The 143614-nt window shown below is 36.0% G+C and overlaps 1 protein-coding gene and 1 pseudogene across 10 annotated transcripts; one reads left to right on the forward strand and one right to left on the reverse strand.

Annotated features, from left to right (window-relative positions):
- Positions 1-7064: 7064 nt before the first annotated feature.
- Slc38a9 (solute carrier family 38 member 9) lies at positions 7065-116829 on the reverse strand. 10 transcript variants are annotated; one of them, XM_047555434.1, is made up of 15 exons: positions 116737-116829; positions 98317-98459; positions 68590-68722; positions 64475-64596; positions 64274-64337; positions 63984-64074; positions 60662-60832; positions 54279-54338; positions 50737-50931; positions 48378-48485; positions 24922-25028; positions 15443-15556; positions 13537-13685; positions 9039-9128; positions 7065-7736 (listed from the first exon to the last, which is right to left on the reverse strand). In XM_047555434.1, exons 2-15 carry the CDS (start codon positions 98427-98429, stop codon positions 7571-7573), a joined length of 1683 nt encoding a protein of 560 aa, XP_047411390.1. In that variant the 5' UTR covers positions 98430-98459; positions 116737-116829; the 3' UTR covers positions 7065-7570. The 10 variants fall into 10 exon arrangements, 7 of the variants coding, with proteins under 7 accessions (XP_047411390.1, XP_047411391.1, XP_047411389.1 ...); XM_047555435.1 differs by lacking the exon at positions 116737-116829 and adding an exon at positions 103073-103132 and having other exon boundaries at positions 13537-13616; XM_047555433.1 differs by lacking the exon at positions 116737-116829 and adding an exon at positions 103073-103132.
- LOC124987752 (uncharacterized) lies at positions 66690-66809 on the forward strand (annotated as a pseudogene).
- Positions 116830-143614: the final 26785 nt, after the last annotated feature.

Raw genomic sequence — 143614 nt, forward strand, 5'->3', positions numbered from 1 at the left:
AAAGACAGGAAAAAAGTACATGGCAGGCCCAGAGTATACTACATACAAAAGGAGGCAGAAAAACAAAAGGTCAGAGTACAATGGGATGGTGTGAAGGCTGTAAAAAAATGGGCTTGGGTACCAAGCTAAAGAATCTAGACTTTATTCTCTGGTTTGTCTTTCAAACCTATAGACCACAGAGTTGTTTCAGAGGGTTTTGTAAGGCAGACTGAATAAATAAGCTAAAAAATGTTTAAATGTCTATAAATACTATGATAATATATCAAACCAGTGTGGTATATCAATGGTATAGAAATTGTAATAGCTTTTTATCATTATTCTTATCAATCAGTACACACTAAAAGCACAACTACTATGGTGTATGAATAATTTTTATTCCATGATATTGATCAAATTAATTGTTATGTATATGTACAAATATGTCACAAATCCCAGTATTATGTATAATTATAATACACTAATAATTTTTCTTAATATCAAAAAGGGTCCTTATAGTTTTAAGTGATGAGAAGTCAAAGAAAGATATTTTTAAAGAAAAAGACTTTATTGCTTTTTCCCCATAGAATATGATACACTTTACTTTAAAACTTTAGAAAATACAGATAAACAAAAAGCAATAAAAAGATGCACCCAGAGGTAATTGTTCATATCTGTTAAAACTTCCAGCCCTGTTTCCATGCATGTGTATAAACAAATATAATTCTACACAATTGTAACTCTCACTTATAAACATCTTTTTGACATTTATTACATATATACATCTGCAACATTTTAAATAGCTACATAAGATTGAGAAGGATATTTCATAATTTATTCCTAACATTGAAAAATTGTTTCTAATTCTTCCATTACAGATAATAGGAGATGAACATCTCTGTGTGACCACATTTGTCAAATTATTTCATTGGGATATGAAAGTGAGTTCAATGATATGAGTGTTTTGAGGTTTGATATAAACTTCCCAAACTACTTTCATAAAGTCTGCACTACTTTACACCTACTATTTGGTACAAGTGTACACTTTCCACACCTTTGTCAGGGTATTATTGTTGCTTACCAAGTAGAAAGCATTATTTTTCCTTTTCTACTAAAGAGGTTGAATTTTTAAAAACAGCTTTGAGGGATCACTTACCATAAAATTCAAGCAATGTAAGTGTAAAACTATAAATGTATAGTGGAAACCAATACCACAATCCTCTTCTAGAACATTTCTATCACCCTAGAAAGTTCCCCCATACCCATTTATAATCTCTGCTCCTACTCCCAGTTCTAGAAAAGCACCGTTCTTTTTTCCTATAAATTTGTCCTTTGTAGAGTTTTCATACAAATAGAAACATACCATATGTAGTCTTTTGCAGTTGACTTGGTTAGCATGTTTCTGAGATTTATCTGTGTTGCTGAACTTTTTTCTCTTCATGTTTATTTGCAGTTTTCTGTTACAAAGACCCTTGTCTATTTTTCTACAGGGAAGGGTTACAGTTTTAATTAAATAAAGAGAATTCTGGCATTTATTCTGACTTTATCTTTGCATTTCCAAATCTAGGACAATCAGTAAAAGATTTGTGCACTGAATTAGACTTTATCTATAATACAGGATTATAAATAATATGGCACTGAGAAGTAATTAAGATTATTAATGTGAATCAAGTTTTAGTTTTCTCTTTTCAAGAAATGTCATAAATTTCTAATGCTTCCTAGAAATTCTTCAAGGTAGTCCTTTAAAGTTGATTTTCTTTAAGGGAATAGAAATATTTCCTTTCAGGAACAAAGTGGAATATAAATAAATAAATGTTGCCTTACTTTAACGTTGCTCTTTATCACAAGCCCTTAAAAGAGTCCTCATCCCTAAGATAGATGAAGACTACTATTTGAAAATTAAACAGTATTCTTTGGACTCTTTATTATCTCTGTAGCGATTAAAACAACCACAACAAAAATCAAAACATTAATAGCCTGCAAGACCTACTGTCAGATAAAAACTCTCCAATCTGAAAAAGAAAAATGTCCATTTTGAGCCCAAATGAACCATTATTGAATTTGTACCCCAGGCTATTTTGGTAAAAGTCAGTTTGATTCCTCTAAAAATAAAAGCTCAGGTTTGGTACCAGGATTGAACCCAGAGTCAATTAACCACTGAGTCACACTTCTAGTCCTTTTTAAAAAATTCCGAGACAGGGTCTCACTAAGTTGCTTAGGGCTTCACTAAGTTACATAGGCTGGCTTTGAACTGTGATCCTCCTGCCTTAGCCTCTGGAGTCTCTGGGATTACAGGCGTGCACCAATGTACCCAGCAAAGGTACAATTCTTAAACGTGGCAGAGAAATGTAAAGTTTGACAGATCGAATAGGGGGCCTAAAACTTTTCACATTACTCCTCCTTCAGTCTTTTAACTTTCCCTTCTCCCCAGAATGGTTTGTGTGTGATTTATTTTAAAACTAAAGCCAGAGTTCCTCACTTATATGGGCTCCCTCCTAATCTGGGGCTCCTAACTTTGTATATTTTTTCTTTAAAGAGGGAACTCTAAGTTACATAAGCTTCAGGCCCCATAAAACCTGAATCTGCCCCTCTAATCAAAACTCTCTGTAATACATTTGAGGGTTCTCTACCTCATGGTTGAGTGCTGACATAATTCTAGATTTCTTTGCCATGATTTACCCTAGGCATCTTTTTAGAAAAATCTGGTAGGCAAATAACAAAGCAACAACATAAATGATTCACCTAGGATCCACCACCTCACAGATTACCTATTCATCTGTGGCACCCTCCAGTTTTTTTTTTTTTTTTTTTTTTTGCAGTGCTGGGGATTGAACCCAGGGCCTTGTGCTTGGCACCCTCCAGTTTTTGTCCACATAATTTTAAAGTGATTATAATTAAGCTTGGATTTGAAAAAGTATTATGTTGATAAACATGGCTCACTTTACCAAGTTCCACTTACTGTATCACTATCCTATATTAATCTTTTAAAAATGTGCATGGTGTGGCTTCATCATGGCACTCCACAGACATGGAGGTGGGTGGGAAAGGGTGAAAGCCTGGCACTTCATTGGTACCTAAGGGAGATGACCCAGGTGCAAAGGATGATAAACTGAGGGCTGCATCTGGCTTATTCACCACTGTAAGCTCAGTACTTGGCACAAGACCTGGCACGCAGTCAGTATTCAAATATTAATTGAGTATGACTTACTCAATATTTTTGGAGGGGGAGAGGTATGGAATAAAATCCTAGATGACAGTAATTAACTTATTGTTTTCTACTAAAGTAGAATCCTGTATAGTTAATTAAAGAAGTATAAACTGAGTGCCTAGATCACTTGGGATTGACAGAGAGCCAAAGGAAGAAAAATTTGGAGACTGAGTGCCTTCTCATCCCTGCCCCAGGCCTGTACTATATGGTCTGAGGTAAATAAAGAGAATGGAGAAGTTTCAATCTTTTAAAAAGACATAGCCTTACTTCACCTTTTTCAGAAGAACTGGGAAATCAATAAAAATGATATTGGGGGAAAAAAGTAATTTTATTTAGGGAAGTCAGAAAATTAGAGCCTTTTTTGGCTTAAGGGGCTCTGGAAAATGATGATACCAATATTTCGTTAGAAACAGGACCAGGAATATCTCAAGTGTCACAGTCATTGAGAAGTTTGACCCTACAAAAGAAGGAGTCTAACTTTTTCCTGCCCTGGGGTTAGTGCTAGGAGACAATAGCATTTCCCAGCAAAAATCAATTAAACAAAATCCCAGAAATATTTTCCTTTCAAATAATACTGATTTAATTTCTCCTTTCCTATAAAAAGAAAATTACATTTCAGAGAATACTATTTAGATTAGGAGGTTCCCATCACTGATGTTTTGCAACATGTGTTTATATAATCTGAAGTGAAGTCAGCAGTCAATTATAAAACTGGGGCCCAGTCAGGTCAGTTTGTGTGCATTAAGGGGATTAATTTTATTTTGGATCACAAACTAATGTTACACTCTATTATTTAAGTGTCAACTAGATTTGGATTTGGTTTTGGACATTCCAACTGGGATGAATCTGAGTCAAAAAACAAAAACGATGTGTGGGGGTGTGGCTCAGTGGTAGACTGCAGGCTAGCATGGGCAAGGCCCTGGGTTCAATCCATTCCTAAAAGTACAAAACAAAAACAAAAACAAAACAACCACCAGATTCTAACAAGTAATAGCCCAGTGATTTGTAAAGAAAATATATAGCATCAATATTTTCTGTTGTTATCAATGAACTCAAACATTTTTTCACATTTAAAAAAAAATTTTTACAGACTGCATTTTGATTCATTGTACACAAATAGGGTACAACTTTTCGTTTCTATGGTTGTGCATGATGTAGATTCACACCATTCATGTAATCATACATGTACATAGGGTAATGATGTCTGTCTCATTCCACCATCTTTCATATGACCTCAAACATTTGACATTCAAAATACTGGTATTTAAACAAGTCAAATTTCTAGAGAAGTGTGTGTGCGGGTTGGGGATTGAACCCAGGACCTCACATGTGGTGCATAACTGCTCTACCACTGAGTTATATGCCCAGCCTGAGAGAAAACTATATAGAATGTTTTTGTTTGTACCATCCAATATGTTTCTAATTATTTACTCTATTAATCAATTGTGCTTTGCTGTGCTTGACTCACAGAAGTGAATAACAGACTGTGATAACAATGCAAAGGATAATAGCACAATAAAGCAGTTAAATACATCTTGTAAAACTTAACTTAGAGGAAATTTACTGAAACGAAAGCAAATACACTTAACACACAATTCCATTTGCTGGCAAACATATCAAATATTTAAATTTGGGACAGTTATTAGGAGTCTGAAAATAGGCCCTTGTTGCTTCATAATTCAGCTTGCTTTACCAGCCCTCCCTCAGGATGCCCACCAAAGGGGGTCTATTTCTCTAATGGTACTTGGCATGAACTATCTTGCATCATTCATTGCTGTGTACACAGTCCACTTTACTAGACTGCAAGTTCCTTTAGGACATGAATGATGTTTTCTACATCTCTGCCTCCTCCAAAGCACAGAATGTTATAGTTTATTCAATATTTATGGAAATGGAGAAATCAAAACACAAAATATTATACCAGTGAACTCCGAGGAGAAACAGAAGTTTACCACTAGACTTTACACAGTATTTACAAAATACACAATGTAAATAAAGCATTCCCTTTAATATAGACTCTTTTTGAGGATAAATTTATTTTGTACTCCCATGCATTTTTTGGATTTGCTCATGAAATTGATTTCAGATGATCATCCACAGGTATCAAACTTAGTTACATTTTCTTTGTCCTTTCTTATTTAGTATTGGTATGCCACATATTCTTCCAAAGGATTTCTAAGGAAGACCTCTCTAATGAAACCATTTTAAATTTTATAAAGTCCTCAGCTGCATGTTAAAAAAGCTACCTTCGAAGCAACTAAGGTTAACCTTGTCAGAGCAAAAAATGAAAGAAATTTAGATAGTTTAAAGAGATGACAGTAGAGAAGGTCTTAAAGTCATAAAGTAATTGTTATGTGATCCTTATGAATTCATAGCTTGTTATTCTAATGTGTGAGCCAGGACACACACATTCAAATACAAAGCCAATTAAAGGCCAAAGGAGACAGTCTCTTTTATGCCATTAAGCATATGCCTAGCATAGGATTTCAGAAGTTCTAACAGCTGACAAAATAACACATTCATTGTCATTTTCCCTTTGTCCATTAAGTGGGCAAAACACATCAAATCATTTTTGCCTGTGTTAAAGAATTCAAGTATTTTTGAAAAGAGGCAATGAAAATAGTGTCTAGAGTTCATGAAGATAAGGGAAGTAATTAGGAATAAACAAGGACTGAGCCTAGAAGGTCTCTTAAAGTATCTAGGGTTGTTGCACCTTATATCTCTTAACTGAATAAGATTCTGAAGTCATATAGACTCAGAGGCTCTCAAGCCCAGAGACACTTCCTCATTCATTGTACTTGGAGAAGCTGAGATATCTAATACAGAATTTTCCAAGGGACCTAATTTCTACTAGCAGTTTCTTTTGACACTATCTCCATAATAAATCTAACTAAGTTCAAAAGGCTATTAGCTGCATATATTAAGGTCTGTAGATATGAAATGACACAATGTCTGAGATTTATCATAAAAACATTTCAGTAGAAAAGAACAAAAGGACAGGTGAAGCAAAAGCAGCTAAGCCCTGCAATTAGTAAACTCAGGGCATGGATGTATAGGTGTGTCCCATATTATTCTATTTTGTGTGTGTTTGAGAATTTTCATGATGAGACTTTGATTTCACCCATCTTTCCCAGGGAAGGAAATAACATTGTCCTAGAATATGAAATCTGTATCACACATTTATGAACTTTAGCCTAAAATTAGAGAAATCTAAATATTGGCAGTCCTGGGATGAAGACAGAGGGTATATACCATGGAAGACATGGATTTGGATTCTAGTTTAGATTTTAGTTTGGGAGAAAAAAAAGGAAGAGTGTTAATTCCAAGAATCCAGATTTCCTAATCCTTTTTTTTGGATGTAAATTTTTCTTACAGGGATTTAACTCTGCCTTGCCAGCTGCAGAAGCAAGCAGATGGGGGTCTCTTTGGAGGTCACACTTTAAATAGAATGAATCCTTCCCTGTGGCAAAGAAACCACTTTCACTCCAGAGGAGTCAGAATCTGCTGGGCAGAGCCTTACCTTCCCAGGCCTCTTCATTCCCTTCTCCCCTGCAGGGCCTCATATGCCTCTCTCCGCCCATGCTTTCCCCTTGGGCCTGTCATGACAGCCTGTGCAATATCCAGGGATCCAAAAAGTAGAAGAGTCCCCTGGGTCTATGGGGACAATAATTCTTGTTCCCATACAAAATCTGAGTTGAGCAACTATAATTCCAACCTAAATCAATGGAACTGGGTTAGAGATAAGAAAAGTCAGGCAGTAACAAATTCTCCTAATGCATTTTGCATACCTTTTCTTATTGTGAGGCCCATACTGACATTGTTTTAAATTTGTCCTTCAAACAGAGATTAAAGATGCAGTCAAGAATTCATACTATTAACACTGATGCCATAGAAGTTCTTTTTTTTTTTTTTTTAAATGAGGTATTTGGTTTACAGTCCCAAACGGCAGGGGTTTAAGCCTGTAGAAATAGTCTAACAAATTTTGAAAGCAAGTACATGTAAACATAAAACAGAAATAGAATCTAGTAATATGCTAGCAAATGCTGTGACACCCTGAGGATCCTTACTGTAGCTAAAATAAATCCACCTACCTTATATTTTTAAGCAGGACAACCTATGATTTTTTTCCTACATTTCTACTCAGAAAAGACAAATGAGAATGAAAAGGTAAGTGAATATGATAACGGTAAAGAGACTAAGATCATTCTTATTGCCCCCTTTCCCATTTTAATAAAAAATACTTATTAATGAACTATTATTTCCCTTGCTTTCAAATTATCTTAGAAAAACATTTAAAATTACAGCAGCAACAGCATTTACAAGTGAGTTTATGAAGAACTATTGTCAAGGCTCAAAATACCATGAAAGATCTTAAGAAAACAGTTTTCACATAAAAAACTGCACAATCAGGTTAGCCAGACCCAAAATGATGATGAAAATATGAAAAATTAATTTAGGCCATGTCAGACGCTCTTCTTGGTGGAGGGAAATTATATAGATGAGAGATGGATATATGAATACAAAGGCCAGGCCGCAAGCTGCTCCTGAATATCTGCAAAATAAAAGCTTTGGGGGTTAATATTCACCTTACATTTTGCTTTTTCTGCTTTATAATTAAGGCAAACACAGTAAACCTTAAATCCTCCTCAGTCTCACATTGTGACAAAATTATTCTGATTCATTTATTGGGTTTAAACTTATTTTTCTTGTTAACATAAACAATTATTTCCTGCTCATCTTTATAGCATCTGCTTGACAAAGGGTTTTTATCCATCCCTCAAATCTCCATAGTTCCTCTGTGCCTCAATGATTGTAGTTACTTCGTCAGAAACATCTGGGGACAGGCTTCCCATCTTTGATCTTTATAAACTAATTACACATTCTAAGTTTGTGAGGGACTGTTAGCATTTGTTTACGAATGAAAACAGATGAGTGCCTCCGTGGCATTTAGCACGATTATTAAAGATAATAACAAAAATACCTAAAGATGAGACTGTGACAAAGAAATAGGCCACTTTCCTCTCCCTTTCCTAGTTTTCTTTAGGAATGGCTTAATAGGAACTTAAGTGTACAATATATTCAATATGTATCAGGCTAATCATCTCCTCTTGTTCCTTGTTACTCTCCCCACCCCCCCCCACACCAGTTTTATTTGAAACAAGACTAAGTATTTCTTTTTGTGTAATGGCAAATGGCTCAAATAATGCTGACCACGAATTACTGATTTTGTTACTTTTTCAGAAAGGGTTTTCAAAAAAGTGACTCAGTCCTGCTGTCTATATTAAGGAAGAGAAATCAGATCATTCTGAACTCGTTTCCCATGAAAATCTTAGGTCACAACTTTATTTCCACCCTACTCTACTTGTCACAACATTTTAGGGAAAGGATATCAAGGATAGAGTCCTCTGGGATCTAAACTCTTACTTTTTTGTTTAAAATGGACACTAAAATATGTTTTTGAATAGATGATTAAAGAAGCTGACATATAAAGGACCTCCTGGGTACTCAAGAAGTTATGTATTATATATTAAAAATAACTTTTTATTTTGGTTGAAGAAAAAGGAAATACATGGGATAAGACGAGAGAAAGAAAAAAACAGAAAGGTTACTGAGTCTTCAGGGATAATGGGGCTTCTTGAGTCTGGTCTCCACCCGGAATAAACAGAAATGGAATTTAATGAGCATCTCAACTGATACCAGGGAACTGCATTTGAATGCTACTGGTTTTAAAAAAAATGATAGAATTACATACAATTAAAACAACAATGACTATGATGATGATGATGACAATAACAACAACAACAGGAAAAGCCTAAAAATAAAGGCCAATGCGCTGAAAGGGTACAGGCAGTACCTTATGATCCCTCCTATGTTTGGGTAGAAACAGGCCATGATCACTCCAGCTCCCACAATAATTAGATTAAGAATCAGCACGTGGAAAATGCTACAGGGTGAGAAGAGAGTTAAAAGGAAAAATAACATGTTTATAAATACACAAACTGTAATCACTAATATAAGAACAAAATTCATTCTTAACATCTTTAAAATGAATTGCCAATAATATCAGAGCAAAAATAAAAGGCAACAATAGTACTCATTGCTTGTCACAAGACAGTGAAACTGGCCCTTTAATGCAATTACATAAATAGGTCAAATTCTGTAGGTGCAAACTTGTAGCATGTATTGGGGTTCACATTCTTTGATCTATAATTCCATTTGGAATATCTTGAGAAAATAATCAAAACCATGAAAAAAGCTATTAACAATGTAAGGCAATAATTTACCTGACAGAATATAGTAAAAATTATACCTTTACTACCAACATGATAAAAAAATTACCTAAGCAATTTGAAAAAAAAAAATGCTGGATTTTCACTTCAGAAAAAAATCCAAAAATATTTGAAAAAATATCAGAAGTAATATGGAAATGCAGTAGTGACAGTATTAGGATTTAGAATTTCAGATAATGTTTCCTCTTTTCTATACTTCAATTGTTTGTAAAATGTTTACCTTACATTTATAATAGGAAAATTTTATATATTAAGGGAAACGCAGTATGGACAGGTGTTTATTTTTCAGATTTACCTAAAGCTATTCAATATTCACCACGAATAGAATATTTACTAAATACTTTAGCTAGATATTAACAATTCAAGGTCTGGGAGTTAATTTTAGAAACAAATAACAATAAATGTACCTGAACACTGATGCCAAGGAAATAATTATTTCCCCCAAAAATGATTCTCAGAAGCCTAATGTACATATCAAAGCAATATTTTGGTCCAAATCGTCAGAGGTTAATTAATCTCAGATAAAGATTACAAAGAATTAAAAATAAGAAAAATTACTTATGCAAATAAGGGGTCAGTCATACATCTTGATAAATTACAAAGATATTAGGCCTCAAGATCTTACTATTTATTCAAGAACTCCAACTTTAAAATTGCTTTAGGGCTTTGAGACATTGGCTGGGCCTTTGTTAGTTCTGTATTGTAAAAGAAAATGACTTTGTATATTTTCCAAGTGGTAGTTAATAAAGTGTGATCATGAAGCCCAAGACTTTCCAATATTCTTTCATGAAGTCCTTGAGTAAAAATTATTTTCATGCTACAAGACGTAATTTGCTTTGCAAAGGTAATAATGGTGGTTAAAAATGTTGGCCCATTAACATGGATACAGGCAACTGTACCTATCTGTACTTTCTATTCTTTATGCCGAACACTTTGGGGAGGGAGGAAAAAGAAAGAAAGAAAAAGAAAAAAAAAATTATTAAAAAATGCCATTGAGGGCTGGGGTGCAGTTCAGAGGTAGTGCATGTGTTTAGCATGTGCAAGGACCTGGGTTTAATCTCCAGTCTGAAAATAACACAAAAACTCAAGCTTTGAATATACTTTTTATTATTCTATGTGATCAAATGGGAATTACATAATAAAGCATATCTTCTGTATGTGAAGTACAATGGTTGTTCTTGAGGAAAAGTGCTTGTGCAGTAGAACTAGAAGCAAACCTATCTTTTTTTCCCTAATGCGGTTGTTTTTACTTTATATGTGGACAGATGATGGTCATCCAAACTTTGGTATTTGGGGCAGGGGGAGGTTGTTGCCTATAATCTCAGTTACTTGGGAGGCTGAGGGAGGAGGATTGTAAATCTGAAGCCAGATTAGGCAATTTAGCAAAACTGTCTCAAGATGAAAAACAAAAGGGACTGAGGATGTAGTACAGTGGTAAAGCACCCTGGGTTCAATCCCCAGTACTGTAAAAACAAGAACAAACTTGGGTGTTTGACAAACATTTTCTTTAAAATAAACAATGAATTTGTCACTTCAGGAAACAACCTGCAGTATTTATTGCCAATGACGACATGTGAACTTTCAAATAAAAACTAGAATTTTGAAGAACTTGCATTTGCCACCTGAACTTGACAGTTTTTTAATTCTTAAAGATTTTCATGATGAAATTGGTGATAATAATGAATGTGGGTTTTGGTAACGTATAAAGAAGAGTGTTAACATTTGGGAGATCTGCAGAACTCAGTGAACCAATATTGACCAAACATGCACAGGTAAAAGAACCAAAGTACAAGAGAGACCAACAGATTTTAATGCAATTCAATTTCTGATTATACATTGCAACTATAACAAACTACCACTTGTCACATTTTGGGATAGTATCCAAGAATATCCACCATTATCTAAAAAGGCTATTAAAAATACCCCTTCTTGCTTCATCTCAGCTGCTTGGGAAGCTGAGGCAGTAGGATCACAAGTTTGAGGCCAGCCTCAGCAACTTAGCAAGACCCTCAGCAACTTAATGAGATGCTGTCTCAAAATTTATAAAAAAATTAAATTAAAGATGTAGCTATGGTAGAATGCCCCTGGGTTTAATCCCCAGGAATGCAAAAAACAAAACAACAACAACAAAAAGTCCACCCCCCACAAAAGAACACACCCCCAAAATAACAACCCCCCAAAAAACATAGTTTTCAACCCTGTATCTATGTGGGGTTAGATTTTTTTTCACGTATTTAAATGAAATAAATATAACAGACAATGCAGAAACAAAAGAGAATCTAAATGTCTACTAGAGAAGCAGACATTGAAGAATTTAAAAATGTAAAACAAAAAATTTGGTAGCTACATTTTGAATAAGTGTTATTAATGCTAACAAATAATGGTATTATTACTATTATTTGAGGCAGGGTATCTCTGTGTTGTTTATGTTGACCAGGCTGGCCTTGAACTCAAGATTCTCCTGCTTCAGACACCCAAGCAGCTGGGACTACAGGTGATCACCACTGTACCTGGCCTTACTGATTTTTAAAGAAATTAACGAATACTTTAAAATTCTTAAGTCTTAATTTTTCATATGTTAAATATCGATAGATATACCTGCAAAAACTAAAGCTCCTGAGGGTCCTCAATAAATTTTAACAGCATAAAGGGGTCCTGAGACCAAAAAGTATGCTCCAAAGTATGCAGAGTCTGCAGCGTACTTGTAACTGTAGGATAAATGATAGTGTGTTCTTGGTGACAGGGGAAGAAATATAATGTGAACACGAAAGGGAAATCCCAGACATTTTGCAAGAAGAAAAAACAGTCTAACAGCCACCATTCTGCAAAATAATGGCAGAAAACAGGAGTAATGCATTTGTCCAGAATTTGTTCATCTATAACTTCACAGAATTTATTTTATTTTGGTGACTATAAATACAGTACAGAGAATAAACACAACAGGAGTCTTACATTTACTGAACTCCTGTCTTCTAGATTAGAATGTTAGAAATGTAGCTTGCTATTGTTATCAATTTTAGAGACCTGGTACCTTTTTTTTTTTTCTTTCAGTGCTATGGCTAGAACCCAGGACTCATGCATGCTAGGCAAGTACTCTACCACTGAGCTACATTCCCTAGCCCTGAGACCAGATAACTTTTGACTTTTGCTTTGCTTTTAAACCAACATATTTATAGATAACATTATTTACTGAGGGGACAGACTATATTGGTTCACTTCTAATAAGAAGTGATTAAGATCACTTGTTCCTTTGGTCATGGTAAATGCAATTTTCCCAAAATTTTAAAGTTTTCTTCTTTTAAGATAATTTATTTCCAATAAAATAGGACTAGGTACTTTTCACTATGATGAACCTACAACAAAACAACGTAAGACTGGTGTGTTAATTACAGGTGCACACACCTGTAATCCCAGTGACTCAGGAGGATGAGGCAGGAGGATCACAAGTTCAAGGCCAGCCTTGACAAATGAGCAAGACTGTTTCAAAATAACAGATAAAAAGGACTGAGGATGTAGTTCAATGATAAAAAGTCCCTGGTCTTGATCCCTAGTACTGTGAAAAGAAAACAACAACAATAAAAAAAAAAAAAAAAAAAAAAAAAGTAAGAGTAGGAAGGAGTTAATCAGGGATTCACAGGAAGACTTCAGGGAAACCCTGAAATTACACATGGAAACTTCTCCTGGATAAGAATAACTAAACTGATTTTCAAAGGGACTCATAATTCCCCCATGTCTGACAGATTAAAATTTATCATTGCAATTTAAACTTGTCATATTTCAAGTAAGAATTAAACTCATTATGTCTCATCTTCAATTCTAAATGTGACATTTATGTAAAAAAGGCACAAATGTTAATAAACACACAAGTAAAGCTCTTCTGGAAAGGGAGTGGTTTCTATATTTAAAGCTCTTCTGGGAAAGGGATACCAGTGATCTATCCTTAGTAATCATTTTCATTAGGCAAATTTTTATAGCAAAAGGATCAGTCACACTTTAAACTGACCTGTTTGCATAGTCATTTGTTGCTTGGCACATCTTGCTGGTCAAGAGAAGAGTCCTTACCTAGGATAAATGTCACCGAAGATATGGCCCAATAGCTGGACACGAGCCAAGTAGCCTAAGAGCGGGTACACAGTCATCATCTGGAACAGCAGGAATATCCTTGCAATGAAGGACAGGGTGTCACTGCTAGGGAAGTTGTCTAAAAAATTCTAACCCAAGAAAGATAATGAGGTAATGTTAAGACTCAAATTCAGTGCATACAAATTCATAAAATGGATTGTCTTCTGCTTATTTTGAACATTGTGGATTATGATCTGGTACCTACCCACAACCTGCTTGTTAGCTATTTTTCAATGAGGAAAGTAGAAATATTCAAAGTAAGTGCTTAGAAACTTTTACAGAAGTCAGACACTGCCATATTTTTACTGCTTTAATATAAGAATATCAGTCTGTAATTGATTTGACATTAAAACAACAACAAAGAAAAATCTTGTTCTTCACCACAGATACATCAAGAAGCACTGCTCTCTATAAAGTCCAAGCACAATACCTAAATCTGTTCTTAGTATATTTAAATGGCAAATTAAATTCAATGCTATTTTAGCTCTCTTGCTTTTCCTCCTCTGAAGCATTGTAGTGCTTTCACAGTAAAGATTATAGAATAAGGTGAGAGTATATCTATCACCTAGTAACACCAGTTTATAATGAAAAAAGGATTTATTTCTACAATCTTTCATAACCCTTTTCTTCATTTATTTTGGTATCTAAAAAAAAATTAGTCATTCAATTTAAAAAAAATTTTCCTTTCAAATACAAATACCACAAATATTCCTTTTCCCAAGGGAGTGGGCTTTGTATGGGATTATTCATATTGGGGAAATTTTCAGCAAATATTTGGCTGCCAAAGAACTTCTGGAATCAAAGAAATCAAGAGAATAAGAACATTTCAAACTATCAAAACAGCAGTAATCTCTTCCTCTTAGAGATACGAATACTATTTAACACAATTCTGCTGAAATAACTTTATAATTCAGTTGTAATAAATCATTGTATACTCCACTATACTCTACTGGAGGAATTTCTTTTGATTAGAAAGTAACTGTGAAATGCTGTGTTTGTTTATTTATTTTTAAAATGAGAAATTCTGCAGTTACATTAAAGAGTATACTATTCCTAGTTGGGCATGGTGGTGCACACCTATAATCCCAGCAGCTCCAGAGGCTGAGACAGGAGCATAGCAAGTTCAAAGCCAGCCTCAGCAAAAGCAAGGTGCTAAGCAACTCAGTGAGACTCTGTCTCTAAGTAAAATACAAAACAGGGTTGCAGATGTGGTTCAGTGGTCGAGTGTCCCTGAGTTCAATCCCTGGTACCCTCCTCCAAAAAAAAAAAAAAAAAAAAAAAAAGGAAACTGTTCTTAAATTTTTGATGAATTAAATCAAAGAAAATATTGCCTATGTAACCTCTTAGTGATAGATTTTTTTCTGTCTTTTTTTAACAGCCAGATAGTCTTTGTTTTGATGCCTGCTACTCAGTATCTGAATGAGAGTCAGATCTATCATTAGAGATTATGAACTCAGAATAGTTTATCTAGAGCATTTTTAGATCTGGGCTTTGAAAAACAAAGTAGTTCAGGGGATTCTTTGTAGGGATTTTATAAATTCATGACAATAACTTGTAACTGTTCTTCATATAAAGGTAAATAAATATATATACATGATAGAAGTCGAAGTACCTGGTATGTAGTATGTTATTTCAGACAGAATATGTACACTATCTAATGGAAAAGGAAATTAAAGCTCAAAAAGGATGGGGAAAGGTGCCCAAATTCCTACACTTTGAGTATATGGTAGGGATGGTATTCAAACCCTGGCCTGTCTGGTATTATATCTTGTTACTATAAGATCCTGTCTACAATTCATATACAAAGGTATAAGGAATCACACAGAGAGGGCACACAGTGCCTTACCTGCTCAATACAATCTTTGGATAATGGTGGTGAAGGAAATGAAGCAAAAACCAGGACTCCAATATAGAGATAAGTTAATGTCACCAGCATATAAGCAATGCACAGGTCCCTTACCTGTAAATATAAAAAATTCCCACAAAATGAAGAAATTTACAGCAAGTCTACTTAAATACACTAAATAAGAAGACTGGCAAATAGATACAAATATCTTTTTTACCTTGTGTATGTCTGTGTATTCTTTCTAGGTACCCAATCTGTTCACAGAAAATAGTTAAAACAAAATCCACATGCTTTAAAATTAGTCTCGCAATTTTTTTTTTCTTTTTCTTTTTTTACTAGTCTGGAGTTTGTAGACTAAGCTAGCTATTGGCAGACTTAGGAAAATTAACAAACTGTGGCTTAACATGATTTAAATTCTGACTTAATTTCAATGACAATTTATAAAATTACAATATTTAACTACAATAATACAGCTAAGGGACAAGAATTAAGTGTAAGCCATCTTCAGTATGAGCTGCAGAAATTTGAGTTCTTTCTTTAGTAAATTAACTTATATACATCAAAGCATGCTTAGATCACAAGAGCAGAGCATATTAAAACACATTCAATAAAGAAGGAATGCTAAAGAGCAGACAATAAGTATTAAAGTTTAAAAAACCTAAACAGTAAACAAAGGAAATCAAAAGGCTGTTCAAACAGCTGCACAATGTTATTACTAGAATCAGCAGAGAACATTAAATAAAGTAGACTGCTTTCTTCCACTGCTGTTCCCACCCTCCCAACCTCCCCTCCTCATGGAAAGCAAAAAGCTCCAAGATATTTAATACAGCCAGCTGTCAGATCCAAACAGAACAGATTCCACAGCTTGAGAATTATCTCCATCACCACTAAAGTTACAGCCAAATAATTTAGCACAACTAAATTGTGGCAATAAGCCTTTTCATTTTTCATTTTAAACACAAATGACTTTGAAAGCTAAGAAAATAAATTAGAAAAATTATATAAATTTTTTTTTTTTTTTTTTTTTTTTTAGTTTGTAATAGAATGTTTGAACATTTGGAATTAAGGAACATTTCCAATTTTCGGGATAACTTTTCTCAAATGGGTGAAATTATAATAGTGGGGGTTTTATGAATTTGAATTAAGATAAATTCAGTTAAAAAATTAGTAACAAGCTGTCAGGACTAAATTGACAACGAGCTTGAAAACCAACCAAGAATTTTATACCCTCATAGATGGTGGATAGGACTATGGAGCTGAAGGCTTATGCAGATTAGTCCCAGACCTCTGGAAGAGCGTATTGTTCAGGTTGAGTAAGGGGAAGATGACTACACCTCAAGGAAGGGGTGTCAATGTCTTCCCCCTAGTTTATGAAGCTTTAGGGCTTATGGTGTAGTTACCCCTAGGATTGCCTCAAGCTCTTGTGTGGGATGAACAGGAATGAACCAGGCAACACCTATTTTCAAGAAAGTCATCCCATGCTCAACCTACTTGATACCATTCAAGGACAAAAGTAGCCTTGTTAAAAAAAAAAAAAAAAAAAATTCTTGGAAGGCAAGACAGCTGTGCCAGAGAAAAAAGAGGGACAGCCACCAATTTACATATGCCTGATTATCAGCTTGGTCTGATCTGACTTCCCGCAAAAAAGTGTATCTTAGAGAATACTAATATATTAAGGCTAAGATGCAATGGCTTCCTAATGAATAGTTTTCCCTTCTGCTTTTTTAATTAAAAAAATTAAAAACTGACACATAACAAATGTATACATTTATGGGATACCATGTGATGTTTTGATAAATGTATACATTGTTATATTTAAATCAAGTTGACGCTATCTTCTGAAATATTTACCATTTCTTTGTGATTAAAACACATTATTTATAGTTACCCTGTTGCTCATTAGAACATGACAGATTTCTTTATGAAAGACCCTTTACCATGCAACTTGGTTTTTCTCTACACAATCTATATTCAATACTGAAAAAGAATAAATGCCCAATGCTTAGTGTCATGACTTTGTGTCCTGAGTGTGATATAACATACCTAAAACAGTTATTCTAACTAAATATGCACTCCTCTCAAATGTCTTTGGGAAGTAGTCAATAAAACAACAGTAAAATGGGGCATGAGAATTAATTGCCTGGCTCATGTTCCATCCTGATGTAGGGAATAAGTACTTTTAAAAAACAACTGTTAAATGTGCATACAGCATTTTTAAGGGGAAAAAAGATGAAATTTAGTTTATTGTCTCCTATCATGCCATTTGTACATTTATACGTTAATGTCAAACTAAGTTTCTTTGGAAAGAAATAAAAGCATTATTTTCAATAATGCAAATTCCTTCTGTGCACGCTACCATGTTTGGTGAGAATGGCAACTAAGACTATGTATCACAACACAGGCCTTGCTTGGTATTCAGAGTCTTCCATTTACATCAATTAACCTCACCCATCTTGGCTTCTGGATGGAGGCATTGTTTCTTACATTAATTTCCTGCTTTGTTTATTTAGCCAGATGCATGATCCAATCTGTTCTTGCTAACTTGGATCCCCAGTTTATCATTTCCTTAGCTCTAATTGCTCCTAACACATACCTTTTCTCTTTACTGGTTTCTTTCTGGGAATTTTCTTTCACATGTGTCACTTCTGTGGACAGCCTTCTACCTGGTCTATTGCCCTTTCACCACTTTAGATGAGTTAACTGTATCTGAAGGAAGGCAACAGAAGATGCTTCTCTGTTCTTATGTTATTTTACATATCAAAGATCACTTCTGTGGGCAGCCTTCTACCTGGTCTATTGCCTTTTCACACTTCTGAAGGAAGGCAACAGAAGAAGCTTCTCTGTTCTTATGTTATTTTACATATCAAAGATCAACAATGATTACACTGCATTTTAAGTGTAATTAATTTTTTTCATAAAAGTTAACCCATGTTCATGATAAAAAGATTCTTCTTAAGTGGAGAGAAAAATGTCAAAATAAAAACAAAAATGAAGAACATAAAAAATTGCAAGAGAAAGCAAAATCAGGTAAGCTCTATTTCACAGTACTCAACATACATTCAGTAGAATTAGATGAGGAGATGCTTTTATTATAAAAGCATATGAGGTTTAGCATGATACTGGGATTATGATTAGCATGTATATGTGTTAGAATTGCTATTTTTAGGCTCAAACCTAAGCCATTAGTGTCCTAGACCTAAAGATATGGCCTCTTGAAAGTCCACTTAATGGAAAAGGGCAGAAAATGTTATCCTTTATAAAAAACAAGGCTCTGGGTAAAAAAATACACTTAAAAAGAGACACAAGTGACAATATGAACTAGTTATATGTCAGGAAGTCTATTTTCAATAAGGTAATCCAATTTGCTTCATGAATAAGAAGTGGCTGACAGGATTGATGGTAGGAACTACAGACTGGTAGAGGGCTAGGTATACAACAGGCCAGAGTAAGTCTGGAAGCACATTCTGTTTGTCAAACCTAGTTTACTATTTGTTCCATATACTACTGTACATAGTGAAAATACTATCTAGTAGAGCATTTACTAAGGAGAATGACAGAAACTGATCATACAGACCTAACCCAAACATTTACATAAAACCTTTTTCTGGTATATAGCCAAGTAAATTACAGACTCACATAAAAAAGTTAAAACAAGATACAAAACATTTCAAATTGTTCCAAAGAAACTAAGCAGGAAGGGCTGGGGATATAGTTCAGTTTGTAGAGCCTGACTAGCATACATGAGGCCCTGGGTTCAATCCCCAGCACAGCAAAACACAAAGAAAAACAAAAAGTGAAAAACCCACAAAAAAACATAGCAGGGTTTTATAACTAAAGACAGACAAATCCAAATAACAACAAAAGCACTATATAACTGGGCACAGTGGCACACATCCACAATCCCTGCTACATAGTAGCCTGAGGTAGGAGGATTGTCAGTTCGAGGCTATCTGGACAACTTAGTGAGACCCTGTCTCAAGATTTAAAAAAAAAAAAAAGGCGGGGGGGCTGGGATCTGGGATTTGTGCTTAGTGAGAGAGCACCCCTGGGTTCAACCCTCAACACCATTCCTGCACCCCACAGACACAGAGCACTGAACAGGTTATGTAGGTTCTGACTCAAACACAAAGAAGAAATATCAAGAGGTTCATCTACACACCCAGGAAGGCTATAGGGATTATATATTCTGATGATAAGGAACTGGATGATCTTCTTCAAGTCCCCCACCCTCTTTTTCTAGGTAACATATGCCTTAGTAAGGAATAGCAATAATATCCTGTTTAGTTACACATATATAAAAAGTTAGGTTTAGCGGGAAAAAAAAAAAAAAATCCAACAAGAAAATTAAGTTGAATTGGAAAACTGGAAAATTCAGATTATTACAACTGTTTAGGGGCTTTATTATTTCTTTCCTCACAAATGTCCTTAGATTCAAACTGAACTATAGTTATAAAGAAGAGAAAGGAGGAGACTTTTCTATTCTTTTTTCTTCTATTCTAATTTCAAACCTTTATTTACTAAGCATGGAATGACTAACTTATTATCAACTCTATGAATTCAAAGTCCCTGACAAGTTTCACATTTTCTGACATTAATTCCAAGAAAATATCATATCCCAATATTAACTGGATTTTTATAAGTCAAATTAATGAAACTGTTGAAAGGTATAATCATTAATTCAAGGACAAAAGTTTTTCTCAGAATACAGTATCTACTTAGTTTGATTTATGCCAACACTTATGTTAATCAAAAGGAGATTGTAATTATTTGCATATACTTAGTGTTTAGAATGTTGCTGGCACAGAGTGGTTCCTAAATGTTAGTTTTATCATTCATACTAATAATTATTAGTAATTATTAATATTTTAAGACATTAACACAAAGTACAACTTTTTTTTGAAAATCAGACCATTACCTCATTTTAATTAAGATACTAAGAAAACATCCATTTAAATATTTGCTTTTAAGGCTCTGTTTTGAAAATATTTCCCATAAGTGACAAAAACTGATCAAATTTTATTAACTAAACCTAGCATACTAATCCCACAAAGCCCATCCACAAACTCAGTGTAAATAATTCATCTTAGGGTACTGAAGTTTCTACATTTTTTTGGGTGTGTGCGTGCTGGGGGATCAAATCCAGGGCCTCACACATGCTAAACTAGACTCTACCACTGAGTTACAACCACAGCTTCTTGAATGTTCTCACAAGAAAGGCAAAAATCCCTCCCTTCCTCAGCCCATAAAGGACCATGAACTGAAACACCCTTCCCTCTATCTAGTCCTGAGCTTTTCATACTGGGTTATGTGTACTCCAGATAAACTTTTATGACTTTCTAGAAACTAATTCTACTTGAGAATTTTAGAGAGCAAATATTAAGCACAGATTGGCCTCACTTTGTATGGTAGTGCAAAACTTGTAAAAATTACTGCATAACCTGAAGTTTTGCAAAGCAATCACAATAATCAAAGGGGAAAAAAAACTATGATTATTCTGTGATCTTTAACAATTTTTGTTAAAACATTAAAATCTCTCTTACTGTTGATTACAAATGTATAGGGAAATGAAAAAATAAAACTAATATTTATTTAGTATCATAATTTAAAATATCAGAAACAGCTGGGCACCTGTAGTCCCAGCTACTTGAGAGGCTGAGGTAGGACAAGTCCTTGAGACCAGGAGTTCAGGGACAGCCAGGGCAACATAGTAAGACCTCATCTCAAAATAAAGAAATAAAACATCAGAAATGTTGATCATTAGAATGTTTAATTTCTTTGCAAAAATCTAGCAACAGTAGTTTAAACTATGCTTGCTTCTTTTCATTGCATAATTTACAATATGAAGCATCTTTTCCGTGCCTTGAACTGTCATAGTTCTTTATTCTAACTTTGCGTCACTCCTAACATTTCATTCTTTGTGCTTTCAATGTTGTGAAACATATCTGAGAATTCTTTTAATGCAAAGTTTTCTGACTGTATCACTTCCTGTAGGACACTTTCCTTCTTGTCATCACAATCACCTTCCAAGTTCATGCTGATAGGCCCACTTTCCCAAAGTTCCTCTGGCTGCATGTCTTGTCTGTCAAATGGCAGAAGCATCAACATGTCCCCATTCAGCTATTTCTTTGGTAGTTCATTTATGTTCAATTTAAATTTCATTTTGAGCATTATCACTTTTTGTTTCACTGTTGCATTTTTACCTCTGTTTGCCAATTCCTTCTTTCAATTATCAACTTTTAAAAATATCATGTGGAGGCTTGAAGATATAACTCAGTTGGTAGAGTACTTGCCTTGCAAGCATAAAGCCCTGGGTTCAATCTCCAGCACCACAAAAAAAAAAAAAAAAAAAAAAAAAAAAAAAAAAAAATGTGGGTTTATCACTTAGAGACACGAAGAAGGAAACATGACTACCTAATTTGCACACTGTGCATCAAGTGAAGTATATACAGGATTGATTGCTGACAGATTTTGAAAGAAGTGTTGTGACTAGTCACTAATTTAGGATGTGCCTTGCAAGCATAAGGCCCTGGGTTCAATCTCCAGCACCACAAAAAAATAAAAAAATAAAAAAAATGTGGGTTTATCACTTAGAGACAGGAAGAAGGAAACATGACTACCTAATTTGCACACTGTGCACCAAGTGAAGTATATACAGGATTGATTGCCGACAGATTTTGAAAGAAGTGTTGTGACTAGTCACTAATTTAGGATGTGCACCTAAATCACACTGAGGGCTAGCAGTTATTACTTTATGCATGCACTCATAGTTGAGATCCCATGGTAAACTGAAATTAGAATCATGTTGTTGTGGGGGAATGATGAATTTAAACCACAGTTAACTGAACCATGTGATTGCAGGAATCATGCAATATGAGAACTGCCTATAATATAACCCATTATTTTGATACTGTTTTCTAGTTAGACAAATTGAGTGTGACAAAAATATGAATGATTTAATATTAAAACATGAGGCTTCAATGAAATCATGTTCTTCTTTCCCAGACTACCAGATATGTGAGGTTGTTTTCTGTTATCAGGGAGACTTTGGTGATAAAATTTGAGAAGCCCAGCCCTGTGGATAGAATGATCAAATACATGGGAATCCTGCTTCACAGAATGTGCTTCTGGGGTACTTGGGTAGGCATAAGAAAATAGGCTGTAAATACCAGGAGAGAAAAGGTAGAAGGGATAAAGAAACCATACCCTACTGTATGTAGACATGCTTCAATTTTTTAACAACTTACTCTCATTACAACCCTGATGTGGTATATATCGTTAATGATATTTTTATGTATAAGGAAAATGGAATTTGAGGTAAGGTCACCACATTAAGAAGTATGAAAAAATCTAGATTAATTCAACTCCATTTACAAATAATATCCAGATGTATGGACAGTAAGAATGAAGATGGCAGAGTTGGATTTGTATGCTTGTCCTAATTTGAGGGAAATTAGGAAGTTTTTGTCTTCCTAATGATTCTGTCAAACATTAACACTTACTCGAAGCTTTCTCAGAATCCCCAGTCTTAGGAAATTCTTCCTCTGTATTTTACTAACAACTCTATTAGAGTTGTATCATCATTTTTGCTTATATGGTTAGAAGCTGTCAAACCGAGCTCAATAATTGTAGACAAGGCAACAGGTAACTGATTACTGATTAACTTTTACTTGCGTTGGGTTTTGTTTGCTCTTCTTTCTCCAATATCTTTGTTCTGCTACTAAAGAATGAACCCAGCTCCTCTACCATTGAGCTATACTTCCAGCTCCATTTCCAATATCTTGAAGTAGGTTTTTGATTTGACATCTTCATTTTTATGTAGGTGTTCACAACTATACATTTCCAAATAAGCATAGCTTTAGCTATAAGCCTATTAAGTTTTGGTACGTTTTTTCATTTTAAGTCTTCTCAAAGTATTTTACATTATTATTTCTTCCATAACCCATTGGTTATTTAGTAGTATTTCTAGATATTTGTGAATTTCCCAAATGTCTTTCTGTTATTAATTTGTAATCTTACTCTATTATAGCTAGAAAACACACCTTGCATAATTTTAGTCTTTTTAAATTATTGATACTTGCTTTCTGACCTACCATATAGTCTATCTTGGTCAATGTTCCTGTGTATTTGAAAAGAATGTGTATTCTGTTATTGAGAGAAGATTCTATATGTCAGTTAGACAAGTAAGTTGATGGTATTTTTTGTGCTTTTTATATCCTTACTTATTTTTGTCTTTTTGTTCTACCAATTATAGAGGGAGATGTGATAAAATTTCCAATTATAATTGTGGATTTGTCTATTTCTTATTTCAGTTTGTCAACTGATAAACTTCATTTGTTTTGAAGCTCTAAAGTGTATACACATTTAAAATTATCATGTCTTCTTGATATATTGATCCCTAAGGATCATTAGGTGATGCTTCTCTTTATCTCTGGCAATACTTTATGTTCTGAAGTATACTTTGTCTGATATTAATACGTTGCTCCCCTTTTCTTGTGTTTAGTATTTGAATGGCATGTCCTTATATTTAAACTCAAGTTTCTTTTAAAAGAACATATATGGTTAAATTTTGTTTTATAACAAATCTGACAATTTCTATCTTTTAATTGCAGTGTTTAAACCATTTATCTTTAATGTAATTATCAGTGCATGTGGGTTTAAATATATTAAGTTGCTACTTGTTTTCTTTGTCTTATCTATTCTTTGTTCCCTTATCCCTATCTTTTTTGGAATCATTTGGGTACTTTTTTTTTTTGGCGCTGGGGATTGAACTCATGGGTGCTTTACCACTGAGTCACATCCCTAGCCCTTTAAAATTTTTTTTTATTTAGAGAAAGGGTCTCATTAAGCTGCTCAGGACCTTGCTAAGTTGCTTAGGACCTCACTAAGTTGCTGAGGCTGGCTTTGAACTTGCGATCCTCCAACTTCAACCTCCTGAGTCACTGGAATTATAGGCGTGTACCACCACACCTGGTCATTTGAGTATATTTTATAATTTTATCACCATTATTGGCTTATTAACTATACTTCCTTTTTTTTTTTTTAGTGGTTGCTCCATGACAAGGGCTGTCACACTATGGCACACAGGCCAGCTGAGGATCAAACCAAGTGTCGCACATGTGCCAGGCAGGTACTCTACCACTGAGCCACATCCCCAGCCCCTCACTGTGTGTTTTTGTAAAATAAAGTTTTATTGAAACATGTAGCCATCATCCATTTGTTTATCTATTATCTATAGCTGCTTTCAAGTCACAACGGCAGAGTTGGATAGTTATAACAAAATTATATAACCTGTAAAAGTTAAAATATTTACCATCTGAACTTTTACAGAAAAAGTTTGCTGGCCACTGCTCTAAAACTTAAAAATTAAGATCTTGAAACATATTGCATAATTGTACTCCAAATATAAAGTGCCTCAAATACTGACTTAAAAAGTCTATCCTCAGGAGATATCAAAGTCAATTCCTCAGATAATTACTCACATTGTTTTCCTGGTTCTTGTTATTTTTCAAGAGTGTGATAATACAATTATGAATAAAGAAAGCAAGAGTAAGCACTCCAGTCAGCTGTGGGAACTGATATCTTATCTCTAGGAGAAAAAGAAAGAAAAAAGTTAAAGCTGACAAGTAGAAAATGAGTATCAGTAGCCAATAAAAATCAGTTGTCTCTGTTTTGTCTAGGGAATAAGAATATTAAAACATTCTCAAGGTCAGCATTATACTTAGGCAAAGCAGTTATAATGTGGAAGAAAAGGAATCAAGAAATGTCTATTTTGTATAGGTACTTTATTATTTTATTTTAAATTTTTTATAGTTGTAGAAGGACAGCATGCCTTTATTTTATTTATTTATTTTTAATGTGGTGCTAAGGATCTGTGCCAGGCAAGCACTCTGCCACTGAGTTATAGCCCCCGACCCCTGTATAGGTACTTTATATCAATTATTCCTGTTTGAAGTCACATGACTACTACATGGTAAAGCAGGGTCTGACTCTAAAATCCTTTATTTTTCTAATACCTGAATTTGTCAGAAAATTACTTCTAGAAAAGGACAGAGAGTAGAAATGGTCATTTAATAGCTTTTGATGATAGCACTAAAAAGCACTGTTTAAGCTGGACAAAGTGCATTCCTATAATCCCCAGGGATATGCAATCTGAGATAAGAAGATTGTAAGTTTGAGGTGAGCCTCAACAATGAAACCCTGTCTCAAAATAAAAACTAAAACAACAACAACAAAAGGGACTGGGGGTGTGGCTCCGTGATGGAGCACTCGGGGTTCAAAGTTGCCAGTCCTGCATTGGGTGGGGGGATTGCTTAAAAGTTTTAGACATAAATGTCTGCTTAGAGGGACTGATTAAACTGATACAGTTGCGCAGTGGTATCTGGTATTTTTTTAAAATATTTTTTTTAGATGTCAATAGACTTTTATTTTGTACATTTATTTTTATGTGGAGCTGAGAATCAAGTACAGTACCTCACACATGCTAGGCAAGTGCTCTACCACTGAGCCACAACCCCAGTCCCAGTATACAGTATTTAAAACTGTGTTTTATTTGGGTTTGTGTCTGTGTCCTCTATTCTGTACCACTGATCTACCTTTCTATTTTGGTACCAATACCATGCCATTTTTGTTACTATTGCTTTGTAGTAGAGTTGAAGATCTGGTATTGCGATACCCCCTGCTTCATTCTTTCTGCCAAGGATTGCTTTAGCTATTCTGGGTTTCTTATTCTTCCAGATGAATTTCATAATTGCTGGCTCTATTTCTGTAAGGTACATCATTGGGATCTTAATTGGAACTGCACTGAATCTGTATAGCACTTTTGGTAGTATGGCCATTTTGACAATATTAATTCTTCCTATCCAAGAACATGGGAGATCTTTCCATCTTCTAAGGTTTTCTTGAATTTCTTTCTTTAGTGTTCTGTAGTTCTCATTGTAGAGATCTTTCACCTCTTTTGTGAGATTGATTCCCAAGTATTGTGAATGGGGTAGTTTTCCTAATTTCTCTTTCTGAAGATTCATCACTTATGTATAAAAATGCCTTAGATTTATGTGCATTGATCTTATATCCCACTACTTTACTGAATTCACTTATGAGATCTAAAAGTTTTCTGGTGGAATTTCCTGGTTCCTCTAAGTATATAATCATATCATCAGCAAATAGGGATAGTTTGAGTTCTTCTTTTCCTATTCGTATTCCTTTAATTTCTTTGGTCTGTCTAATTGCTCTGGCTAGAGTTTCAAGGATGATATTGAAAAGAAGCGGTGAAAGAGGGCATCCCTGCCTTGTTCCAGTTTTTAGGGGGAATATTTTCAGTTTTTCACCATTTAGAATGATATTGGCCATGGGCTTAGCATAGATGGCCTTTACAATGTTAAGGAATGTTCCCACTATCCCTATTTTTTCTAGTGTTTTGAGCATGAAGGGGTGCTGTACTTTATCAAATGCTTTTTCTGCATCTATTGAAATAATCATGTGATTCTTGACTTTAAGTCTATTGATATGGTGAATGACATTTATTGATTTCCTGATGTTGAACCAACCTTGCATCCCTGGGATGAAACCCACTTGATCATAGTGCACTATCTTTTTAATATGTTTTTGTATGCGATTTGCTAAAATTTTGTTGAGAATTTTTGCGTCGATGTTCATTAAGGATATTGGTCTGAAATTTTCTTTCCTCGATGTGTCTCTGTCTGGTTTAGGTATCAGGGTAATATTGGCTTCATAGAATGAGTAAAGGGGCTGAAAATATGCAATGGAGAAAAGATAGCCTCTTCAACAAATGGTGCTGGGAGAATTGGAAATCCATATGCAACAGAATGAAACCAAACTCATATCTCTCACTGTGCACAAAACTAAACTCAAAATGGATTAAGGATCTCAGAATCAGACCAGAGACCTTGCATCTTATAGAAGAAAAAGTAGGTCCAGAGCTTCAACATGTCGGCTTAGGACCAGACTTCCTCAACAGGACTCCCATAGCACAAGAAATAAAAGCAAGAATCAATCACTGGGATAGATTCAAACTAAAAAGCTTTCTCTCGGCAAAGGAAACTATCAGCAATGCGAAGAAAGAGCCTACAGAGTGGGAGAAAATCTTTGTCAAACATACTTCAGATAGAGCACTAATCTCCAGAATTTATAAAGAACTCAAAAAATTCTACACCAAGAATGCAAATAATCCAATCGACAAATGGGTTAAGGAAATGAATAGACACTTCACAGAAGAAGATCTACAAGCAATCAACAAACATATGGAAAAATGTTCAACATCTCTAGTAATAAGAGAAATGCAAATCCAAACCACCCTAAAATTCCATCTCACCCCAATTAGAATGGTGATTATCAAGAATACAAGCAATTACAGGTGTTGGCGAGGATGTGGGGAGAAAGGTACGCTCATACATTGCTGGTGGGGCTGCAAATTAGTGCAGCCACTCTGGAAAGCAGTGTGGAGATTCCTTAGAAAACTTGGAATGGAACCACCATTTGACCCAGCTATCCCACTCCTTGGCCTATACCCAAAGGACTTAAAATCAGCATATTACAGAGATACAGCCACATCAATGTTCATAGCTGCTCAGTTCACAATAGCCAGATTGTGGAACCAACCTAGATGTCCTTCAATTGATGAATGGATAAAGAAACTGTGGTATATATATACAATGGAATATTACTCAGCCATAAAGAATGATAAAATTATGGCATTTGCAGGCAAATGGATGAAACTGGAGAATATCACGCTAAGTGAGATAAGCCAATCTCAAAAAACCAAAGGAAGAATGATCTCGCTAATAAGTGGATGATGACACATAATGGGGGGTGGGAAGGGTTAGTGTTGGGGTTGGAGTTGGGTTTAAGGAGGGGGGCAGGAATGGAGGAAGGAAGGACTGTATAGATGGAGGGGAGGGGTGGGAGGGGTGGGGGGGAAGAGAAAAAATGGCAGAATGAATCAAACAACATTACCCTATGTAAATTTATGATTACACAAATGGTATGCCTTTACGCCATGTACAGACAGAGAAACAACATGTATCCCATTTGTTTACAATAAAAAAAACAAAAAAACAAAAACCAAAGGACAAATGATATCGCTAATAAGTGGATGATGACACATAATGGGGGGTGGGAGGGGTTAGTGTTAGGGTTAAGAGTTAGGGTTAGGGAGGGGGGCAAGAATGGAGGAAGGAAGGGCTGTATAGAGGGAAAAGAGGTGTGGGAGGGGTGGGGGGAAGGGGAAAAATAACAGAATGAATCAAACAACATTACCCTATGTAAATTTATGATTACACAAATGGTATACCTTTACGCCATGTACAAACAGAGAAACAACATGTATCCCATTTGTTTACAATTAAAAAAAAAAGAAAAAAGAAAAAAAAATAAAACTGTGTTTTGTTGAGGAAGATTTTTTGTGGGTTTACTTTTATTTATTTTTTTAAAAAAAAGATGTATGGGGCTGAGATTGTGGCTCAGTGGTAGAGCACTTGCCTAGCATGTGTGAGGCACTGGGTTTGATCTCAGCACTGAATATAAATAAGTAAAGAAAATAAAGGTCCATCAACAACTAACAAAAATATTTTAAAAAATAAAATAACATAAAAAATACAATGTGTATACATAGATTTATGGGAAAAATGTATGGATGTATGAAGGGAAAAATCTGGAGGAATATTCATAAAAATATAAGTAATGGTTATCCGTGGCTGACAGGATTTATTTTAAATTAATTATTTATCTCTATTTTACAATAAATACAAATAATAACTTTTTTTTTTGGTGGTGCAGGGGATTGAACCCAGGTCGTGCACATGGTTAGGCAATTGAGCTACATCCCCAGTCCATAATAACATTTTAAAACTACTGCCAATTTCTGTTTTGAGGTCTGCTAATAAACAAGTAAAAAATTGATTTTATGTAGTATAAAACTATGATTTACTTGAAAATATTGCTGGGTCTAGGTAAAGCAGGTGGCAAAATGGAAAACAACCTACCTCAGGGGATATCTTTGGTAAGAAGTATAAGTATAGAAAAGTCCACTAGCTCTTTGCTATAATATTTTAGGAAAGGAGGTGAGTAAAAAAGAATCAAGCACTAGCCCTAAGAGAAATGAGAAGGTAAGCCCCAACAAAATCATATATTCTGTTTTCTATCAAGTTTTTTGTTTGCCTGTTAGCTTTCATCTGAATTTTTATTTGTAGAAGCAATTCAAAGTGTATTTCTCTTAGGTAAGTCTTCCCCTTTTCTGTCTATAATCTTTTTAAGTTTTTTATATCTCAGCAATAAAATAAAAATAGGAGGCAATTCCCACTTGTTTTTTTATTTGAAGAAAAATCTCTTCATAAATTGGATCATTTCAGGGCTGGGGTTATAGCTCAGTGGTAGAGCACTTGCCTAGCATGTATGAAGCACTGGGTTCGATCCTCAGCACCACATAAAAATAAATAAATAAAATAAAAAAGTAAGGTGTCCATCTACAACTAAAACTATTTTTTTAAAAAACTGGATCATTTCACACCAATAAGCAGCATTATACTTACATAATTATAGAAGCACCACTTTTAAAAAGATAACAATTATTATTATTTACAGATGAACTTAGTACTTATTGATATGTTTAACAAAGAAACAACTGAAAAGCTCTTTAGTAAGAATTCAAAGTAAGTAGCTAAATAGAAAAAAACTGAAAAAAAATCAACATTTTTCTTATACACCTGTAATAACTGGTTAGAAGCTGTAAGGAGATAAATTCAAGGATCCCATTTGCAAAATATATGAAATATTCACAAAATTATGAAGTAGACTTAAATTTGGCCTACAAATAAATTTAGTATTAACATGCCAAATTTACATTAAAATATTTTAAAACTTTACTGTGACAGCTGTGGATATACTACTCAGATCTCCTTTCAAGTGAGAACTTGAAGCAAGGAGTAGTTAGCTGATAGCCTAAAGCTGCAGCCCCTTGTGGATCTGCTGCCCTGATCAAGCAGCAGTCATATTTTACTGGGCCTCTCTGAGCCAACAACTGAGCATAGCAGAGTACCAGGGCCTGACTACTTTTGCCTAGTCCTGGATTTCTATACAGGTATCTTTAACAGAAGTTCACACTGGATTAGCTAAGACTTTCTGAATTTATTTCTGCTCAGTCCAGCTCCTTTCCTTCTCTTTCATAGAGCTCTGAGCCACACTGTGGTCTTATATAGTCACCTGTGACTCCTGCCCCGCTCCCCAATCCCTTTATCTTTCATTAAGGGCTGCCCCAATAAATTTCTTAATCTTCTCACCCCATTTTGGTGTGTGCTCATAGGAGAACCTGAACTGACAGAGTTGGTATTGGAAGTGGTCTGATAAAGAAGGCAGTAAGAAGGGATTTGGGTCTTGGATCACTTATCATTCAACTTTCAATTATCATCCATGCTGAACTTATGCTACCTTCTAAGGTTCTGATAGTGTTTTCACTATCATTATTTTGAGGGATATCCTGTTGATTCAGAAAGAGTGGATAAATGAGGCTATAGTACTTTTAACCTTTTCCTTCTTTTTGGTAGTATTAGACTGTAGCAGTTCCATTATGAATTCTGTTTGTGGGCAGGGAATTACAGGACTATTTTTTTACTGGTCTCATGAATACATAGAAGCCCATCTTCCAAGTAAGGAGGAGGGAGAGTCTCATCACTGACCTCCAGAGTTATTTTTAGTTTTAAAAGAGAAGGCTTTTCATGTTCAAGTTTTTGCCTTTTAACCCTTTTTCCTATCACCTCCTCAACAAATATTCTTTCACTAGCCATTCAAATCCTCATAATTTCCTACGCAAATCATGTTATTTCAGGCCTTAACTGTTGTTTAAACATGTTGTTCCCTTGACCTGGCATATTCCTGCCGGATACTCCTTCTTAGAGAACTCCTGTTGGCCCTTAAAAAATTCTCTTTTGAACCCTTTTCTTCTAACCCTTAACTTATTTATATAGGCAATTCCTCTATCCTGCTATATCTATTGTATATATCTTTGTATTATGATTGTTAATTCACAAACTGATCTTAATGCTTAACTACAATCTCATGGAGGGCAGTGGATCATCTCTTACACTACAATGTGTGTCAAATATTAGGGGTACTCATTTATTTTTAAAAATTAAAGGACTCCCAGCCCATGGGAAATGTTCAAAATTCTGTTTTAAACTGCCTTTAGAATGATTTTGCTTTTTTGCCAAGATTTATTGGTTTTCAATAAACTCTTCAATTTCGCTGAACTTGTCCTTCATAGCAGTTATCCTCTATTACCTCTAAGTCATTTTGTGAAGTGATTATTAGTTGGTCCTTTACTACCTTTTCTAATTAAGTCAGATGATATCACTTTTAGGTTTCTAACTTGTTAAATTACAGTGGGTAAATATCCAGCTTTTTGCAATTAACTAGACACTTTCTGAACAAATTTCTTGAAAACCCGAGATACTTTTAAATATACATTTCACTCAAAGTGTATAATTAAAGTTTTTAGTGTGTTCACAGAGTTGTGCAATCATAACCATAGTGCTTCCTTCCTACTGTATGGATATATAGTATTCCATTGTATGGATATACCACACTTTATTCATTCATCAGTGAAGGACCCTGGATTGTTTCCACTGTTGGCTATTATGAAAAATGCTGCTATGAACATTCATGTGAAAATTTTTATGTAGAAAACATGCCTCTTTAAAGAAAACATTTACTCTATAATAAAGAAAACTAGTAGAGTCTTTAACAAAGTGGTTTTAAAGAAGCCCCAAATTTCTGATATTTCCAAACTGCTTACTTTATTCCTTTGAAAAGGCACATCAAGAGAGAATGTAAGCAGGGGTCAGGGATGTAGGTCAGTGACAGTGGTTGCCTAGGATGTGTAAGGCCCTGGGTTTGATTTCAAACACTAGGGGGTCAGGGTGGGAAGGAGAATCAATATAGGTGCATGCAGAAAGGGAGAAGATAATTGCCATACATATATCTAAGAAAGGACTTATATCTATAATGTATAAGGAACTTACACAAATCAATAAGAAAAACCCAGACAACTAAATAAGGAAATGGGCAAAGACTTGAAAAGGCACCTCACAAAAGAGGAAATCCAAATGGCCAATGAATATATGAAAAGGTGCTAAAGTCATTAGTCATCAGGGAAATGCAAATGAAAACCACAAAGTAATACCAGCACTTGCCCACCAGAAAGGCTAGATGAAAAACACAGAAAATAAAGTATTAGTGAAGACATGGAACAACTAGAACTCCTGAACACTGTTGGTGAGTAAATTGGTACAAGCATTTTGGAAACCTGGTTGGCAATATCTACTAAAGCAGAACACAAGCATACCCTTTGACCTCGCAACTCTACTCCTTCACTTGTACTTAAGAGAAGCAGTCAAATATTTCACCAAAAGACTCAGATGAGAATGAAGAGTGCAACAATAAAACTTTTAGTCAAAAACTGGTGACAACTCAAATGTCCACAACTGGTAATAATAAACTGTGGTAGATAAGCGATGAAATACCAATTTACAAATATGTGCATTAATAGGGCTCACTCTCACAATATAATGTTGATTGAAAGAAGTCAGACCACAAAGAATACATACTGCATATTCCACATACATATAAAATGTTTTAAAAAGCAGGCAAAACTAACTTTTGGTGTTACAACAGTGGCTACAGGGATATAGTGACTGGTGGGAGGCCAACAATTTCTGGTTTTGATCTCAGTGCTATAGCAGAAGCTCAGTTTGTGAATATTAAATAAGCTGTACCTTTATGAGTTCCACATTTTTGTACAGAAATGTCCCACTTCAACAAAAACTTCAAGTTTTATTATATTTGGAGGCACTGTATTAATGAGTGGTAAAATGTATTCTGATCTGCTCTGAAATTTTCAAAACACATGGGAGTAGAAAATTTTATTTTTCTAGTGACAGAGGAATATAATACTGCTATCAAAATGGCAAACTACTCCATCATCCTTGAAATTCACTGTCTGAAGTCAGTTTCAAAGCATTGAATAGTTTTTCATTTTAGAAATGTCATTTTTTCTTTTTTATTTTATTTATTTATTTATTTATTTTTGGTGCTGGGGATCAAACCCAGGGCCTTCTGCTTGCAAGGCAAGCACTCTACCGACTGAGCTATCTCCCCAGCCCCAGAAATGTCATTTAAAAAAATATATATATTTTTATTATAATCAAATGGGGTACATCTTATTTCTCTGTACATGAAGTAGATGCATACCATTTGTGTAATCATACATTTACATAGGATAATGGTGTTTGATTCATTCTGTTACCCCCCCCTCCACTCTTAGAAATGTCATTTAAGTTACATTTTATACAAGCAACAATAAGTGGTGGTGACGATGTGGGGAAAACAGTACACTCATACATTGTTGGTGGGACTGCAGATTGGTGTAACCACTTTGGAAAGCAGTATGGAGATTACTAAGAAAACTTGGAACCACCATTTGACTCAGCTATCCCACTCCGTGGTTTATACCCAAAGGACTTAAAATCAGCATACTACAGAGATACAGCCACATCAATGTTCATAGCTGCTCAGTTCACGATAGCAAAACTATGGAACCAACCTAGATGCCTTTCAACAGATGAATGGATAATGAAAATGTGGTACATTTAAGCAATGGAATATTACTCAGCCTTAAAGAAGAATGAAATTGTGTTATTTGCAGGTAAATGGATGGAACCAGAGAAGATCAAGCTAACTGAAATAAGTCAATCCCAAATGACCAAAGGCTGAATGTTTTCTCTGATAAGTGGATGCTGATCCATAGTGGGGGGTGGTTAGGGAAGAATGAAGGCTCTTTGGATTGTACAGAGGGAAGTGAGGGGAGGGGTGAGGCAGGAAAAGATGGGAAGGATGGTAGATTGAGACAGACATTATTACCCTATATACATGTATGATAAAAATATAAGAAAAAGAAATGTAAGAAAATATGTAGAATATGCTATGTGAGATGTTCAGAAAGGTCTCCAAATCTGCTTTCTCAATAAAAAATAAATAAATTGCAACTTAAAATTCATATTAGCTGTTAAAAGTTAAATAGTATTATAAGGCTTATAACAAAAACTAGTATTCTCTTGCTTCATATCTTCCCTCCTAAATTCTGTTTCTCAGAGGCAAGTAATTTTAACTCTTCTACTAGGCATATTTTAAATTATTATCTAGCTTATTTTTACATATTTATTAAAGTTAAAATCTAGCTTCTTCTTCATATTACTATCCTACTAGGAACTGAACCCATGGGCACTCTACTATTGAGCTCCATCTTAGTTCTTCAAATATTTTATTTTGAGAAAGGGTCTTGCTAAGTTGCCCAGCCTGGCCTTTAGTTTGTGATCCTCTTGCCTCAGACTCCCAAGCTGTTGGGATTATAGACATAAATCACCGTGCCTGGCCTGATAGAGCTTCTATTTCTTTATCTAAATTTTGGGACCGGTGGCCTGCCTGGAGGAGGAGCGCGGCAGGTCGCTTGGTCTAGGAGTGACTGCATCAGAGCTACAGGCGGTTGCCAGAGGAGGAGCTGCGCGGCGAGCTGTTTGGACTCAGAACGACCGCTCCTGAATACCGGGGGTTGCCCGGAGGAAGAGGAGAAGTGCGGCGGGTCGTTTGGTCTAGGAGTGACTGCATCAGAGCCACAAGCGGTTGCCAGAGGAGGAGGCGAGTGGTGAGTTGATTGGACTAAAAGCGACCGCTCCTGAACACGGTGGCCTGCCTGGCGGAGGAGCGTGGTGGGTCACTTGGTCTCGGAGCCATTGCTCCTGAACACCCGGGGGGCTACCCCGAGGAGGAGAAGGAGGAACAGGTTGGGTCACTTGGACTTGGAGTGATTGCCTAGGGCTACGGGCGGTTGGCGGGAGGAGGAGACGCGAAGTGAATTGCTTAGACTCCTAGTGACTGCGTCGGAAACCCGGCCGCTGTCCGGAGGAGGAGGTGTGTGGCAGGTCTCTGGGTATCGGAGCTATTGTACGGGGCTCCAGGTGGCAGTTCAGAGGAGGGGCCGCATAGCCAGGCGATTAGGTGCAGAGCAGGGTCCCAGGAGCTAGGTGGCTTCTTGGTGGAAGAGCCGCACAGAGACACGCCTAGGGGCGGAGCGAAGTTTCCAGGACTGTGGGCAGATTCTCTGAGGAGAAGCAGCCTAAGGAGACTTGTCTGCGAAGGGAGAGGCTCCCAGGCCCAGGAGGTAGGTCTGGGCCCCTGGGAACGTTGCAGAGGAAGACAGCCCAGCCCAGGCGGTAGTTGTAGATTGAGGGGAACCTCTAGGAGGGGAACTGATAAGCGAGACGTCCCCACCGAGTGAGTCTTCCCTGCCGGGTGAGGTTTTCCCACAGGGACGGTAAAACCAGAGACACAGGCACGAACAGGACTTGCCTCAGCCTGCACCCTAGTTCCCCGTTGGAAGACCATTGGTCAACAAGTAGAGGCACCTCTGCCCACTAGCAGGGAATATACCCCACCTGAGGGTCACCACCCCTAGAGAGGCAGCTTCTTCATGGAGCTCCGAATTATCAACTTCCTCCGAGACTTCAGGCTACTGAAGGATAAGAGGGGATATACTAGCAATCTTCAGGGACATTATAAGTCAATAGAGGAAATCTGCAATATCTTAATGACCCACTGATTCCTGAACAATATGAGAAAACAAGGGAAGAAAATGCCCCAAACCAATCTAGATGTTACATCAATAAAATCCAACGACAGCATGGCAGAAGAAATGACAGAAAGGGAGTTCAGAATGTACATAATTAAAATGATTAGGGAAGCAAACGATGAGATGAAAGAGCAAATGCAGGCATTGAATGATCGCACCAATCGACAGTTAACAGAGCAAATTCAGGAAGCAAAAGATCATTTCAATAAAGAGTTAGAGATATTGAAAAAAAGCCAAACAGAAATCCTTGAAATGAAGGAAACAATAAACCAAATTAAGAACTTCATAGAAAGCATAACCAATAGGATAGAACACCTGGAAGACAGAACTTCAGATATTGAAGACAAAATATTTAACCTCGAAAGCAAAGTTGAACAAACAGAGAAGATGGTAAGAAATCATGAACAGAATCTGCAAGAACTATGGGATATCATGAAAAGGCCAAATTTGAGAATTATTGGGATTGAGGAAGGCTTAGAGAAACAAACCAAAGGAATGAATAATCTATTCAATGAAATAATATCAGAAAATTTCCCAAATCTGAAGAATGAAATGGAAAATCAAGTCCAAGAGGCTTATAGGACTCCAAATACACAAAATTACAACAGACCCACACCAAGGCACATTATAATGAAAATACCTAACATACAAAATAAAGACAGAATTTTAAAGGCTGTGAGAGAAAAGAACCAAATTACATTCAGGGGGAAACTAATACAGATATCAGCAGATTTTTCAATCCAGACCCTAAAAGCTAGAAAGGCCTGGAACAACATTTTCCAAGCTCTGAAAGAAAATGGATGCCAACCAAGAATCTTATACCCAGCAAAACTTACCTTCAAATTTGATGATGAAATAAAATCCTTCCATGATAAACAAAAGCTAAAAGAATTTACAAAAAGAAAGCCAGCATTACAGAACATTCTCAGCAAAATATTCCATGAGGAAGAGATAAAAAACAAAGAAGCATATCAGCAAAGGGAGAAATTACCCTAAAGGAACTGTCAAATAAAGGAGGAACCAAGATGTGTCAAAAAATAAATAAATAAATAAATAAAATTTTAAATATGAACCAAATGACTGGCAATACAAATCATATCTCAATAATAACCCTGAATGTTAATGGCCTGAACTCATCAATCAAAAGACATAGACTGGCAGACTGGATTAAAAAGAAAGATCCAACAATATGTTGCTTGCAAGAGACTCACCTCATAGAAAGAGATACCCATAGACTAAAGGTGAAAGGATGGGGAAAAACATACCATGCACATGGACTCAGCAAAAAAGCTGGAGTATCCATCCTCATTTCAGATAATGTGGACTTCAAGCCAATGTTAGTCAGAAGGGATAAAGAAAGACATTTCATACTGCTTAAGGGAAGCATAAATCAGCAAGATATAACAATCATAAACATCTATGCCCCAAACAGTGGCTCATCCATGTATGTTAAACAAATCCTTCTCAATTTTAGAAACCAAATAGACCATAACACAATAATACTAGGTGATTTTAACACGCCTCTCTCACCACTGGACAGATCTTCCAAACAAAAATTGAACAAAGAAACCATAGATCTCAATAACACAATCAATAATTTAGACTTAGCAGACATTTATAGAATATACCATCCAACCAAGAGCGAATACACTTTCTTCTCAGCAGCACATGGATCCTTCTCTAAAATAGACCATATATTATGCCACAAAGCTAATGTCAGTAAATACAAGAAGATAGAGACACTACCTTGTATTCTATCAGATCATAATGGATTGAAGTTAGAAATAAATGAAAGAGTAAAAAACAGAAACTACTCCAACACCTGGAGATTAAACAATATGCTATTATATGATGAATGGATAACAGAAGATATTAGGAAGGAAATTAAAAAATTCTTAGAGGTAAATGAGAACAAAGAAACATCATATCAAAATCTCTGGGACACTATGAAAGCAGTACTTAGAGGAAAATTTATTTCATGGAGCGCATTTAATAAAAGAAGTAAAACTCAACAAATAAACGACCTAACACTACAGCTCAAAGCCCTAGAAAAAGAAGAACAGACCAACACCAAAAGTAGTAGAAGACAGGAAATAGTTAAACTCAGAAAAAATCAACGAAATTGAAACAAAAGAAACAATACAAAAAATTGACAAAATAAATAGTTGGTTCTTCGAAAAAATAAACAAAATTGATAAACCTTTAGCCACACTAACCAAGAGAAGACGAGAGAAAACCCAAATCACTAAAATTCAGAATGAACAAGGAAATATCACAACAGACACGACTGAAATACAAAACATAATTAGAAGCTATTTTGAAAATCTATACTCCAACAAAATAGAAAATTTCAAAGACATCAACAGGTTTCTAGAGACATATGAATTGCCTAAACTGAACGAGGAGGACATACACAATTTAAATAGACCAATTTCAAGTAATGAAATAGAAGAAGTCATCAAAAGCCTACCAACAAAGAAAAGTCCAGGACCAGATGGGTTCTCAGCCGAGTTCTACAAAACCTTTAAAGAAGAGCTCATTCCAATACTTCTCAAAGTATTCCATGAAATAGAAGAGGAGGGAACCCTCCCAAACTCATTCTATGAAGCCAATAGCACCCTGATACCTAACCTAAACCAGACAGAGACACATCGAGGAAAGAAAATTTCAGACCAATATCCTTAATGAACATCGACGCAAAAATTCTCAACAAAATTTTAGCAAATCGCATACAAAAACATATTAAAAAGATAGTGCACCATGATCAAGTGGGTTTCATCCCAGGAATGCAAGGTTGGTTCAACATCAGGAAATCAATAAATGTCATTCACCCTATCAATAGACTTAAAGTCAAGAATCACATGATTATTTCAATAGATGCAGAAAAAGCACTTGATAAAATACAGCACCCCTTCATGCTCAAAACACTAGAAAAAAAAAGGGATAGTGGGAACATTCCTTAACATTGTAAAGGCCATCTATGCTAAGCCCATGGCTAATATCATTCTAAATGGTGAAAAACTGAAAGCATTCCCTCTAAAAACTGGAACAAGGCAGGGATGCCCTCTTTCACCACTTCTATTCAATATCGTCCTTGAAACTCTAGCCAGAGCAATTAGACAGACCAAAGAAATTAAAGGGATACGAATAGGAAAAGAAGAACTCAAACTATCCCTATTTGCTGATGATATGATGGTATACTTAGAGGAACCAGGAAATTCCACCAGAAAACTTTTAGATCTCATAAGTGAATTCAGTAAAGTAGCGGGATATAAGATCAATGCACATAAATCTAAGGCATTTTTATACATAAGCGATGAATCTTCAGAAAGAGAAATTAGGAAAACTACCCCATTCACAATAGCTTCGAAAAAAATAAAATACTTGGGAATCAATCTCACAAAAGAGGTGAAAGACCTCTACGGTGAGAACTACAGAACACTAAAGAAAGAAATTCAAGAAAACCTTAGAAGATGGAAAGATCTCCCATGTTCTTGGATAGGAAGAATTAATATTGTCAAAATGGCCATACTACCAAAAGTGCTATACAGATTCAATGCAATTCCAATTAAAATCCCAATGATGTACCTTACAGAAATAGAGCAAGCAATTATGAAATTCATCTGGAAGAATAAAAAACCCAGAATAGCTAAAGCAATCCTTGGCAGAAAGAGTGAAGCAGGGGGTATCGCAATACCAGATCTTCAACTCTACTACAAAGCAATAGTAACAAAAACGGCATGGTATTGGTACCAAAATAGAAAGGTGGATCAATGGTACAGAATAGAGGACACGGACACAAACCCAAAGAAATACAATTTTCTCATACTAGACAAAGGGGCCAAAAATATGCAATGGAGAAAAGATAGCCTCTTCAACAAATGGTGCTGGGAGAATTGGAAATCCATATGCAACAGAATGAAACTAAACCCATATCTCTCACCATGCATGAAACTAAACTCAAAATGGATAAAGGACCTCGGAATCAGACCAGAGACCTTGCATCTTATAGAAGTAAAAGTAGGTCCAGAGCTTCAACATGTCGGCTTAGGACCAGACTTCCTCAACAGGACTCCCATAGCACAAGAAATAAAAGCAAGAATTAATAACTGGGATAGATTCAAACTAAAAAGCTTTCTCTCAGCAAAGGAAACTATCAGCAATGTGAAGAAAGAGCCTACAGAGTGGGAGAAAATCTTTGCCAATCATACTTCAGATAGAGCACTGATCTCCAGAATCTATAAAGAACTCAAAAAATTCTACACCAAGAATGCAAATAATCCAATCGACAAATGGGCTAAGGAAATGAATAGACACTTCACAGAAGAAGATCTACAAGCAATCAACAAACATATGGAAAAATGTTCAACATCTCTAGTAATAAGAGAAATGCAAATCAAAACCACCCTAAGATTCCATCTCACCCCAATTATAATGGCGATTATCAAGAATACAAGCAGCAACAGAGGTTGGCGAGGATGTGGGGAGAAAGGTACACTCATACATTGCTGGTAGGGCTGCAAATTAGTGCAGCCACTCTGGAAAGCAGTGTGGAGACTCCTTAGAAAACTTGGAATGGAACCACCATTTGACCCAGCTATCCCACTCCTTGGCCTAAACCCAAAGGACTTAAAATCAGCATATTACAGAGATACAGCCACATCAATGTTCATGGCTGCTCAGTTCACAATAGCCAGATTGTGGAACCAACCTAGATGTCCTTCAATTGATGAATGGATAAAGAAACTGTGGTATATATATACAATGGAATATTACTCAGCCATAAAGAATGATAAAATTATGGCATTTGCAGGCAAATGGATGAAACTGGAGAATATCACGCTAAGTGAGATAAGCCAATCTCAAAAAAACCAATGGACAAATGATATCGCTAATAAGTGGATGATGACACATAATGGGGGGTGGGAGGGGTTAGTGTTAGGGTTAGAGTTAGGGTTAGGGAGGGAGGCAAGAATGGAGGAAGGAAGGACTATATAGAGGGAAAAGAGTGATGGGAGGGGTGGGGGGGAAGGGAAAAAATAACAGAATGAATCAAACAACATTACCCTATGTAAATTTATGATTACACAAATGGTATGCCTTTACGCCATGTACAAACAGAGAAACAACATGTATCCCATTTGTTTACAATAAAAAAAATAAAATAAAATAAATTTTGGACATAATTTAATTGATTTTCCACCAGAAGGCTTTAGTACTTATAATTCACATTGCACATAATTTTCTATTATCTACCCCAATAGAATCATATTTATAATTTTTATTTTGCAAAAACAAGTTTTTATTTTTGTGAGCATTATATATTCATCTACAGTTAAGGTATAGAATATATAATGGATACATTTCATTCTATATAAAAATACTTTTATTGACATTTTTTCTGGGGAAAAATAACATTTTTTTTGTTCCCTAATTTTCCATTTAATACTATTCCCCCCGCCCCCAAAAGTTCTGAAATAATTGTAATGTCCCCTCTATCTGTATAACACATCAATAATTCTTGTATTTTAATTTTTCTTGGAAAAATCTCCCTGGGACTGTCTGTCTACCTACAGGTCTGGCATCTCACTGGGCCTGTTACATGACTATTTCCTAGGATTTCATTTCACATCTCTCTGGAAATTTCTTGATTTACTACTTTTTTTGCATTTTTTTTCCCCTAAGAAAGGGTGCATCCTAAAACTGTCATTATTGTAAACTAATACTTAAATGAGAATATGGTGAGATTTAGAACTTTAACTTAAAATAACTTATTCTGAGACCTTAGATGACACTAGTTCTGTTGTCTTCTGGTATTCAGAGTTGCTGAAAAGTCTGATGCTAGTATGGTTCCAGATTCTTTTGCAGAGCTCTACTCTCTGTCCCTGGAAACTTTTAGGCTTTTCTTTTCAACCCCAGTATTCTGAAATCTTTTTCCACACATTTTTTATAGGTGCATTACAGTTGTACATAATGATGGGATTTGTTGTTACATGTTTATACATGCACACAATATAACAATATAATTTGGCCAGTATCATTTCCTAGCACTTCCCCACTCCCTCCCTACCTCCTGACCCTGGTCCCTTTCCTCTACTTATTTCCCTTTTATTTTCATGAGATCACTGCCCACCCACCTTTATTTTCTTTTTTCCTCTCTAGTGTCCACAAATGAGAGAAAACATGACCTTTGACCTTCTGAGTTTGGCTTATTTCAATTAACATAATAATCTCTAGTTACATCCATTTTCCTGCAAATGCCCTAATTTCATTTTTCCTTATGGATGAATAAAACTTAATTGTGTATACATACCACATTTTCTTTATCCACTCATCCACTGATAGACACCTAGTCTGGTTCCATAGTTTGGTTACTGTGAATTGTGCTGCTATAAACAAGTGTACGCATGTATCACTGTAGTATAAGGATTTTAATTTTTTAGGATAAATACCAAGGAGTGGTACAGATGGGTAATGCCTAGTCTTTTGAGGAAACTCCATACTGATTTCCACAGTGGCTGCACTAGTTTATAGTCCCATTCACATTGTAACAGCGTTCCTTTTTCTCCACATCCTCTCCAGCATTTGAAAAAAAATTTTTAATATATAAAAAATGTGTGTGTGTATGTGTATATTTATTTATTTTCTGCTGTGTTGGGGATTGAATCTGGGCAACTGCGTATGCTAGGCAACCTTTATCACTGTGAGCTATATCCTTAGTCCCAGATTATTTGTATTCATATGACTGTCGTCTGATGATGAAATCTCAGTGCAGTTTTGATTTGCATTTCCCTAATTGCTAATGATCCTGAGTATTTTTTCATGTATTTGTTGGCCATCTGTACTTCTTATTTTGAGAAGTGTCTATTTAATTCATTTGCCTACTTATTAATTTGGATATTTGTTTTTTTGGTGTTAAGTTTTTTAAGTTCTTTATATAGTCTAGGTATTAATCCTCTGTCCGAACAGTAGCTAGCAAAGACTTTCCTCCTATTCTGTAGGTTTCCTAATTGTTTCCTTTGCTGTGCAGAAGCATCAGTGTTCTGAAATTTCATGACATGCTTTGGCTTAGGCCTTATTCAAAGTTCTGGGGGCTGGGGAGCTAGCTCAGTGGGTAGAGTGCTTGCCTTGCAAGCACAAGGTCCTGGGTTCAATCCCCAGCACTGCAAAAAAAAAAAAAAAAAAAAAAAAGAGTTCTGGGCACTTTGAGTCTTTTAACTCTAAAAACTTGTATTATTCAGTTCTGGGACAATTTCTTAAATTATAAGATGATTAATAACTTTCTACCTTTCCTTTTCTTTCTTCTCTATGGAACTTCTTTTAGTTGAACCTTGGGTCACCTGGATTAATACTCTAATTTTCTTATCTTTTTCTATTTTTCCTTTATTCCTCCCTCCCTCCCTTCCTTCTTTCTATATATCCACCCATCCATGCTTTCTATCCTACTTTTGGGAAGAAATTAGCTTTATCTTCCAAACTTCCCTTGGATTTTAAATTTGTATTATATACTTCTAAAGCCAAACCTCCTCCTTATTTCCCTCCTTCCTTGATATCCAAATATTGCTTCATGGATATAATACTATCTTTTATCACTTTGAGGATATAAGTTTTTGGGAATTTCCTTGTGTTCACTCTTCTCTCCAAGTTCCCTTTTCCTGTATCATTTTCATGTAAGAGGTATTCCTCAATATCTAGTGATTTTTATCTTTTTGTTTATATTTACAACTGAAATATTTTTAAAAAGTGCACTTTAAGATGGATGTGGTGACATCAGCCTTTAATCCCAACTACTCAGGAGTCTGAGGCAGTAGGATCACAAATTCTTGACCAGCTCTGGCAGCCTAGCAAGAACCTGTCTCAATACATACATACACACATGCCCTGGTGGATGTAGGTCAGTAGTACAGCACCCCTGGGTTTAATCCTCAGTACTGAATTTTTTTTTTTCAAATTAAAAATGTATACTTAATAATCATCTAAATGGTCTAATAAAAGCAAGGTATCTATCTATTTCTTTGGTAGAACCCAAATATCTGAGATTCTAGGTCATTCCTTTTGGGTTTTTAATTTCTTTATAAGAGAACCTCAAGCTGGCTATAAGTATTCTTAGAACCGAGGGATAAAATAAAGAAATTTGGTGGAGATGGTGGAAGAAAGCAGTAAATCTCAACATTCAGCCTATACACTTAATCCTTGTGTTCATATTAGAGTCTGTTTTCACCCTTTGCTATGCCTGGTGTACCCAAGTTCAGAGCTATTTTAATATGATTTTTTCCATCTCTTACTAGGTTGAGGAGGGGAAAGGGATTGTATACCTCAAATCAGGCCTCTTTGTGTTGGAATCCCTATTACTTACATTTACATTTCAGTTTCTATGCTTTGTTCTTAGTTATCAACTATCAAGTTTTCCAGCTTCTAAAAATCTGTTGCTATCTTTTGTCTGTTATTATGTCTTCTACAGATTCTCTTTGGTTTTTATTTTCTCTACTATTGTTTCAGTGGGATTTAGAAGGGAGTAGAAATAAACACATTTATTTATTCAACAGCTATTTGTTGAGTACTCACTATGTGCCAAGAAGTATAAGATTTGAGGAGACAACAGTAATACAAAAGTATAAAAAACAAAAACAATATTCCTTTTCTTAGAGAGTTAACAGTCATTAAAGGAGACAAAGAAGTAAAGAAAAATAAATATATGTATTTGTTGCCATCTTGAACTTTCATTGTCAGAGTAAGAACCAAAGACGTTTGGAAACATTTTTGGATAAACCCCTTGTTTTCTTAACTTTTGCTATTTTCTGAAACTCAGGAACAAAGCAGATTAGAAAATTTGGTTTATCTCAACATTCCCATTCGTTATCAAAATCAGGAATTTATTATTAATAGAGTTAGATAACCACGGACACTTACATATAAAATTTGGTAGTGATAAAAGATCTAAAGAAAAACAAGGCACAAAAAAAAAAAAAATAAGATGGGGATGGGCAGGTATTCGGGGAAGACCTCTCTAATGATACTAACCATATAGATACCAGAAAACAAAAAAGCATTTCATACACAGGGAACAGTAAATGCAAATATTCTAAGACAGGAATGTGCTTGGCATTTTGATTGAACAGCAAGGAAATCACTATAGTTGGAGTGAAATGAGTAAGAGGAAAAGTTAAAAAGGGATTAAATAAGAAAGAATGCCAGGAGCCAGATCACATGGACTATGATACTCATTCTAAATAAGGTGGATAGCTATTTCTCTTGCTAGGCACAGTGCATGCCTATAATCCCAGAGATTTAGGAGGCTGAGGCAAGAGGGTCACAAGTTCAAGGCCATCCTTGGTCAATTTAGTAAGATCCTTCTCAAAAAATTAAAATAAAAAAAGAGGGCTTGGGACATAGTTCAGTGATTGAGTGCTTCTGGGTTCATCCCTAGTACCGCACACACACACACACACCCACACACACACACACACACATAACAACAAGAAAAATCATTCTAGTTACTATTTAGAACAGATTATGGTCAGGAAGACAGAGTAGAGATATCAAGATTAACTAGGATGTTACTATAATAATCCAGGTGAGATTAGTTTCTTGATATAGCTCTTTTTGGTGGAAATGATAAGTAGTAGTCAGATTCTCAAATTTTTTTTTCAAAGCAAAACGGACATAGTTTGCAGATGGATTAGATATAGGGTGGGGGTAGAGAAAGAACAAAGACTGAAAAATTTTTGGCTTGAGCAACTGGAAAACTGGAGCTATTATTTTTAAGAGAAACCTGGAAAAATAGTATGTTTAAGCAGGTTGGTGGATGGGGGTGGATGTTGAAGTTTTTGAAGTATTTGGTTTTTGTCAATTTAAGTTTGAGATATCTATAGACATGTACATGGAGATGCAGATGGGGGGAAGTAGATGTATGCTTATGGATTTCAGTGGAGAATATGGGCTAGAGCATACAATTGGGACTAGTCAAGTCACCATATAGATAGTATTATATGAAACCAGGTGACTATATGACATTACTTAGGAAATAAGGGTAAAGAAAAAAGAGATTTGAGTACTAAACATTGGATGACTAACAATTAGAGGTCAGAAATTTGAGAAGCAGCCAAGTTACAAAGAATCAAGAAAGAATGGGGTTTGAGAAGTGAAGTAAGGAAAGTGTTCTAAGATGGAAGGAATGAACAAACATGGACCATGCTGCTGGCAGGTTGAATGAGTAGCAAAAACTGGTCACTGTATTTGGCAAGATGGAGTCACTGGTTAATATGGAATGACTGGGGCAAAGCCTGACAGCAGAGAATTCAAGGCAAAATGGAAGTTGGAGACAGTGAGCATATGCAACTCTTCCAAAACGTTTCTTCAAAGGTAGGCAAGAGCTAGAGGGGAATATGGGACCACAAGAATCATTTCTTTTTAGATTGGGAGATAATTTTATATATTGATAGAAACACCTCAAAAGAAGAAAAATTGATACACAATTTCAGAGAAAAAAAGGATAATTTCTTGAGTAGGCAAGAAAGGGAGGATAGAAAGTTTACATAGGGTTTTTCTCATCACTACCTCCCCCAATTATTTGGAAGAAAGAGTGATGATGGGATCTATATGACTTAAAGAGGAAATTTTTAGAAATAAAAGTATATAGGCAAAGATTCACTCAGAACTGTAAGTTTATTTGAGGAAAGAGTTCATCCCCTCTGATTCTTTTTTGAAGGATTGAAATCAGAGCCCAGCACATGCTAGCTAGGCAAGTGCTCTACCACTGAGCTACATTTTTTTTTTTTTTTTTTTTTACTTTATTTACCCTTTTTACTTTATTTTGAGACAGGATCTTGCTAAGTTGTTCAGGTTGGCCTCCAACTTGTGATTCTTCTGTCTCAGCTTCTCAAATAGGTGGTATGCAACCAAGCCTCGATTAAATTTCTGGTTTTTAATTAGTCTCTACTGAAAAAGGTTTATGGCATATTTTCATTCTTGAGAAATTTCTTAATCATAATATAATAACTTTAGGAACATAAATACCAATTATTTAGTTTTATGATTCTTCCTTTATGTCATTTTTAAATGAAGTCATGTGACCTAATATCTATTTAAATGTTTTTTCATGTGTTTTCTATATATTTTTCTTTTCCCATTCTTCATTTCTATTTTTAATGTTCTATGATTAGCAGACACTTTCACCACTAAAAGTCTTAACAAATCACAATGGACCTAATTTTAGAAAATAATATCCTAGACTATTTTTATCAATTTATTTTTGATTTAACTATCAACTATTTTTAGATTTAAACTAACATTTTCATCAGTTTTGGAGAGAAGAGTGCCTTTTAAGTCCCAGTACTTCCTTTATCCTGAAACTACACTAACTCCTAAGTCTTTGAAGAATCAAAGCTAATATAATCAAATATTCTGAAAACAAGTGGCCATACCAACTGGACTCCACAATGCCCAATGAACACCATCTACATACACCTAAAAACCCAAGAATGTCCTAATAATGGAAAGAAATGGGGTGGTAGAAAACTACAATTACATATTTTAGAAGGTAACACTAGATACTGAATAGATACTAGAATTCTTGATCACCTGAATCAATGGTTGAAGAATGGAAAGTGGTTTTTCCACAACAAAACAAAATTGTGTATGATTTCCTTCTTACTAGTTTTCAAGGTATTTGTCTAATAGCCACTTCCATTTTCTAATCTGTCTTCTCATTTAGCATTGTTCATTTATTGCTTCATAGTACTTTTCTTATGTCCAAAATATTCTAAAGTTGGGTGAAACTTGAGGAAATTGTCAAGTTATAAACATGGGGAAGAAGAGGGACAAGGAGAGGCAAACATTAAATTATCACAATTTTAGCCTGAGAAACAATAATATTTCGAAAACAGAAAAACCCATAAGGAACACTGTTTTAATGAGCAGTATCATCTACATACATCACTGACCATGTTCTAAATCTTTGAAATTCTAGGGGTATATATCTTAGAAAAGCCTAGAGAATTACTGACTTTTCAATTGCATAGTAACATAAATGAACCAAGTAGAAATGACAAAGGGCCCTGGTTATCCCTAACTATAAGAAATCCAAAGAAATCCCAATTGTAGTCCTATTTTTAGCTTATTAGCATTAATAAAAGTGTCCAATGTAAAAATACCACTATTTGGTTTACAATGGCATATAATAATAATAATTTAACTTACAGATCACATTATTATAATTTACTAATTTCTTTTGCCAAAACAACTCACCTGGTACAAAAAATTCTGTTGGCATAAACCAATGAAATTCCAAATGAAATCCCAAGCGAATAGCTTTCAAGGTAACAAGAAAAATCAAATAGAGAACAGATACTGTGCCTGAAAGGGAAAAAAAAAATCCAGAAACTGTTTATCATTTTTACAGCTTTTTTTTTGGAGGGCAGAGCAGGAGGGTTGAATCCAAGGGTGCTTTACTACTGAACTACATCCCACGTCCTTTTTTTTTTTTTTTTTTGTGGTGCTCGGGATCGAACCCAGGGCCTTGTGCTTACAAGGCAAGCACTCTACCAACTGAGCTATATCTCCAGCCCCCAATCCCTTTTTATTTTTTAGTTTGAGACAGGGCCTCGCTAAATTGCTGAGGCTGGCCTAGAACTTGTGATCCTCCTGCCTCAGTCTCCCAAAGTTGCTGGATTACAGGTGTGTGCCACTGTGCTCAACTATTCTCTTTGGGTGCTTTATAGACTATTTAAAATTAAGCTTTGTTTGCATATCCTCACCAAAGTGTGAACAATTATTACCTTCATTGATTATCTCTACTAAAATCAAACTGGGACCTAAAGAACAGAAATAAGTTATGTGAGTTACCAGAAAACAAAATAAAAACCTAGGTAGTAAGCCTAAGAAGAACTGGATAAAGGTAGCTCACATATTACTAAATGCAAATTGCTTAATTTACTTATAAGCTGAGTTTGATGGAAGACACAAACAAAGGGTCCATTACAAAACTGTAAGGTTACATAGGAGAAAAAAAAACAACATGAAACTATAACTTTTATTCTTTGTATTGGTGCTAGAGACAGTCAATAGGCTGAAAAAGTCTGTCACAAAATTTAATGTGAAATGGTAAGAAAGGAAAGAAAGAAAGAAATGTAAATTACAAATATTTGAGAAAGTAAAAGTCAAATAATCCATAAACAATCTGATCTAGTATCTACATGAGTTCTGATTGGGTAGTACTGCTTGCTAGTTGGAAAGATTCCAGATTCCTTTCCCAGGTATTATATACAAGGTAAAGTGGGCAGTCACAATGTTTCAGTGGAGTAGAAGTTAGAGGATCATTTCTTTTGAGGAAGTAAGTCCAGTCATTATAGAACATAGTCAGGAAGCCTAGGAATATCCTTAGATGCTAAATCCTCTAAAAAAGGTTTAGTTGTAAAAGAAAGGTAAAGTCAAGGAAAAGAACAAAAGCAGAACATCCTTCAGGAGATGGAGAACAATCAACCTGGTTTGAAGTCTGGTGATTGTTTTGCCCAACTGAGCAAATCCTTCTTATAAGTTTATATGCTTTCAAAAGATTTGTTCCACTGGAAAGTCAGCAAGCAAATCAGGAAACCACAAATGAGCCATATAAGCTCTACTGTGGGTTTAGAGATTAGCTAATTCAGAAAAGATGAAAACAAGAGGCCAATGCTTATATAACTACAAATTTATTATTTTCTCTCTGTGTGTATGGTAGCTTACAATGAATTGTTTTGAGGCAGAAAAGTGGAGAGGTATAATTTTACCTCCTCTTTTCCTCTTCTAGAAACCTAGCTACATTTTGGGTTTCCATCATCTGGTTCCTGGATGTGATGGATAATCTGATGATTTTATGCTATAGACTGCCTAGCAGGTGATCAGATATATAGGGGGAGATAAAACCCCATAGTCTACATGGACCTATCAATTCTTTATGAACGATATCCTTGCATTTTCTCTAGTTCCAGATCTGAGCTTTCACTGGAGGTTGAAAATAGGTTCAAAACATTGCTTTAGTGAAAAAGAAATTCACTGAAAGAGGTCTGTTTCTTTAAGGGAACAATAGTATTCTAAGAAAGAAAAAGCACGGAGGAAGAGAGCAAAAGCAGAATAAACCTCAGAAGCTTGAGTCAGATAATGATCTTCTAAATTCAAAGTCAAGTGATAATTCTGTGTAATACTCTTAAATGGAAACCACAGGAAAAAATATTCCATAATGTCCTATAATAAGTTCTAATGTTTCCAACCCTTAAAGTTGAGGATTTTTATAATATCCATTTCTATCTCTCTTCCTGAAAGTTTAGTCTATTTCCTCTAGATGTATTCTCAGAAAAAATAAGGAAGTTGTCTAGTAAGGTTAGAATGGGAAACAAAATAACTTGTATCTCAAAACCAGAGAACAAAAAAGGACTTGAAATGATCATCTACATTTTTCTTTGTGCCAAACTCCATAGAAAACAAAAACAACAAAAAGCAGGGTACTATATGAAGAAATTCAACATAAATGAACAAGCCCAGTAGGTAACTCTCTCCCCAGAACTGTATTTTCTGTAGAATCCACCACGTATTCTACTACACAGAGTTTCCACAACACAGAACCATGTCTTACCTAGGATATTAAATTTTGAAAAAAATGAAGGAGATTTAAAATTGAGCAGTGGCAGGAGAAGCCCTATGAGGTAAAATGGTACTGTCCTGGACTTATTCCACCATTTTTCAAACTGTTGGACTCCTGTGTCATTGGCATAGAAAATCATAGAGCCGTTGTCAGGATGGTCACCACTCTCAGCATTTGGACAAATCACTGCAACAGTAAAACACCACATTAAAGAAGATCACGAAAGTAGAAAGTCTACCCCACAGACTGTTACTTCCTCAACTTTTACCATGAACACTAAACTCCTCTATGACAGAAATGCAGTATATTTAGGTACATTAGGAATTTTTCACCTGAATTAAAGGTGAGGGAATCTTAGAAAATTTTGAGGTACACTCTTAATCTCTGTTGAAAACTATAAAAATATCTCATCAAACATCCCTTAGTGCTAGAGAGAAAATATTGGACCAACTGGCAATATTTTTACAATAACATAAAAACCGTCATTCAGAATAATTGTTGCACTATTAACTCATACAAAAAACAAAGGGCAGGTTTTTTTTTTTTTAATTCATTTTTTGTTGTAGATGAACAGAATATTTTTATTTATTTTTATGTGGTGCTGAGGATCAAACCCAGTGCCTCACAAGTACTAGCTAAGTGCTCTGCCACTGAGCTACAGTCCCACCCCTGCTGGTTTCTTTTAATACAAACAGAATCTATAGGTTTGCAATAAAAAGCAGACATTACTAGAATAGCTATATGGTACCTCCTAAATCTAATCACTGGTGAAAACTTAAGAGCCTTGAATTTTAGCAATCCAAAATAATTCTGGAAGTTTATCACACTTGATAGAAGCTCAACAGCTCAGATGACATTCAGAGAACTGGAAAATTAGTAAAATGCATGTATGTGTGTATTATGTACATATATGTATAATTTTTTTTTCTTTTTGGTGGTATTGGGTGTTGAACCCAGAGATGCCCTACCACTGAGCTACACCTCCAGCTCTTTTTACTTTTTATTTTGAGATAGTCTTTGGAATTATAGGCATGTAGCACTATGCCTCAAAAATGTATTTTTTCTTAACATTGTTTTACAGATGGCAATTTCTTGTTATTAGACACAGTACAAATTATTCTGTTTCTAATTTCATAATAGAGCTTTTGCTAGTAATCAGCTCTTTGGAAAGCATTCTTAATACTAGTGAAATCACTTACACTCAACACTGTCATATTCATCACTTATCAAGGAGAAAGAACATTTATTGTCAAATTTATTATGAATTTTATTCTCTATCCATTATTTGGTATGCCACAAAGCCAAACATTTAACTTTCTCTCTCATTCTTTTTTTTTGGGGGACGGGTATCAGGGCTGAACTCAGGGGCACTTGACCACTGAGCCACATCCCCAGACCTATTTTATATTTTATTTAGAGATAGGGTCTCACTGAGTTGCTACCTCACTTTTTGCTGAGGCTGGCTTTGAACTCAAAATCCTTCTGCCTCAGCCTCCCGAGTCCCTGGGATTACAGGGGTGTGCCACCATATCCAGCTTCTCTCATTCTTTCTTAGCACCTTAATATGTACCTTTTTCTTCTATGCTCTGGACAAAAATTTTCTTTGCTAACTGTAGTAGTTAAGAGCACAGGCTACAGAAGTCAATTGACCAAATAATTAAGCCCACTTCTGCTACTTAACAGATGTTCTTGGGCAAATTAACTTCTCTATGCTTTGGATCCTTCATCTACAAAGTGAACCTAAAAGTGTTACCTTATAGTGTTGCTATGTAACATTTAGAACAATGTCTTTGCCAAGTAAATATTCAATAATGTGAGTTGTAATTATTTTGTACTAACAGAAGTGGGTTCTTACTTTATTTACCACACTGTTCAAAATGAATATTAGAAGATAAATCAAGACATGCTGATATCAACGTAAGTTATCACTATGCAAAGTAAACTGACTTTGCTGATGGTACTTTCCAAATTATCAACAAAATTATAATAATTATGACCTTATGGATGAACTTACTCCCTACTGGAGGAGAAATTCTATGAGATAATTAATAAACTAGTTCCATCGATGATATCAGAATAGCTATACAGCAAAATCATTTTCTCTCTTAAGATAAGGTCCTTTGAGGGCTGGGGAGATAGCTCAATTGGTAGAGTGCTTGCCTAATAAGCACAAGGCCCTGGGTTCAATCCCCAGCACCACAAAAAAAAAGATAAGGTCCTTTGAAAATTCTGGAGTAAGGGGCAGGGTGCAAGAGATTTTAGTATAGTAATTCAAAGGTATACATGTGTCCTCAGGAATAAAAGCTGGTTCTTCACTCACTCATTTTCAAAAGTTAACAAATGACAGTATAAACAGGTTTAATTAAGGGGCAAAGTAAGACATTGGAATGTATGCTTCATAAGAAGTGGAACTACTGTCTGTTCGTTGTTATATCCCCAGTGCCTATAACAGTTTATGACACACACTGGGCTTTATTTTTTTATTTTTTATTTTTTCACACTGGGCTTTATAAATATTAGTAATCAATGTGTACCTCCATAAAAATGACAGCAATTTAGCATTCCTGAAATCTAACTTATAAAGCTTCAGGTAATGTTTAAGGTTAACGGCAAAACTGTTAACAAGGTTACAGTAGTGTTTATATTCGTTTTCCCTATGATTTCCGTATTGGTTTAAATCTACTGGACACAAGTGGTTTATATTACTTTTTTAAAATTTTTATTCTTTTGTGGTGCTGAAGATTCAACCTAGTATCTTCCACATACTAGACATGTACTCTACTGCTGTGCTATCTTCCCAGCCCCAAGGGTTTATTTTTAGTAAATGAATTAAAGGGAACTTTTATTAACCTCTATTCAGTATCAGGAAATTATTTTATTGGTTACAAATCTGTGTATCCTATATATCAGTAACTAAAACATTACACATCTAAAATTAAATTAACACACTGAGAACTATGTTTCTAGACACCCAACACAAGAAGTGATATAGGTTCTTGAAAATTGATTATTCAGAAAAATATGGATACTCTGGGTATAACTATGAGTTGTACAAGTTGAGCATCCCGTATCTAAAATGCTTGGGAACAAAAGTATTTCAGATTTTGGACTGTTTACATAGATTTTACCAGCTGCACAACTCTCTTTTTTCTGGGTGATGCTGGGGATAGAACTCAGCACCACAAGCATGCCAATAAGCACTCTAGCGCTGAACTACATCTCCAGCCCTCCAGTCTGATTTTGGAATATTTTGCATTTCAGATTTTTTAATTAGGGATGTAAAACCTGTATGAACTAAGTATTGTCTAGTTCACATTAACACAACCTATTGACTAGATCACATCAACACAAACTTTTTTGGTTTTTTGTTTTTTTTAAACATATCAGTTACCAATAATTAAGAAGCAGCTCAGTTAACACAATAATAATATCACACTTTTCATTTATGTAAAATAAGTTCACAGGTTTTAGTTTAAATTGTTTTTGGAGCAAGGTGAGGAATAAAGAAAGAAACTAAATTCCAAACTACTTACCAGGGTCGCTATTATTGGTTCTCAGTATAGTGTCTGTATCATTAATGTGATGGATAAAATCTAAAAATTAAAGACAAAAATATAGTTTAACACTGAATGAAAGATGCTGAATCTATTACCCCTAAAGTCTTTTATTTATAAAAATATTTAAAATATCTACCATGTATAATAGTATCTAGAACGGTGAACCAAAAAGACTTTATTATCAACAGTTTCGCTTTCTTTATTTACAGGAATCATCACATCATTGGCTTCAGAGTCCCACTTTGAAAATTTTTATATAATTTAATATTTTTTAAGAATCTAGGTAGCTTCTGGGGCTGGAGTTGTGGTTCAGTGGTAGAGCGCTTGCCTGGCATATGTGAGGCCCTGGGTTTGATACTCAGCACCACATATAAATAAATAAAAAGATCCATTGACAACTAAAAAAAATATTTAAAAATAATCTACCTACAAGGCTAAATTAAAAATAGTAAAAGTGCTGGAATGTAGATAATATGTACAATTATTTCTATTCTCACATTAAGTACAGTTACATTTAAATAAAGTTCTTAAATATGTAAAAAGGAAAAACAACAATCATACATATGTAGCCAAACTTACTTGGAAAAATCATTAAAGTACAATACATGCTTTTATGGATCCAAGACTGTATAGTAATTATTATATTCACGAGAACCACTGAGTTAAAGGAAGTACCAAAGAAAAAAACACATACAGGCATGGTATATTAATATGAGGTCATACTGAATTAGGGTAAGCCCTAAAGTTAATGATTGGTGTCCCTACAGAAAGAGTAAAATTTAGGTGTGCACAAAAACACATATCTATACACTTACATGTATGTATATCTTTGTACATATTTATATAAGTGTATAGGTATATAAATATAAATGTATGTACATATATTGCTTCTATATATTTATAGATTAGCCCAGTTTAGATTTAGAAGCTCACTTAAAATGTTAGGATTAAGTTTGTAATTAATTGAGTTAAGTTTAAACTACAAATAAACCACTTAAAAATAATAACTAGATTGGAAGCAGCTTTCTTTATGGATGATGTGACTAAATAAATATCAAAAGTGCATGTACAAAATTATTAGAATTAACAAGAGTCTGGCAAATTTGCTAGACTCAAACATACAGAAATTGGTTTATAATACCAATGAATAATTGGAATATCTGATTAAGATATATCATTTCTGGAGGGATGAAAATATTCTGTTTCTTGAAGGAGGTGTGGGTTATATGGATGTATCCATTTGTCAAAACTGGCAAATATTCAAGTATTTCAATGAATAAATTATATATAAAAAAGAGAACTACACATATAATAACAGTTGAACTGGTGTGACAAATATGTACAATGTGGATCATGCTTTCTTTTTTTTAATATTTTTTTTAGTTGTAGATGGACACAATACATTTATTTGATTGTTTGTTTGTTTGTTTATATGTGGTGCTGAGGATCAAACCCAGTGCCTCACATGTGCTAGGCAAGCACTCTACCACTGAGCCACAACCCCAGCCCGGATCATGCTTTCTTAATAGTATTGCTCCCAAAGGGGAGAAAAAAAAAAACCTTACTATTTTTTGTATATAAAGCACATACATACATATATAGTTCATGAACAGATCTACATTATATCTGAGATATTAAAATTTAATGGGAGGGGCAATTAGGGAAAAAAAATACCTAAAAGGTTCCTTAAGGGGGCAATAATGAAAAAACGGTTGAGAAACACTACTATAGATGATTGCAGAATGACATGTTGACAACTGTTGAATCTACAGGGGAGGGGAATATGTAGGTTCCTTATACTGCTCTGTTTCCTTTGTATGTTTGAAATTTTCTATAACAAAGTGCACATGTTGTATATTAAATTAAAAATCACATTTGAAAAAAAATATTTAAAGTACTGAGGAAAAATTCTCAAAAAAAAATAAGATATGCAAGAGCTTTATCAAGAAAAATTTAAAAGCTTATAAGCAGAGATTTATGCCATGCTGCAATCATGGATAGGAAAACTCAGTATCCTAATTATGCAAATTATCTCCACACCTATAAATCCACTGTAATTCTAATCCAATTCTAAACTCAGTACCTTAAAGGCATCAATATGGCATGTTGACTTAAAAGTTGAATGCAATTTCAATCAAATCCTAATTGTATTTTTCTGGAACTTGACAAATTGATTTTAAAATGCATAGGTCCATAGACCTTAATGGAAAAAATTATGGATTTGAAATTAAAGTCAAGGCAAGCCAATAACTACAAGATATTTGTAATATGATGGATAAAAGGGCTCCTATAAATAGGAAAATGACCAACAATCCAATAGTTGGGAGAACATGAATAAGTTACTTTACACAATTAAGAAAAGATGTCTACTGTCACCCCTCATGAACAGAAACACAAATAAAAACCACATCCTGAGTGACAAAATTTGTCTACAACACCTGTTGAGAGAATGTGGAAGGAGGGAAACTTTGATAATTGCTGGTACCAGTGTAACTGTTAAAGAAGGATAAAGAATAATTTGGCAATTTCTAACAAGGTTGAAAAAGTGAATATTCCCACAACAGACACGACTAAATACAAAACATAATTAGAAGCTATTTTGAAAATCTATACTCCAACAAAATAGAAAATTTCAAAGACATCAACAGGTTTCTAGAGACATATGAATTGCCTAAACTGAACGAGGAGGACATACACAATTTAAATAGACCAATTTCAAGTAATGAAATAGATGAAGTCATCAAAAGCCTACCAACAAAGAAAAGTCCAGGACCAGATGGGTTCTCAGCCGAGTTCTACAAAACCTTTAAAGAAGAGCTCATTCCAATACTTCTCAAAGTATTCCACAAAATAGAAGAGGAGGGAACCCTCCCAAACTCATTCTATGAAGCCAATAGCACCCTGATACCTAAACCAGACAGAGACACATCGAGGAAAGAAAATTTCAGACCAATATCCTTAATGAACATCGACGCAAAAATTCTCAACAAAATTTTAGCAAATCGCATACAAAAACATATTAAAAAGATAGTGCATCATGATCAAGTGGGTTTCATCCCAGGGATGCAAGGTTGGTTCAACATCAGGAAATCAATAAATGTCATTCACCATATCAATAGACTTAAAGTCAAGAATCACATGATTATTTCAATAGATGCAGAAAAAGCACTTGATAAAATACAGCACCCCTTCATGCTCAAAACACTAGAAAAAAAAAGGGATAGTGGGAACATTCCTTGACATTGTAAAGGCCATCTATGCTAAGCCCATGGCTAATATCATTCTAAATGGTGAAAAACTGAAAGCATTCCCTCTAAAAACTGGAACAAGGCAGGGATGCCCTCTTTCACCACTTCTATTCAATATCGTCCTTGAAACTCTAGCCAGAGCAATTAGACAGACCAAAGAAATTAAAGGGATACGAATAGGAAAAGAAGAACTCAAACTATCCCTATTTGCTGATGATATGATGGTATACTTAGAGGAACCAGGAAATTCCACCAGAAAACTTTTAGATCTCATAAGTGAATTCAGTAAAGTAGCGGGATATAAGATCAATGCACATAAATCTAAGGCATTTTTATACATAAGTGATGAATCTTCAGAAAGAGAAATTAGGAAAACTACCCCATTCACAATAGCTTCGAAAAAAATAAAATACTTGGGAATCAATCTCACAAAAGAGGTGAAAGACCTCTACAGTGAGAACTACAGAACACTAAAGAAAGAAATTCAAGAAAACCTTAGAAGATGGAAAGATCTCCCATGTTCTTGGATAGGAAGAATTAATATTGTCAAAATGGCCATACTACCAAAAGTGCTATACAGATTCAGTGCAGTTCCAATTAAAATCCCAATGATGTACCTTACAGAAATAGAGCAAGCAATTATGAAATTCATCTGGAAGAATAAAAAACCCAGAATAGCTAAAGCAATCCTTGGCAGAAAGAGTGAAGCAGGGGGTATCGCAATACCAGATCTTCAACTCTACTACAAAGCAATAGTAACAAAAACGGCATGGTATTGGTACCAAAATAGAAAGGTGGATCAATGGTACAGAATAGAGGACACGGACACAAACCCAAAGAAATACAATTTTCTCATACTAGACAAAGGGGCCAAAAATATGCAATGGAGAAAAGATAGCCTCTTCAACAAATGGTGCTGGGAGAATTGGAAATCCATATGCAACAGAATGAAACTAAACCCATATCTCTCACCATGCATGAAACTAAACTCAAAATGGATAAAGGACCTCGGAATCAGACCAGAGACCTTGCATCTTATAGAAGAAAAAGCAGGTCCAGAGCTTCAACATGTCGGCTTAGGACCAGACTTCCTCAACAGGACTCCCATAGCACAAGAAATAAAAGCAAGAATTAATAACTGGGATAGATTCAAACTAAAAAGCTTTCTCTCAGCAAAGGAAACTATCAGCAATGTGAAGAAAGAGCCTACAGAGTGGGAGAAAATCTTTGCCAATCATACTTCAGATAGAGCACTGATCTCCAGAATCTATAAAGAACTCAAAAAACTCTACACCAAGAATGCAAATAATCCAATCGACAAATGGGCTAAGGAAATGAATAGACACTTCGCAGAAGAAGATCTACAAGCAATCAACAAACATATGGAAAAATGTTCAACATCTCTAGTAATAAGAGAAATGCAAATCAAAACCACCCTAAGATTCCATCTCACCCCAATTAGAATGGCGATTATCAAGAATACAAGCAACAACAGGTGTTGGCGAGGATGTGGGGAGAAAGGTACACTCATACATTGCTGGTGGGGCTGCAAATTAGTGCAGCCACTCTGGAAAGCAGTGTGGAGACTCCTTAGAAAACTTGGAATGGAACCACCATTTGACCCAGATATCCCACTCCTTGGCCTATACCCAAAGGACTTAAAATCAGCATATTACAGAGATACAGCCACATCAATGTTCATAGCTGCTCAGTTCACAATAGCCAGATTGTGGAACCAACCTAGATGTCCTTCAATTGATGAATGGATAAAGAAACTGTGGTATATATATACAATGGAATATTACTCAGCCATAAAGAATGATAAAATTATGGCATTTGCAGGCAAATGGATGAAACTGGAGAATATCATGCTAAGTGAGATAAGCCAATCTCAAAAACCAAAGGACGAATGATCTCGCTGATAAGTGGATGATGACACATAATGGGGGGTGGGAGGGGTTAGTGGTGGTTAGAGTTAGGGAGGGGGGCAAGAATGGAGGAAGGAAGGACTATATAGAGGAAAAAGAGAGGTGGGAGGGGTGGGGGAAGGGAAAAAATAACAGAATGAATCAAACAACATTACTCTATGTAAATTTATGATTACACAAATGGTATGCCTTTACTCCATGTACAAACAGAGAAACAACATGTATCCCATTTATTTACAATAAAAATTAAAAAAAAAAAAGAATAGAGAACTAATATAAATTTGGTAAATGTTAAAATACTAAAGCCTGTTAGTGGGTATAATGGTATTTATATTAACTCCTGCATTTTTTTGTAGTTTGAAATGTTTCACAATTTTTTGACAATAAAAACATTTGGTAATAAAACATTTATTTAAAATGCTAATTTTATTGTTTAAAATAAGAATAGAACTCCCGACCCCTTACTTAAATACTGGTACAGAGACTAGCTTTCATGTAAATCCATAATTTAAATATATAGTTTATTTAAAGGCAGTTAAACATATTAAGTTTTAGGTCTATCAGTTATTACGGAGAAATAATTTGGAATCTTATGTAATGTAAGATGAACTTCCTGTATTCAATTAAAAAACATTATAAAGAGCATGTGATCTGAATTTCTAAGACTCTCTTCAGAATTCGAGTAGCTTATTTGGGCAGATTACAATTTTGTAGTATATAAATAATATATTTATCACATGAATTCTATTATTCTACTATTTCCTAATTTTAGAGCCTAATGTTTTGAAAATAAGTACCTGAAACTTATTTCTCCTAGTCTACACATCAAATTCTTTAGCAACAAACACTAATGATTTTTACAAACTTTTCTGTTACAATACTAAAATTTTCTGGAAAAGATTAAAACAATGGTGAAAATATCTACTGAGTTATGGAAATATTTTATATTAATTAGAGACTGAAGGAATATTATTTACTCAAAAATTAATGTTTGCAAATGAACATACATATTATATTTGAGATCACAATCATGAAAAACAAACTGAACCATAAATTTTCCAAAATTACATACTTATATTACTTCTTATTTTGTATATCCTAAGTTCTAGAATTTAAGGTTGGATCTATAATAGTAATTGTATTAGAAAGTAATTGCATTAAACTGTATGATAACAATACTTACTAAAAATAAACTTTCCAGTATTAAAAAGAAAATTAGACATAAGCACCCAATAAACTATCATTGCTCCAATGAGAGACACCAGGGAGAAAAGGAGACTTGACCACTGCCCAAAGGAACCAAAATAATATCTGCAGACATCTGGATATTCCCAGGTAGTGGTATCCAATGAACCTAGAGAAAATCAAAGAGAAAGAACAAAAACAGGTGCAGGTCATATATTCCATACTGATAATGTGTGTTTCTCAAATTAACTCAAAACATTTAGGAAAAGATTACAGGTATTTTACCACCAGAAATAAATGCATTTGAAAAACACAGAAGCTGGGGGGTGGTACATGCTTGTTAGCCCAGCAACTCAGGAGGCTGAGGGAGAAGGATCACTAAATTTGAGGCAGTTTGGGCAACTTAGATTTTGTCTTAAAATAATAACATGGTATCTTTTTCTCACTTGTTCAGATCTTGTTCTTTGCTCTTAGATATGATTTTATATTTTTCTTCCAGCAGATATGTTGCTAAATTTACTTCTAAGCTTACTATTGTGAGCTTTGTAGTTCGTTATTGATTCTTGACGTTATATGCAATTTGCTTTCATATCTCTAATAGTGCTAGTAACTTAGCATTTTTAATAAAAATCTTTTCACATGATATAATTCTAAGTCTTTTCTACTTTTGTTTCATTTTGGGATTTTTTTTTGTGATACTAGAGATCTAACTACTACCAAGCTCATTCTTTTCTAGTTTTTATATTGATTATTTTATTTTTTGCTTCATTTGATAACTCCAAAAAACCCTGAACAATTATGAATATTACTATGTTTTAATGGAAACATTAAAATGGAGCATTACTACTTTAATAGGAAGAGTTTTAGCATTTTATTACTTTAGAATGATGCTTGTATGAGTTTGGGAATAGATAAGACATTAACATGGCTTTTTGTTTGTTTGTTAGGGGTGCTTTCAACACTGAGCTACATCACCAACCCTTTTGTAAAATTATTTTTTATTTTGAGACGGTCTTGCTAAGTTGCTTAGGGCCTCACTAAATTGCTGAGACTGGCCTCACTCTTGAGATTTGCCTCAGCCTCTTGAGTTGCTGGGATTATAGGCCTGTGCCACCAGACCCAGGACTAGGCTGTACCACGTTTAAACAGTGCCTTTCACTTAAGAATTTTAATCAGGAGTATTTGCTTAACTCTATTACTGTCTGTTTTGGAATCTATTGATATGATTGTGGATATTACTTTAATGTATTGAATTATGTTGGATTTGTTAATAATGAAATATCTTTGCTTTATGAGAATATACCTTACTTTCAACATAGGGTATTATTCTTTTGAAATACTGCTTTTTCCATCTGATAATGCTTTATTAAGAAGTTTACAGCAGTCACAAGCCTGCAATCCCAGTGGCATGGGTCGTGAGTTAAGAGCCAGCCTCCATAACTTAGTGAGGCCCTAAACAACTTAGCAAGATCCTGTCTCTAAATAAATATTAAAAAGGGCTGAGGTATGTGGTTCAGTGGTTAAGCACCCCTAGGTTCAACTTCCGGTACCAAAAAAATAGTTTACAATCATATATTTTTCTTTTTCCTTTTCCTTTTTTTTTTTTTTGTGCCAGGGATTGAGACCAGGGATACTTTACCACTGAGATACATTCCCAACTCCCCTTTTTTCCCTAAATTTAGATACAGGGTCTCACTGAGTTGCTTAGGGCCTCTCGAAGTTGCTGAAGCTGGATTTGAACTCCTGATCCTCCTGACTCAGCTCCTGAACCACTGGGATTATAGGCAGGTGCCACCACACCCAGCTATTTTTATTTCCTTATTTTTGTTACTATCAGATTTTGTATTAGGTTGTGTTGACTTAGTAAAATAGATTGATACAAAGTTTATCCTTTTAAATTGTATGGAATAGTTTAAGTACCATGGTGTTTCCTGTTTTTTTTTTTTTTTTTTAACAACTATAGAGAAACTCAGTAGAAGCTATGTTCTCATTTTTAAAAAAGACCCTGAATTAAGATATGCACTCACTACATACGTTTAAAGAGGTCTTTCAAGTTCAGTCAAAAGTGAAAAAGAGTAAAATTAAGGCTAAACTTTCTCATTTAGGAACTAGAATAAATCCTTTTTTTAGACTTTTAAACAATACTCTCCAACTGACTAAGATGACATTTGGTACCTAAATAAAGAAGCTGCTTAAAGCCAGGCAAGGTGGTGCATGCTTATAAATCCAGTAACTTTGGAGGCTGACACAGGAGGACCACAAGGTTGAGGCCAGCCTCAGCAATTTAGCAAGACACTGTCTCAAAATAAATAAATAGGACTAGGACTGGGGATGTAGCTCAGTGGTAAAGTGCCCTTAGGTTCAATCACCAGTACCAGAGAGAGAGAGAGAGAGAGAGAGGAGAATAAGAAGAAGGAGGAGGGGGAGGAGGAGGAGGAGGAAGAGGAGGAAGAGGAGGAGGAAGAGGAGGAGGAGGAGGAGGAGGAGGAGGAGGAGGAGGAGGCGGTGGCAGAGGGAAAAGAAAGAAAGTTGCTTAGTGGAGACAAGAAAAAACTAGAGGTAAAATTGGGTGAGTTGGTTTATACATTCTAAGAGCAAATGAAATAATGCACATGTATTTAGGTCCTAAATTACTTTAAAATGACCTAAAAAGATATTTCCCTTATCCAATAGGCAGGTGTGATAATGCACACCTGCAGTTCCAGCTACTGGGGAGACTGAGGCGGAGGATCACTTGAGTTTACAAGTTTGAGCCCAGGCTGGGTTGAGACAGCCTGGGTAACAATGTCATACCCTATTAAAAAAAAAAAAAAAAAAAAAAAAAAAAAAAAAAAAAAGATTTCTTAATCCAGAATTTATATAGATGAGCAGAGGCAATGTGTTCACAAAACTTTGTAAGAATTGCTCACATTTTCATATTTTTCTATTTATAATTTTTATTTTTAGAAGATTCTAACATTTAGGTCTTTTGGTGTGGCTAGGTCAAAACAAGTAACCAATACTAATAATAACCATAGAATTCTAAATTTAGTTCTGACAAAGACCTGATTTTAAAAATACAACTTTTAATTACTCTTATGAGGAAACTTGAAACAAAGTGAATGCATTCTGCAAAGAACTCCCAGTTTCTCTGTATTTCGAAGGCAGCCACTAATGCATTAACAGATCAGGTCAGCTGAAAGTTGTGAATTAGAGAAGTAAATCTTTTAAGTACAAAATTGACAGACATGTGGAATATACACATTAGGATCTGCCTCAATGGCAAATAACTTATTAATACCCTAATCAGTAATCTTATTTTCACTGTGTCAAATTCTTACATATAGTTCGTGATTTCACCACTCTGTAGCAGCAATAAAGTGTTAAAAGGCCCATCAGTATGATGACACACATTCCAGTGGTAAATCCAGCCTGGAATATAGAACAACATATATCATCATGTAAGAATAAATTCATATATAATTATAGTATGTGACCGTAAACAATCATAGAAACCTGATAATCAAAAACTATTTAACCATCAGTTTAATGAATTATATGTCATTTTATTATAAGACAACAGAGAGAGACAACATTTTCAGACACAAAGTATGCTAAAAAATTATATTACCTGTTTTATGCCCCAAGGAATACTTAGTATAGATGTTCCCATCATGGTATTCCAAATCATAAAACTGAAAACACAGAATAGCAGCCATAAAAAGACGGAGTTAAACTCTTCAAACATTTTCATTAAGGAAAAAATTAAAATAATCAGTAAATTGTATTCCTATACAGTTCAAGTCATGCTCCAAAAATTAATTTTACTCACATTGTTACTAAACTGGTATTTTTACCATATCCTTCAGTGCAACTTTCAAGTTTATAAGCAGAACCCAATGGACTGTATACATAGCATTCCTCAGGAGCTGGAACTACATGGTCTGGAGCAATCTGGTGAAAAAGAAACAGAAATGTCAGAAAAAGTAAATGTGCAAACCAAGATACATTCTATACATCAGAGTACCTAATGGTAGACATGTTTCTAAATACCATGAATAAACAGTATGCATCCCTGATTAGTGAATTAAAATATTCTTTTTCAAATGTAGAAGATCTAAAGGAACATAAATTTATGCAACTGTCAAAAATATTTTTCTCTTTATCCCCATGAGAAAGGAGGAAAAAGAACAAGCAAAGAATGAGATTAAGGAAATCTAAATGGAGTAGACTGGCCTAAAGTGAGGAGAATTTCAAGAACCAAATGGTCACTGAACTCTGAGGAGAGGATAGTTTCAGCAAAGAGACAGGCAGGGATCTCAGAATATAAATAATTGAGGAGTCAATGGAGGTAAAGAAGTAAATAATAAATACAGACTATTAAAAAAATGCTTTATGGGCTGGGGTTGCAGCTCAGTGGTAGAGTGCTTGCCTAGTGTGTGCAGTGGGTTCAATCCTCAGCACCACATATAAATAAAGATTCATGGACAACCAAGAAAAAAAACTTTAAAAAAAGCTTTATAACAGAAGAAAAAGGTGATCTAAAATGGCTTAAAGAAAAGGCAAAACGAGAATTTTTTTTCTTTTTTTTTTGTACTGAGGATTGAACCCAGGGGTGGTTAACCACGGAGCCATACCCCCAACCCCTTTTTATATTTTATTTAGAGACAGGGTCTTACTGAGTTGAAAAGTGCGTCGCTAAATTGCTGAGGCTGGTTTTTAACTCATGATCTTCCTGCCTCAGCCTCTCAAATCACTGGGATTACAGGTGTGAACCACCTATGCTGGTACCACTTGGACCAACACAAAACAAGGATTTTAAAGGAAGAGTTTTAAGTATGTAACAAAAGGAAAGGAGCCAATGGAGACTGAAGATATAACAGAAACATTTCTTATACATATAGCTCCCAAATTATTGTCTTCATTTCTTCCTAATTCTATTTTAGAGAGAAAAGAATACTGCGCTTCCTGATGGAATTCTGCCCATCTCCCTAAGAATAGTTCTTTAAGAATAGGCAGTCCTAGGTTGGACGCAGTGCGGCACATCTGTAATTCCAGCCACTCAGTAGCTGAAGCAAGACAATCACAAGTTCAAAGCCAGCCTCAGCAACTTAGTGAGACCTTGTCTCAAAGAACAAAAAAACAAACCAAAAAAAGGGCTGTGGAATGTGGCTCAGTGGTTCAATCCCTGGGACCAAAAAAAGAGGCAGTCCTAAAAAGCACAGAACCTGACTGTTTATAAACCAATAGTCTTTTATATTTAGCATCTACTATGAAATTTACAACCCTGTGCTAGGTTTAGCATTCAAGACAATATATATATCGCTTCAAACTTTAAATTCCAGTTGAAGGACACATCAGACAAAAATAGAAGATAACAAAAATCAACTCTATGGTATACTGTACCAAAGAAATAACAAATAACAACAGTAATGGAAACCAGAATAGTTGCAGAAGACTTCATGGAAGAGATGGAGTATCTGGACTCAGTAGGAATAGAGGAGATGGATTATGGATTGGTACAAAATGAAAAAGTGTCATCCTTTTCCTTTTTCCTTCCTTGGTTTTGAGCCCAGGTCCTTGCGCAGGCTAGGCAAGTGTTCTACCACTGAGCTACATACACAGCCCTTTTTAATTTTATTTTGAGACAGGGTCTTGCCTAATTGGCCTGAAATCGGTAATTCTCCTGCCTCAGCCTCTTGAGTAGCTGAGATTACAAGTGTGTGCCACCAAGCCCAGCATTTTCTTCTCTTTTTATGCATATGTGTGGTGGTGTCTTGAAGGCAAAGAATATCTTGAGTGATATGCATGGTGTGGCTATGGAAACAACCATTTCCCAGAGATACAAAGACATATGGAAAAAGGTCTTTTGCCTTCTCTTTACCCACAATCTTCTTGGGTCTGAATCCTGTTGTCCTCGGCCATGAGTAACAATTAAAAAGGAGAGGCCATGTCTGTATTAGGCAGGAGAAAAACCACTATGGCTAGCAAAGTCAATTCAGAATATATGAAAATAAAAAGTTAGGGACAGAATAAGTAAGAAGTGGAAAGTTCTGGCAGTGTTTATATTGACTGTCTAGAGAAAGGAGGCAGAGTCAAACCCATCTCATGTACACCTCATTCCAGGTCCTGTGCCTGGTCTGTACTGTGTGAATGGGGAGACATGGAGAATGGGGGCGGAGGTGAGCGGCAAATTCATAGGAGACACAGAAATGTTGAAGGGTAGACCCCACTCTGGTAGTGGTCTATGGTGGTGCTTTTCAGATTAAATATTACTATGAATCACACAGGGAACTTCTTAATATGTAGATTTGCTTCCGTAGGTCTGAAGTGAGGCCTAAAATTATCCATTTTTTTCCTAAGCCCTCAGTAATGCTGATAATGCCAATCTGTGCAGGCTACACTTTTATTAGGCCAGTATCCAGGAGATATTGGAAGATAATGATTTTCTTCCCTTCCCTATTTTAGAAAAAAATGTTAAAGTAAATGGGAAAATTTTCATAAACCCAAACTCTTAACTCTATAACTGACATTGGTGGTTTCATACTGTTATTCCCTTGTGGGGGGAATGTTTGGGATTCTTCTGAAGGTGAATGTGGATACATAAACACATTCATTAAAAATGGTTATATGACATTGTTTATTGTATATTTGTAGATTACTGTTTATATACTTTGATCTACTAGAGTCATCTCGGTGTCAGTTAACAAAAGGGATTCAACTTGGTGCACAATACAGACTTAATTTCCAAACAAACCATGTATGTACACTCAGGTCTAGACTCCCAGCTAGTATTTCTGAAATTTGCTTCCAAGAGTATAGCACCCAGAAGGTGTGAATTAGACCATTAGATACAGGATTACATGTACTTCTCAAAGGGCTTAGATAATTCTTTTATGGAACTAAGACGTTATCATCACTACTGATGTAAAGTCCTGTGGAGGGTATAAAGTTCCCCAAATTTGAGAAATAAATTATCCTACCTAGAACATTTTGGAAGTTTTTACTTTGGCCACACGAAAGGAGAATTAATGCTACATCACATAGCTACTGCAAAGATTGAATGAGATATATATGTTCAAGTAATGTCCAGTCCTTGGCCCTTGGTAAAAATCTTGTATGTGGTTCTTTTTTTCCTTTTTATTACTAATATCTATTTTAAGAATCATATTTTCTCCTAGAAAATTCCCACTTTTTTAAGTTTTCAAGTTTCTGAATATTTTGCACGTGACCATTTTGATAAGGAACCAAATTACTTACATATTTTTCATTCTACAATGATAAAACAAACAAAAAAGATCAAGGGTAATCAAACTATGGCAAATCTAGCCTTCACTTGATTACTTAAAGCCCTTTCCATAAGAATGTTTCTTCTGTTTTTAATGGCTATTGACAAAACAGAGAAAGTGAGATGGTATGCAGTCTACAAAACCTAAAATTCTGTAGTATCTGGTTGTTTAACTCTTGTTTTTGATCTATAAAAGGATAATGCTAAATAGGAAAATATTACATATATGGATGAACACATTACAGTTTCTCACTCCTCCAGAAAAATTTCTGAAAATATTTTTCCTTTGTAACTTCCAAGTTAAAAACTAATGAGTATCTTTTTGTTCACGTTTTAAATCAATGATCTAAGCTGCCACTTCAAAAGTAATTTATCTTCCTCAGAGATCTTGGGAATGGGGATAAGCAGAATTTAATCCAAAAAAACTCTCCAGGCTGTTGTCAACACAAGAGAGTTTCAAATCTCTCTCTGCCAGGCTAGATAAGAATAAACTACACAGAGATGTAGATCATGTATTAATTACTATCTTTGACTTCACATAATGCTGTCCTTGGAATACAGCCAGCAAAAAGTTCAACCACTGGGAGTTGCCCTGGTTTATGTTGTTCACTGTTCATTTCAATTTAACTTCAGGCAATTAGTAAGGCTTTGCCTCTTACCAGTGCCTTGTCTGCAGGAGTGGTGAGCCGGCTGTAGTAATGAATCCTCTTGTTCATAGCAGAGGCATGGTCACTAACCCTCTGAATGACATCATTCACGCTGACGATGTTTGTGGGCTCTATATAGAAAGGCCTAAAGAAGGGAATATATACTTGACAAAAAACGTTCAGGCAGAAATTCTGGAAGTCAGCCATTGAAGAAAATAACTTCTTGTCCTCCATTAGAAATGGGATGCACAAAGGCAAGGCAGTTACTCCTCACTTTTGGTGGGAAAAGAAAATGTCACAAAAGAAGTATTATCCTATCCACAGAATAAAGTTTTTGTCTCATACTATTTTTACTTTAAACATACTTTTTAATCTTAAGGAATTTTCCAATAGAGGAGCATAACAGGAAGACCTTAAATCAGTTATTAAAAAGAAATACAGCAATGAAAAAAAAAAAAAAAAAAAAGGAATTACAGCAGTTGTTAGTTTCCAACAATGAAACTTAGAAACAGCTTTAACTAGTCTCTTAAAAAGTTTCTGGCACCCAATCAGAGAAATTACAGATAAAAATGTCCTACTGAAAAGTTCCTACTCTTTCTTTATAAGACAAGGTTATTTCCTAAAATAAAATTCTTATTTCTCAATTCATGTACCAAGGACTAGTGATCTCAATCATTTCCTTGTGAGACTTACCCAAAGTAGTATGAAATGGAACATCAGGACACTAAAGATATTTTGCCTCATTCTAGTCTTATTGAATTTTGGTCATATACTCTATTATGCTATTATTTATATATATATCCTTCCCATTACGATGCCCTAATCAACTGCAGATTCTGGTTTTCAATCATTATTTTCAATCATCAACCCCTTCAGTTTCTTTCTGAAATTCCCTCCACTCCTTTCTTTTCACCTTTCCTTTCTTCTTCTTCCTTTTCTTCTTTCTTTCTTTTTTTTCCCTTCCTTTTCTTCCCTTCCCTTCTTTCTTTCTCTCTTTTTCTTCCCTACCTCCTTTCTGCAGTACTGGGAATTGAACCCAGGGCCTAGTACAAGCTAGGCAAGTACTCTATCACTGAGCTACATCTCCAGCTATTTTGAGAAAGGGTCTTGCCAAGTTGCCCAGGTTGTCCCAGAACTTGTGATCTTCCTGCCTCAGCCTTCAGAGTAGCTGGGATTACAGGTATGTGCTACCACACCTAGACTCTCATTTACTTTCTAAACATACCACCCAAATGGAAAGACCAGACAGAGTTGCACAAAATAACTGCATTTCTCTGCTAATTCTCAGACCTCTACAAGTCACAAATAACCCTGTACCCAAACTATAATTTGCCATTTCACATTATATACAGATCAAAATAAATATGGCAAAAAAGAAACCAGGAGATCTATCATTGGTTTCATATAACTCTACACATATGGTTCTGAAAGAAGCTTAAAATATATTGAAGTATAGTAATAATTTGGGGAGACATTGTTAATTGCATTTTGAGGTAAGTACTTGAAAAGTCAAATAACTTGAAATTTAATTTCAGCTATTTTCCCAGCTAACTTTATGTGATATTTGTGAATTTGCTAGCATAGATGTTGAACTTACTCTTGTCTAATTAGCATACAGAATCTTGGAATCTTTTATTATTTACTCTCCAACACAGCATCTAAATATTGTGGGTACTATCTAGGTCAATTCAACAAATATGTAAGTAAAGTACTTAATAGAGCAAATATATGGGTATAGAGATACACACACAGCAAGCATATTACTGCTGAATGCATTAAATGGAATCAATAAATTTTAAGGGGATATAATAAAAAGAATGGTTCAGAGGCTACTTATTTGGTAGCCTAACAACTACCAACCCTCCTCTCTCTACTGTGACATTCAGTAAAAAGCAATATAAAATATTGTTATCTGGAAAAGGGTTTTACCATACCTGGAGTGACAATCTGTAGGGCATTCCCATCTTATTTGCAAGAATGGTGCCACAAGAATGCCAATATTCAAGGCTGGGATTGTGGCTCAGTGGTAGGGCACTCACGTAGCATGTGTGAGGGCACTGGGTTTGATCCTTAGCACCACATAAAAATACATAAATAAAAGTATTGTGTCCATCTACAACTAAAAAAAAATTTTTTTTAAAAAGAATGCCAATATTCAGAGACTGAAACTAACCATGGGTTTCTAAAAAATTAATAAGTACAATACTGATAGAAAGAGGTGCAGATGTTCTACTTATAGCTTTTGACTCTGAAAATGTAATGATATTAACATCAACCACTATGTGGATTTAAAGGCCTGCTGAAAAGCAGTTCAGGAAGTGCTAAACTTCTTGGCTCCCAGCCTCTTACAGAAGTGTTAACTGTACCAGCTCAGTTGGCGTGGGTACTATGAGAGCAGAATGACTCTGAAAGTTTTTCTTTTCCAACTGTTTTCATCGAGATGCTGAGTGCCTGTTCAAACAAATATTTTGGAATACAGATTCTCTTTAAAAATATACAACTCAGCATAATTTAACTGAATTAACAGAAACATAGGCTTAAAGTTTCATTTGGGAGAGTGAAATACATTTTTAAAGTGAACTTTACTTGGATCTTAAAACATTCTAAAAATTAAAAATACTACATAGAGGGTAATGTTCAGAATAAAACTTTTGAATCTTGTGCTTTTTTTCTTTTGACTATAGTTTCACATGATTGCTTCCTATCAATGTTACTTCCCATTTTATGTAGCTCAGCTGCGCCACACTGAAAATAAAGAAGTTATATCTGTCTCACCTTGTAAATATTTATGGTCATGCCACAGGAAAAAATGCTTTTAATATTAAGTAAAATTTATAAAATATTTCAAAATGTGACTCAAACCCCATGTGTTCATTTAAAACATTTATAAACAGAGAAACCTTATTTCTACTAACACCTTTCCTGAGTTCCACTCCTTAAATTCCTTAAAATTTTTTGGCTTTTAAATCTGTCTCCACCCTTGTACCAACCAGTTATGCTTCTTTTAAGTTTAATAACAATTCCATGACTCTTAAGAAGGTTAATTCCAACATGGAGACCTTGACTTAAAACTGTCCATTTATTCACATCCCTGACAGGTTGGGATAATTTGTTAAAAAACGGAAAGGGAATCAGGTGTTCCAAAAAAGCTCATGCAAATAAACATTCAAAATAATGACCCTACTGTACTTGCTTCTACCTGCTTGGTATTTAATGTCTGCTGTGCAGTTTTTCACCAAGCTCACAGAAAAGAAGTTAATAAAGTTATTGTCCCTAGCCATTCCTTATTGTTACTAGAAAAATATTGTTAATCTCGGTTTTGTTGACATGTTTCCAACTTCCTCTGATACCTATTAAAATCTCTTTTGAAAACCCTGTTCTATGGTCAAAAAACATATAAAAAACGATCAACTTCTCTAGCAATTAGAGAAATGCAAATTAAAACTACACTGAGATTTCATATCACGCCAGCCAGAATAGCAATTATCTTTTTTTTTTTTTGGTATCTCGGATTGAACTCAGGGGCACTTGATCACTGAGCCACATCCCCAGCACTATTTTATATTTTACTTATAGACAGGGTCTCACTGAGTTGCTTAGCGCCTCCCTTTTGCTGAGGCTGGCTTTGAACTCACGGTCCTCCTGCCTCAGCCTCCCGAGTTGCTGAAATTACAGGTGTGTGCCACCACACCTGGCAATTATCAAGAATACAAGTAACAATAAAAGTTGGCAAGAATGTAGGGGAAAGGGTTCACTCACACATTGCTGGTAGGACTGCAAATTAGTGCAACCATTCTGGAAAGCAGTATGGAGATTCCGCAAAAAACTAGGAACAGAACCACCACTAGAATTTGACCCACTTATACCACTCCTTGGTATATGTTTGTAAGATTTAAAATGAGCATACTACAGTGATGCAGCCACATCAATGTTTATAGCAGCTCAATTCACAATAGCTAAGCTATGGAAACAAGCTAGGTGCCCTTCAACAGATGAATGGATAAAGAAAATATGGCGAGGGTTTCAAGATGGCGGACTAGAGGGCGGCTGCATTTCACGTTGCTCCAGGACGCAGGATTCAAAAGAGGAGATAGTGAGAGACTTGGGACCAACTCAAAGCCGCCGGGTGAGTCTCTCCCGTTGGGGAGGCGTCCTGAATGGGGCGGCAGCCCCGGAACGCAGGGAAATTTGTGAAGTAGAGTCGCCCGGCGAGACGCCCCCCAACCCCCGGTGGAGCGGTAAACACGGACAACTGGGATCATCATAGAGGAGGCGGCTCAGCACAGTGCTTGGACTCGGAGCAACCACTGGGGCTCCGGGCAGCTGCCTGAGGAGGAGCTGCGTGGCAACCTGTTTGGACTCAGAACGACCGCTTCTGAACACCGGGGGGCTGCCTGGAGGAAGAGGAGAAGCGGGGCGGGTCGCTTGGTCTAAGGAGTGACTGCATCAGAGCCACAGGCGGTTGCCAGAGGAGGAGGCGAGTGGTGAGTTGTTTAGACTCAAAGCGACTGCTCCTGAACACCGGTGGCCTGCCTGGAGGAGGAATGTGGTGGGTCCCTTGGTCTCCGAGCCACCACTCCTGAACACCTGGGGGGCTACCCTGAGGAGGAGGAGGAGGAGGAACAGGGCGGGTCACTTGGACTTGGAGTGACTGCCTAGGGCTACGGGCGGTTGGCAGGAGGAGGAGACGCGAAGTGAGTTGCTTGGACTCCTAGTGACTGCGTCGGAACACCAGGCGGCTGTCCGGGGGAAGAGGTGTGTGGCGGGTCTCTGGGTATCGGAGCTATTGTACGGGGCTCCAGGTGGCAGCTCAGAGGAGGGGCCGCATAGCCAGGCGATTAGGTGCAGAGCAGGGTCCTAGGACCTAGGCGGCTTCTTGCTGGAAGAGTCGCACAGAGACACGCCTAGGGGCGGAGCGAAGTTTCCAGGACTGCGGGCAGATTCTCTGAGGAGAGGCAGCCTAAGGAGACTCGTCTGCGAAGGGTGAGGCTCCCAGGCCCAGGAGGTAGGTCTGGGCCCCTGGGAACGTTGCAGAGGAAGACAGCCCAGCCCAGGCGGTAGTTGTAGATTGAGGGGAACCTCTAGGAGGGGAACTGATCAGCGAGACCTCCCCACCGAGTGAATCTTCCCTGCCGGGTGAGGTTTTCCCACAAGGACAGTAAAACCAGAGACACAAGCACAAACAGGACTTGCCTCAGCCCGCAGCCTAGTTCCCCGTTGGATGACCATTGGTCAACAAGTAGAGGCACCTCTGCCCACTAGCAGGGAATATACACCACCTGAGGGTCACCAACCCTAGAGAGGCAGCTTCCTTGTGGAGCACTGCATTATCAACTTCCTCCAAGACTTCAGGCTACTGAAGGATAAGAGGGGATATACTAGCAATCTTCAGGGACATTATAAGTCAATAGAGGAAATCTGCAATATCTTAATGACCCACTGATTCCTGAACAATATGAGAAAACAAGGGAAGAAAATGCCCCAAACCAATCTAGATGTTACATCAATAAAATCCAACGACAGCATGGCAGAAGAAATGACAGAAAGGGAGTTCAGAATGTACATAATTAAAATGATCAAGGAAACAAATAATGAGATGAAAGAGCAAATGCAGGCATTGAATGATCGCACCAATCGACAGTTATAAGAGCAAATACAGGAAGCAAAAGATCATTTCAATAAAGAGTTAGAGATATTGAAAAAAAACCAAACAGAAATCCTTGAAATGAAGGAAACAATAAACCAAATTAAGAACTCCATAGAAAGCATAACCAATAGGATAGAACACCTGGAAGACAAAACCTCAAATATTGAAGACAAAATATTTAACATTGAAAACAAAGTTGAACAAACAGAGAAGATGGTAAGAAATCATGAACAGAATCTCCAAGTACTATGGGATATCATGAAAAGGCCAAATTTGAGAATTATTGGGATTGAGGAAGGCTTAGAGAAACAAACCAAAGGAATGAACAATCTATTCAATGAAATAATATCAGAAGATTTCCCAAAACTGAAGAATGAAATGGAAAATCAAGTTCAAGAGGCTTATAGGACGCCAAATACACAAAATTACAACAGACCTACACCAAGGCACATTATAATGAAAATACCTAACATACAAAATAAAGACAGAATTTTAAACGCTGTGAGAGAAAAGAACCAAATTACATTCAGGGGGAAACCAATACGGATATCAGCAGATTTTTCAATCCAGACCCTAAAAGCTAGAAGGGCCTGGAACAACATATTCCAAGCTCTGAAAGAAAATGGATGCCAACCAAGAATCTTATACCCAGCAAAACTTACCTTCAAATTTGTCGATGAAATAAAATCCTTCCATGATAAACAAAAGCTAAAAGAATTTACAAAAAGAAAGCCAGCATTACAGAACATTCTCAGCAAAATATTCCATGAGGAAGAGATAAAAAACAAAGAAGCATATCAGCAAAGGGAGAAATTATCCTAAAGGAACTGTCAAATAAAGGAGGAACCAAGTTGTGTAAAAAAAATAAATAAATAAATAAAATTTTAAAAATAAACCAAATGACTGGGAATACAAATCATATCTCAATAATAACCCTGAATGTTAATGGCCTGAATTCATCAATCAAAAGACATAGACTGGCAGATTGGATTAAAAAGAAAGATCCAACAATATGTTGCTTGCAAGAGACTCACCTCATAGAAAGAGATACCCATAGACTAAAGGTGAAAGGATGGGGAAAAACATACCATGCACATGGACTCAGCAAAAAAGCTGGAGTATCCATCCTCATTTCAGATAATGTGGACTTCAAGCCAAAGTTAGTCAGAAGGGATAAAGAAGGACATTTCATACTGCTTAAGGGAAGCATAAATCAGCAAGATATAACAATCATAAACATCTATGCCTCAAACAGTGGCTTATCCATGTATGTCAAACAAATCCTTCTCAATTTTAGAAACCAAATAGACCATAACACAATAATACTAGGTGATTTTAACACGCCTCTCTCACCACTGGACAGATCTTCCAAACAAAAATTGAACAAAGAAACCATAGATCTCAATAACACAATCAATAATTTAGACTTAGCAGACATTTATAGAATATACCATCCAACCAAGAGCGAATACACTTTCTTCTCAGCAGCACGTGGATCCTTCTCTAAAATAGACCATATATTATGCCACAAAGCTAATGTTAGCAAATACAAGAAGATAGAGACACTACCTTGTATTCTATCAGATCATAATGGATTGAAGTTAGAAATAAATGAAAGAGTAAAAAAAACAGAAACTACTCCAACACCTGGAGACTAAACAATATGCTATTATATGATGAATGGATAACAGAAGATATTAGGAAGGAAATTAAAAAATTCTTAGAGGTAAATGAGAACAAAGAAACATCATATCAAAACCTCTGGGACACTATGAAAGCAGTACTTAGAGGAAAATTTATTTCATGGAGCGCATTTAATAAAAGAAGTAAAACTCAACAAATAAACGACCTAAAACTACAGCTCAAAGCCCTAGAAAAAGAAGAACAGACCAACACCAAAAGTAGTAGAAGACAGGAAATAGTTAAACTCAGAGCTGAAATCAACGAAATTGAAACAAAAGAAACAATACAAAAAATTGACAAAATAAATAGTTGGTTCTTTGAAAAAATAAACAAAATTGATAAACCTTTAGCCACACTAACAAAGAGAAGACGAGAGAAAACCCAAATCACTAAAATTCAGAATGAACAAGGAAATATCACAACAGACACGACTGAAATACAAAACATAATTAGAAGCTATTTTGAAAATCTATACTCCAACAAAATAGAAAATTTCAAAGACATCAACAGGTTTCTAGAGACATATGAATTGCCTAAACTGAACGAGGAGGACATACACAATTTAAATAGACCAATTTCAAGTAATGAAATAGAAGAAGTCATCAAAAGCCTACCAACAAAGAAAAGTCCAGGACCAGATGGGTTCTCAGCCGAGTTCTACAAAACCTTTAAAGAAGAGCTCATTCCAATACTTCTCAAAGTATTCCACAAAATAGAAGAGGAGGGAACCCTCCCAAACTCATTCTATGAAGCCAATAGCACCCTGATACCTAACCTAAACCAGACAGAGACACATCGAGGAAAGAAAATTTCAGACCAATATCCTTAATGAACATCGACGCAAAAATTCTCAACAAAATTTTAGCAAATCGCATACAAAAACATATTAAAAAGATAGTGCACCATGATCAAGTGGGTTTCATCCCAGGGATGCAAGGTTGGTTCAACATCAGGAAATCAATAAATGTCATTCACCATATCAATAGACTTAAAGTCAAGAATCACATGATTATTTCAATAGATGCAGAAAAAGCACTTGATAAAATACAGCACCCCTTCATGCTCAAAACACTAGAAAAAAAAAGGGATAGTGGGAACATTCCTTGACATTGTAAAGGCCATCTATGCTAAGCCCATGGCTAATATCATTCTAAATGGTGAAAAACTGAAAGCATTCCCTCTAAAAACTGGAACAAGGCAGGGATGCCCTCTTTCACCACTTCTATTCAATATCGTCCTTGAAACTCTAGCCAGAGCAATTAGACAGACCAAAGAAATTAAAGGGATATGAATAGGAAAAGAAGAACTCAAACTATCCCTATTTGCTGATGATATGATGGTATACTTAGAGGAACCAGGAAATTCCACCAGAAAACTTTTAGATCTCATTAGTGAATTCAGTAAAGTAGCGGGATATAAGATCAATGCACATAAATCTAAGGCATTTTTATACATAAGTGATGAATCTTCAGAAAGAGAAATTAGGAAAACTACCCCATTCACAATAGCTTCGAAAAAAATAAAATACTTGGGAATCAATCTCACAAAAGAGGTGAAAGACCTCTACAGTGAGAACTACAGAACACTAAAGAAAGAAATTCAAGAAAACCTTAGAAGATGGAAAGATCTCCCATGTTCTTGGATAGGAAGAATTAATATTGTCAAAATGGCCATACTACCAAAAGTGCTATACAGATTCAATGCAATTCCAATTAAAATCCCAATGATGTACCTTATAGAAATAGAGCAAGCAATTATGAAATTCATCTGGAAGAATAAAAAACCCAGAATAGCTAAAGCAATCTTCAGTAGAAAGAGTGAAGCAGGGGGTATCGCAATACCAGATCTTCAACTCTACTACAAAGCAATAGTAACAAAAATGGCATGGTATTGGTACCAAAATAGAAAGGTGGATCAATGGTACAGAATAGAGGACACGGACACAAACCCAAAGAAATACAATTTTCTCATACTAGACAAAGGGGCCAAAAATATGCAATGGAGAAAAGATAGCCTCTTCAACAAATGGTGCTGGGAGAATTGGAAATCCATATGCAACAGAATGAAACTAAACCCATATCTCTCACCATGCATGAAACTAAATTCAAAATGGATTAAGGATCTCGGAATCAGACCAGAGACCTTGCATCTTATAGAAGAAAAAGCAGGTCCAGAGCTTCAACATGTCGGCTTAGGACCAGACTTCCTCAACAGGACTCCCATAGCACAAGAAATAAAAGCAAGAATTAATAACTGGGATAGATTCAAACTAAAAAGCTTTCTCTCAGCAAAGGAAACTATCAGCAATGCGAAGAAAGAGCCTACAGAGTGGGAGAAAATCTTTGCCAATCATACTTCAGATAGAGCACTGATCTCCAGAATCTATAAAGAACTCAAAAAACTCTACACCAAGAATGCAAATAATCCAATTGACAAATGGGCTAAGGAAATGAACAGACACTTCACAGAAGAAGATCTACAAGCAATCAACAAACATATGGAAAAATGTTCAACATCTCTAGTAATAAGAGAAATGCAAATCAAAACCACCCTAAGATTCCATCTCACCCCAATTAGAATGGCGATTATCAAGAATACAAGCAACAACAGGTGTTGGCGAGGATGTGGGGAGAAAGGTACACTCATACATTGCTGGTGGGATTGCAAACTAGTGCAGCCACTCTGGAAAGCAGTGTGGAGACTCCTTAGAAAACTTGGAATGGAACCACCATTTGACCCAGCTATCCCACTCCTTGGCCTATACCCAAAGGACTTAAAATCAGCATATTACAGAGATACAGCCACATCAATGTTCATAGCTGCTCAGTTCACAATAGCCAGATTGTGGAACCAACCTAGATGTCCTTCAATTGATGAATGGATAAAGAAACTGTGGTATATATATACAATGTAATATTACTCAGCCATAAAGAATGATAAAATTATGGCATTTGCAGGCAAATGGATGAAACTGGAGAACATCATGCTAAGTGAGATAAGCCAATCTCAAAAACCAAAGGACGAATGATATCGCTAATAAGTGGATGATGACACACAATGGGGGGTGGGAGGGGTTAGTGGTGGTTAGAGTTAGGGTTAGGGAGGGGGGCAAGAATGGAGGAAGGAAGGACTGTATAGAGGGAAAAGAGGGGTGGGAGGGGTGGTGGGGAAGGGAAAAAAATCACAGAATGAATCAAACAACATTACCCTATGTAAATGTATTATTACACAAATGGTATGCCTTTACCTCATGTACAAACAGAGAAACAACATGTATCCCATTTGTTTACCATAAAAAAAAAGAAAATATGGTGATAAAGAAAATATGGTGTATATTCACAGTGGAATATTATTCAGTCATTAAGAAGAATGACTATGACATTTGCCAGTAAATGAAAGAATCTGGAGACTATCATGATAAATGAAAAAAGCCAACTCCCAAAAATCAAAGGTCAAATGGTTTCTTTGATTTGTGGACGCTAATGGTAAGCAAGGGGGCGGGGATAATAGAAGTTCAGTGGATTAGACAAAAGGGAATGAAGGGAAGGGAAGGGGAATAGGAATAGGTAAGATGGGAATGAATTTGACATAACTTTCCTATTATGTATGTGAATACACAACAGTGAATCTCAACATTATATCCACAAGACTGGTATCCTAATTAGAATAATATATACTTGATGTATGTATAATATGTCAAAATACACTCTACTGTCATGTGTATCTAAAAAGAACAAATAAAAATAGATAAATAAATAATAAGAACTGTAAGCTGCAGGGAAATAAGTGGTGAGAGATATGGTAAATGTGAGTTGGCATATGGAGGAGTTCACATGCCAACAAAGGACTTAATCTTAAACAGAAGACCCCTCAGTCTCAGTTTTTTTTGCTGATGACTTTCCAAATCCACAACCTTTAAATGTCGGGGTACCCCATATTTCAATCCATAAACATTTTTTTCTATTCTCACTCTCTTGGTGGATTCATGTAGTCACACATAAATCCATGTATATGTTAATGATACTTGAACTGTATTTCCAGACTGAATGCCTAGTCCGTAAAGCAAACTGCTCCCTGCCAAGCCTCCCTTATCCCATTCTCTTGGACTTCACTGTCTACCATACCAGCCTCTTCGCCCATCCTGAAATACTACAAGTATATGACTTCAGGACCTTCATTATTAGTCTTAGGTAAAATCAAAGGCTATCTAGATATTTGCACAGCTTGCTTCCTTACTTCTTTGAGCTCACTCCTCAACTGCCCTTTCTCAATGAGCATTCGACTACCTTAATCACGATATCTGAAATTTCAACACCTCTTCTCTATCCTTGCTATTTCCTATCCACCAGCTCTGCTTTATATTTTCTCCTTAGTATCTATACTGTCTAACATAATATATGCCTAATTATTTATTTTTGGTGACTTCTGGTATAAGTTCCATGACCAAGCTTTTTGTCAATTTGATCAGTCCCATATTCCCAGTGCCTAGTACAGTACCTGGCAAATCATAGAAGCTCAATAAAATCTGATGAATGGATAAAGTATAAACCTGTAATACTCTAAGGAAAAATGAATTATTTTGAAATAACTTTAGATTGACACACAGAAGTTAGAAAGAGGAGATAGAGTTGTGAGTTCTCATATGCCCCTCACGTAGGTTGCCCTTCTGGTAACATCTTATATAATCATCAAAACTTGTATTACTTTTATAGTCAGAAAAGAAGTCAATAAAAATTATGGGAATAATTCAACTTTTATGTAAGTTTAAATTTTTTTTTTAATAAAAATTGGGGGGAGAAATGATGGAAGAAGTAATCAAAGGATCAAATGCAGCCAAAATGAGAAGAAGCAAGCTGTAAGAAAATTAGTTTAGTAGATATCCCCAAGCCATTTTATCCACAGGAAACATCTCAAACAACCAACAACAGAATGTATAAATAACTACAGATACTCAAAAATAACAAATAGAAATGAAAGAGCCAGTTACATACAACTTGCCCAAAGATTGCAATGTTGAAAAAAAATCAAAAAAGAATACACTGAGTATGATCCCATCTATATGAGGTGCAAAACCAGGCACAACTAAATTCAGTATTTAGGAATATACAGAAAATGAAACTATTATAAACATAAGGAAATGATCATACAAGTCAGGATAGAGGTCACCTTTAAGGAGGAAGAGGGATATCTTTGGGAAAGAATTTGTGGGGCACTTCTGGGGTACTGTTATTTCTTGACCTTCGTGTAGGTTAAATGGCATAGGCTTTGTAATTTCTTAAATTGCATATATATAATATACTTTTCCATATATATCAAATGAAACAAAAACTTTAAAAATAGATAACGAAGTTAATTCATTCTTTTAAAAATTAGTAAGGGGATTAAAAGAGACCAAAAATCTTTTTTACTATCCAGAAATTCATTAGTATTTTGTGGCAAAGTACCTTAAATTGCTTTCAAACTTAAATATGAGTTATATAGTTTTCTTTTACAAAAAGACAATTGCTCTAAATTGGCTGAGCTCTTCTATAATGACATATGGTTACCAAGAGTATGCTGGTAAGTACATGGCAGATATTATAAGCAAAACATACCCAAACCAAATAACCCCACATTCTTAATCTTTCTCTCTTCAAAGTAAAAATGATATTTTAATAGTAACTGAGAAAGTAGCTGCCTTTTAAAAAAATTAATGTTATACAAAGAACATTGTGATAATGGATATTGAAAATGTTTCCATTGTTACATTATACTGTTGCTGGAAATGATGTCTGTCACCAATAAAAACTCTTATCTAAAATGAGTATGCATGGATTCAAAACTTTCTAAACTTAAAAACTTTCCAAAGAAGAATTTAAATGATCTTTGAATCTGTTATCAAATATAACAAAAAAATCAAAGGAATAAAGGAGTAATAAAGGAAATGAAACTACTAGTATCTAGGTATTTATTTTGTGCAATGCATGTATTAATACAAATATTTTAATTAAGTGTTGAGCTTAGGTGTAATGGCGTACACCTGTAATTCCAGCAACTCAGGAAGGCTTAGGCAAGAGGATCATAAGTTCAAGACCAGTCTCTGCAATTTAGCTAGTTCCTGTCTCAAAATAAAATATTAAAAATGGCAGGGGGTGGGCTGGGGCAGAGCACGTGTGAGGCACTGGGTTTGACCCTTAGCACCACATAAAAATAAACAAATATAATAAAGGTATTCTGTCCATCTACAACTACAAAAAAAAAATTTTTTTTTTTTTTTTTTTAAATAGCAGAGCATATAGCTCAGTGGTAGAGCACCCTGGGTTCAATCCCTAGTACCAAATACATACCATATACATACATGCATTCACAAAAGTGTTCTGAAGTATAAAATGTTTAAAAATCAGTAAACTAAATATTCAAAATATTTCAAATGTGGAAACATTGGAAAGCATCAAATAAAACATTAATTTATAAAAACAAACACTAAACAGTTTTTATTCTAATGTATTTTGAGATATAGCCAATGCTTCTTTCACTTTTGTATCTTTCTATCCCATGTGACTTCCAAACTGACATCATGAAGGAATAGACTCAGAAGGGCTTTAGGACTTCCTGAAATGTTCAGTCCCCCTCCAGTGGAGCTTTCAGACCAGTGAGGCAGCTCTTCCACTTTGTCCAGAAAGCACTGAGTTGCAGTAGTTTCAACTTCTCTACCAGTTAACTTGAAAACGGCGATTCTCTCCATTAATCCCCTCTCATTTCTCCAGCAGAGAGATCTGCCACCTTTTGAGGATTCTCTCGAAATCAAAGTTTTTTTTTGTTTGTTTGTTTTGTTTTTCCTTTTCTTTCTTGTGTGTGTGTCTGCAGGGGAGGTAGTTGCTGAACTTGGGCAATAAAATAGATTAAGGAGGTGCTGGGAATGAAGGGAAAGGCAGAGAAATGGAAAAGTATTATATAATATAAAGCTGCTCTCCGCCCTTTACACTGCAGTCATTTTCCCGCCTCCCAACTTCTTGTCAGTCTGTGAACATCCTAGCTAGCTATTGGCTCATCAGTTAGCTTGCAAGTATCCTTCTCCGTTATTGGTCCCGTTAACCCGTGGAATTGGACTGCTTAAGGAGAGCTCCCCACCATTTTCTCTCTCTCTTCTCCTCACATTCATTCTTTCTCTCTCCTCCTGGTTTTTCACTCTCTCTCTTGCACATGCTCTCTCTCTTTTCCTCTCACTTTCTCTCTTACCCTGTAGGGAGACACTTTGTCTATTTGCTTAATAAACCCTCTTATGTGAGTTCCTGTGTCCTGAGTGGTTTCTGGGTTCTTACAAAAAGAGGAGGAGAGACTGGGGGACTGGAAAGAAAGACAAGAAAGGTGAACAAACCTAATGGTTGTTTCCAAATTAACAGTATCAAATCAACAAAAACACTAGTAATTTGAGGTTGAGAAAGAACATGGAATATCAGAATATATAAACTAGAACTGCAATTACTACATGTAAAAAAAAATTTACCAGGCAAATTTCAACAAAATCTTCCATAAATAATTGTTGGATAAGACTGAAATAAACATCAAATTGTTCTAAATTACGGTGTGACAAAATATAAAATTGAAAAAAAGCATATTGAATTATTATTGGTAATATAAAGTGAAAAAAATTTTACTGCACTGTTAAATACTTATTGAAACTGTGATTATTATGTATGTTTGATAGGAAACAAAATATGTACATGATTTGCAAATAAATGTGTATACACATACACAGTCTCATTTTTTAGACTGTTATTGTCATTTTTAACTGAGAAAAGTATATTATGAAAAGTTTGAGAAAAAATCAAATTTCATAAACATCTGGTTGAAGGTTATGAGTTCCCTATTTTAGAATTTTATATTATTTAGCTGTAAGTAAACATCTTCAAAAACATGAACAAAGAAGACCTGAAAATTCTCAGGTACTTATATCTTGAGTAAACATAGATTCCTTTAAGACTGAATTCTGAAATTCTTTTCAATGCAATTCATGCTTTCAAATTTTGTTTTTTTAAAAATTCCATAAATTATTCTTTTAATTCTCTTGTGCTAAAGACAAATAATCCCTTCTTTTATGGACAAGAAAATGATCAGTAAAAGAAATGCAAGGTTTCAGTTTTTCTGTTTTCTTTTTTAGTATCAACAATGGATAAGGATTAAAGAATTATATAAATACCAGGACCATTTCGATTAAGTTAAGATGCTAGATGAACTTACAAGTAAATACCAACAAACAGTTCTTCTGTTTTTCTCTATGTTAATATAAACAGTAACACAACCACTCCATTTCATTTTCCGTTCAGAAAGAACAATTCCAAAGAGGACATGATGAGTGACACTCCACAAAAGATTTGGAATGTGGGACATTTCCCAAGAGGGCACAGTCCTCCAAGTAGCTCCTTCTTGATACACTTTCTGAGAATGCCAAAATAAATAATAAATTGTCTCAGTTTACTTAAGAACAAAACTTAAGAAGAGTAGTATTAACAATATTCTGAAATGAAGAACTTGTTTTAATTATAAACAAAGGGATAGGCTCAGCCAGTGATGCCATGCCAATTACTATCCTCCCTCTTACATAATCTACCAAAAGAATTTCTCAAAAAGATAAAATTTCCAGTTTCATAACTATGCCCCATGGAAAAAAGAAAAGTGAGGAATAAGAAAAATGATAGGCTAGCATTTTAACAAAAATTTCCTTCCCTTAGAAACTAGAAAGATAGAAAAAGGTAAAAAATTACATAAATATTATATGTAGAGAGAAAAATCTTTTTAATAAATTTATCGGATTGTTCAAATAAGCACTAAACTTGCTTTTCGTCTTGTCTTATTGTTTTTTATTTTATTTTATTTGGACATGAGGTCTTGTTATGTCGCCTAAGCTGTCCTCAAACTCTGGGGCTCAAGCAATTCTTGAGTAGGTGGGACTCTTGAGTAAGGGCCACCATGCCCAGCCTGTTTTTGTCATCTTAATTATCTAGAAATTGAAAACAAACAAAAAGAAACTCGCATCTAATCTTTAAACAGATCACCAAAGGGAAAAAAAAAACTCTCGTCTCATAAAATGCTATAGTTTGAATGTGTCTTCTTCAAAATTCAGGCATTGCCAATGTGACAGTAAGAGGTGGGGCCCATAAGAGGTGAACGGGCCATGAGGGCACCTCCCTCATTAATATCAAGGAATTTTTAATAGAGGCTTCACATAGCATTTGATTAGCTTGTTCTTCAGTTTTTCTGAAAAATGCAGCAAGAGGCCCCTCAACCAGATCAAAAGCTGGTACCTTGATCTCAAACCTCCCAGCCTCTAGAAGTGTGAAAAAAACATTTCTGTTCTTTATAAACTACTTAGTCTCAGGTGTTCTTCTACAGTGGCACAAAACAGACTAAGACTCTTAAGAAAGGGATTCTACATGCCATGCCTTCATCATGGCTCTTAAGAAAGGCAGGCAGATTAAGAGAACTTCTGCTTTACTATTGGAAAGACACTAGAAACAAATGGTCTACACAACCTGGCCATTCAGGTGAGGAAGGATGTGAAGGGTTATGGAAAATAATATTCCTACAAGACAGCTCCCCAAGAAAAATGGAGGGACAGCGTGGTTCCGGAGGAGGGAGGGGAAATTGGCCAAACATTAAACCTCTCCCAGTGCTCCCTTTCCTGATAACAATGGGCCCTAAAGGAAAGGGGTGAATACCGACCTTGACCTTCCTCCATGGCAAATTAATCCTAAATGCACAGCAAATAACAATGGGCAAGATTTGAGTACTCATCCCTCTGGGTCTGGTTTTAACCTGTACAACTAGCCCCTGCTGGTCAAAACTGTACTGTGCAGGGCTTCTAATGATTACATCATCCTCATTGTACCCTATAAAACCAAAATCCCCTCTGTAACTGATGGCCATTTTCACATCTGGAAAATGTGCCCCAATGGTGCCTGAATCCACAAAGAAATATATTCCGTTGAGGTCTGCTTCCTGTCCTTTTATACTTACAGCATGTATTTTCAACGCAGAGAGAAAATATTATAGTAGCCTGACCAGAATCCACTGCTAGCTGCATGGCATGTTATTGAGCAGACCAGACCCAGAAAGACTACAGACTACAGACCAGTTAAGGCAAGAGTCCAAGGTGAATCCTACCCTGCCAATTGGCTTCTATCGACTAACTTTTACATACTGGAAAATTTTTTAAGCAAAATACAAGAAATATTTTAGGAAAAAAAGAAAATACACAGTGCTAGAAAGGGGATATTGAAATAGGAACTTTTACAAGTGGCTGGTAGGAGTATAAATCAGTACAATCTTTCTAGAAGGCAATATGGCTCTGTGTATCAAGAACCTTAATAGTTGTTTATATGCTTTAATAATTGAGATCAAAATATGGCATTAAAATTATGTAAAAACTACTAATCACAGCATTAAGACTAATCAAAGTTAGAAGTAGTTTAATATTCAAACATCTTGTTAAGTGGGACATAGTGGTACACATCTGCAATTCCAGGTTTGAGGCCAGCCTGGACAATTTAAGCAAGACCTTCTCTCAAAAATATTAAAAAGGAGTGGGGATGCAGCTCAGTGGTAGAGCACCCCTGGATTCAATCCCAGTACTGCAAAACATACAAGCAAAGAAACCAACAATGACCCCCCTCAAAAAAACCCAATATTGTTAAAAAGATTTACATGTAAAAATACAAGTTTATTTAAGATGATGTTTTAGAAAGCTTTTTTATTTTTTATTTAATTTTTTTTGGTCATACTGGATATGAGCGCAAAAGGGCGGGAAGTAGACCTCAAGGGATTCTGAGAAGCTTTATTTCTTTGCAGGTTCGGGCACTGCTGGGGCCCATTTTCCGGATGCAAAAAATGGCTATCAGTTACAGAGGGGATTTTGGTTTTATAGGGTACAATGAGGATGATGTAATCATTAGAAGCCCTGCACAGTACAGTTTTGACCAGCAGGGGCTAGTTGTACAGGTTAAAACCAGACCCAGAGGGATGAGTACTCAAATCTTGCCCATTGTTATTTGCTGTGCTTACATTTAGGATTAATTTGCCATGGAGGAAGGTCAAGGTCGGTATTCACCCCTTTCCTTTAGGGCCCATTGTTATCAGGAAAGGGAGCACTGGGTGAGGTTTAATGTTTGGCCAATTTCCCCTCCCTCCTCTGGAGCCACGCTGTCCCTCCATTTTTCTTGGGGAGCTGTCTTGTAGGAATATTGTTTTCCATAACCCTTCACTGGGGCACTTTACCACTGAGTCACATGTTCAGTTCCTATGTATTTATTTTGGTATTAGGGATTAAATCCAGGGGCACTTAACCACTGAGCCACATCCCCAGCCATTTGTAATTCTTTAATTTTGAGACAGGCTCTCACTAAATTGTGTAGGTCCTCACTAAGTTGAAGTTGGCCTCGTTTTTTTTGTTTTTTGGTTTTTTTTTTGGTGGTGCTGGGGATCGAACCCAGGGCCTTGTGCTTGTAAGGTAAGCACTCTACCGATTGAGCTATCTCCCCAGCCCAAGGCCTCAAACTTTTGATCTTCTGTCTCAGCCTCCCCAGTCACTGGGATCACAGACATGGGCCACCGTCTGTTCTTAATACAGAAAAATTCTTAATACAGAAAAATTCTTACAACAATTCCTTTTTGGCATTTCAGTGGTTATTTATTTATTTTTTTTCATTGTGGGGATGGAAACCCGGGTCTGCATATGCTAGGCAAGTGCATACCATTAAGCTACATCTCTAGTCTTTTTCTTCCCTTTCTTTTCCTTTAATTATGAGACAGGGTCTCGCTAAATTGCCCAGGCTGGCATTGAATTCGTGATAATCCTGCCTCAGTCTCCTGAGTGGTTGGGATTACCAGCATGTGCCTGGCTTCAATGATTCTTTAGGACAATTCTTATAGTAAAACTTTTTGCTATTCTTTGGAATATAGTAGTTTCCTCTTATCTATTGTTCTTAGCCTCACTATCTCTAGGATTTATGGCAATTAAAATCTTTGAATGACCTTGCCAAAAGATTCTAAATTCTAGGTTTGCTTCAGGAGCATTAAGTTTACAAAGGATTGATTTGCTGTTTTATTGTTTGAAGAATCATTCTGATCAGTTTTATTAGAAGCAATTGTGGGGTGAAGTAAAATTGAGGTGAGTGGACCTTACTTCTCTAACTTCTTCCAGAAACAAGGCAAGAGGTATTTCTAGGAGTCACAGCAATATCAGACCCTATGGTTGTTTAAGCTTGAGCCCCTGGAGTTACTCCTGGCAGATCAGGAGACTTTAGCCCAGTGGGAAAAATCTGGACTCGGACCTATTTTCATAAAGTTTCATGAAACACAGTCAGGCCCAGGCAATAATGTACTGTTGGTGGCAGCTTTCACCCAAAAATGGCAAAGTGAAACCCATATGTTCATAAAGCCTAACATATTTACTATCTGATCCATTATAGAAAAAATTTGCCAAAAATTTGCCTAGATCACTGAATGTCCTTCATGTTATTCTTACCAGATCTATGTCAGGGTGCATCTGAGTAGGTTTTTCCTTTAGAAACTTATAACCAGAAGTCCCTAGGCGTCATTCAGTTAATCCCTTGCAAAATCTGCCTCTTGTATATCCAAAATAAATCAAAAGCCTAACAAAAGAATAACCTAAGCCAAAACAACACACACAACAAAGCAGCACCTGCACAGCATCAGTCTCCAACCCCCATCCCCACACACCTGCCTATCAGTACCACAAATAGCCATGGTACACTTCTGGTTGAGCTCAGCCAGAACCTTTAGCAGAGTCATAGTGTAACAGTGGTCCACTTCATATTCTGAATATAGCTCTGAGGCTTATTTTTAAAAGGGACTTGTTTTCCTTTTCCTCTTCTCCCTCTCCCCCTCCCTAACCTGGGGGTGGGGAACAAGATGACCCTGAGTTATCTGTGCTCCACAGGAAGAAGATATCTGCCAGAGGATCTAGGAAGTGAATATCTCCCAGGCAGGCAGACATCTAGGGAATAACTTGTAGAAGTAACACTGCCATGTAATATAAAATTTAAACTGACAAGCAACACATTAAATTTTCTGTACTATGTGACCTCATCTAAAAACATCATAGAATAGAGGGCCAGGAGGAAGGTATTTGTGTTTTTTTGCTTTGTTTTGTTTTTGCTACTGGGATTGAACCCAGGGGGTGCTCTACCACTGAACTACATCCCCAGCCCTTTTTTAAATTTTGAGACAAGGTCTTGCTAAGTTGACCAGACTGGCCTTGAACTTGTGATACTCCTACCTCAGCTTCCCAAATAGCTGGGATTACAGGAATGAGTCACTGTATGTAATTTAGGAGGAAGGTTTTAATGTTTGCTTCTGTGGGATGAGATTATATTTCTTTATGCTTCTAGGTTTTTTCTGGAAATGATTTTTATAATCCTCCTCCTAAATTCTTCCCTAACGAGAAAAAAGAAAATTTTAAAATCATCCTATAGAAGTATTAGGTGATTTAAACAGTTTTTAAGCAAATGAGCTCTTTATCTTATATATGGTATCTTAAAGTATAGGAATTTTCAAATTTTTAATAACTTTGTTCTCATTAGAAAACTAGTACATTGCCTATATTACAGACAACATAGAAGTTATTGAACGAAATAAAATCATCCATTAGATATAACCTCTGATGAACTGGGAGTACTGTTAAGTTGTAGAGTGCTTGCCTAGCATGCACCAGGCCCTGGATTTGATCACTAGCATCGTTCCCCCTCACCAAAAAAAAAAAAAAAAAAAAAAAAAAAAAAATTAAGGACAGACAGACTGACTGATAACAGTTTGGTGTACTTCCTAGACATATGCATGCATATATAAACTTTTTATTTTTCTTGTTTTTAAACTCTACTTAAGATGTGATCATATATATTCTTTTTGTATAACTTCTTTTACAAAATTATTTTTGTAAGACTCATCCACATTTTTGTTGTGGCTACAATATGTTCATTTTCATAACAGTATAATATTCTCCTATATGAAAATAAAATAATTTCCTTATCCATTGCTGTTGATGGGTATCTGGGTTTTTTCCACTTTGGAGTTCTTATGAATAAATTGTAATCTATATTCCTATACATGTCTCTTGGTGCAATTCTACTGATTACAAATTTAATGTATATTCAATGTTAGTAGATAATTACAACTTTTTCGAAGTGATTGTACTAATTTACACTGAGTATGAGCATTCTTACCGTTCTATATCCAATCAACATTTGTTATTGTCATTGATAGAGTTCTTAACTTGGATAATTGAATAGAATTTCTATTGTTTGGTTTTTATATTTCTAGTCAGCACCAAAATTCTCAATCTTGTTTTAATTTCCCTGAACAAACTGGGCAGTGTTTTTAAAAAGTCTTTTCTGTTAACTCCATTATCTGTGGATCACTTATGTGAGTATCTTAATTTCCTATCATGATGTCTTGTCTCTTCTAATGCCTGGTTATTTTCAGTTACATTTATGGTATTGTATATGGAAAACTGTATAAATAATTTGAGTCCTAGAATAATATTTTTAGAGAAAATTAATTCACATTTATTTTGGGGAGTCTATTTGAGACAGGAAAAATCCTAGATTACCTTAATCCACTTTTTGAGAAATGAGATGAGTTTAAATTGGGCTTAAGTCCCCACAAGAAAGCCATTCTCTCTCTTCCTTTTTTGCAGTGCTGAAGACTGCAACCAGGGCCTCACACATGCTAGGCTAGCACTCTACCACTGAGCTATACTTGTAATCCAAGGCCATTGTGAGTTCACTCAGTATTTCTAGATTTTAACCATCTGGGTTTCCAATCCAGTTTACATGGGACCTACTCTTCATGGGTCCTAGATTCCTATTTTTCTTCCTCTATCCCTTTAAGGCTTTCAAAAACTCTGTTCTGTTTTCAGCCTCTCAGCTTAAAGACTGTAATTGGCAGATACTCTTGAAGAAATGCTAGGCTTCCCTTTCTGGGTTTCCTTCTTTGTCCTGGTCTAGGCTTCAGTATTCTTCATTCTTTTATTAGTTCTCCCATGTCTTCAAGAACATTAAAAAAAAATTTTTTTTGTCAACTTTTTTATTCTAGCAACTTGTGGTTGATCTAAATATCTTAATCTGTCATTCACAGAGTTTGCAACCATTACATCAACTTTAGAATATTTTCTTCACTCCCAAAGAAACCCCAAGCCCCATTTTCCTCTGTCCCCAACCCCTGGTCACTTTAATCTGCTTTCTGTCTCAATGGCTTTAATTCTCTTGGCTAGATACCTAAGAGTGGAAATGTTGAGTCATGTGGTAACTCTATATTTTACAATTTGAGGAATCATAAAACTGTTTTTTTAAAAATGGCTATAACAGATTTCAATCCCACCAGCAATGTACAAGGCCAAGCCCTCTTTTTAAATAATTATTCTATTTTTGTTTTTTGGTACTGGGGATTGAACCCAGGAGTGCTTTACACTAAGCTATATCCTCAGTCCTTTATATTCTAAGCAAGGTCTTGGTAAGTTGCTGAGGCTGTCTTCTAACAGAATCCTCTTGCCTCAGACTCCAGAGTTGTTGGAATTACAGGCATTTGCCATGATGACTGGCTTTAAATAATTCTTCTTCTTCTTTTTTTTTTTTTTTTTTTTTTAAGTTTTTGATGGACCTGTATTTCTTTCTTTTAGTTATATGTGGTGCTGAGAATCAAACCCATTGCCTCACACATGTGAGGCAAGTGCTCTACCACTGAGCCACAACTCCAGCCCAAATAATTATTCTTAATATCCCTCTTATCAGTCTTAATAAAGGTGATAGAAAAAATACATATATATGCATAGCTTTTAAAATAAAAATAGTTCTCTAATGATAACATAAAAGAGAAATAAAATGAAAGCAACTTAAAATAAAATAATAACTATTTTAATAAGTAGATGTCCAGGCATAGCTACTCAAACACATATATAGAAGTTAAATGCCTGCTTTTATTTGTAGTGAATAAGCTAGTATTTAAGAGAAGATTATAAGCTTTTCAGTACATTAAGTATAGGTAAATAAAAATCAGAGGTCTTAGGGTTCAAAAATAAAAACTAGTGTTAGAATGACAGGTCATTGATATGATAAAGAAAAATAACCTTAAAGGAAGTAGTGATATCACAAGATAAACTATACTAAAGCAAAAAAAAATGTAATATGACATTTTTATGAATAAACAGGCTTTGTGTGTGTGTATGTGTTTGATGCTGGGGATCAAACCTCATACATGCTAGGCAGTACTCAGCACAGAGCCATATACCTAGCAAACCAGGCCTTTTCATAAGTATAATAACAAGACAATTCTCTATGTTATTTTATAAATACTTTATATACTTTATAAACTGAATTGTAGAGGCATTCATTTGCTTTCTAATACTTAAAAGACCTTGGAAACCATATCTTATGATAAGGAAATAAAGAATAAATTGCAAGAGAAAATATTAATATAAGAGGTAACAGAAAAGTTATGTAATAGACTTTTAGGTACAATTTCAGAATAAGAGTATAAAAACAGAAAAGTCAAAGATACATGATCTAAATATGTGATTTTCATAACATCAATTCTTTATCATTGGGCTATAGATAGCCAGTGGGCTTGAACAAGATCTTTATATTTCAGGTGACTTCATTAATTTAATATTTGATATTTGTTTTTAAGTATCTGTTAAAAGAAGTCTTGAACTTTGTTATATTCTTAAAATTTGCTTCCTTGCATTTATAGTACTATTATACAAAATATATACTTAGATATAATTAATACTGAGCACACAAGGAAAGAAAAAAGGTTAACCCAACCTTTCATACCCTTTCCACCTAGAAAACACACTTTTGACTTGGCTCTGAAAAGCACCAGTCAAATCCAAATAGGCTTCCTCTTTAGGTTTCTCCAAATAATGTTAATGAAGGAGAGAAAGATGATAATAAAATATGACTAACTTCTAGGCAAGTAAACAAAAAGTAAATCACAACAGACATACCTAGGACAGAGAGATAAAACTCAGGAAAGCTGATATGGACACAAGGTAGTGAAGTAAACAAAAATATCTGGAAGGAGAGGAAAAAGGAAAAAAATGTAAGAACAGAGAATTTGAGAGAATAAAAAGATACTAGTGTAATAAAAAATAATATCCTAAGCCAGTTGTGGTGGTGCATCCCTGTAATCCCAGCAGCTTGGAAAGTTGAGGCAGGAGGATTGCAAGTTCAAAGCCAGTCTTAGCAATTTTTTGAGGCTCTAAGCAAATTAGTGAGACCCTCTCTCAAAATAAAAAATAAATAGGGCTGAGGATGTAGCTCAGTAGTTCGGTGCTCCTGGGTTCAATCCCTGGTACAAAAAAAAAAAAAAAAATCCTAATCTAACAAAAGTCATATTTAGATTTACAGCATCTCTAACTACACAGCCAAGATTGCCCTCTTTAAACATTCAGCAAAAAGTTCTTTTGGGAAAAAATAATAGTGCAACATAAGGACTTGTCTTTTGGGTCTCCCAAAAAAGCCAAAAGAATCTGCAAACTTTCCAGTTCCTCTAAAGAAAAGGATATCCAACAATATGTTATAAGAAACTCATAAACAAGAAGGTAAGAAACCCAGGACCAAAGCACTTGAAGATTCAGGATATTGTTCCTCCATGTGTCCTGTAACACAACCACTGGCATATTCCTCCAAAGAAATAGCATATTAAGAAGGATAAGGAAAAATCTGAAGAATATGCTACACTTTCATTCAAAAGAATGAGAGAAGCTAAAAAAAGCACAGGAACAGATTGCCAAGAGATGTAAGCTATCCTGAGGTTTAGTGTGTGACCAGTCAAAAATAAGTGTGAGACCAGTCAAAAATAAGAAGTTTTAAGAATAACAAACAAATAAGATCAGACATCCAAAAAAGAAAAAAAAAAACAAAAAAAAAAAAACTACTTTTCTATTTGTTTTTCGGTTCTGGGGTGAAATTTAGGATCTAGTGCATACTAGGTACACATTCTAACACTGAGCTACGCTATACTCCCGGCCCAAACTCTTCCATCATTTGTTGTTCATCTATATAATTACCACGTGTGAAATCAGTACACCTCAATCACAGTCACTTCTAATCACAGTTAGTGGGTCAGATTCTACCTTTACCTATTACTAGATAAACTCCTCACTTTGTCTTCTCCTCTTTTTTTAGGGCTTCAAGTATGAAAAGGAGTCAATTCAAGCTGCTCTATACTGCTGGTATTCATGACAGATGAAACAGAGAGACCTTTACAGAAGCATAGACTAGTTGATATTAAAAAACAAAAAAAACAAAAACAACACTCCAAGATGTTATAGCATACCTTGTATTTTGAAGGGCATAAGGAATGCTATCTATTTTAAATACCCCCCCTTTACCCTAAATAGCTTATCCGATCTCTTGAAATGTTACCAGTCAGACAAATCTTGAAACATTAGGTAAGGATTTTATATATCCAGGACTCTCTATTTAAAAATGCAAATAACAGGAAGGTAATGGACTAGGTCCCTGACACATCTGACTGTTTTCCACTCTAGCACTAAGCTGACAACACAGTCCTGGAAGAACAGGACAGATAAGTACTGGTGAACAAGGGGCAGAAGAAAAGTATGGTATACGAAGCATTCCTGGAGGGTTATGCCTGAGTAAACCTGCCTTGGGTAATGTTGGGTATACAGAGAAGGAAATGCAAAGCTCTAGGCCCTGTGAAAAGTGGGAAAGAGGAAACAGGAAGACTAAAAAGAGGGAAAACTCAAAACCAAATGAACCATTTCACAATTTGTTTGTCGGCTGGCTGGAATGGTCAACTGCCCCAGGGCATGGTCCCAGAGCAGCAGTAGAATATGAAGCAATCCTGAACACCAGTTCTATCTTTGGTTACCAGAAGGTTTGGGAAAAGTAGAAAAATAATTTCATAGACTGGTAATTGTCAGTGAAAGATATCAAATACACATGGGACACTTTTAAACCTTCCTTTCTGTCTCCAACAGTATTATTCATCCCACCACAAACCAGGTGAAAAATTTGAAGGAGGGGAAGCATGCAGAGTAAGAAGTAAACCTGCATAGTGTGATAAAGTTCCCCAAGTGATCCAAACGATTATGTCATTCCTCTAGAAGGACAAGCTCCTTCCTCCATTTAAGGTTAGACCCCAGTTCCACCAAAATGAGAAGCAGATCCAGTACAGTCCGGAGCAGTTGTTAAAACTCTTATACTTGAAGATATAAAATTTTGATTGCCACCTAGTGGAAGAGATAGAAAACCACATGCTAAAGTGAGGCCAAGTAACCTCCAAGTATCAGATGTTTTCTGTACTCTGACAGGCAAGACAGTTTCCAAAGTATGGTGATAGGAAAGATGATTTTAGAGAGTACAAGGATGAATGTTATGTTAGCTAGTTGGTCTCTGCTGCAATGCATACTAGAAAAAAGGTATATAACAACACTTCAGATCCTTCAGTTCACAAATATGTGATAACTAGATTAATTCTAATTTAAAAAAGTAAACAGATTTTTAAGAAACATTAAGTTATATTACACAGGTGGTATTCATTATATAATCAAAGTAGTAAGATGACTCTAAAATGAGTGAAGTTTTATAAATAGATGTCTAAGCTGGTTCTTCTAATGAAAAAGAGTTTTCCCTCAATTTGTCCAGTTTTATTTACATTTACAATGTAAAGTAATCCATATTTTAACAGAACCATTCTTTTATGATACTCATTTTTTTTCACATCAAATAGTTTCTGTTTCATAAGCAAATTATTTCACAAGCAAATTAGCATTCAGGACTATTAAGTTCCTGTATGTATCTGCTTCCTTAAAACATGCTTACCTAGGGTTAGGGAATATAGCTCACCTACTTGCCTACCATGTTCAAGGCCCTAGTCAATTCCCAGCACCAGTAAAACAAAACAAAACAAACGTGCTTACCTAGGTAGTTATGCAATGATTGTAAACAGTTGATGCCCTCTCATTTTGAAAAGTTTCTTTATAGAAAATATATTTCCATCTAATCTACCCTGGTAACCAAATTTTCAGAGAACTGTTTGAACTCTTGACAACTTATTGTAATAGAATGTATATTAATGACCTATGTCCTATTGTCACAGTGGTCAATTATTTATCATAGAATTTAGAGGTTTTAAGAAAATCCTAAGCACTCACTCAGCATGCATTAATGCTTATATTCACCAATGTTAGAATATACAAGGGAGAATCACAAGATTAATTTCATTATCTTTTCTGATGGCCACTATGGAAGGAAATGATAATTTCTCATGTGATAAATTTCACATTGCCACCTCTAGATGCAAGACTAAAACACTGAGTACTAGAAAATGGAAACAAAATTATCAAGATTAGCTTAAACCAATCCTCCTTCATCTCGTAGACTGGTAATTACTGCAGCTTTTAACCAAATAAGGATTCTGTTGACAGGGAAGAGGGGGCACTGAATAATTGCTGGGTATCAATCTAAAGGATCCACAAGGCCCCACCTCAAGCACTTTGGTTTCTCTCTAAGAGGGCATTGCTGTTAGTTTTCTACTTATTTCCTCAGACTTCATTTATATATGTTGTATTATATATAAAATATAAATTTATTTTTACCCAAATGGTGGCATACTATACACACTCTGCACTTCACCTTTTTCACTTAATAAGTTGAAGTCTTATTCCAGTTTGATATGTAATAAAGCCACCTCCTTCTAATAGGAGAAAATTATTCCATTGTATGAATATGCCATAATTTATTTATCAAGTCCTGTAAGAAAAGACATTTTGGATGCTTTCAATCTTTGCTATTATAAAAAAGACTATGCTATACTAACTTATACATGTATCATCTAATACTGTAAATTCATGCTTAGAAGGGAAACTGCTGATCCATATAACTTTGGAAATGGCTGCTAGCATTTGGGTGGCATTTGGCATGAATTCACACTGAATTCATGGGTTAAAATGTACACAGCATGGCATCTTTATTTTAGAGTCTTTATACTGAGTAGAATATGTCTTTTCATCATATCATGTTTTATTAATTCTGATATACACAAACATTTCTAAATAAGGATGTACCTCATAATCTAGAACAATTTTTAATTAGTCAGGGGACAATGTGATAGTTATTATTCCTGATGGCATGACAGATAACTACCATCCCTGGTTATTTTAGTCATCAAACCATTTAAGGACCATTTGAAGAAGAACATAATCATGTTGTTAGAAAACTTCTTGTGACATCTTCTGGTAAGATCGGGAAAATGCAAAAATAGCGTCCTTAGTGATTTGGAAGAAAACCAGGAAATGCTACATAATCAAGGCTCTTCATGGTACAAAGAACAATTCTGCGAGGGGAAAAAAACACCAATTTTGATGACTCCAAGTCAAAAAGTGATTCAGAAGAATCAGATTCTAAATGTGATGTGTAAGTAATACCTTAACAGATGCACTTTGTATTTTTGTTTTTATAACTACATGAAATAAATGATAAAATACCAACTATGTCAGAGTATTTTCAGTAAATACAAAACAAAATTTTAAGTCCTTAAGGGATTATTGCATCAGAGCTATTGGCAGTGGTTTTCTTAGCATTTTATTTCTTAAAGTGCAATTTACAATCAGTAATATCTCGGATTTCATGAAATATTCTTAGTGATATTTTACATCCCTCAGGATCATTTTAAGAGTTTCTTCCATAGATTTTGCATATTCTTGTTAAGACTATTTCAATGTATTTTATCTTTTCTTCCATTATGTTTTCTCATTAAAGTTTATTAATTTTTGCCTATTTTGTAAGTAACTACTTTTTTGAATTCTCTTACTATTTATATGGGTTGATTTTTAGAAGATTCTTCTAGGTTTTCTAGATATAAACTGAAATAAAATTTAAACTTAAATTATCTTAAACTATCTGCTGATGTTTATTCAATGAAGGTAAAGACTGTTACTTTTATTGTTCTGTCTCTAGCACCTGGGATATTCATCTTACTTTGTAAAACTTACTCTAACCCTTCCTTTCCCAACAGAGATGTTTAGTAAAAAATAAATTTAAAAAATATATATATATGTATACATAGAGAGAGAGAGAGAGAAAGTATTCACATTCCCAGCAAACACACATACAAATCCTGTAAGAAATTAAGATATTTTAGGGACTGGGGTTGTAGCTTAGTGGTGGAGTGCTTGTCTAGCATGTCTGAGGCACTGGGTTCCATCCTCAGCACCACATAAAAATAAATAAATAAAATAAAGGTATTGTGTTCATCTACAACTAAAATATAAATTTCTTAAAAAAGAAATTAGATATTTTATAATCAAATTTATATACACTTGATTATAATGTTATATTTCAATCATTAAAAATTCTAATTATGAAATAAGTATTTTAAACTCTTACCTTTTAGATCTTAGATCTGATGACTCAAACTGGATATTCATAGGTCCAGGATTTATTTCATGCTCTACTTCAGAGTTGAGAAGATGCCTAGAATCATTATCCACATTTGCCATTTTTTTCAAAGTCTAAGCAGTAGGGAAGCCCTACATAAATCAGAAAAGAGAAACAATTTAGTTTGATTTCAAAAACATTTTACTATTCATAAATAATACATTTGCATACAGAAGAAAGGGAAAAGTAGGGGAATTTGCTACAGCTATTTTTTTTCCTTTTTTTGAGATGAGGTCTTTCAAAAGTGCCTAGGCTGACCTCAAATTTAGGATACTCCTGTCTCAGTCCAGAGTAGCTGTAACTATAGGTCTTCAGATACTGCACTTGGCTGCTAAAGATACTGTAGTGAATTATACGCCTGAAATATTTATCAGACTGAAATGTAGTTACTTCTTCATAGCTCAATAAAAATATACTAATAAGTGAGTCATTCCATTTCCATGAATAAAACAGATTAGGTTATTTAGACTCAATACAAATGGAGGAAAAAAATTCTTTTTTAAAAAAATTTTCTGAAAGCACTAAAAATAGGAAAATCAGATCATTTGTTGGAGAAGTTAAGGAACCTAGAAGTGTAAACAACTCAGGAAAATTGTTGCTGCCCTCAGGGTATTTGCTATACCAAGATAATTTTAGCTATATTTACAAAGCCTTAAGAAGTATTAGAGAAACAGAAGACAAATCCAGATTTTATTTAAAGTAAGGAATGATTATAACAAGAGCTTTTCTAGCCCAGGTTTCATTCTAAATAAGAAATGATTATAATAAGGGCTTTACTAACAGAGTAGGGGTTGCCAAGAAGTAAAAGTGTGTTACTTTCTCATAATGGAATTGCCCACGTTTTCTCAACAATGACCACAGAGAATGTATACAGGTATCTGTGGAGGGGGAGCTGTTATAATAATTTGTTACCATAAGCTACAGCTCATGCCAATTTGCAAAGTGATCAAGGTACGCTGTGAATACAATTTAAAGTTAACCTGCTTGGTAGCACTTTTGGGTAACTGACAGAAACAAATGTAAATCTCTCCTGAGAGGGGATACACATTGACTATAGGCCTTATAGAAGTCCTGCTAACAATCTTTTAAGGATAGTGAATAATACACAGTTAAAAATAACCTAGTATATAGGACATAAAGTGTCATCAGTGAGACCTGAACAACAAATAAATCCACAAGGACTTTGACTATAGAATTATCAAAATAAGATTATAAAACATTTACATTTAAATAAAAGAAAAAGTGGAAATTTTCCAAAAGTGACTTAGTATGTTTGAAAAAAATAATAGTCAAAATTAAATCCTCAATGGTTGGGTTTAAAACTTGGGAGAGAAAATTAATGAAATGGAAGATAAGTAACAAGAAACTCCCTAGAATGTGGCAGAGAGAAAAAAAGGCCAAAAATGTGGAAGTTAAGATACATGAGAGAGAGAATGATAAGGTCTAACAAGCACATTATTGAAGAATCAGAGAGAAAAAAGATTATAAAAAGCAATATTTGAAGAGATAATGGCTGAGAACTTTCCAGAATTCATAAAAGATACCAAAGAGCAGATTCAAGAAGTTCAATGAATCCAAGAGAAATAATAAACTATTTATAGGATTAGAAAAAAAAGAATTAAAATTATAGACCAAAGGAAAAAAAGTCAGGTGAAGTTCTTGAAATTAAAGTGTTCTAAGATCCTTGTATCCTCCAGATCAATTACACATTGATAAAATGTATACTGAAATTTTAAGGTAACTATTAACACAAGAAACAGTATTTGATATAAAATCTAGTAAAAGGGAAAAAGAAAATGATTTTAAAATTTTATCTAAAAGCAACAAAGGAGAGGGGACAGAACACGGCAAGTAGAGGAAAGCTGCATTCCAAGATACACCATGGCTCAGGACCAAAGCAGCAGTGTATAGCTTCTCAGTGAGGTGATAAAAGGATTTCACTAAAATTCAATATTGGTCACTCAATGTGGCTTAGGGACTCAGAAATTTGGGTACAATAAACAAAGAAAAAAGAATATATAGGAGCTGACTGGGCTGCTGCACAGGTGCTGCGGCACAAATTCACCACAGAGGAAGGAGGAACATGGTTTTGGTACAGAAAAGCCTGAGAATCAAAAATGCCACCTAGGTGCTGAGGATATAGCCCATCTTGTAGAGTGCTTGCCTAGCATGTGCAAGGGCCGGGGTTCGAATCCCAGCAACCTGGGGGGAAAAAAATGCCACCTAATCTTAGATGATCCAGAGGCTGCACTGTGTACTTGTGCATGAAAAGTGCACCCTATCTCAGTTGTGCAGGAGCAATCACACTGCAGCAGCCACTGTGGAGCCCCAGAGATCAGAAACAACAACAAGGCCACAATATCCCAGCAGGCACCTACAGCGTGACCTAGGCTGTGCCTGGAGGACTGAGAGTGAAACAGTTACTGAATAGACTGCACCTAGGGGGATTCAAGTTGGAAGAGCAAAAGGGAGCCCAATTGGCTTCTCCTTTGTGCCTGGTGGCTCCCATGACAAGCTGAAGTGGTGCTCCTGAGCAGCAGTGAGTGGAGGATTCGCCTGGCCTCCCTGCCCCATAACTGGTTTTCTTGGGAGGATCCCACAAACCAGACACACGTCAGAGATCAGAGATCGGCTACTGTCAAGCCCTACAGCTGGGTAGATTTAATCTCTCCATTGTCAGCATCACCCTTAGGTCTGGATCAGACCTAAGGCCCACCTTCTGGAACTTCCTCACAGAACTCTGCAGAAGCTGGACTCTGGGAGTGCACCAAGCTGGTCTGAATGGACGCCAACTGACAGTAGTTCTTCATCAATCCCACCTTATACTGGTGAGAAGAGAACCTGAATCTTATATCAAAAGGCTTCAATCTTAAGCTGCTCTGACAGGCAGTTCAGAGAGCACCATAAAAACAAGAAGGGGTTAACAATTCCCACCTCTTGCTCTATCAGTACATAACTCAAAAACTGGGAAGAAAGACTGTTTTGATCACCTCTGTGGAGACAGTTCCTTTGTCACTAATTTTTTTTTTTTTTTTTTTTTTTTTTTTTTTTGCGGTGCTAGGGATTGAACCCAGGGCCTTGTGCATGCAAGGCAAACACTCTACCAACTAAGCTATATCCCCAGCCCTAGTCATTAATTTAAAAAAATTTTTTTAAATTATTCTTTCTGTGTGTGTGCACATGATTGAATCCTTGGTATGCTGATTGGTTCAGGGACATATATACATATGCTTGTTTCTTTTTTTCTCATGTTTTAGCATTTTAAAATGTAATTATTTTTTCTTAGCATTGTTGCAGGTTCAGGTTTTCTTTTTTTTTTTTTATTGTATATTTTGGTTTGGTTTTGTATTATTTTCATTTGTTTATTTCTCGTTTCTCTTTCTCCTGCCAACAGTCAAATTCTATTATTCTCTCTCCCTCTCTCCCAATACTTTGCTTCTTCTATTTTTTCTCCTTCTTTTGTATAAACATTACTCACTATATCTCTTCTGCATTCTCTGTTCACTTTTTGAAACTGTAAACTCTTTTGTAACTTTCTAACACATTGCTTTTCCCCTAATTAACTGTATTTTTACCGAATTTCAGAACTAATTGGCTTATATAACTTTCCTTGCCCCTTCACACTGATATAATCATTACTGCTATGGACAATAGATTTGATAGCTGTTGTCTGCTTTAAAGTCAGATCTAGTTCATGGTTGTTTTTACTGTTGACAATTGCTGAACCCACCATTCCTGTTTATTGGTGTTTATTACTGTTGAAGATGTCATAGTTGGAACTGGGTATTTACTTTAACACTGTGTCTTATTTGCAATGGTTATTACTATTGTTTATTTCTTCCCATTCTGTGAGATGCTGAGAATCTACAGGAACACTAAAAGTTCACAGGTCAGAGACTCTGCTGCTAGACTAAATATTCCCTGACATTACTCCAACTCAAAAGAAGTGAGGAGACAAAAGCTCCAAACCAAAAACCAGGACCCAAGAAGAAACAATCAGAGAGGGAACTCAGGTCCTACCAGATGTTTTGATAGAAAAACAGAGAGAAATCCAAGAACAAATGAGATAATCACATAAAAAAGACACATTAAAAAAAAAAAAAGAAGTAGGGAATCTACCTCAATTGATGTATAAGTCCCAGACCTCTGAAAACATGAGGAAATAAGACAAACAAATCTCCCCCCAAAATCCACAAACTCCCAACAAAGGATCCCACTGATAGTAAGGTGGACAAAAGTGAAGCCAGAATTAAGGACAGGTAGTTAGTGTAGAAATAGGGGATCGGGTCAAATCGAGGAAATGAAGGCCATGAAAGCCATCTGCCTCTGGAAGTCGGAGACTGCCCCTGGAAGAATGGAATGTCAAGATCTCCAGAGCCCATGGATTACCAAATTTACCTGCCTTTATCAAGGACTGCAAGCATGGAGCTGCTAATTAATGCCCCCTGGGCCCTTACCTGTCCAAATCAGCTTGGTCCTTCCCCTGCCCATCGCTCCTCACTTTATGCAAAACCGGTCCTAGTCATGTAGGCATGAAGGAGAGATAAGGGGGAAGAGAACTGGAGAACAAAAGAGACCTTAACCTATAAAAGATGTAAGGTGCGCTCACTTCTGAGGACTTTAGAATATCAGCCATGGTCCCCTTCTCCCTCCTGGGAAAAGTCTGTATTATTACTTTTGAATAAAACCTGCTTAATATACTTGCCTTGGCGTGCTTCTCTAGTGTTCAAACTTCAACATTAGAGGGAGCAGAACTCGTCACCGGTAAACTGCAGTATCAAAAGCTAAGAGAAAATTATAAAAAACTGATTATTAAAATGTTCAATGAACTAAAAGAAGATCTAATGAAGGAGTTAATATAGCAATTAAAGGAGATGAAAGACCACTTTAGTAAAGAAATAGAAATAATGAAAAGAAACCAAGCAGAACTCCTAGAAATGAAAAAAACAAATCGAATTAAAAACTCACTTGAAGGCATCACTAACAGATTAGAATGTGTACAAAATAGAACCTCAGCCCTTGAAGACAGAACTTCAGGCCCTAAAGACAGGGCATATGATTTTAAGTACACAGAATGCAAAAAAGGAAAAAAATTATAGAACATGATCAGAATATACAACTTCTCTGGAGAAACACTGAAAGACCAAACCTGAGAATCAGTGTAAAAGAGAAGATGGAGATACAAACTGAAGACATTAAGAACATTTGCAATGATAATAGTTACACAAAAATCTCATATATTGGAAATGAGATGAATATCCACATACAAGAGGCTTACAGAACCCAAATAGACCCAGTCAAATGAGAAGCTTGTCAAGACATACGTAATCAAATGACTAACAGAAAATAAAGAAAGAATATTAAAAGCTGTAAGACGCATCAGGTCACATTTAGAGGCAAATCAAAAAGGCTCACTTCTGATTTCTCAGTTCAGACCTTAAAATCAAGGAAGGCCTGGAATGAGATATTCAAAGTCCTGAAAGAAAACAACTGCCTGCCAAGGTTACTGTATCAGCAAAGCTCGGTTTCAAATTTGAGGGGAAAATAAAACCTTTCCATGAGTACCAAGCCAGCACTACAAGGCCTACTCAAAGACAAATTGCACAATTTCCAAAGTTCCCAAAGAGAGAAAGTTCAATAGAAGAATAAGAAAGAATCTACTAAATAAGAATCAAGACAGCATAAAATTTAGCAAAAAACCAAAATGGCAGGAAACCACGGTAAGGAAAATCCCACAAAACCATGCCGAACACAGGAAATCGCATAAAGGAGTTTATTAAGCAGAGAGTATCCCTGCAGGGTAAGAGAGAAAATGAGAGGAAAAGAGAAAGGAAAGAGAAAGGGCATGCGCTAGAGAGAGTGGAAAGCGAGGAGGAGGAATAGCAAGTGTGTAGAAGAAAGAAGCAAGAGAGAGGAAAGATGGCGGTTGAATTCCACGGGCTAACAGGACCAATATAGGAGAAGGATACTTGCAAGCTGAATGATGAACCAATAGCTAGCTAGGATGTTCGCAGACTGACAATAGGTTGGGAGGCGGGGAAAATGATTGCAACGGAATGGGCAGGAGAGCAGCTTTATACATTACAACCACAAACACATATCCATACTAATGCTGAACATTAATGATCTCAATTCCCCAATTAAAAGACACATATTAGCAGAATGGGTCGAAAAACAAGACCCAGGAGCTGGGGTTGTAGTTCAGTGGTAGAGCACTCACCTAGCATATGTGAGGCACTGGGTTCGATTCTCAGCACTGCATATAAATAAAATAAAAATAAAGATCCATCAACAACTAAAAAAACAAATAAATAAAAACAAAAACAAGGTCCAATTACATGCTGTTTACAAGAGACTCATAGGAAAAGATTTCCACAGGCTGAAGTTAAAAGGATGGCAAAAATATTCCATGCATATGGTCCAAGTAAACAAGAGGAGTAGCTATTCTCATACTGGACAAAGCAGATTTTAAGCCAAAATTAATCAGAAGAGAAAAAGAAGGCAACAATATCCTCATAAAGTGAACAATCCACAAGAAGATAAAAAATAGTAAACATTAATGGCCTAAATGTCAATACAACCAATTATTTGGAAAAAATACTCCATGACATTATATCCCACATACACCCTGACAGAATAATATTGAGTGGTTTCAATACACCCTTATCACCAATAGATAGGTCATCAAAGCATAAAATCAATAAAGGTATTCCCAAAACAAATAACACTATGAATCAAATGCAAATAATAGATATCTATAGAACATTCCACTCCCAAAACAGCTGAATTTATGTGCATGGAACTTTTCCCAAACTAGAATATTCTATGCCACGAAGTAAACCTTAGCAAATACAAAAATATTGATATAATTCCATATATCCTATCAGATCAGAATGGAATGAAGCTAGAAATCAACAAAAGGAAAAATAATAGAAACCACATAAACAGATGGAGATTGAACACATGGAGATTGAAGAATGGATCAAAGAAGAAATGAGAATAGAAATCAAGAAATTCTTGTAAGTGAATGAGAACAGAAATACAACATATCAAAACTCTGGGACAGTACAAAATCAGTTCTAAGAGGAAAATATATAGCACTGAGTGCCTACATTAAAAATTAGTGGGATCTCAAATAAATAAGTTTATGCTCCATCTTAAGGCCTTAGAAAAAGAACAAATTAACCACCAAACCAGTAGAAGACAGGAAATAACTAACATCAGAATCAAAATCAATGAAATTGAGAATAAGAAAATACATAGAATCAATGCACTGAAGAGTTGGTTCTTTGAAAAGATATGTAAGATTGGCAAACCCTTACCCAAACTACCCAAAGAAAGTGAGAAGACCCAAATCAATAAGATCAGAAATGAAAAAGGAGAAATTACCACAGACCCTTCTGAAACCCAGAGGATTATCAGAACCTATTTTTAAAGTTTATACTCTAATAAGCTGGAAAATCTAGAAAACACTAACAAATTTCTAGACACATATGACCTGCCCAAATTGAATCAGGAAGATACAGAAAACCTAAACAAACCAATATCAAGTAATGAAACTGAAACAGGAGTTAAAAGTCTTCCAAAAAAGAAAAGTTCAGCACCTGACGGATTCTCAGCTGAGTTCTATCAAACCTTTACAGAAAACTAACACCGGTCTTTCTTAAATTATTCCATGAAATTAAGAGAAGAAACACTCAAATACATTTTATGAAACCAGTATAACCCTGATACCAAAACCAGACAAAGCCACATCAAGGAAAGAAAATTACAAAGCAATATCCCTGATGAACATAGATGCAAAAATCCTTAATAAAATATTAGCAAACTGCATTTAAAATAAGATCAAAAAGATAATACATCAAAATCAAGTGGGTTTCATTCCAGGGATGCAAGCCTGGTTCAACAGACACAAATTAATAAATTTAATTCACCACTTACACAATTAAGGACAAAAATCACATGAGCATCTCAATAGATGCAGAAAAGGTCTTTGTATAAAATCCAAGACCCATTCATGTTAAAAACACTGTAGAAGCTAGGGATTGAAGAGACTTAACATCGTAAAGGATATTTTTGACAAACCCAAAGCCAACGTGTCATAATAAATGAAGAAAAAAAAGCATTTCCTCTAAAATCAGGAACAAGACAAGGTTGTCCACTCTCACCACTCCTATTCAATATAGTCCTTGAAGCATCAGTCAGAATGATCAGGCAATAAAAGGAAATCAAGGGATTATTTTTATTTGCCAATGATATGATCCTATATCTAGAAGACCCAAAAAACTCCACCAGAAAACTTCTAGAGCTTATAAATGAGTTTAGCAAAGTAGGAGGATACAAGAACAACATGCATAAATCAAGAGCTTTTCCTATATTCCAAAGGTGATTCAGCTGAGGAAGAAATTAGGAAAACCATCCCATTCACAAACCTCAAAAACAAAGCACACCATTTTAGGAATTAAATCTAACCAAGGAGATAAAAGAGCTCTAAAATAAAAATTATGGAACACTGAAGAAAGAAATTGAAGAAGATCTTAGAAGATGAAAAGACATTACATGTTTTTGGATTGGCAGAATCAATATTGCCAAAATGGCCATACTACCAAAAGCAATATACAGAGTCAATGCAATCCCCATTGAAATACCATTAATATTCTACAAAGAATTAGAAAAACTAAATCTTTAATTCAATAGTAAAAATAAGAGAACCAGAGAAGCCAAAGCAATACTAAGCAAGAAAAGAAGCAGGAGGCAACACAATGCCATCTGAAATTATACTATAGAGCGGTAGTAACCAAAATAGCACGGTATCGGCATCAAAATAAACATGAAGACCAATGGAGACACCCAGACAATCCCACATACCTACAGTTGTCAGCCATTTGACAAAGGTACCAAAAATATATTATGGAGAAAAGACAGTCTTTTTAACAAGAAGTGCTGGGAAAACTAGACAGCTCTATGTAGAAAAATGAAATCAGACCTCTCTCGCCCTGTACAAAACTCAAATCAAAATGGATCAAAGACTTACAAATTAGAACAGAAACTTTACAACTGCCAGAAGAAAAAACAGAGTAAACATTCAATCACATAGGTGCTGGCAATGACTTCCTTAACAAGACACCCAAAATGCAAGAAAGAATTAGTGGGATGCCATCAAATTAAAAAGAATTTGCACAGCAAAGGAAATGATTAAGAGTGTGAAGAGAGAGTCTATAAAATGGGAGAAAATCTTGGCCAGTTATTCTTCCAATAGGGGATTAATATCCAGAATATACAAAGAATTCAACCCCCCTCCAAACAATACAATTAATAAATGGGCAAAAGAACTAAACAGAAACTTGTCAATGGAAGAAACACAAATGGACAACAAATACATGAAAAATGTCCAACACCTCTAGCAATGAGGGAAATGCAAATCAAAATTACACCAAGATTTCCTCTCCAGTCAGAATGGCAATGATCAAGACTACAAAAAATAATAAATGCTGGCAGAGTTGTGGGGGAAAAGGTACACTTGTACATTGTTGCTCTGGAAAAAAGTATAGAAATTCCTCAAAAAACTAGGGATAGAACCACCATATGATGCAGCTATCCCATTCCTTGGTATTTTCCCCAAAGATCTAAAATTGGCATACTACATAGAGCAATTCAGCCACCTCAATGTTTATAGCAGCATAATTCTCAATAGCTTAATTATGGAATCAACCCAAATGCATGTCAACAGATGAATAGACTAAGAAATTGTGGTATGTATATATAGTGAAGTTCTACTCATCCAAAAAGAAAGAAAAAAATTATGACATTTGCTGGTAAATGAATGGAAATGGAGAATATCATTCTAAGTGAAATAAGCCAAATTTAGAAACTCAAAGAATAGAATATTGTCTATACAGAAATTTTCTATACAGAAGCTAAACTAAAATAAAGAAAAGGGGGGAGGGTAGGACATAAAGAATCAATCAAACAAATTAATAGATGAGCAAAAGGAAGTCTAGTAGAAGAGAGGAAGAATGGGAGAGGGGAAGGAGAATAGAAGGAAAAAGGGGTGGGGGGATCATGAACTGAAATCAGTTTCTATGATGAGTTTGTCAGGATGAACCCAAGTACTATGTTTACTATAAAGCTCTGATTAAAAAAAAAATACATATATATATGTATATAAAGCAAGAAAGAAGAAAACTAAAATAGATGAGAAAAAAAGAAAGCACAAGGTAAGTAAGATCCTTGTCTATCTTTCCTATCACTGCACAGAAGCCATTTTGCTGGATCACCAATGACTCCATATTGGTAAATGACTCAACGGTAATTTCTTAGTCTGCAACAATAACAACAATTGACCTATCAGAAATATTTGCTTATAGGGATCACTCTCCTCCATGATCAAAGAGGTTCACTAGGCATCTAGGTTTTCTCCCTACCTCACAGGTCCCTCCTTCTCTGTCTCCTTTACTGTTTGTTCCTCATCTCTTAGATCTCTTTGAAGTTGCAAAATTCCAAGATTCCAAGATTCTGTCTTGGTCCACTTTTCCATCTACTCCCAATCTCTTTGTAATCTTACCCATTCTCATGATTTTAATACCACTGTTTGTGTTGCCCATTAAGGTAGCTACTAATAACATATGACTAAATTTAAATTAAGGAAAATTAAATAAAATTAAAAATTTAGCACCTCAGTCATAATAGTTACATTTGAAATGCTCAGTGACCACTTCTGGCTACCATATTAGACAACGTAGAAATAAAACATTTCCATCATTGTAGACGTAGGTAATGACAACTTCTATGTTAATATTTCTAGCCTAAATTTTTCTCCTGAATATCAACTGGCTACTCAACATCTTTACCTAATATGCCCAGAAACTTGATTTTCTTCCTCTAAAACTACCCCACCCATTGTCTTCCTAATTTTAGTTGGTGGAATCTTCCTCCTAGTTGCTTAGGCTAAAGTTCTTGCAATCACTCATCATTTCTTTTTCTCAGTCTGCATTCAAACCATTAGGAAATGTATTGGCTTTTCTTTCAAATATATCCAGAATTTTACCACCATCATTTCTTATCAAGTTACTAATACTGCTTTTAAAGGAGCTCCCTGCTTCTACTCTTGTCTCCTTACAGTCTCTATTCCAGAGAGCAAGTAAAGAATTGTAAAGAGATATAATAAGGAATATGACCTCATCCAACTAGTTGTTACATTTGGTGGGAATGTACTGGCACCCAAAAGGCAGAAATCAGAGATGCTGCTAAACACCTACGATGCATAGGACAATCTCCTACCACAAAGAATTATCCAGCCCCAAATTCCAATAGTTCTGAGGCTGAGAAAACCCTAAAACCAGGAGGTTGTGATAGGGAAGGACAATAGGGAGCCTTATATGATAATAGCAGTATTTCATTTCTTTAATTTGATTCTGGATACATGGCCTTTTGCTTTATAATTATTCTCTCTCTCTCTCTGTTTCTCTCTCTCTCTCTCTCTCTCTCACACACACACACACACAATGTTTTATGCATTTTTTGTATATATATTTCATAATAAAAAAATGCAGAGAGAACTGGAGATTTAGTTCAGCGGCAGAGCATTTGCCTAGCATGCACGAGGCTGTGAGTTCAATCCCTAGCATCAAAAACAAGACAAATGCCATACCCACTCTGTAAGTTACTATTATTATCTTTATTTTACAGATAAGGATATTAGACCCAGAGAAGAGAAGCAACTAATCAAAGTGTTAGAATCCAAACTGAGGCAGTCTAAGTACAGAGCCTGCACTCTTTACCACGTACACTGCACTGTCTTTCCTGTTCTCTCTACCTTCCACTTTCTTCTCTTTGTTACTGCCCAGATCACTTAACAAGTACAGTTTTATTGTTGTTGTATGTGTTTAATGGATACTTATTATCCTAATTTTCTAGATGTCACATTTAAGGAAGAACAGAAAGGAAATAAGATTTTTTAATCAGAAATCCCATATTTACCACTTATTACCTGTGTAACTTAGCATTAATTATTGAACCTTCATGAAACTATTTCCCTTTCTGTAAAGCTGAATTAATAACACCCATCTCACTGGGTTGTCAGAAAATTAAATGAGATGATGCATACTACATTTACCAGTTTGTAATGAGAAAATATATGTTCAGATATATTATCATTATTCTCAAAAAACAAATAAAAATACTTGGTTTTTAACTTATGTAGCCTCTTGAAGTCTCTCTTTTTCTTTCTTTTCTTTTTTTGCAGTCGATGGATGGAACCCAGGGCCTTATGTGTGCTCGATGGGTAATCTACCACTAAGTCACGTCCCCATCCCCCACTTGAGAACTTTCCTTTTTTTTAAGTGAAAAATTCTTCAATAATGAAGAGTCAGGCAAATGTTAAAATGCCACTGACTTTGTGATGCAGATGCTGGTAATATGTGCATTGTTTTTCTTTCTGTTTCTTTCCTTTTCCTTCCCCTTTCTACTTTCCTGCTCAATATTTAAACCAGTCAAAACTCTCATTTAACTTCGTCCTATTGGTGACAAACAAATGTTAAAGAAAAATGTGAAAACAGTACCTTATAAAAGTAATTTTTCAAAACCATAGAGGGGCTGAGGGTATAGCTGGTAGAGCACTTGCCTAATATGCACGAGGCCCTGGGTTTGATCCTCTGTGACACAAGAATAACACAAGGAATTTGGGAATAACTTATTCCTGAAAAAAATTTTTTTGAGATAAGCTCTTGCTCTGTTGCCCAAGTAAGCCTGCCCAAATCCCCAAATCTTGTGCTGCTCAGGTGACCTAAATTTTTACCCTGCCCTAATCTTCCTTATCTTTGAGGAGAGGAGGCCAAAGGCCAGAAGTCCTCTTCAGGTAGGCGAGCTAAAACTTGTTGGATTTAAGCACTGCCAGAGCTATAGCCAGACAATCTCTTAACTTCATTTCATCTGCATGCTAAATGACAACCCCCCAGGGTCATGACAGTTGATACTTGCCTTGACCCCAACCACAAAAAAACAAAGGAGCAAAAAGATGTGGTGCCTGAATTCCTGGAAAATCTTTGCCTAGTCCCAGAAAAGACATGAATAAACTCTCCCTTTTATTATCCTCTCCCTACCCTTCCTTCTTCTCCCTGTACAGACACACACACACACACACACACACACACACCCAAATACCAAGGGACAAGAAGTTGGTTTAGGAGTTTATCTTCCACTTCTATTCTTGGCCAAGAATAAAGGTCTCCTTCACTGTTCCATTAGTGCTTGATCTTGTTATTGGTTCCACAATGCCAAGAGAGAAAAAGGACCCAACTTTTAGAGTCAAAAATTGGTAATATGCAGGCTGGTCTTGAACTCCCAGGCTCAAATGATCCTCCTGCCTCAGCTTCCCAAGTAGCTGGGACTACAAGCATATATCACCGTACCTGCTTAAAACACACAAAATTTTTTTTAAATCTGTAAGTTCACATGTATAAACATTTAGAACCATGACAGATACTACTAAACTCTGAATAAAAGCTTGTTGTTATTATTTCTGAAACAAAGCCTAATGAAATTATTTTGCAAGGAGGAAAAACAACCTAAATATTGAGTTGTTAAGAAATGCTATAGAAAAATTTTAATACTGGTAAGTAGAAAGAAACTTATTGTTCCTTAACACCCAACAATTGCGCCCCCCCCAAAAAAAAAACTTTCAGAAAGATTTGTTTATATTATCCACAATGGTTAAGGTTATTAAGTAGTGCTACAGTTGATAGCTCACATGTAAGGCTGCCTGAATCTGAATTCTGGCTCTGCATTTGCCATTCTGTCACTTTGGACAATTTATTTAAAGTCCTTAAGATTCACCAGTTTGGAGGATAAAGTACACGTCTTACAGGTTTGATATTTAAATGAGATAATACATGTAAGGTACCTGATACACCATGAATGCTCAATAAAAAAAAGCTATCATTTTCATGATGAGTTTGGCTCTTCAAAAGTAACTATAAAAAAAAAATCTGCATTGGCTTACCTCAGTGATTTGAATAAAATCAGCTAATATACTTTCATACCTTTAGTACCAAGGGAAAGAACTCAGCAAGGTAAAAAAAAAAAATTAAATGGTTGACCACTTTAGAATTAACGAACTGTCACAAACAGAAGAATACTAAAGGAAAAGAATTTATTTCTGAAGAAGAAAACAGTATCATTTTAGAGGAAAACTCAGAGAGAAAGACAAATCAGTAGAAAGGTAATGGGAGATGGAAAGATGGAAATAATATTTTACTTATTGAATTCCTAAGGGCTTACATGGTATTGCTTAATTCCAATTAATCATTAGAATTTGGGAAATAAGTATTATCTTCATATTGAAAACAAGCAAGAAAAGAAAACAAAGAAAGAAAAGAAATTGAAGATTAGAAATTTGTCCTAATCACTTAGCTAATAAAGTTTAGAACTGAAAAGAGATCACTCTGATCCGAAATGCTTTTCCACTATACTGTGATATCTGCCTTAAGAAAGAATAAGCCTACATGAACGACAAAAGAAGCATCTGAAAAGTAGGTCTTTTGTTTTTTCTTTTTCTTATTTTTTTTAAACAAATCTATTTGTAAATAAAAAAGAGAAATAATATCTAGAATGGCAAATAGTCTTAAGTTATTTAAAACACAGTTGGGACTAGGATGACTGAAAATGTCTGCCTGGGTTATCCAGATAGCAAGCTGAACATTGCAGTTTGTTTTTCTTGAAGTCAACTAGTCTAGATCGATCTGTTTCCTGATGCAAACTTTTTTGTCTCAGGGTTAGGTATTTCTTTAGCCAGCAATAATTCTTCTAAATTCATAATGAATTCATAATGAAACTTAACTGCCAATGTTATACTGTTAAGAAGTGGGGCCTGCCAGGCACAGGGTCACAGACCTGTAATCCCACCTACTTGGAATGCTGAGGCAGGAGAATCACTTGAGCCCTGGAGTATGAGGCCAGTTTTGACAGCACAATAGGGAGGGACCTTTTGTCTCAAAAAAAGAAGGAAAGAAAAGAAAGAAAAAAGAAAAAGGAAATGAGATGAGTAAGTATTAACCCTTATAAAAGGGCCAAAGGGAACTAGCTAGGCCTCTTTTTGCCCTTCTGTCCCTTCTACCACGGGACACACAAGCATCAATTTGCAATAGAATAACCATCAAATTTGACTATGGAACCACCATATGATTATTTATATGTTCTTTCTCAGAAGTTGAAAATTTAGTCTTACCTAATGTGTTCCACGGTAGAAAGGAGAGAAATACAGCAAGCACAGATTAGGCTCTCACCAAACACTGAATCTGACTGTACCTTGATCTTGACTTTATACCCCAATAACTGTCAGATATAAATTTGTTTATAAGTTATTCAGTCTCAGGTATTTGTCAGGGCAGTATGAACTAAGTGAGATAGGTCCCAATAGGGAATCAACAGTTTACCTGATAAATGTGATACTTTGAAATGTTATTTAAAATGTTGGTGCCTTTAATGAAGCATTTATCCTCTTCAAAAAGATATTGAGATGGGCTGGGATTGTAGCTCTGTGGTTGAGTGCTTGCCTAGCATGTGTCAGGCACTGGGTTAGATCCTTAGCACCACATAAAAATAAATAAATAAAAGTGTTGTGTCAATAAAGCACATTTTATCATTAAAAAAAAAGAGCAACCAAATAAAGTTAGCATGGCAATATTTTTAAAAGGTTTAACTGTATTATCAGTATATCTCAAAAAAATGTTAGCCCTTTCCAAACATAGTTCAGTAACTTCCTCTCATAATTCTTTGCAAAAACAAATCTATATTATCTATGTCAAGATGCTAGCATCAATTTGCAATAGAATACACTAACTTGTGCCCAAACAAATTTTACTATGGACCCACTGTGCAAGTATCCATATATTCTCTCTCAAAGACTAAAAATTAGTATACCTAATATGATTGCATATTATAGAGTTCAAGATACTTTACTTATATTCAGTTTACTAAGCCAGAGCTGACCAAAATTATTTTCTGTACAAGGCCAGATAGTAAATATTTTAGGCTTTTCTAGTTATAAGGTCTCTGTGATAACTCAACTGTCTTTTAGTAAAAAGAAAAATATTGTCATTTAGGATACATGGCTGTGTTTATACTTTATAAAATATATCTACGAGGAGGTTAAATTTGGTCTCTGCAGTCATGTGTGCCAATATAGAAGCAAAGAATCCTACCATAAAGAAAAAAAAAAAAGAAAAGAAAAAGAAAAAAGCCTGGTGGAAGTTATTATGACATATGTGTTTTCTTCTGTATAAGTCCATAATTGAAAGATCAGTGATAAATCTAACTTCCTTCCTTATGAATAATTGCTGATCAGCCAAAAGGAGCTACAATACTCCAATTCGAGCAGTTGGAACATGTTTCTAACCTAATCAATTAATGTTCAAAAGGGTATTAAATCTGACAGTGTTGGAGGACAATGTGGTCCAGTCACAAAATTACCATTCAAAACGATCCTATGGCAACAAAGAACATCTCCCATACCAGGAACACATTTAGTGTTCCTGTGCTCTCAAGTTATGTTTAGGTGGTAAGAAAGAATACTAGCAAAGGACTGAAATTTGAGTCTTATAAAATACAGGTCAAGCAGAAAATTTTAACCTCTTAATACTTTCTTTAAACTTTTATGGCAATATATCTGTTTTTTTTTTTTTTTTTCCTTCCTGGTACTGGGAATGGAACCCAGGAGCTTGTGCATGCTAGGCAAATGCTCTGTACTCAGCTACATTCCCAGCCCTACTCTTCTGAAAACAAAAAACAAAAACCAAAAAACTATAAAGTGTCATTTTAACTTGCAATTTACATTGGTATTCCTATCTTTCTATGCTAAGATTATCCATTGTTGTTAATACTTAGGGTATTATAAAATCAATTTTAAAATCACAACAGCAATCTTTTTATGTATGTAACTGCAATATGCAGTATTTAAGATTATGAGAAGAAACCCGATTTTCTAATTGTTCTCAGAGCTCTAATGGGCATAAATTAGGAAAGGAAAGGTAAATTTTGTTTTCTTAGAGGCATAGAATCTACAGATGCTATCTTTGCTGTCAACTTTTTACCTTCATATGAAGTACTGTAGTTATTTAAGGCAGAGAGATTTTTCTTTAAGTTATGTATAATAAGGGTTACTTTGACCTATTAAAAGGTTTAAAGAAAAACCTTTCCCTTCAGCAGTTTCCTATTATTCTGTATGTCAGTTCAACGTCATGTCTGACAAAGGTCTTAAAAAGAAAAGGGTGAGCTGCACACCTGTAATCCCAGCACAAGGGAGGCTGAGGCAGGTGGATCGCATGTTCGAGCCTCAGTTACTTAGGGAGTCCCTCAGCAACTTGGCGAGATCCTGTCTCAAAATAAATAAAAAAGGGCTCAGTGCTTAGACGACCCTGGGTTCAATTCCTGGCACCGAAAAACAAAAACAAAAAAAAAAATGTGTGTGAAATGCGTGTGTGGTGTGTGGCTCAGAGGTAGAGGGCTTGCCTAGAATACACAAGGCCCTGAGTTCTATCCCCTGCATCGCAAAACAGAAAATTTACTACTAAATTATTAATAATGTAGTATAATGGCAAGAAAAGATTCCTAGAGATTAAAAAGGGGTGCGCCTTAAAAGAGTTTGCAGATCTGCAGTTCTCACTGTTCAAGTCATGACAATGAGGTTTTAGTCAAGTGGCCACTAAGCGGCTGCCTGGTGATGAGCGGGTTCCTCTTACTCGGTGCACCTCGGTTTTCTCATCCGTAAAGTGAGGCGAATGCTCTTGTCTACGTGTTCTCGCAGTTCCAGTATTCTAAGACATCTAACCTATCAAGCTACCCACTATCAGGACACTTATTGGCACTAGAGAATCTTGTGACAAGCGTGCAGGGCGCTTACCAGCGATGGCCCTCAAACCATCTGTGGTCCTAGCTCAAGCCGAAAAGGGGCTTCCGTCCTTAACCCGTCTCCAGATCTTCCCCACTGTGGAAAAAAGAGGGCGCTCCGAGTCCTGCAAAGCCCCCAACTCGCCTTCTCACGCCTGGGGTTCAAGGTGTTCATTTGCCTTAACACTCCCTGCCTTTTCCCCAAGGCTGCAGCAGACGCTGACTCCCTCTCCCCGCGGGCTCCCTGACTTTACCGCTCTCGGGCCCGCGAGGGGCGCGCGCTGCCGCCGGGGAGCAGTCTCCGCGGCCCGGGATTTGGCCGCGCGACTCCCCCAAGAAGCTGCTGTTCGGACTCGCCACACCAAAGGACTACCGCAGGTGACAGCCGGCTTCGCCGCGAGCTCAGAGCTCCTGCCGATTCCCCTCGGCTCCCTGCCCCGCTTCCTGAAGGGATGGTTTATTTGCAAGACCAGAAACGTGCTCTACCTGCGCAGGCCAATCCCTCAACCTCCGTGAACTGGACGGGAAGGCGAAGACCCTTTTCCAAACCCTCGCAATTCGCGGCCGCCGAGCTATTAGTCACCCAAACAGGAAGAGGCAATGACTTGGGCCGAGGGGACCGCCGGGGAATGGAGTTCTGGGCGCCCTGGGCTGGCGGCCTGGGGCAAAGCTCCGCCGCCGCGGACTACGACTCCCAGAGGGCTCTGCGGCCGCGCGTTCCTCCCGCGGAGCCGCGCCCAGCCTCGCGAGGCCAGCGCCCCGGGCGCGCAGTTGTGAGAGTCTGGTGGGCGCCCGAAGCTCCCGGCCACCTGAGAGGAGGGGCTCGGTGTCCTGCCGTACTTCCAACCCCGGAGCCGCCGTGAGAAAATATTGATGTGGCGTCCCCTCGTCGGGCTGACCTTCCCTTTGTCTCTCGGACTTTCGAGGCTGCTGCTCTGTACTCTGTGGTCACGTGCTTGGACCTTATGGACACCTATCGAACCTGGTTTGGAAAAAGAAAAGATAGAAATTAAGAAAGGGAACCAAATAGAATTGCTTGAGTTGTCCATCATATGGACATTTAGGTTGGTTTTCTATGTGTTGATAAATTAGTATCTAGACCTTATAAGAGAGGGACTTCGGGAGGATTTTAGCCCCCTTCTTCCCAGCAGTTTTCTCCAAAGCCAATGCAAATAAATATACAACCTAAGTAAAATTAATGTGATTGTTAGAAAAGTCGGCTGAAAGTAAATTCCCAAAAACCATATGGCAACCCCTAAGCAATGACTCATAGAAAAAAAAAAAGAAAGCAAACAAAAAAAACCCCAAACCAACAATGTGTACTGTAATGTGATCAAGAACCAAATTTAAAAATCCAAATTTAACAAATTACTGAATGCCAAGTATTTTACATGTATCTTATTTTAAGCCATTATCACAATTCTGTAAGTATATATTATCTCTGTTTTACAGATAAAGAGTCTTTAAGCCAGGCATGCTGGTGGCTGATGTCACCTCTCTTCCACCTACTGGGATACTGAGACAAGAGGATGGAAAGTTTGAGACTAGTCTGGGCAGCATAGCTAGACCCTGTTTCAAAGATAATCCCCCACCTCCCCCCAAAAAAAGTCTTAAAGAATTTAATTGATTTGGCAAGGCTAAACACCTCTTTCAAGTGGCAAAATATCACTATTCTATTCAGACTAAGGTCTTATCCTAAAGTATGTTCACAAACTCCATCAAATACTTCTGTTATTTAGGACTCTGTGAATGCAAGACAGGTGATTTAATGAATGTTGCCTTTAAGAAAGAAAAGTTACTTTGCTGATCCTGTCAGTTGCTTTTGCAACTGCTCTTTGACCCTATTTTCAAATCAACATTACATTCTTTTGATAGAGAAAAATAAGTCTGGGAAGTTCAGAAGTAAATGGTGTGGAGTGTTGTCCACAAAAGTGGCAGTGTAGGGACCTTGGTAACCGTCCACGAAGGCAATGAATAAGCTAGCAAAACTATTGGAATCATCTTTTTTAAAATTTTAGAACTCTAGAAATAACAATTTTTTAAAAAGTCTTGTAACGGCCAGAGAAATATTGGGCCTGGGGGGAAGAGGGGAAACATATTGAATTTTGGTCAGAACTCTGCAGTCATCTTCCTCTTCCCAGGTTGGTGGCTTTGAAGATGACAGCCCACACTCCTGATATAGTTGTTTGTTTTGACCTGTCTGGTGGTTCCTGAAGGTACAGTTAAGGGCTTATGTTAGTTTAACCTGCCTCAGCACTTCCCCAGGGCAGTATTTGTCAAAAACATTTAAATACAGACTTTAGCCACTGCAGTGTTGGGGAGTTGGGGTGGGCAAGGTATAACAGTTGAAGCAAGCAATAAACAGACCAACAATACTGGAGAGGAATTAACTGGGGAAGGAAGTACTAGAGTGAATAAGGGCTCTGAAAAGCTTCCTTTGATTCTGGAGAATCTAGAAAGCCATGTAAATGTCCTGATCTGGATATATGCTCAGAAAAGACCTGAGAACGCTCCTCTGACTCAACTTCAGCCTATACCGAAGTTCAGTGAAAGTTAAGACAGTATTGTAAGCTGCCTGGCTAAGCATTCAAAGAGCATCCCAACGTATAGTTAATTGTGAAAGGCTGACAGTGTTTTCTTGTATTTGGCTATTTACCTTTTTTGACTCTAGGCATTTAATAAATGAAATCACTGATTGACCACTGAACCAACAGAGATTTCAGTGGCCACAAAACAAAGAATACAGACTTTACAGAATTCATTCAGGAATGTCACTAACCAGACAAAAATTAGTCACAATAAACAGCAACAACAAACCCTGGTGTGAAGGGGAAGAATCTGGTATGCAGAACTGTCACATTATAATTTGCAAAATGTCCAGTTTTCAATAAGCAAAATTATAAGGCATATAAAGAAAAAAAAAATACATCATATTTTCAGGGGGAAAATGTTAGAAGATTCATTTAGGAAGCCCAGACATTAGAATTGCTACACAAAGACTTTAAATCAACTATCTTAAATATGTTCAAACAGTTAAAGGAAACCATGAGCAAGATCTAGAAGAAACCGGAGAACTTGGTTTTTCAATGGAGGATATCATTAAAGAGATAGAAATTAAGAAAGGGAACCAAATAGAATTGCTGGAGTTGAAAAGCACAATAATTGAAATGCAAAATTCACTAGAGGGGTTCAAGTGCAGATTTGAGCAGGCATGAGAAAAAGTAGGAAACTTGAAGATAGCCAACTGAAGTGATCTAGTTTAAGTAACTGAAAGAAGAGAGAATGAAGAAAAGTGAAAAGAGCTGATGTGAACTGTGGGACACTATCAAACAAACACATGCATAATGGGAACTCCAAAAGGGGAGGATAAAAGAAAGGAATGTAAACAATATTTAAATTGCTGAAAATTTATATGAATCCATACACCTAAAAAATGCAGTGAACTCTAGGAAGGATAAATTCAAGGAGATTCACACCAAGAAACACTGTCATCAAATTGTTGAAAGAAAAAGAATTTTGAGAATAACAAGAGCAGAGTGACTGATGATGGATAAGAAATCCTCAATGATATTAACAGTTGGTTTCTCATTAGAAATCATGGAGTCTACAGGTAATGGGATGACATGATTTAAGTGCTGAAAGAAAAAAATAATTCTATATCAAGCAAACCTGTTCTTCAAAAAATGAAGGAAAAATGAAGATGATCTCAGAACAACAAAAAAAGGAACTTTTTATCATGACTAGACCTTCCATACTAGAAATGCTTTAAGTCTTTACTTCAGTCTGAAAGGGAAAGACAGTAGGCAGTAATTCAGCCATATGAAGAAATGAACACCAGTAAATGTAGCTACATAAATAAGTATAAAAGTCATTAGTTTGTATTTTTGACTTGTAAGTCAAAAAAGATTTAAAAGATGAATGCATAAAATAATAACAACAAATCTGTGTTCATGAGCACACAATGTATAAAGATGTAATATTAGACAGTTCTACACTAATACTTCTACACTACTTGAAGTCTCCAATACCCTACTGACAATAAAGGACTAGGTAGAAGATGTACATGGAATTAGAAGACTTGAACAATAAACCAACTAGATGGAAGAGACATTTATACATATCTTATGCCATAATAATACATGTTCTTAAGTGTACATTGAAAATTTACTGATATAGAATATATGTATGGGGCTGGGGTTGTGGCTCAGTGGTAGAGTGCTTGCCTCACATGTGTGAGGCACTGGGTTTAATTCTTAGCACCACATAAAAATAAATAAAATAAAGGTATTGTGTTCATCTACAACTAAAACAATTAAAAAACATGTTTGGTCTCAAAAACAAGTCTCTAAGTTTTGAAGGATTGAAATTATACAAAGTATCTTTCCTGTCTGCATGGAATATAATTAAAAATCTAAAACAAATATGGAAAATTCACAAATATGTGAAAATTAATAAATTTCTAAATAATCAATGGATTAAAAGAGAAATTATAAAATACTCTGAGATAAGTGAAAGCAAAAGTGAAATATACCAATACTTATGAGATGTAGCAAAAGCAGTGCTTCTGGGAAAATTTATACCCATAAATCTCTAAAGAAGATCTTTGGGCTAGGGTTGTGGCTCAGGGTGAGGGCGCTTGCCTAATACCTGTGAGTCACTAGGTTCAATCCTCAGAACTACGTACATACATACATACATATAAAACTAGAAAAAGAAAATCTTTGGGCTGGGGTTGTAGCTTAGTGGTAGAGCACTTGCCTGGTATATGTGAGGCATTGGGTTCTATCCTCTGCACCACATATAAATAAATAAAATAAAGGTATTGTGTCAATCTACAACTAAAAATATTTTTTAAAAGAAGAAGAGCTCTAATCAATAAATCAAAATTTTTTACCTTAAGGAACTAGTAATCAGGTGCAGTATGCATGACTATAATCCTAACAACTGGGGAGGCTGAAACAGGAGGATCACAAGTTAAAGGCCAGTTTGGGTAATTTAATGGGATCCTGTCTCAAAATTTTAAAAACAGGTGAGGGGGTGTCGGGGGAGGGAATAGGGATATGGAGCACTTGTCTAGCATGTGTGAGGCCCTAAGTTCAATTTCAAGTATTGCCAAAAAAAAAAAAAAAATGAAACAACATCAATAACAAACCACAAAGGAACTTGAAAAAGAAGGACAAACTAAACCCAAAGCTAGCATAAGGAAGAAAATAATCAGGATTAGACTGGAAATAAATGAAATAGAGAATAGAAAAACAATAAAATCAATGAAACCAATCGCTGGTTCTTCCAAATGATCAACATGTCAACAAACCTTAGCTAGACTGGCAAGAAAAGGAAGATGCACATTATTAAAAGCAGAAATGAGATTGGGATCATTACTACTAACCTTATAGAAGTAAAAATATTATAAGAATACTATAATCAATTGTATGTGAACAATTTAAACTAGGTGAAATAGGAAAATTTTTAGAAAAGTAAGTGATATGTGAAGAGAAGAGTGGGAATTGATTGGAAAGAGTCTGGATAAACTACCAAAAATGAGGTGGGATCACAGATTGGCAAAGAATTACTATGTGGGAAACAGCCAGGATTGATACAATTCTTCTCTTCCTCCTTCCCTCCTCTTCCTCCTCTTCCTTCTTTGGGGTACTGAGGATTGAACCCAGGGGCTCTTTCATGCTATGCAGTTTATCTACCACTGAGCTACATCCCTAGTATTTTCAAAAATTCAGGTCTGCCCTGAATGACCTTGAACTTGTGTTCCTCCTGTCTCAGCCTCCATGGTAACTATGATTATAGGCGTGCACCACCATACTTGACTGATTCAATTCTTCAAAATTCTCTAACTTAGAATTTATAGTTCTAATACACTAGAAACTCCAATCCTGACTCATTTCTTCTATGAAAACTTAAACCTCCTATCAAATATTTGAGTGGAGTCTCTTTTGGTAATAGCTGCATAAGCTTCCAACACACTAAGTTCACCTGATAACAATGATAAATCTTGGCCTATTCAGGAACAGAGAAAATGCTACCTATTTACATTAGAGAGAAGACAAAAACAGACTCTAGAGAGGAGATGATATTTGTAGAAGTGTACAACACTGGGTGAGTTTCTTCATTTTTGCAGATTTAACTCTACAATATGAGAAGTGGCTAGAGTTCTGTTAGATCTGTTTTTCTGGTCTAAGAAAACAGGGTAACTTGAGACAAAGAGATCTGCTGGAAAGTAAGGAGAATACCATAAATAAGAAAGTCAGAGATAGGAGACCCAAATTTTATGCATAAACTCTACCTAATCTTTTTAACCTCGTGTTCTACAGTACAGTAGAATGACTATTTTTTATAAGAATTTATTATATATTTTACAAAGAACTAGAGTCTCCGATACAAAATGATAAATATTTAAAGACATGGGAATGCTAATTACCCTGATTTGATGATTATAGATTGTATTCATGTATTGAATTATCATACTTTATTCCATAAATTTGTACAATTACTGTGTCAAAACGTTTTGAAAAATCGACTTGAATGAAAAAAGAAACTTACCAGTTGAAGGATAATTTTTTTTTTTTTTTTTTTTTTTTTTTTTTTTTTTGCAGTGCTGGGGTTTGAACCCAGGGCCCTGTGCTTGTGAGGCAAGCATTCTACCAACTGAACTATAGCCCAAGCCCCTGAATGATAATTTTTATCCAACTAAACATACATAGTTTGTGTGTGTGTGTGGTGCAGAGGATGGAACCTGGGGCCTTGCATATGCTAACAAGTGCTCTATCACTGAACTATATTCCCAGCCTCATGCATAGGTTTCTTTTTAAACAACTGGTAGTCATTCTTATTTAAGTTCATTTAAACTTAAATCACCTTAATCTATGAGTAAATAGGACTAACATGTTTTCTGCTATGAAGGAACTTACATTTAAGTAGGAGAAATAAATAATAATTAACAAACATTTTATTCAATGGTAAGTAAAATAAAATAAAGTTTTATTACATAAGTAAACTGGGTGATACAGTATAATAGGGTGAGGGTACTACTTTAGATCAAAAGATCAGAAAATATGACTTGTACTAGTCTAGATGAGAGGTAATGGCCACCAAAACTGTGTTAGTGAGACATCCAAGGAATAGAGCTATTGAGGTAGAACTGACAGATTTTGCTAACTGAATGTGGGGAGTGATGGATATTGAGGAGTAAAGAATGTGATCCCCAGTTATGCGACTTGTACATGTATGTGGATGGTAGTGTCCTGAATGAAGATTGGGAACAAAAAGGGAAAGCAGGTTGTGGGAAAAGACTGAGAGATGAATTCAGCATTGGACATCTTGTTTTATTTTGTTTTGTTTTTTGGTACTGGAAATTTAACCCAGGGGTGCTTTACCACTGAACCACCTCCCCAGCCCTTTTTATTTTTTATTTTCAGACAGGGTCTTGTTAAATTGCTGAGGGCCTTGCTAAATTGCTAAGGCTGGCCTCGAACTTGTGATCCTCCCACCTCAGCTGCCCAAGTCACTGGGATTACAGGCATGTGCCCCTGTGCCCTGCAGCACTGGAAACCTTGAGAGTAGAATACCTGTAAAATGTCTAATTGGAGATATTCGGTGGGTTGTTGGATGGATAGATCTGGAGCAGGAGAGCTCTACATTTGAATTGTTAATATACAAATGGTAATTGTAATGGTTCCTTTGTTTAGGGAACTGGAATAGCTATTTTTATTTGTCCAATAAAATTGTGCTTTCTTATGATAATAGACCCTGCTGCCTTGGTTGGACCCAGGCTTAGACAATCATCCTACATTATCCTCCCATAGAAATAATGATTATCCAAAGGTAGGAAACATGGCTCAAAAGGTTAATCCTTGTTTCCCTAGAGAAAGAAACTCTCCTTATGGAGTTGCTCACTTGGTACTGGATAGCTAAATTAGGTGAATGTGATTCTGGACCTGATAGTGGTCATCATCTCCCTTGCCTCATGGAGAGGACCCATCGGTAAAACAGACATTTCTGCTTGAAGTATGGAGAAAGAGAGAGTTCTTAAGTCTAAGAGTGAAGTCTGTGTTCCTACAACTCTGATCTTGATTCTGTGTTTGTCCCAGGTGTCTAAACAATAAATTTCCCATTTACTTTTTTCCTAAAGTGAGTCAGGTTTTCCACTGAAAAATTCTTGATTTATACATTCATATACTATGAGAGAAGATAAAAATCACTCAGGAAAAAGAAAGGATGGGACCAGGAATTAAGAACAAATCCCAAGAAATTCCAACATTTAATGACTAGGTAGAGAAGGAGGAATCTGAAAAAAAAAAAATTTTTTTTTTTTTTTTTTGAGGAGCTGGGATTGTAGCTCAGTGGTAGAGCATTTGCCTAGCATGAGGCACTGGGTTCTGAAGGCTTATGGAAAATAATAATCCTACAAGACAGCTCCCCAAGAAAATCGGAGGGACAGTGTGGCTGGGCGGGTGGGGAGGGAGGGGAAATTGGCCAAACATTAAACCTCTTCCAATGCACCCTTTCCTAATAACAATGGGCCCTAAAGGAAAGGGGCGAATACTGAATGCTGGGCCCTAAACTTTGACCTTCCCCCATTTCAAATTAGTCCTAAATGGAGGCAAAGGAAATATTGAAATTCTGGGAAACAATGGATCCCAGAGACAGAAAAGCAATGGCCAAGATTCGAGTACTCACCCTTCCCCCATCTGGACTCTTCTCTCCCCAGACAACAATGCGTTTCAACCTTTTTACAACTACCTTCCCTAAGGTAAAGTTCTAACCTGTACAACTAGTTCCTGACTGTCAAAACTGCATGTCCACAGTCTCCAAAGAAATTATAAAACCCAGTCTCTTTCTGTAACTCGGGAGTCAACTCCATACCTAGAAAATGGGCCCTCCCATGCCTGATCCATGAACCTCGCTGCAGAATAAAGGAAAGCTTGCTGATCCAAGGTTTGTTTGCTTCCTGTCTCCTGCCTCCGTCATTTGTTTGCCATGAGTTTACAGGTTCCATCCCTCAGTGCCACATAAAAATGAATAAATAAAATAAAGCTATTGTTGTTCATCTACAACTAAAAAATATTTTAAAAAATTGAGAGGGAATTGGTCATAGAGATAGAAGGAAAGTCAGGAATAACCAGAGAAGGGAGTATGTTTTCTTTCTTTCTTTCTAAATTTTGTATATTTTCAAAAGTAGGGAATATAATTTTTCCCTACTTTTCTCTGAGGATACTGGGTTCATTGTCTCTGTTCATCAAAGAATCGAAGAACAGAACAGAGATAGCAAAGAAGCAGCAGGTTTATTGCAGAAGAGACAGAGTAGACTTCTTCAAAGAGAAGGGACCCCAGAGCTGGGAATAGAGTAGGGGAGTTTTGACCTGTTCTTTTTATGGTCTCTGGAATTTCCTCCTTTCCTTATCTCCTCTCCTGTCCATGTGCTCCTCACTTTTATTGATTGGTACCCCTTCATCCATGTGTCTGTTTTAGTTTTTCTATTGGATCCCCCTGCTTAGGAGCACAAGTATGGAAGTGTCTGTCTGATTGGGTCCCCTGCTTGTGTCCATGAGCACTTTGGTCAAGCAGGAATTTGACCCCATGAGAAGACCCTCTCTGTGCTCCTTTGTTCTGGCCTTGCCCCTGACCTCCTCCCTTGCCATTTTACTGCCTTCTATATCTCCCTCATAATGACCTCTATGTATCTATCACTTATAAAAATAATCGACACAGGCCCACATCTTGTTTAATCTATAATCCCACCCCAGTGTGTATTTCTAAGATATAAATACTCCTTTAAAAATTATAACCACCATACCATTATTATATCTAAAACTTCAATATTAGCTTTAAATAATTTGTTTCAGTTTATAAATCTCTTGAATTATATCGTACATTTTTAAAAGAGTTGGTTTGAGTCAGGATCCAAACAAAACCCATGCATTGCACTTGGTTATATTTTTTATATCTCTTTAAGTTTCTACGTTTTCCTTTAAATTTTTTTTTTTTTTTTTTTTTTTTATAGCCAGGAATGTTGATGCACCTCTCTAATCCCAGTGACTCTGAAGTCTGAGGCAGGAGAATTGAAAGTTTAAGGCCAGCCTCAGCCTGCATGTCAGTGGGACAGACTCCAGTTTTGGCCTGTACCATTGCTAGCCTTGGAATGGACCTGGTCACCCTCTACCACCCCACCCCATCATGCAAGTCCCTGCAGCAGTAAGACTCAGGTTTGACCCAGCTTTGTATTACCCATGGTAGACAAGTGACTGTCTCCACCACTCCTCCCCAAAATTCCAACAGCACACCTATCCCCTGGCCGGTGTTTGCAGATGGAACTCTTAACTCTGCCCCAGCACCAGGCACAGTTTTGCACCCCAATGGGACAGACTTGTTTTCACTTTCTTTTTTTGTTGTTGTTACTGGGATTGAACTCGGGCACTTGACCACTGAACCACATCCCCAGCCCTTTTTTTGTATTTTATTTAGAGACAAGGTCTCACTGAGTTGCTTAGTGCCTTGCTTTTGCTGAGGCTGGCTTTGAACTCACAGGCCTCCTGCCTTAGCCTCCTGAGTTGCTGGGAGTCCATGTGCCACTGCACCTGGATGTTTCCACTTTCATTACCACCAGTTAGAGTGTGGGCCTAGGTGTACCCTGAGACTGCGCAGGTCCTTGTGGCTGTCAGACTCAAGTGACCTAGCTTAGTGTTAGTCTTAGTGGCCAAAGGACTACCTTAACCAATACTATCCCAACCTCAGACAACATAGTGTGGAGCAAGACTCCATCACTGGGGGCAGGACAGGGTAATAAGTTCATGACTTTGCTTTAGAACTTAGTGCTAGGCTGCTGAAACCCAGTACTAGGCAGGCAGATCCTAACAGCCCCTGTCTCCAGTCTTGCCTATAGGTAGAGCCTCTGGAATAGTTCCAGTGCCAGGGAAGACATGAAGCTCTGTCCCCTATAACTTCTATTCTAGCTAACATCACCCATGGCTGGTTGCAGTAGTCTTGGACTCTGAGTCCACCTCAGCAGGAGGCAACCCACAGCAGTGTGGGCCTTGGCCCTACCTTAGCACTGTGCTGCTCTTGACTAGTTGTGGGCTCAGGGTATAACAGTATTGTAGTTCATAACCACAGGTGTGGCATAGGAGCCTGGGCTGGTCTCTCTATGGTGATTCTGCCCAGGTGAAATTCTGAGGGAATTTCATTTCCTGATCACAGGCTGGTGCCTGTGGATGAGGCATTTGGGCCTACCCTTGTTCCAGGTGGAGTTTTGCATGGATGGACTAGCCTTTGAGGTACTCTCCCAGTTCATGCTGAAGGATGCATCAAGTGTAGATTTTGGACAAACTTAGTTTGGATCCCCTCTAGTGCTGAAATAGTGAGAACTTGAAGTTAACCTGAACTTAGGGCTCTACCTAGTGCTGAAATAGTAAAGATGACTTTAGACTTAGAGAAAATAAGCAGCCTGCTTGAATTTCCAGAAAGACAGGTAAAAACAAAGCCAAATTTGAAATTGGAATAGATATCTAATCCTTCAATGCTTAGACAATGTCACACACTAATGAGCATCAAGAACTTTTAGGGAATCATGTCCTGTACAATGGTCAAAATAAGGTGTCAGAAACTGTCAACTTGGGTGATTCTCAGATGCAGAATTTAAAACAGTTTTGAAGAAATTTGAAAAGCTTCAAGAAAATGCATAAAATGATCCAATAACAGCAAAAAATAACAGAGATTGAAGCAATTTAAAAAAATCTTTGAGCTAAAAATATACTGAGATTTAAAAATGCAATAAGTGTTATGCCTAGATCATGAATCCCCAAAGACCACCAGGGAGCCGTCTCCCATGCGAAAGCAAAAGGGTCTTTATTGCAAGCTTGAGCCTGGACTCACAGCGTTCACTGACACAGCAGATACTGGCTGAGAGTCCCGAGTCTCAATTCAGCAGGATTTTTATGAGCGCCACGTACAGCGGGAAATTTGAACAAAGCAAAGTACACGATTGGCTGATCTTTCAGCATGTGTGTGATCTTTCAGCACGTTTCCATTGGCTTAGGGTACCCAGGTCTTAACATAGTGACATATATGGTTTGGAATGTTAGGCATTGGCTCGTTAGCTCCTGATAGAAACCTAGGCCTGAAATCTTTCATGCCCTAAATGCAGCCTGCCATGGCCGCAGTTCAGCTCCCTTTTCATAAGAAGACATCCAGAGAAGAATGAATTGAACAGAAGAAAGAACTAATGTGCTCAAAGATTGGTACTTGAATATACACATTCAGAGGAGGAAAAAGAGAAAAGAATGAAAATGAAGAAAGTGAAGCCACAATTGGAGACAGGCAGTTGGTGTAGAATAGGGAATCGGGTCAAATAGGTGGAATAGAGAAAATGGAGGCCATCGGAGTCTGGGAAGTTGGAGATTGCCCCTGGAAGAATGGAACATCAATGTCTCCAGAACCCTTTGATCACCAAGCTTACCTGCCTATACTACCCCTTCCAAAAGGCTGCAGGCAGGGAATTGCTAATTAATACCCACTGGGCTGTTACCTGTTTGAATCATTCCATTTGACCCTACCTCCCGCCCATCTGCTTCTCACCTTTTTGCCATCTCATGGGCATCTCCTGGTCCTAGTTATGTAGAGAGCTAAGGGGGAAGAGAGCAGGAGAACAAAGGAAACTTTAGTGTGTAAAAGGGCAGGACCCTCACTTCTGGGGATACCAGAATACCAGCCATAGCCAGCCCACTTCTCCCTCCCAGAAGTCTGTGTTACTACATTGAAATAAAACCTGCTTCATATGCTTGCCTAGGCGTGCTTCTCTAATGTTCAAACTTCAATATTTGAGGAAGCAGAACTCGCCACCAATAACTGGCTGTATCAAAATCCTATTAGGACAGCATTGTAAGAGCAAAGATTCCAGTTATTGGGATTCAAGAGGGATTCGAGAATGTCAAAGGGTTTAACTGGTGTATATTGGTTATCAACTACAGTGTCTTTAGTAAGCCATGTCTCCAGTTTTCATGGCATTATATAGTTCCCTCTCTTTAAATTTGGACTGACCTTGTGACTGTTTCATAAACAATAGAATGTGGTAAATGTGACTGCATTATTTCTTATGCTTAGATCTGCAGAAGTCTTGCAGCTTCTGCCCTGGTCTCTTGGAATACTATCCTTGGAATGTTTGTTCAGTTGGAATTCTCACTATGGGGGTAGGCAGCCACCATAAAGTATCTGACTGAGACCACCAACCAGCCTGTGAGAGAGCCCAAATCAGCCACTTGGAGAAAGAGAGATGATTGGTCAGTGCCCAACTGGTTTAGCTATCCCAGCTACAGTAAAGAAGTCACGAATTCGTTTGAATAAAGAAGAAAAATGTGTGCTAGACTGCTCTGAGTTACTTTGTGAAATCACGTGACCATTACACAAAAGTATAAAACAATTAAATCAAAATTTAAAAAACAACACAAAAGGAAATTTTAGCACAAAAGAAAATAAGAGAAGCACCTAAATAAATATATGTTTAGTTCATGGTTTAACACACAGGGAGGAGCTGAACATTAATATTGAACTGTGAGATGAATCAAGCCAACATCTAAATGGACTGCATGAAAAAATCCTACCTGGGGGCTGGGGTTATAGCTAAATGGTAGAGTACTTGCCTAGCACGTGTGAGGCACGGGGTTCGAGCCTCAGCACTACATAAAAGTAAATAAATAAAACAAAGGTATTGTGTCTATCTACAACTAAGAAAAAGGAAAAAAAGAAAAATTCCACCTGAATCCCCTCAATCCACAAAACCACAAGAGACAATAAAAAATTGTTTTAAGTCATCAAATTTTGGAACAGTTTGTTATACAGTAATAGATAACCAGGATAGTACTGTAAACTGATCATTTGGTTAAAAGTGTCTTCCAGTTTTCTCCATTCTATTGTTCTTATTTTTTCTTTGTAATTAATTGATAAAAAATTATGGGGAGGGCTGGGAAGATAGCTCAGCTGGTAGAGCACTTGCCTTGCAAGCACAAGACCCTGAGTTAGATCCCCAATACCGGGAAAAAAAAAAATTATGGGGAGACACTTTAACACCTTATTAATGTCCTTTTTTTCCATTAAATTTTCAGCTGTTGGTTTTAGTAAGCAAGAATCAAATATTACTGTGATAGTTGCAAAATGATTTAAGAGTCTCTATTAGTTTTGCATTCATTAGTTAGAATTCTGCTGAAAGAGATTTTCTTCCTTTCTTATTTACTTATTTATTATCAATACATATCAAGGGTTCTTATTTTATTCCATGGGTTATACTATGTTACTCTAATTGTTTACTTTGTTTCTCAGATTGCCCCAGATTTGGTCAGTGAGAGCCCATTTCAGTTGACTTCTTATACTTTGATAGTTTTTGAAAGTTTCCTTGCTTTTTGCTAAGGAGTTTGATTTCTTGGAGAGACCACACAGTCTGTGTGCTAACATGCTTATTGCTAGTGGATTGATCATTGTTTCTAGATTTTTTTAGTGGATAGTTAGGAAATTATTTCTTTCCAGGTAATATATCATGGTTTCATATCAATAGTTTCATCAATAAAAATTTTAAAATACGGACTTATTCCTTCACTCTTATTTTCTTTATTCTTCTCTTTCCTGTGTTTTTTATTGATATATTATAACTGTATATAATGTTTGGATTCATTGTTCCATATTGATTTATGCACATAATATAACAGTATAATTTGGCCAATATCATTCCCCATTACCTTTTCTTCCTCTCCTCACTCCCCCTGGTCCCTTTCCTCTACTTTACTCCCTTATTTTCATGTGATCCCCCATATTTCTTTTCTTTTTTCCTCTCTCTCTTCATATAAGAAAACATGATCCTTGACTTTCTGAGTTCTGCTTATTTTGTTTAACATAATGTTCTAAAGTTCCATCTATTTTCCTGTAAATAACATAATTTCATTTTTCTTTATAACTGAATAAAACTTCATTATATATATATATATATATATATATATATATATATATATATACCACATTTTCTTTCTTCATCTGTTGGTGAACACCTAGCCTGGTTCTATGGTTTAGCTATTGTGAATTGAACAGGTATAAACATGGGTCTGCATGTATCACTATACTATGCTGACTTTAATTCTTTAGGATAAATACTGAGGAGTGGTATAGCTGGGTCATATGGTGGTTCTATTCCTGGTCTTTTGAGGAATCTCCATCCTGATTTTCATAGTGACAGTACTAATTTATAACCCTACCAACAATGTGAAAGTATTCCTTTTTCTCCATATCTTTCCAGAATTTATTATTGTTTGTATTCTTGGTGGTTGCCATTCTGACTGGAGTGAAATTTCAGAGTAGTTTTGATATCCATTTCTCTAATTGTTAAAGATGTTGAACAGTTTTTCACATATTTGTTGACTATTTCTTTCTTTTATTTTAAATATTTTGTTAGTTGTAGATGGACACAATACCTTTATTTTATTTATTTTTATGTGGTGCTGAGGATCAAACCCAGTGCCTCATGCATGTGAGGTAAGTGCTCCAATGCTGAGCCACAGTACTGGTCTGACTATTTCTTATTCTGAGGAGTGTCTGTTTAGTTCATTTGCCCATTTATTAATTGGATTTTTTTTGGTGTTATATATTCTGGATATTAGTCCTCTGTGACTGGCAAGGGATTTCTCTTAATATTCCTTTTTCTTTTTAAAAAAATTATTTTTATTTTTATTTAAAAAATTGTTATATATGTGTATAGGATAATAATGTCTGTCTCATTCTACCACCCTTCCCATCACCACTGCCCCACCCCTCTCCTCACTCCCCTCTGCATAATCCAAAATTCCTTTATTCTTCCCTACAGACCCCCCACTATGGATCAGCATTCACTTATCAGAGAAAACATTTGGCCTTTGGTATTTTGGGATTGGCTTATTTCACTTAGCATGATATTCTCCAATTCCATCCATTTACTGCAAAATGCCAGAATTTCATTCTTGTTTAAGGCTAAGTAATATTCCATCGTGTATATATATCACATTTTCTTTATCCATTCACCTGTTGAAGGGCATCTAGGTTGGTTCCATAGTTTAGCTATTGTGAATTGAGCTGCTATTAACATTGATGTGGCTGCATTACTGTAGTATGATGCTTTTAAGTCCTTTGGGTATAAACCAAGGACTGGAATAGCTAGGTCAAATGGCGGTTCCATTCTAAATTTTCTTAGGAATCTCCATACTGCTTTCCAACGTGATTGCACCAATCTTCAGTCTCACCAACAATGTGTATCTTTTAATATTCTTGATTGTTTCTTTTGCTATACAGAACAACTTCTTCTTCTCCTCCTCCTCCTCTCTTCTTCTCCTTCTTTTTCTCTTCCTTTTTCTCCTCCCCCTCCTCCTCCTCCTCCTCTTCCTCCTCCTTCTTCTTCTAGTTGTAGATGAACAGCATGCCTTTATTTCATTTGCTTATTTGTACGCAGTGCTAAGAATCAAACCCAGTGCTTCACACATGCTAGGCAAGTGCTCTGCCACTGAGCCCCAGCCCCAACCCCAGAACTTCTTAATTTGATGACATCCATTTTTTAATTCTTGGTATTAGTTCCTGGGCTTTAGATGAGAAAGGTTGCCTGTACCTATGTTGGAGTATTGACTCTACATTTTCTTCTGGCAGCTGAAAAGTTTCTGGCCTACTCCCTAGGTCTTTGATCCATTTTGAATTAATTTGTGTACAGGGTAGAGATAGGGATCTAGTCTTATTCTTCTACATATGGATAATCATTTTTCCCAGCATCTTTTGTTTAAAAGACTTTTTTTCTCTAATGTGTTTTGGCACCTCTGTCAAGGATCAGATGACTGTAACTATGTGGGTTTGTCTCTGTGTTTTCTATCTGCTCCATTGGTCTCCGTGTCTGTTTTTATTCCAGTACCATGCTTTTTTTTTTTTTTTTTTTTTAACCATGCAGTTTTTGTTACTATTGTTTTATAGTCTAATTTGAAGTAGGTATTGTGATGCCTCCAGCATTGCTTTTTTGGCTTAGAATTTCTCTGGCTAGCCAGGAACTGTGGCGCACACCTGTAATCCCAGTGGCTCAGGAGGCTAAGGCAGGAGGATCTTGAGTTCAGTGCCAGCCTTAGCAATTTATTGAGGCCCTGAGCAACTCAGTGAGACCCTGTCTCTAAATAAAATACAAAAAAGGGCTGGGGATGTGGTTCAGTGGTTAAGTGCCCTTGAGTTCAATTCTCTAGTGCCAAAAAAAAAAAAAAAAAAAAAAAAAAAAGAAAGAAAGAAAGAAAGAAAGAAAGAAAGAATTGCTTTGGTTATTCTAGATCTTTTATTCTTTGAAATTAATTTTAGGCTTTTTTTTTTTTGGCTAGTTCTGTAAAGAACATCATTGGTATTTTGATGGGGATTGCAATGAATCTGTATATTGCTTTTGGTAACATGTCCATTTTAACAATATTAATTCTGCCTGTTTATGAGCATGGGAGGTCTTTCCATATTTTAGTGTCTTCTTCAATTTCTTTCTTCAATGTTCTATAGTTTTCATTACAGAGATCTTTTGCCTCCTTGGTTAGATTTATTCCTGGTTTTTTTTGGGGGGGAGGGGTGGTTATCATGCATGGGATTGTTTTCCTAATTTCTTTCTTAGTAGATTCATTTTGGTGTATAGGAAAGTTTTTAATTTTTGCATGTTGATTTTGTAACCTATTACGTTACTGAATTTATTAACTCTGGGGGAGTTTGTTTGTTTGTTTGCTTGGGTTTTTTTTGTTGTTGTTGTGATTTTGGTACCAGGGATTAAACCCAGGGGTGTTTAAGCTTGGAGCCACATGCCCAGCCCCTTCTTATAGTTTTATTTAGCAACAGGGTCTTGCTGAGTTGCTTGAGGATTTCATTAAGTTGCTGAGATGGGCTCTGAACTCAAAATCCTTCTGCCTCAGTCTCCTGAGCTGCTGGGGGTGGAATTTTTTGGATCTTCTAAGTATAGGTTTATATAATCTACAAATAGTGATACATTGACTCTCTCCTTTTCTATTCTTATCCTTTTTATTTCTTTCTCTTGCCTAATTGCTCTACCTAGAATTTCTAGAACTATATTGAACAGGAGTGGTGAGAGCGAACAGTGTTGTGTTTTTCTAGATTTTAAAGGAAATGCTTTCAGTTTTTTCCCATTCACTATGATGTTGACTTTGGGTTTGTCATTTATAGGCTTCATGATGTTGAGGTGAGTTCTTTCTATGCCTAGTTTCTTTAGTGTTTTTATCTTGAATGGGTGCTGGATTGTGTTGAAGATTTTCTCTGTGTCTATTGAGATGACCATGTGATTTTTGTCCTTACTTCTATTTATGTGGTGAATTACATTTATTGATTGTGTATGTTAAACTATCCTTGCAACCTCAGAATTAAACCAAATTGCTTATCTTGTACAATTTCCTTAATATTTTGTTGGCTACAATTTGCTAATATTTTATTAAGTATTTTTGTATTTAAGTTCATCAGGGATAATGATCTGTAGTTTTCTTTCTTTGATGTTTCCTTATCTGGTTTGGATATCAGGGTGATACTGGCTTCACAGAATGAATTTGGAAGGTTTCCATCCCTTTCTATTTCATGGAATAATTTGAGGAGCAATGACATTGGTTCTCCCTTAAAGGTCTGGTAGAATTCAGTTGATGCTCCATCTGGTACTGGATTTTTCCAACATTGCTTCTATCTTATTGCTTGTTATTTGTCTGTTTAGGTTTTCCATGTACTCTTAATTCAATTTTGGCAAGTCATATGTGTCTTGAAATGTATTCAATTTTTTAGGCTTTCCAGTTTATTGGAGTATAAGTTTTCAAAATGGTCCCTAATTATCCTCTGGATTTCTGTGATGATTTTTCTTTTTTTAATCTCTAATTTTATAAATTTAGGTCTTTTTTTTCTTTTGGTTGGTTTGGCTAAGTATTGATTGATTGATCTTGTTTTTCTTTTCAAAGAAACAACTCTTCATTTAATTAATCCTTTGTATTTTATTTTATTTTATATTTATTTATTTTATATTTAATCTGTTATCTCTCATACCTTAGTTCTTAACATTAATCTAATTATATATAATTTTATTACAAACTATGATTTCCAAAATTATTAACTTTTTTGCAGTTCTTTTTCCCTTGGAGTCTCTTCTACTAGGGACATGTGGGCAAATTATTCTATTTTAAATAATTTGAAATAATTCTCCCTGTGTGGACAAATCATAACTAAACAAACATTTATTAACTTTTTATTTTTTTGTTTTTATTTTTTTTTGGTTAGAGCAAGGTATTTATTTATTTATTTTTAAATTTATTTTTATTGTAAACAAATGGGATACATGTTGTTTCTGTTTGTACATGGAGTAACAGTATACCACTGTGTAATCATACATTTACATAGGATAACGATGTTTGATTCATTCTGTTATTTTTTCCTTCCCCCCCACCCCTCCCACCCCTCTTATCCTTCTATACAGTCCCTCCTTCCTCCATTCTTGCCCCTCTATCATCCCCCATTATGTGTCATCATCCGCTTATCAGCGAGATCATTCATCCTTTGGTTTTTGAGATTGGCTTATCTCACTTAGCATGATATTCTCCAATTTCATCCATTTGCCTGCAAATGCCATAATTCTATTATTCTTTAGAGCTGAGTAATATTTCATTGTATATTTATATATATATACCACAATTTCTTTATCCATTCATCAATTGAAGGACATCTAGGTTGGTTCCACAGTCTGGCTATTGTGAATTGAGCAGCTATGAACATTGATGTGGCTATATCTCTGTCGTATGCTGATTTTAAGTCCATTGGGTATAGGCCAAGGAGTGGGATAGCTGGGTCAAATGGTGGGTCCATTCCAAGTTTTCTAAGGAATCTCCACACTGCTTTCCAGAGTGGCTGCACTAATTTGCAATCCCACCAGCAATGTATGAGTGTACCTTTTTCCCCACATCCTCACTAACACCTGTTGTTGCTTGTATTCTTGATAATTGCCATTCTAATTGGGGTGAGATGGAATCTTAGGGTGGTTTTGATTTGCATTTCTCTTATTACTAGAGATGTTGAACATTTTTCCATATATTTGTTGATTGCTTGTAGATCTTCTTCTGTGAAGTGTCTGTTCATTTCCTTAACCCATTTGTCGATTGGGTTATTTGTATTCTTGTAGAGTTTTTTGAGTTCTTTATAGATTCTGGAGATTAGCGCTCTATCTGAAGTATGATTGGCAAGGATTTTCTCCCACTCTGTAGGCTCTTTCTTCGCATTGCTGATAGTTTCCTTTGCTGAGAGAAAACTTTTTAGTTTGAATCTATCCCAGTTATTGATTCTTGCTTTTATTTCTTGTGCTATGGGAGTCCTGTTGAGGAAGTCTGGTCCTAAGTCGACATGTTGAAGATTTGGACCTACTTTTTCTTCTATAATCTGCAGGGTCTCTGGTCTGATTCTGAGGTTCTTAATCCATTTTGAGTTTAGTTTCGTGCACGGTGAGAGATATGGGTTTAGTTTCATTCTGTTGCATATGGATTTCCAATTACAAAAGCAAGTCTGATCCTAAGCCAACAAGGTGAAGATTTGGACCTACTTTTTCTTCTATAAGATGCAGGGTCTCTGGTCTGATTTCAAGGTCCTTGATCCATTGTAAGTTGATTTTTCTGCAGGGTGAGAGATAGGGGTTTAGTTTCATTCTGTTGCATATGGATTTCCAGTTTTCCCAGCACCATTTGTTGAACAGGCTGTCTTTTCTCCATTGCATATTTTTGGCCCCTTTGTCTAGTATGAGAAAATTGTATTTGTTTGGGTTTGTGTCCATGTCCTCTATTCTGTACCATTGATCTACCTGTCTATTTTGGTGCCAATACCATGCCGTTTTTGTTATTATTGCTTTGTAGTATAGTTGAAGTTCTGGTATTGCGATACCCGCTGTTTCATTCTTCCTGCGAAGGATTGCTTTAGTTATTCTGGGTTTCTTATTCTTCTAGATGAATTTCACGATTGCTTGCTCTATTTCTGTAAGGTACATCATTGGGATTTTAATTGGAATTGCATTGAATCTGTATAGCACTTTTGGTAGTATGGCCATTTTGACAATATTAATTCTTCCTATCCAAGAACATGGGAGATCTTTCCATCTTCTAAGGTCTTCCTCAATTTCTTTCTTCAAAGTTTTGTAGTTTTCATTGTAGAGATCTTTTACCTCTTTGGTTAGATTGATTCCCAAGTATTTTATTTTTTTTGAGGCTATTGCAAATGGAGTTGTTTTCCTCATTTCCCTTTCAGCTGTTTTGTTGCTTGCATACAAAAATGCTTTAGATTTATGCGTGTTGATTTTATAGCCTGCTAGTTTGCTGAATTCATTGATGAAGTCTAGAAGTTTTCTGGAGGAGGTTTTTGGATCCTCTAAATAGAGAATCATGTCATCAGCAAATAGTGACAGCTTAAGTTCCTCTTTTCCTATTTGTATCCCTTTAATTTCTTTGGTCTGCCTAATTGCTCTGACTAGAGTTTCGAGGACAATGTTGAATAGAAGTGGTGAAAGAGGATATCCCTGTCTTGTTCCTGTTTTTAAAGGGAATGGTTTCAGTTTTTCTCCATTAAGAATGATGTTGGCCATGGGCTTAGCATAAATAACCTTTACAATGTTCAGGTATGTTCCCACTATCCCTATTTTTTCTAGTGTTTTGAGCATGAACGGTTGTTGTATTTTGTCGAACGCTTTTTCTGCGTCAATTGAAATAACCATATGATTCTTATCCTTAAGACTATTGACATGATGGATTACATTTATTGATTTACGGATGTTAAACCATCCTTGCATTCCAGGGATGAACCCCACTTGATTGTGGTGCACAATTTTCTTAATATGTTTTTGGATACAGTTTGCCAATATTTTGTTAAGGATCTTTGCATCTATATTCATCAAGGATATTGGTCTAAAATTTTCTTTCCTTGATGTGTCTTTGCCTGGTTGGGTATGAGGGTGATATTAGCTTCATAGAATGAGTTTGGTAGGGTACCCTCCTTTTCTATTTCCTGGAATACTTTGAGAAGTATTGGAATGAGTTCTTCTTTGAAGGTCTTGTAGAACTCGGCTGAGAATCTGTCTGGTCCTGGGCTTTTCTTGGATGGTAGATTTTTAATGGCTTCTTCTAGTTCATTGCTTGATATTGATCTGTTTAAATTGTGTATGTCCTCCTAGTTCAGTTTGGGAGGAGCATATGTCTCTAGAAATTTGTCAATGTCTTCGGTAGTTTCTATTTTGTTGGAATACAGATTTTCAAAGTAGCTTCTCATTATGTTCTGTATCTCAGTTATGTCTGTCGTGATATTTCCTTTTTCATCACGAATTTTAGTAATTTGAGTTTTCTCTCTCCTTCTCTTTGTTAGTGTGGCTAAGGGTTTGTCAATTTTGTTTACTTTTTCAAAGAACCAACTTTTTGTTTTGTCAATTTTTTGAATTGTTTCTTTTGTTTCAATTTCATTGATTTCAGCTCTGATTTTAATTATTTCCTGTCTTCTACTACTTTTGCTGTTATTCTGTTCTTTGTTTTCTAGGGCTTTGAGCTTTAATGTTAGGTCATTTAGTTGTTGACTTTTCATTCTTTTCTGGAATGTGCTCCATGCAATGAATTTTCCTCTTAGTACTGCTTTCATAGTGTCCCAGAGATTTTGATATGTTGTATCATCATTCTCATTGACCTCTAAGAATTTCTTTATCTCCTCTTTGATGTTTTTTGTTATCCATGTTTCATTCAATAACATATTATTTAGTCTCCAGGTGTTGGAGTAATTTCTGTTTTTTATTTTGTCATTGATTTCTATTCTCAGTCCATTATGATCTGATAGAACACAAGGCAGTATCTCTATTTTTTTGCATTTCCTAAGGGCTTTTTTGTGGCATAACAAATGGTCTATTTTTGAGAAGGTTCCATGTGCTGCTGAGAAGAAAGTGAACCTGCTCGTTGATGGATGGAATATTCTATATATGTCTATTAAGTCTAGGTTATTGATTGTGTTATTGAGTTCTATGGTTTCTTTGGTTGGTTTTTGTTTGGAAGATCTATCTAGTGGTGACAGTGGTGCATTAAAGTCACCCAGAATTATTGTGTTGTGGTCTATGTGATTCCTGAAATTGAGAAAGATTTGTTTGATGTACAGGGATGCACCATTGTTTGGGGCATAAATATTTACTATCGTTATGTCTTCCTGATTTATGGTTCCCTTAAGCAGTATAGAATGTCCTTCTTTATCCCTTCTGACTAACTTTGGCTTGAAGTCCACTTTATCTAATATAAGGATGGAAACCCCTGCTTTTTTTTTACTGAATCCATGTGCATGGTAGGTTTTTTCCCATTCTTTCACCTTTAGTCTGTGGATGTCTTTTTCTATGAGATGAGATGAGATGAGTCTCTTGCAGGCAGCATATTGTTGGGTCTTTCTTTTTAATCCATTCTGCCAGTCTATGTCTTTTGATTGATGAGTTTAGGCCATTAACATTCAGGGTTATTATTGAGATATGATTTGTAGTCCCAGTCATTTGGCTTATTTTTGGTTTTTAAGTTGGCTTGGTTTCGCCTTTGAGTGGTTTTTCTTTAAGGTAGTTCCTCCTTTTGCTGACCTATATTGTTGTTTTTCATTTCCTCCTCATGGAATATTTTGTTGAGAACATTCTGTAGCACAGGCTTTCTATTTGTAAATTCTTTTAACTTTTGTTTATCATGGAAGGATTTTATTTCATCTTCAAATCTGAAGGTTAGTTTTGCTGGGTATAGGATTCTTGGTTGGTAACCATGTTCTTTCAGAGCTGGAAATATGTTGTTCCAGGCCCTTCTAGCTTTTAGAGTCTGGGTTGAGAAGTCGGCTGCTATCTGTATTGGTCTCCTCCTATGTGTAATCTGGTGCTTTTCTCTTGTGGTCTTCAAAAGCCTATCTTTATTTTGAATGTTAGGCATTTTCATTATAATGTGCCTTGGTGTGGACCTGTTGTGATTTTGTGCATTTGGTGTTCTGTAAGCCTCTTGTATTTGATTTTCCATTTCATTCTTCAGGTTTGGTAAATTTTCTGATTATTTCATTGAATAGGTTGTTCATTCCTTTGATTCGTATCTCTGTGCCTTCCTCAATCCCAATAATTCTTAAATTTGGTCTTTTCATGATGTCCCATAGTTCTTGGAGCTTCTGTTCAAGATTTCTTAACATCTTCTCTGTTTGGGCAACTTTATTTTCAAGATTCAATATTTTGTCTTCATTGTCTGAGGTTCTGTCTTCCAAGTGGTCTAGTCTTTTGGTGATGCTTTCCATTGAGTTTTTTATTTGGTTTATTGTTTCCTTCATTTCAAGGATTTCCATTTGTTTTGTTTTGTTTTTTTTTTCCGAGAATCTCTATCTCTTTGTTGAAATGATCTTTTGCTTCCTGCAGTTGCTCTTTCAGCTTATTGGTATTATCATTCATTGCCTGCATTTGCTCTCTTATTTCATCTTTTGCTTCGTGAATCATCTTAATCATGTATAATCTGAAGTCCTTTTCTGACATTTCTTCTCACATACTGTCATTGGATTCTATTAATATAGAATCTAGATTTGTTTGGATCATTTTCTTCCCTTGTTTTTTCATGTTGTTCATGTATCTTCCCCTCTAGCAGTGCAGATCTGGGGTAGTACAGATTTCCCCCTAAAGGCTTATAGTGGCCCTACAGGTTTCCAAAATCCTTTTTTAAAGGGGAGATCAATATTAGCAGTGCCCAATTCAGACACTATGCAATCCTAGACCAAATAGCCCCTATGAGGTCAATAACAAAATTGTCATAATAAACAAAATGAGTTCAAATATTATCTTCAGTAAAACAAACAGATTTGCAATAAGGTCTGCAGTTTCAAATGGAGGACAAAGAGGATGCAGAGGAATGTAGAATGTGGCTGTTAATGGGATAAGAAAAGAATATACAGAAGTTCTAGATAATAGAAAGGGTGAGAGTGTAATCAAAAGAAATTGGATGTTAGCATGCAAAAAAGGGAGAAAGAGATCTGAGGGAACAGGTAAACAAGGAAAAGAGAGCAAGAAAAGTAAAGAAATAAAAACATATTTTTTCAATAAGGAGAAAAAAGAAAATCTACAGTATAACAGTCATATAGTAATGAAACCTCCCAGAGTTCAGTAGCCTGATGCATGAGAGGTACCTGATAATGAGCTTCAAGCCTCCAGCAGGCGTCTCAGGATGGGTTTTGCCCCACCTAAAGATCGGAGTTACAGCTTCCAGGATTACCCAAGATGGCTGCTCTGGCTTTGAAATGTGTTGGCAAATGGGGAGCTGCAGCTCAGGGTGTGGCCATGGTCAGCAGGAGGTCCTGGAGGTAGGATGCGGTTGGTCAGGCACGGGTCCTGGAGGTCGGGTGTGTTTGGTGTGGTTGTGGGATCCTGGAGGCCAGGTGCAATCTGTCAGTCTGGGGTCCCGGTGATAGGGCGCAGTCAGTTTGTCTGGGGGTCCTGGTGGCAGGGAGCAGTCAGTCAATGTGAGGGCCCCAGAGGCAGGGAGTGATCCGTTGGGCTGAAGGATCCTGGAGATGGGGCTCAGTTAGTCTGGTCAGGGGTCCTACGGGACCTGGCTATTGTCTCAAAATGGCGGCAGCCACGTGTAATCAAACCTGCAGGTACTGTAACAGTGAACTTCCAGGCAACAGCAGGCAGCTGGTGCTGCCCTGGCAGACGGCAATCAGTTTGCTGACTGTTGTCGGACAATCGGGAGGTGAACCTCGTGCGTTGGGTGATGGATAGGTGTAAGGCAGGCGATGGACAGGCGAGAGGCAGGCAAATGGTGGATGATAGGCGCCTGACAGTGAGCAATCTGCACTCAAAAAAGGCATCGATATGCTGGCAGACTGCAGGTGATCTCAGTAGACAAATGGGGTAGACAGCAGGGGATCGACAAGCAGCAAAAACTGCCTCACCAAGAAACAGATATCCTCTGCTTGAAACTGGAATTACGGAGCGACAAGGAACGCAGCCTCCCTCTAGTCCGCCATCTTGGAGCGACCTTAACTTTTTATTTTTATTAATTTTTTTTTAATTTTTAAATTTTTTTTGAGGTGTCAGTGAATCTTTTATCTTATTTATTTTTATGTGAAGCTAAGTATCAAACCTAGGGCCTCATATATGTCAGGCAAGTGCTCTACCACTGAGCACTAATTCTTTTTTAAAAATTATTTTTATATATATATATATGACAGTATATTTTCACATATTATACATACATGGAGTATAAGTTCCCATTCCTGTGGTTGTACACGATGTGGAGTTTACTGATTGTATGTTTATATATGAACATGGGAAAGTTATGTCCAATTCATTCTACTGTCTTTCCTAGTCCCATTCCTCCTCCCTTACCTTCATTCTCCTTTGTCTAATTCAATGAACTTCTATCCCATCCCCCTTATTGTGAGTCAGTATCCACATAGCAGAGAGAACATTTAACCTTTGACTTTTTGGGGATTGGCTTATTTCACTTAGCAAGATAGTTCCATCCATTTATCAGCAAATGCCATGATTTCATTCTTCTTTATAGCTGAGTAATATTCTATTGTGTATATATACCATATTTTCTTTATCCATTCATCTGTTGAAGGGCACCTAGGTTGGTTCCATAGCTTAGCTATTGTAACCACACATTTATTAAAGTGCTTCTGTTTCCTTTTGTGTTAAATTTTAGGTTGCTTTTAAAACAAATGATTTCACAACCAAATCCAATTTCCTAGCACACATCTTTCTACTTCTTTACTTGTTCCCTCTTTTCTTTCTTGTGGGCAGTCATTTTATTAATTTTTGATTTATACTTAAAAATATGCCATGTCTCTTTTTAGATATCTAACATACTGGACACATTACTCTGGCTTATTTACAGTAATACATTCTGCTGGTCATTCCATAGCAGTATATAGACATAATATTCTTTACTTTTTATAGCTGTAGAATACGCCATTGGTAGATGTTTCTATTAGCTATTGAGGCCCTTTTGGGACTTTTTCGATCTTTGGCTTTTAGTCCCGCAGTTAATAACTTTGTGTAGAATCTTTTTGTACTTTTTGTCAGTGTATCTTAGAGAGAAATGCTAGAGACATTCTGGATCAAATGGTAAATGATATGTTATTTTGCTAAATATTATCAAATTCTCTTCCTTCAAAGTTATGCCATGAAGTATCTCCAACAGCAATTTGCCTGTTATTTCAGAGTCTAATAGGGTATACATTATCAAATGTCTACCATTCCACCCCATGAGAAAAATGTATTTCAGTGTTATTTTAATTTGCATTGCTCTTAGAAGAAATTACTTCAGCAATCTCTTCATGTATTCAAGGACTATTT

The sequence above is a fragment of the Sciurus carolinensis genome, chromosome 6 (assembly GCF_902686445.1).
Source record: "Sciurus carolinensis chromosome 6, mSciCar1.2, whole genome shotgun sequence".
Taxonomy (NCBI): Eukaryota; Metazoa; Chordata; class Mammalia; order Rodentia; family Sciuridae; genus Sciurus; species Sciurus carolinensis.

Coding starts and splice junctions, on each gene's coding strand:
- Slc38a9 (XM_047555434.1), bottom strand. CDS start 98,429: ATGGCAAATGTGGATAATGATTCTAGGCATCTTCTCAACTCTGAAGTA. Junction 68,723..98,316: donor TCAGATCTAAGATCTAAAAG/GTAAGAGTTTAA, acceptor TCCCTTCTTTAG/GCCTTTCTATATAGAGCCCA. Junction 48,486..50,736: donor TTCAAAATTTAATATCCTAG/GTAAGACATGGT, acceptor TTTCCCTTTCAG/GCACAGTATCTGTTCTCTAT.